This window comes from Chamaea fasciata, unplaced genomic scaffold (assembly GCF_029207755.1).
Source record: "Chamaea fasciata isolate MVZ Bird 193981 ecotype frontalis unplaced genomic scaffold, bChaFas1.0.hap1 SCAF_10, whole genome shotgun sequence".
NCBI lineage: Eukaryota > Metazoa > Chordata > Aves > Passeriformes > Sylviidae > Chamaea > Chamaea fasciata.
Window position 1 is genome coordinate 13,341,551 of NW_027094095.1, and position 144,179 is coordinate 13,485,729.

A 144,179-nucleotide genomic window follows, 5' to 3' on the forward strand; every position below is an offset into this window, starting at 1 on the left:
CTCTAAAAGGTCTCTTGCATGTAATGTACTAAATGCTGTTTACAGAATGCTGTTGTTTTATTTTTGAGGAATGTCCAAAGAAATTCTGTTTAATCCTAATGCCAATATGGAGTTCAGCAGTTTCTGCATTCCATATTCCTTAGAATTAGGTTTCTTATTTGAAGCAGAGGAAAAACTATTAAAGAGAATGCATGTTTCCTGCTTTTAGAGGTAATCTTCCCCATGCAAGGCATCAGTAATAAAACAACAAAACCCAAAGTCAAACTGGCATAAGGAACTGTGTTTCCAATTCAGTTTGTATCAGAGTGGCATTGAGAGAGAATGAGATAGCAGTGAGAGCCCAAGGATATAAGAGGTCAGCTTATACATAATTAATTTGTTAATCTTCCATGGCATTTCAGTGAAATGTCTTATTTTCCCAAATACATCCAGAAGTATGACAAGCTGTCTTTTCAAGTGGTTTTATGTGCCTCTGTTCCACATTCTGTATTTCAACAGGAAATAGAAAAGGATGACGATATTTTAACCACTTTTAAAGATCTCCCTCAGCATTCTGGAATTTTTTTTTTACTTTGACATCTGCTATTTAATGGCATGTTCATGTTCAGACAGAATGTTCAACCAGAAAAATCTAAAAATACCAAATGGCCTGAGTTCTTTTTCTTCATAAAGAAATCACAGGAAATTGACTCAAAAAGTAATTCCTCACAATCCTTTATATTTGATGTTTCCAGTATTTGGGGTTTAATTAACAGTTAAGAGGCAAGAATGGAAGTATTTTGATTCATTTAATAGAACTGGCTTTTTTGCTTTACTAATTATAAACTAAAATTTGTTCAAGGTGTGCTTTAAAATGTAGAAATAGATAATTCCTTAATACAGTGACGTGTTTGAACTGTTTTGTGAGTTCAGTATGGGGAATCATCACTAGAGTGTGACATTTTATGAGGAACACACTAATAAATGCACTCCTGGACCACTTTGTTATTTTGTGAGACATTTTATTATTTTGTACTTCTCAAATTCTCTCTGAGAAAATAACAATTATGAAGATTATTTAAAAATATATACCTAAGGAGGAGCAATATTATAAAGTGGGTTTATTCAGGTTTTAAATGGTTAAACACATATATAACTGAAAAAAAATACTCTAGCTCAGAATGCTCTCTGTCTGCATGTAGCATCAAAAGAGAAATCTTGCTTCAAATACAAGGAGCAAAACCTGTGCCTCACTGTATATTACGAACAATATTAATAGGAAGAAATTGATGCTGACCTTGAACACAAAGGTTTCTAGTGCTGTGTCAGTGCTGACTCATGGGATGATGTTGACCTACATTAATATTTGATTACCTTTCAGCACTGTTTTTAGGCTGAGCCAAAGTAACAATCAGGCATTACTAATTCCTTCATTGTGCCTGTTTAAAATGGAGCCATCTAGGTGAAAATCAGAGAAAGGAACAAGTGAAATACACAACAAAATATACTTACATTTAGATTGAAGAGATATGTTAAATATTCATCGTGACATATGTATTTAAAATAGCAGTTTTCTGTTCTCAGCTGCTGCAATCTTTTTTTATGCAAAATGTGAAGCTACATGGCCATTTTTTAATTAAAATTCTTACCAGGTAACTACCTTCAATATTCTGCTGTAGGTAACACTAGGAGGTGCAGGTAGTAGAAATTATTTCAAGGAGATGATGAATAGATAGATAGATAGATAGATAGATAGATAGATAGATAGATAAATAGATTCATGATCAGTTTGTCAATTGCCACCTTCTAAGGCATAAAGTTTTAGATTCTTAATAATTTTCAGCTGGTTTAGGCTAAATTACTTCAACCTAGCATGACAATTGCATTACTACCAGACTGTCAAGCAAGCAAAGAACTTCAGGAAGCCAGAAGTCAATGTCCCAGAATTACACAGGCATTTAAGAGGGAGTCTAGAGGGCATGATCTGGCCATTGTCATACTCTGAGCCTAGTGGTTTCCTCAGCCTTCACTCCAGAAAACTCTGGTCTGGAGACTTTTCCTCCTTCCTCACTGATGTTCTCATCAAACACCCATATGATCCTAGACTCAGCAAACAAAACTCAAGAAACAAAGAATAGTGTCTAGGGAAAACAGACACAGAATCCTAACCTAAAACCTTCAAATTCTCAACAGCCAGAACTACCAGCTTCATTGATCTTTGTGTAGCTTTATCCCCTTTGGTGCTGAAACTACTTTTGGCCTGCTACAGCTAACCTGCATTTAGGAGATCCACAGCTCCAACGCAAGGCAGTGACCTTCATTTATAAACCGTACTTCATAAGCTTTTTAAAGCCTGTGTACAGAGAAAAAGAAACAAACGCTTTCAGTTAGAAATTATGTTTTGCAAATGGAAGAGACAGCTTGAATGGATGAATGTTATTTCATCCATAAATACATGAGGATAAATACAATACTTCATAAAGCTTCTGTGATGGTTGAAGAAAACCACTATTACACTACTAAAAATGTATAGAAATGTAATTGTAAGGGAACTTTTTGTCTAAAATTAATTTCATAAGCAAATGGAATGTATTTAGACTGGAAACAGAGGAAATGCAAATCTGCCTTTGAGTACCAAAGTCTTTCAGTCTTTGTTAATGAAAGCCGAAAGAAGGCAGGAGACAAGAAGAAGAGACAAGGGAGAGAAAAGGAAAAGAATGGCTTCATGTTATAATAAATAAACTTTAAGCACAATAATTTAAGCTGACAGCTGTTGAATTTAAATACAGGCAGACACATCACTTCAAGCCTTGTGATCAGCCTCCAAATGGCGTGGTAGGCTTCCAGGGTGAAAGAGATATCAAAAACAGCACTCAAAGACAGGAAGAAACAGACCCATTACTTGAAAAACTTTCTTTAAATTCCTTAGAAACAATAAAAAAATAGCTCTTGAACAGATGGATAATAAATATCAGCTCTATAAACCATAATGCTCAGTGCCAAATGGACTAACACATTTCCAGTACCTGCAAAACCACATAAGACTATAGGCAAGTCTTGAACCTTGGAGGTGGAAGGAAGGAGCAGGAAGACTTATGTGCACCAAGTGAAGTGTCTGTGAAAGAGAAGTATGAATACAAGAATGTAGTCCATGGCTTCTGGTCCCTGAAAAGGCCAATCCAAAAGTGGCTTCCCCATAATCTAATTTTTCCTCATCTTATAAATAAACAGGAGAGTATGTGGAAATATCTGTATTCTGTATCTGAGCTGGTTCTACTCCAATTAATTATAATTCAATATTGTAAAACAAAGTATAGCCTTGATGTACATAAAACCCTACCCTACGTTCTTCAAAAAGGCACACAAGGGAAGGAATAAAATTGCTTTATCAAGCAAAAAGTTTCAAAAGCCTAAGAACTAACTAATAGCAATCATTCCTGGATTTTTAAATACAAGGTCAAACCCATACTTAGCCTTTCATCTTCTTCATAATATCTGCTTTCTATGAATCTCAACTCTCCTTCAGTAAAGCACAAAACTTGAAAGGCTTGGATTAATGTTAGCACAACAGTCCAATTTTCTAGAAAATGCATTAATTATAAGGAGGAGCCACAGAGTATTGGAACTACCTCTCCAGGGAGGCAAAACCAGGGTGCCTCATTCCTGCTTTCATTAATATCCCTCAGGACCTTCATTTGCACGCTATTTGCCTACTTCAGAGTCAAAGGTATTTGGGTTTCCTCTCCACACCAGATCAACAATTTCCCCTCATCATCCTACACAGAGTGAAGCATGAGTACCTCTCCCAGCTTTTGAATAATTTACTGTTATTTTGAGATATCTACAAGGCTCATTTAGTATCCACATTTTCTCCATGCAGCACACTACAGTTACAACCTTTGATCTTTACTACAGTACTGGAGATCTGATAAGGAGTTCGTTTAGTTACTGCAGTGTTAGGTATCCTTTGATTTTTCCAAACTGGTCCTCAAACTGTGCCCATGTACACAATAGTGAGCACTGGAATTGACACTCCATTTGAAAAACCTTAGTTCTAGTTCTGGCTTCCTCTCAAGTACAAAGAAATGACTGAATACACTAAAAACAGTGATGCATGATTTTATTCCATCCATCTTCTGTTGTTTTATCCATGTTACACCAATAATTTGGTTTCTTCCTTTCAAAATTCAAAAATTATTTTAGTAACTGTAAATTATTATGGGAGAAAAGCAGGAATTTGAAACAATTTTTCCCCCGAAAGTTTTCCCAGTTGTGATGATCAGTAGTCAATATCTAAATTATAGATGTATATACAAAGATTTAATGTAGATATATATCCATAACGTAAATGTAAATAGAGATGTTGCATATACAAACTAATTACCAATACAGAATAGCCTGCATTCAAGTTCACAATGAAATCATAAGAAACATAGAACTAAAACAACAAAACCATAGGAACAGGGAGGATTAAATAAAAAGAACACTTTTAGTTCTTTTCTTAGTAGTTATCCAATGATTTTTCCAGTTCAGAGACAACTGTGTATTGTCATCCAGAAGTCTGGTATATCAGAGGCCAAATGAGAAGGAAGACACTGAAGCATAGACAGCCCAGTCACTCACTGTGACTGGAAACTGCCAGAGAGAGAAACTGGGAAATAGCTGGACAAAAACCATAAGGCAGGGAGACACAGCAGGGGCATGAACTGAGAATGCAGGGATGATTGACATGATTCATGCACTGCAGAATTAATAGGAATAGCCTGCATTCAAGGATACACTGACAACAGAAATGATGACTCAGACCACTGAATAACAAGAAACACAGACTTCCCTGGAAAAGAAAATCAGGCACACTACCATACATGACACCATATTTTGGGAGAGACTGGGACTCTTTTTAATCCATTAAACTGTAGGAATAAAAATCTCATTCATTAAACTTTTCTGAATGGGTCATAACAGGCAATTAATCAAATCTCCTGCTGTTTTTCATGTCTTTAACTGTTACAATGAGTGGGGTTAGATATCCAGTTAGAAAGACAGAACTTGTTTTGCATCGATGAACTGCCTGCAGAGAAAAAATATGCAAAGGACTATGTATTTCATACCACAAGTCACCTTAAACAAAACAAACTGAAATAAACCACCTTACCACACATTTATCATACAGAGATATTAAGGCAATTTCAACAACTGGAGAAATTTTCTACCACCATCAACCTCTACATGCAACTCTATGCAAACAGTTTATGAAGAAAGTGGTACAAGTCTGCACAAAGGCAGAATTGAGAAGGAAAAAAGCTCAACAGGCTTACATATATTGATATGGCATTCACTTTTTCCATTAAACACTAAATTAGCAAAGCATTAAAGAAGTCTTAAAGACTCTACCACACAGCATCAGAAATTCCAAAGAACACCAATGACAGAAGTAAATGGAAGCAGGGTAAGTTCTGTTAGCAGCTAGAATTTTAGAAACGACTGCATGATCAGTAGTCAACAGCAGGAGGAATAGTTTATAGTAGCACTAGTAGCAGTAGAACAAGTACCATAGTATTAATAGCTAGTATTAATCTCAGTCAGATCAGCAGCTGTCATGATGGATGCATTTTTTTTTAATATGCATGTCAGATTATGTAAATGCCTTTTTCCCACCCTTGGTAAAGAGAAGAATACCATTATGTGAAGGATTCTTACAAGAAATCATAAAATAGAAAGTTTTCACCACAGAGAGAAAATATTTCCTCTTCTGTCATGAATGTCAAGCATTTCTGAGTCTTACAAGAACAAAGAAGATGCTGTAGAAAAGGCAGATACACCATCTTCCCCCTCAGTCCCTCTTGATCCTTTCAGACACACCTTACATTTACTTTTGGGTGTTTTTTAGGAAAGGCATTGTTGTGACTGTATAACTGGAATAATAAAGTGTTTCAGGAAGAGCACTTGAACTCAAAAAGCCACTCCTCAGCTGAAAAGGAGGGAGCTGGTACCCCGTAACTATGCAACAAAGAATGCATGAACATTAATTTCAATGATTCCATCATTTTGGGTAACATAACACATACTGCTTTAAAGCAAACTTCCCCTGTAATCTCTTCCTTATTTCAACCTGAAAATTCACTACCAGAATCACTTCAGCTAAGTCTTAATTTTTACATTCTCATTGAATGTGTATTTACAAAGTCTTGAGATAGAACCTTTCCTTGCAGACAAGCAGAATAACTGGGGTTTTTTTATACATAAAAGCATACTGAAAGCACCTCTCAAAATTTTTTCTTAGAGTTTTCTTATATCTGGACCTATGATTAAAACTGGTCTTGTACTTTGGAGAATAATTTCAATGATAATAAGCTTCTTTAATTTTTCCAGTATGTTCCTTCTTTGCTTGGGAACTTTTTTTTTTTCTGCACAAGAGAGATATGGGGATGAAGGAAGCAACGTGACTATATTTAGACAATCATTTGTATAAGATATTGTTAATGTTTACAGAATCATGACAAAGGGGATTTTTTGAATAATGAAGTTACTCAATTAAAAATAATTTAATGTGCTGGATTAGCAGGGTGTTGGGAAAAGACTGAAACAGTTACCTGGCAATTGATCAAGCAGCCTTGTCTCACGGAACAATACTAGCATAAAAATAGCCCATAAATCTGAAAAGCTGATTACTAAAACTGTTGTGGGAGCTTTATTTTTTAGAAGAATATTGAATTAATGAGGAACAATACAATGGGAGAATTTAATTATTCTGAATAGAAAAATTTTCTACCCTGGCCTCTCAGGATAAGTGTGATTATGTAGGTCACATATCTAAAATGACTTTTATGCATATATCATCAAAAGCTACATCTTTTCATGAAGGATAGGAAGCAATAAGCCCTCTTCAGATAGTGCTTTCTCTACAGTGCCTTAAAAGAAAGCTATTTCCTCTGTGGTTATGGAGCTGTTAAGATGAGCCATCAATAAACACAAAACCAGGCATATCTCATTTTCAGGTTATTGCTTTCACACAACAATAAATTATTTTCTTTCCCACTCTCTCCAAGCCCTCACAATCATTTCAAGTGTACAGTAATTAGACATTGACCAGGATTCTTAGTCTGCTTGTACCTCTGGAGGGTTACTATCAAACTGATGAGAACACTAGGTAAGCATTTTCATGTTCATCCAAACAACGAAGTCTTGATTCTGTGTCGATTTGTAAGAATTTTCAATGAAATTTTACGCATACAAATGACATTAAAGAATCAATAATGATATTATTGAGAAAATATATTGATTTTTGCAGTTGACTGCCACTTTGCTGTTTACAGACAGGAAACATTTTTACCTCCCATTTTAGTGTTTTTCTGCTGTAATTTTTAATTGGGTTTCAGAACTTTTTTCAATGTCTTAAAAACATTTCTCACTAGATTTACACATGTCAGTGTTTTCAGTTTTTTAATCATTGTTGTCACCTTTTCTTAGCTGCAAGACTGAGATTTCGTGTACTGCACATACTTAGGAGAAACAGTGGAAATATTTGGTTCATTAAGTATAAGAAAGACTAATTGCAACTTAAATGATAATTTTTTTGCGTAGTCTTAAAAAGCTAATATGCATAGTGGAGCATTAAAAAGTTGATAAGATGTTGTCATACATAATGCCAAATCCTGGATATCTCAGCTCAGTAACTGGGTATGTAGTTTATCCACTACATTCTACTGGTGAACCAAACCACATGTCTTCACTGAAGAAGACACACAAACTAAAGGTCTATGGATTAGCATACACACTACCATGTCCACTTAGAGTCCTAAATAATTGCTTGCAATTTTGAGGTTTAGGGAAAATAATTTCCCAGGTATTCCTGAACTCCCGTTTTCACATATACTCACACCTACATTTAAGGAACAATAAAGACAAAACAGCTGTAGTTAAATTATGAAGTCACAGTTTCTACCACAACTTGGTATATATCTTGGCTATGGTACTTCTGAGTCTGAAATGTTTGATGCAGCTTCAGAATTATTCCTCCAAACTTGAAGTATCAAAATGAATTCCATGACTACTTTCACAGCTGAACTATTTCAGTCTTCAATGAACACTATTTTATAGAAAAGGTAGTTGGAGTTGTTAAACAGAAATCAGGAAATAAAGCCGTCATGTAAGACATAGTTTACCTAAGCAAAATGATTAGTTCAGCACTGTCTCAAACAGCACAGATCATGGTATATTACTTGATTGTTTCTCTTGATAAGAGAATTGTTATCAGCCCCTCTACTGTTGAGGCTACACAGCCTTTTCTTGAAGCTTTTTACCCAATTCCTCCCTCAGTGCTCTAACCCTCCTCAGCACCTTCTTGATTGCCATTGTGCTCTAGGGGCTTATTAAAATTCCAGTTCCCTTCTGGCCAAACTGTGCCAGCAATCTGCTACCTGATGAAATGTGGCATTCTGAACTATCTTCTCAATAGACAAGACACGCAGAAGTGCTTTGGTTAGTGTGAAGTTTCCAACCTGCACTAACCTGAGAGGAGAAGCTTCCCATTCCCCAGAGAGACTAACATACTTGAAGCTGACAAAAAATCCAGACACATGGGAGGGTGGAAGCTGTACTCTTAGGGTGGGACAGAGCTCAAGCCAGAAAGTGGACAGGATTTGTAGACACTCCATCTTGTGTGCAGAAACTTACTGCACTTACCATCAGTGTTATTCTCATCCCCCACATCACCAAATACTGTCCACTCAGAGAAAACTTTCCTTATCTTCCTCCTTACATCAATGTCATTTATAGTCCTCTTCCTACAGGCACATGCTAAGTGTCTGTAACTGTGAGAGCCCCTCAGACAGGATCCCAAGCAAGACGAGTAATCTTCCAAAGGACTCCTGGCTTCCTCCAACAAAAATACAGAGGGCAAGGATAGACAGGGTCTACACTTGGGTCTAGCACAACCAAATGACATTAAATTCTGTCACCATTTCTCCTGACCCATTCTTCCCCACAGGAATTTGTAGGCCTTAGCATATCCCATACTAGCCCATTTTTTTAGTGATTCATACACAAAGTAGCTGGAACAGGTAACAAATATGAACTTCTTCAGTGTTGCAAGTGATCCATGAGCTTATGCCCTGGAGCCATTAAATTTCTACAAGAGAGTGAGAAATTCTATGGATTTTGACATGTTTGTTAACACAAAGACCCTAATGCTATATGCGTACACTTATGGGTATCTTTTGTGCTTTCCATTTTTCTTGTGATGCTTCTTTTTGCTTAATTTTCATGTGCTGTTGATATTTGGAGTATTTAATCTGGCACAGAAATAACTCCTAGTCTGTACAAGACCATATGCTACACTTAGAGAGTAGAGAAAATACAAACAAGGAGTTTTCATCTACTCTTTCATTTAATTTGCAATGATCCAGACCACTGTAATATGAAGGAGTACATACCAACACCAACATATAAAATCAGCAAAATACTCCAGAGAGCACACCTGCTACATCAACTACATTGTGCCTGACCTCACCCACATATAAATTGTGACTGGGCACAGTGTGGGTAGCTTATCACAGGGCTCAGAGGAAATTAACATTTTTCCAGCAATTACGCTTCTGAAATTTTTAGAAAAAACAAAAATGATACCCAGGATCTGTGCACTCCACTGTTTTTAACTGGCAACAACAGTTAGACTTAGTCTCAATATTTCCAGTATTTACTTGATAGTTCCTGGTCTGAGCCTAGTAGAAAAACCAGAAGACAAAACTGCACTAGTTTTTATAAACACAATTAAAAATAGAGAGATAAAATCATTGAGTTTGGCACCACAGGTAAAAAGTGAGAACTGAGTAAACTTTGCATTGTCCTAGTAGACACGGGGAAATTCCAGCTAGTTGTACTCATTCTTTGCTGCACCTAACTGAGGTTTAGCTCACACATATTTCCTGATGCTACTTTGTGATAGAAAGGCAGTAGGTGTGTATTCTTCAAGAGCACTTCTCAAACAGCTTTTGAGAGAGAAGAAAAGGCAGTCTTCCTTCAATTCTGACTGTGACTCAGATGTGGAGATATAAAAGTGACAACGAAACCACAAATATTTTCCAGTATAAGGGACACTTCATCATCTGAGCAATTAAACTACATTCTAAGATCACTGTACCTTATACAAGGGGGAAAAATCCCCACCATATCCTAAGGGGTTGTTTTTTCTTCTGCCTGAAAGTTAAGTGACATTAAACATTTCTAAGGCTCTGTGTTACACAATAGAAACAGCTTTCTTAGCCATGTATGCATGTTATATATGTCATTTACACTGACTGACAGTGACTTAAATGTCAGCATCCAAGCAAACCAAGACTCTTGGGAAAGGCATATTACAAATTAATGATGAGTAAATTTCAAAAGGTTCCTCAATTTCAAGTCAGCTCACCCTCAGTACGCATGGAATGCCGTATCTATAAAAACAAGTGTATCTATGACACTGGGTTGTATCACAAGTCCTTGCTGATTAAGAGTTGATTATAAACATTACAAATGCAATTACATGGGAATTTTTTTGCATTTTCAGTTTTATTTAGTTGAAACTCAAACTTTATAACGTAACTCAAAATAATACAAATTCAGTAGAGCGTGTCTTTACATGTGCTTACGGTTGGCGCTTTTTAAGCTAAGTAGGTAATCAGAAATTCTGAAAAAAAAATAGATAATTTTTCTGGATTTTTTAAAGCTTCTGTTTTGCCTGTCACTCAATATTTTTTTGTTTCAGTCATTTCCCTCTTTTTTACCTCTGTTCACAGCCTTTCCCCTTCTGTTACCTTCATTTCCCTTCTACTGCTATTATACTGTGTATAATATCACCACTCCATAAACATTGTCTAAGATATGACTCCAAACTTATTTTAAAAATCTGTAACTGATGAGGCCAGAAAATATGAAGACTAATCAAAAAGATTTCCTTCTAATTCGTGTTCTCTTAGATACCAAAAGCCACCATTTTCCCTCACAAATAATGAAAATTGTTTACAAAACCCAGGAATACTATTTCAGTTAGTCTTCCCTCTGTGTACATAAGTTCTATACATATAAAAATAAATTAGTATAAACAGCTTCACATGCAACTTTTCAACCAACCCACCTGACGACTACAGCTGAAATTCTGAAATACAAATGGAAAATTTTATTCAAGTACTTCTAATATTTTCCTTTACTAGCCTGGAGAGCTGTGCCATCTTCACAAATCTTTGTTGTGTTATGCAAATCTTCTTGAGAAAGCACCTAGTGCTTATATCTGGTTTTGGTTTTTATGAATGCCTTTGATCCTGCTTTGATCTTGTTTCAGTCAGTCTCACAGAATGGGAACCCAGGTTACATTAAAATCCTTAGCATGTTTCTAAAAGCCATCATTTAACACTTTGGAAAAAGCGGGACCATTAAAAATCTTTTAGTAAGATTTCTATAGAGCTTTGATTGAAAAAGGTAGTTTTTAATTCTTAGATTAATATCAATATAATTCATAGAATTAATTTGCTAAATCTAGTTAGGCAACACATTTTCTCAATTTAAAATGAATAAAAAAATCAAGATCCTCTAGTTCAGTGTTTTTGAACAATCAAAGTATGCAGAATGCCTCTAATTTCACTTAGGTGAAGGCAACTAATTGGGAAATTACATTTTAGAACATAGCAAACCTCATTCCTACAGAATCTAACAAGGAAATGTCAGTAACAATGGCCTCATGCCAGCCCAGGGAGCCTGCTTTTTCAAAGGTAATTGTACTCCTCTATCTAACACCGAACTCAAACATATTTGAATATGAGTGGCAGTTAGTTTCAGATCTATAAGATAACACCATTTAGTACTATTCTAATATATTTTTTCACGGACCCATATAGTATACAGACAGATATTGATCAATCTGAAAACTGATACATTCCAGATATTCTTTTTCTAAGCACTTAGAAACTGGATTATTTAACAAGAAACCATCAAACCAATGTCATTGATTTCAACTGAAGATTCATAATAAAAGATTAGGAATACTTCTCATTCAAAATGTGCTTGCCTTGTTCAAGGACTTCTCAATATCAAATGCATAAGAGGTTCCTTTGGCTCATGACTGGTTCAGAAGTAAAGATATGCTGATCACCTGACTAGCAAACAGCAGTGAAATGTAAGATCTCTCTGCAAGCAGTCCTCATATAGGTCTCTCCTTTGTACCACCACTTTTCCCCCAAATTCTAATATTAAAATAATTTTCTTGACACATCTATCCCTCTCTTAAATTTGGATTAAATTAGGCAACATTTCATCTCAAAAAAATAAGGGGAAGATGGACAGAAAAAACAAAGTGTTTGCTTTTTTTCTCCTGCAGGAAACATGATAAAAAAACCTCTGAGCTAGTCAACCCAAACACTTTCTAACATAGTTCATGCCTTGCCAGTCTGTTGGTGTTCAAAGAGTCCTCCAAAAAGCAACACATTATTTTTCCTCTTCTGGGCAATTATTTTCAAGTATTTAATGTTCTTTGGAACTTAAGCCTCATACCTTAGCAAAGAAATCCTACGCCTTGGCAGAAGGAAACAGCATCTTCTCAACTAAATGATGCAAGGGTATGATGATGAGGTCTCAGCCTCTGTCAGAAGTTTGTCCGGAGCCACTGTGCATTTGAGATTTCTAGCACTGAGCACTTGGTGATTTCTAGCATCCGGTTATTAAAGTAAACCAACAGACCAACAGATGCCCATAGAAAATATTTTATTAAGGCAGTAAGGGCTTCAGTAACTTTCCAAATAACTAATTCGCATAGAGAATTTAGAAGTCATTAAAAATTTACAAGCTGTTATCATTCTCTTCCTGGTTCACCTTGCAGTTCTGCTCACTCAGAAGTTTTCCTTCTTTTTCATACTATGCTTAACTGCATGTATTCATTAAAGTATGAAAGTCTACACACAAAAAACGACTACAATAATTTGGACAGTTTGGGCCATTTCCACGAGGTAAACAGAATTTCCACTGCAATGGATTTACATGTAAACTATTCAGTAGTGCCCTAGACAGTGGCAATAACTCCTAATTCAATTGCAGGCATCTCAGCACAGCAGAGTGACAGCTATAAAGGAATCAAACTAAAAGCTTACAGCAGACTAAACTGTTGGTCTTCTTGGCTGAATGAATTTATCAAAACTAATCGTCATAGCCTGTCTTTAAAAAAACTTTAAAGACTTTCTAGGCTAAAGGTAATTATTTTTCCTTCTTCATCTCATTCTTTCAATGTTACATTAATATTCTGAGCTGTGGTTTTATATGGGCATTTATTTTGTAACGAGATCAAACATGAGAAAGCAAATATTTGCCTTTAAATTCAAATGAAAGAAAAATAGATGTTATTATGTGAATAAAGCTTTTCTTTCTCTCCAGTCCTCTTTTATCAGCTGAGAAATTAATACACTTGTACAAAGATAGGGACACTGATTTACGCATTGTATTCCCTAAATCCTGTCAAATATGTTATAATAGTTTGTTCTTGACTTTTACAGAAGAGCCACATGACTCCCACTCCGTATTAACTGCAGAAATCAATTAGTTGTGAAATAAACCCATTACATCCCATATTATGGAAATTAAATTTTCCAAGGATGGGTGTAGAAGGGAGGCCTCCATAATATCAAACACAGGATGGAAACACAATGTGAATTCTTTATGGTTCTACTGGAAACCTAGCTGAAGGTTATGCACACCCTTATATCACCATATAAAAATTTTAATGAGGCATCAAAAAAGTTTCAGAATTCTGCATCCATAATTAAAACAAAAATCTGCAACCAAAAGAAAGGTCAGTTTAGAACTTAATTCTAAGAGCTGGGGAGGAAAAAAAAAAAAACAACAAACCTAGTTAAATGAAGACCCTATTTTTACAAAGATCTACAAACATATTTCATCTGAATTGCAATAAATGCAACCACTTCACAGTGATGGAAATACAGACAGGCAACATTCTTTTTAACTTCACTGGCTGATGTTCCTACCAACTTCATCTATGGTTATAACTATGCACATAATTTTTTTCAGGATCAGGAGCTTACACTACTTCAGAGAGAACTTAAATTGTAATGAATAATTTTTTCATTAAATCAGTGAGCAAAAATAGCATGTTCCTTTATTGCCAATTATCTGTAACTAGACTAAAATATCTACTCATTGGGAAATTTTCACAGTTTTCCGAACAAATTTTAGTTGTAAGATTTCTTGTGAGCTATACAGGACTTGGTACAAACCAGCAATATGCATTCATAAATTAATAGTAGCCTGTGTAATTGATTTTTTGGGGTCACAATACAATGATCCCTTTATGTTAAATGTTTCCAGTATTTCACTAACCTTTCTTAAATAAATGGAAGATAGTGAGATACCAATTTTTCTTCGTACCTACACAAATACCATCGGCATGCCTTTAAATTCAATTTCTACAAACACACAAATAGAAGAAATGTTTCTTGGACAGCTAAAACAGAATATTTACAACATTCAGCAATAGTCAAAGTCTGTAGCATTCTTCACACAGAAGAGTTCACCTTAAGAGCCCTGGACAAAATTCAGCATAGCTGAAAAATTCAGACAGCATTTTAGATTTTTGTCTTAAGTGTCCCATTATTCCTGTTTCTGCAAGTCTGACAAAAAGACTACAATAAAAAACACCATGTAGAATGGAAAAATTAAAGGGTTTTTTCTACCTAATATGGCAATTTATTTTATGTAGTTATCATATGCCTTCATTATTTATATTCAGAGTTTGATGTCATTTACTCCACACTTGATCTGCTATAATAAAACAGAACCAGCCAAATTCAAGTGACTTGAGAAGTGCCATTATATAATCACAGACAAACCTTTGTTGGTCATCCTTTTATTTTTTTTCCCCTTTCTTTTATTTTTTTCTTTTTGTTTTCTTCCTTTTTGCATGGCTTTTCATGGCCTAATGCCAGGCCCTGATCCTGGTGCCACTCAGATATGCATTTGTGGAAATGTCGTATTGGTGTTTTAACATTTGAAACACTGGCCTTCTGAATTGTACTCTACTGATTTTATACATTTTCTTTTTTCAACATGGTGGTATTCTAGGAAGAAAATTATCTAATTCCACAATTAATTTCTACCTGCTGTGACAGTGCACCCTCAGGGTAAATATGATATTTTATATTAACACACTGAAAGCTTCCATTGTGATTGACCTTAAAGACACTCAAAAATTAATTACTTTGCTCATCAGTATGGCATGGCAGCTGAAAGATGTGAGCAGATACCCAGTTAACATGCATGCTGCCATCTGCTGAATATGACAACAAGGGATTTGTGCTGCTCTCTCTGAAAGAAAAGCTGTGCTGCTTCCCAAGAAGTATGTTATCAAACTCCTCATTCCCAAGTCAAATAAAGACTGCTCATGTTCTGTAAAAGAATTAGTAGTGTCTCATGGGTTTTTCACCCATGGGTTTAAAACTAAAAAGGACACTACCTCAGCAAATTCATTAAAACTTTGGAGTTGAGTCCGCTGCTCAACAGCTGAAGCTAGGTTATACTCAAAATTATCATTAGATTTCTATGAACAATCATGCAGTGCAGATGTGAGAAAGGAATTTCACAATCTATGCACCTCACTGTCCACCCTCAGTATTACTCTGATTTAAAATGCTCTCCTCTAGCTTGGGACAAAAAAAAAGTCGTATTAATGTGCAAGCAAAACTGCCTGTAAAACAACGGTCAGGGACCAGCACAGAGAAGCAACTTTTTAAAATTATTAATTATGAAAGAGTTTGACAACATTCTTAAAAAGACTACAGCTAGCTTCTAAAAAAAAAGCTTCCAAAACACATACGTTTTCAACTTGTACAGTACTGTTCCTGTAATTAAAATCCATATTGAACTGGTCTACATAGCAATATATCAATATATATATATAACATATATATATATAAAACTATATAATATACATCATATTGGTCAAAAAACCCACACTGATGTGAAATGCAGCACCTATACTTTCTCAGATATGCTGAGGAATAAGATAGGTGGCTGGCTCCAAGTCCTGCTCATAGCAGAAGAGACAAGCCAGCTGTGTAACTCACCACCATTCACATTGCTACAGCATAATTCAGGCTGGAGGAGACCTCAGGAAGTCTCCAGCTCAAACTGCTGCTCAAAGCAGGGTCAGCTGTGAAGTCAAACTTCAAAGTTACTCAAAGTTTTATTCAATCTGGTCTAGGAAACCTCCAAGGACACAGATGGTAGGGCTTTGCCGAGCAACCTGTTCCACTGCTTGGCTTAATAGTGAAAAAGAGTTCCCTTATGTCTTAAAATGTGAGGTATTTGTAGTTTTTATGCTCCCTGAATATTATATATTGTAGGTATGATTCACTTTTCAGACACACTAGTTATAAATTAGGGGTGACTTTATAAAAGATAATAAAATTACTGGATGGAAACCACAGTTTGAGGGAAAAACATGACACATTTTGCTCCAAAGCACCACTTTATTAGAATTATTTTTTATAGCTTATTTAATCCCATTGTTCCCTCTGCAAGTTACAAATGGGCTGATATGTTACAGAAAATCGAATAAAACCTTCATAAACTTTCTTCTCTAAAGAAGAGACCAAATGTTTACTTTTACCAAGTATCATGGCCAGAGCTATGAGTGGAACTGGAATAAATGGAGTCATCGTATCTGTCCCTCTGTGGCTGCTGCACAACAGGACAGGAGGAAAATTAAAACAATATAAGAGCAAACTCTCAACCATTTGAAGTAACACTGGGTAAATGGAATAGGATAAAGAGGAGATAATATGTCCCACATGCAAGTTATAGACCCCTAAATCTGACACTGTAATGAGAAAACGAAAAACAAATGACACTGAACATTGTGGAATGCCAAAGTAGCTGAACTGTTCAGCCCAGCCAGCACAACTCTTTATTAGCTCACTGCACCACTTTGAGACCAACTTTCTAGTGCATTTCTTGGATGCCACCTTCTAAAATATTTCTCCTCCTATCCTAACATTTACCTCCTAAAAAGCTGCCTACCTACTCAAATTGTTCTCAGAGAGCACACTGACAGGCTCCTTTTACTGCACCCACATCACTATTCAAAATCTAATCCTAAAGAAGCACCCGGGGCATTTCAGCAAGCATCATCTTGAAAAATTACTTTTTTTTAATTAATTATATTCTAACATCTACCTTAATTAAAATTGAAGTATCAAATATGTGTCAACTTACAAAAATTATCCTAACAGTGCCTGAGTTTGTCATCAGCTGTAACAAGCCCTTGGCTATATGGGACAGAATTATGAATACTGCAATAGCACCACACTGGTAGGTTCCCTTAAAAACTGAAACTTATTAAAAATCAAAGCAATGAACTACTGTATTACAGAAAACACCCACCTCTTAAGCCGATTTGTCTTTGTGACAAGTTCTTATGTAAACTTTTCTTTCTCTCTCCATTCCAGCAGAAATTTCTGCACTCAAGAAAGAGATACTACACACACTGATTCTTCCTTTGGGGAAAAATATCAGGTATGATGGTTGATTCAAAACCTTAAAATGAAACAGAACACAAAGTCCATCAGAATAATTGCACCATCATTTGTAATCATGACCTAATATTTCCCTTAATATTTAATGCACCCTTAGTGGTTATGACAAAGACTGGTATTGCTACTGAACTTTTACAAGTGATTCCTTCTTATTATTTTATTTCCTTGAGACTCAGTTCCGTAAGATGCTGTCCCAGGAAGTCTACAATGATCAACAGTTGAGGATACTCTGGCCTTTCAATTCCCAAAAACTTCATGTTGCTCCACCAGAATATTCCAAGCAGCCTCTTTACTACGACACTTTGGTCAATAAATATTCATATAAATGCTATGAGACACAAACCAGTTTTGCCGGCATATAAATATTTAGAGAATATACCAAAATAAATTCATACATGTGTCATCATACAGAACACTGCCCTTTGTTACTTCTGCAGTTGTATTTGCAAAGTACATTGAAAATACATAAATTAGAGGAGGTATTTAATACTAAATGATCTACAGATTCCTGTGACTGAGGGAGACTTAATCAACTACTTAGCTCAACTTTAATTTTGACTTGACAGGCTAAAAATTTTGTATTTTTAGAGATAATAGGCAATTTCAAACATTGCCAAGTGAGTATTCTAGCATTTAAAAATTTTTTTAATCTTACTCATTTTGAGTCAAACAAACCAAATTCTATCAAACTTCTAAATTTTTCTATTTGCACTCAATTCTGAAACAAAAAGTATTTTAATCTTAATTCTCCAAGCTTCAGTTATTCTACAGGATCATATTTTTTCTGATCTTGTAGAAGAAAATCATAATTCTTAAATACTACAATATTTACAAAATTTTTATTACAAATATTTAAAAATTACAAAAGTCACACATAACCAAAAATACAATTAAAGGCTACTCTGATGGGATCTGATGTGAAGTACTTGTCCATTCTGGAAGGGGAAAATGCCAGAACACTTCTGAGCAGAGTTCCATTATCTTCTAGGAAAAGCATTTTTGATAGAGAAACATTCTTTATAGATGTTGTCACTTTTACAAAGAATGCCCTTCCTACATTTCACACTGATGAAATATTTAATTACATTTTCTCGTTTCTATTCATAGTGATTCAAATATAACTGAACTATAAATCTGAATATCCTTTAGCTATATCGTACTCTAAAGATTATGTTAACTTCTAAAAGGCCAGAAAGAGGATTTTTTTAATAGATTTGGTTTTGATACATTTATAAATCCTGAATTTAAAAGTAAATAAATAAGCATGGAATCTGAAAGAAAAAAAAAAAAAAAAAGCAAGACAAATCACAGAAATGCTTAAAAATATTGATCTTAGCTTTATATTCAATTTAAACTTCCACAGATTTAAGTCCTTCTTGTATTTCATGTGAGCTGTAAATGCCTGGGAATACTTTACTAAGGCCACCTCTTCTCCAATGAAAATTAAGGTCAAACTTAAACTTCAACAAAAGTAAATTCTAGATACAGATTAGCTTTAAACAAAGAGTTAAAGAGGTGCCTGACTCACTGGTTCTGTTAAACCTGTCCACATCACCCAGAACCTATATACTTCTGTCCGTGTGTCAGGTGTTTGGTGTTTGTTGAGGGAGGCAGTAACCCCGATGCTGACTCACAGCTCCTCACATCACAGCACACCTCACACCGGCATCGGCACCAGCTCACAGAGAAATAGCAGCGCTGCTCTTCTGCAGAAACTTGGATTTTAAACACTTCCAGTGCACTCTTACAGAGATATGGAAAGAAAGGCAATGTTCACTTAAAAGTTCCTACAACAACTCTGAATAAGAAAAATTCTTATGAAAGATTCACTTCCAGAAAGCAAGGAGTAGGAAAAACATCAACTCATAAGTTTATTTGCAATTATTATTTAGTCACCTTTTAATTCTGATAACGTACAAAAAAAATCAAAATTCATTTTTCAGGTAATAGTAGGATTACAAAAAATTCTCTGTTTAGAAAAACAATCATCACTAGGACAGTTATATTGTCAAAACATGCTTCTAAAGCCTCATTTTGATATTTTAAGTAATACAGACTTGGATTAGAAAGCAAGGTCATAGTATTGACAGATTCCAAAAATTACTCTGCTAATATGATTGATAATTATAAATTGTGCTTCAATCTGATGGCAAAAACTATCCAAATATTAGCAAATTTAATCATTTAATGTAGTCCCACTGTGAATTTTATCCCACATGTACAATGTTTTTATATTTTATTTAGCATCTTTGTACTCTCCACTGGCTAAATTAAACTATTTTTTTACTAATTTTTATAATCATCTGATTTCAGTTGTTCTGTTTCTGTCACGTTCTTTACAAATGTAAACAAATATACTGTGTCAAAATTTTAGCTTCGGTACCATTGATAGCTTAATTTTGTTTGCACCTTTTTCTCTCTCTTCAGTTTCCTTGAGACATCAAAGTCTTTTATGTAGTGAAGAACAAATTTGTCCTCTTCAAGGACCTTTCAGAGCAGTTAACATCAACAAGGGTCAGTATTCAACTCTTCTTTCCAATTCCCTAAACTTTTAATATTCACAGTCAGAAGAATGCCTAAAATTCAAAATCTAGACCACCTTCTTAACTAAGTAGAAAATTCAACATGCATGAAATATTAGGTATAAGACCAATTTAATGAAGAATTTTCCTGTTTGGAAAACATATTTGTTAGCACTGCAATTCAAAAGTTTTCAGATGTTACCTGCTACAAAGAAAGATTGCTTTCCACAGATGCACATATACAGTGTCCCATTTCGTAACTCCCATCACTACTTTCCAGCTGCCAAACAGATTTCAGAACTTCAAACTTACTTATTTATGTATAATTTGGTACCCACAGCAAATTTATCAACTTCACTTTCCGTGCACCCAAGTGAACAAGTCTCTGTCTTACTCCAACTGCCAGCAATACATCTTGCAATATGGTGTGAAGAAAAGTTGCTATAACTTCAGGCACAGACTGAGAACATCCTTCCCCATCCAGACAAGCTGTATTCACAGCGTGCCTCCATTCTGCTAATACTCTGTCCCTTGATGCCTGCAGGAAAGCTTTTGGTATCTCTTTTCTCTCACAATCATGTATTTCCCCCTGACTGCAGCAGTCAGTCTCCATATAAAGACCTCCAGAAGAAATGTCATTCACACAGAGTTTCATAGGATTTAAGGGATCATTAAAAGCTTTGCTAGAGAGAGATCTTCAAAATCAGGTATTCCCTTGCCGCTTCAGCATATATGGCAGAAGTGAAAACTTCTCATGAAGACTTGAATTTTGTTTAATTTTTCAGATAAACTTTAACAAACAGAATTATTTCAGGTATTAATTGGTAATAATTCTCACCAGTTTTCAGACAGTCTTTTCTGGCAAAAAAAAAAAAAAAAAATTACTTGTCAGGTTGCTAGAGAGTGGAAGATTAAGTCTATTACATATTTTCATTTTCTTCTGAATGGATTATTAAAATCAAACAGGAAACAATTGGGTCATTTCATGCTATCCTTTTGAAACGTGTTTTGGTACCTTCTCATATATCAAACAAATTATTAGTTTGTAACACATGAAAGTATCTGAGAAGTTCAGGAGTTCTGAAGGTGTATGCTTTGAGGGGAACCACTGGCTTTAGTTTTCAAATTTACTCTTCGATATTTTACTGATTTCAAAGACAGATATTCCAAGCAGCATCAGGAAGTGGAAAAACATACCACATCACGGGAGCTCCTTAAAAAGTTTTCATTCTATGATTAATTTAAGAGTTCATATGCTTTGCCAATTTTATCTATGATAGACTGAGAAAAAAAAGAAGGGGAGAAAAGCATGGGGAAAGTAAAGCTAGGGAAAATTAGAGAACTAATCACTGAAGTGCTCTAGAAAAAAAAAAATATCTTCAATCTCGCCTTTGTGGCTTTGAATCTATGTTCCTTTTTCATATGAAATAATTTCTGCTGAAAGCACCACTCACTTTGTCCTTTGGACAACCTGAGGTTTTCAGTGCATTATTTTATATTTAATTTGTATGAATCTATGTGGCTGTCCCCTTTTATATTTTTTCGTGCTATTTAGTAAAAGATAGGGCTTTTACGTAATTTCTACAGGAAGGTAAAAAGAAATTCTCCTTTCTGTATCTTTTATATCTTCTTTGTAGAAGGTAATTCAAAAGCAGTTGTATCAGAGGGGAGTCTCTTTCCACTGTTGACCCTGGAATGTCAATGAAAGCTCATTCATGATTTCCTTTCCGTGCCATAAGGAAACATAATTTGTAGACCTACCTTCCAAGGAAATGAAAGACTGTATCTCTGTAAAAGATACTGCTGATGAAAAGGGGGTGTCTAAGATATCTTAGCATAAAACATATATTTTAATTCACAAACAAAATCTAGTTATTGTAATCGTAGTAGCAATTCAAAAATGTCATAAAACACAGGGAATCACAGGAAAAGTCAGCATTTTTGGTCTGGGAACACTATGCCAAGGATATGTAATCTTTTCAGATAGCCTGTGAGCACAAAACTCCATTTGTCTTTCAGCAGTGGTCTTAGCTCTTGAAGGCAAACACCAGTCTTGTAGACTTGGAAACAGAAAACCATGCTTTGTTCACACTTAACCTACCACCCTCCCAAACCTGTTGTTTTGTTTTGTCTGGAGTTTGGTATTTTAACACTTAGGTTTTGCTTTTTTTAAGGATATTTTTATCCTTCTCCCTTAGCAAAGATTATATAGCACCTAAAAAAAAAAAAAAAAAAAAAAAAAAAAAAAGGACCAAAAAATTGCCAACTGTAAAGCGAATACATTTTTACCACACAAAGCTGAAAACCACATTTATAATAATCTTGATGGTGTCATAAATAAATAACATAACATAAATAACATTATTCCAACCATAGATCTTGAGTTTGAATCTTCTAAGGGAAAATAATTGAACCATTACGATTCTTCGCCCATGTTAACAGGATAGTGCTGCTATTTACACTTGGGCCATGCTGAGCTGTGCTGAACGCACATCCCTGAGGAAGCCAAACCCATCGCTGCCTGTCCTGTGAAACTGACCCGGACAGCGGCCACGCCCAGAGCCCTGGCTGGCAAAGCAGGGCTCTCTCGACTGCAAAGATGCTGCTGATGTAGGGAAAAGGAAACTCCTGATTGCCCTTGAAAAGGCTTCCCAGGGCTCCTCTCAGCAAATGACTTCCACTACCTGCACCAGCACAGGCTTTCCCACCTCAGTTCACAGACCAAACCAAGGAGGCACGATGGTCCCTTGCCGCCCATGGCCAGCTGGTAAGCATAGGTGGCTTTACCCTCACCAGAGCTCAGTCAAGCCCTGACTTAACGTACTAGACGGAGACGTGAAAGGGATTCCCCTGAGGAAAAGCCTCTGCCCGCAGCTCCCCACATCAACCCACCCTTGCCACGGTGCCAGGCGCTCCTTTGAGGAGAGCGGCTCCTCCCCGCCTACAGCTGCACTCCACAGGGGAGCGGGCGTCCGCCGGCCACTGCCGGGGGCGATAACCCGCAGCCCGGTGCGGGGTCGGGCGCTAACCCGCAGCCCGGTGCGGGGTCGGGCGCTAACCCGCAGCCCGGTGCGGGTCGGTGGGGCCGCCCCTCACAGGGGGCACCGCGCCCCCCAGCGGCCCGGCCACGCCTCCCCTCAGCCCGCGGCCGCTGTCCCGGAGCCCCCGCGCCCCCCGCCCGCGCGCCCTCCCGCCGGCGCTGATGTCACATCCGCCGCCCGCGCCCGTCCAGCCGCGCCGGCTCCGCCGTCTCCCGGGCCCAAACTTTTGCGGTGGGCTGGCCGGGGGGAGGGGAGGGGCGGGGTGGGACGGGGCCGTGGAGCCGCTCCGCCAGCTCGGGCAGCGCCGTCCTCGCCCGCCCTCCCCGCGCCGAGGCTGCCCGCGGAATGAGCGTCCCCCGGGCGGCTGCCGCTGCCGCCTCCACTCGGGCTCCGGCGAGCGGGCAGAGAGCGCGGCTGCCGGCGCGGTCGCTGCGGCGGGAGCGGAGTGAATGACCGAGAGGAGCGGCGCGGAGAGGCAGCCTCGGGATCAGGATGCGGGCTCCCGCCAGCATCCTCAACCTCCTGCTGCTGTCCTTGCTGGCCGGCCTCGATCCCTCCAAGGTAGGAGCCGGCCGGGCGGCAAGTTCGCAGCGGCGGAGCCTGCTCGCACACGGCGATCGCGGTAGCGGGCGATGCGCCGGATGGCTCCGGGGAGAGGCGGGTGCGCGTCCTTGGCGGTCCGAGCGGCCAGGAAGGAGAGGAGAGCTCGCGTCGGGAGCGGCCGGCCGCGGGCGGCGGCCCGGGCGGGGGGCGCGGTGCCCGCCGTCAGCGGGGTGCGGGCGCCGTGCGGCGGGGCGCTGGGCAGGGCAGGGCACCCCCGCCCCCGCAGCTGCCCGCGGCCCCCGGCAGCGGCCCTGGCTCGCGGGAGCCGAGCTGTGTCCGCCGCAGAGGGACGGGGCCGCCGTGCCCGGTAGCTGTCCAAGGCCGGTCGCTGTCCAGCGCAAACCAGCGGCGATCCATCCCGCTCCGGGCAAGGAGGCGTTTATAGCGCTGGGTGACTGCGCCAGTCCTGGGGAAGCAGCGAGGCGCTGGAAGCAGGGATCGGCAGCCTCCGACTGGAAATAAATTTGTTTAGAGTGAAACTGGAGGCGTCACGTGAAGACACTGAATTTAGTACTATAGCCACGCTCCGGGATGCTGCAGTTCCGTTATTTACAAACGCGTTCGCGTCGCCAAGAGATCGCAGCTGAAATTGAAATAATGATGAAAATAGACAATAGGTTTTAGCCATGCAGCCTGGCTGGTGAAGATTTCAGATTAAGTCGTTTAGAAAACCGGAATTGCACTCTACCACTTACAAGCAGTAATGACTGAAAGCCCCCAGGTCTGCAGATGTCTGTAGTGCTGTATTTTATAGATGTAGAACTTGTCTCATTAGTCGGTTTTTTGTGGCATACGGTCTTGTAACTGTGAGCATTATAAAAACGTGACAAGAGAAAACATTGCTATAGTATTGCAGTAGCACTCCATACCGTGTTGCCACGATTTATATTGTGGTGAATGTCATATTAATGATACCAGTTAGGTACCAGACAACCATGTGAGGCAATGCTCAGCTCTTCTGGCAGGTTTTTCATTTAAAATAAAGATATTAATCTGTAAATAAAGATATTAATCTGTACATATACAAATGTGTATTGAATGTCCAACAGTACGGAAGGGATGCTCCTCTTTAAAAACAAAAACAACCTGAAAAGCAGTTCAGGGGAAATCTGATTTACACCTGCAGTATTCTGACTGCTTTCAATCAGTAAGATACAGTGACAACTTAAAAAAGCAGGAGGTGATAGAGGATTGATAACATTACCCAAGGAATTAGTTATATCAGCTCTGTAAAATAAGAGCTTCTTTGGAAGTATCAGGTATGCCTGTAAGGAGACTCGTCAGGCAATGCACGCACAGGAGTTTCACATCTGTGTGAACAGCAGCACATGGTCTCATTTTCACTTACAGATTTCCACACACTCATTTTCTTTCTTTTTCTGTCTTCATTTGCACTTAGCAAGATCTACTAAAGAACTGCATAAAAGCAGGAAAAGCAAATTCATATCATTCTCTGTCCACAGAATAGTAAAACCACTAATGAAACAAACAGATCTGGCTGAACAATTCTTTTTAGTTCAGACCCCAAAATAACACTGGGAAAAAATGTTCCATTTTCTGTCTCTGTCACCATCCAGCACTGAAAAACAGGATGAGGCACTGGAATGAAATGGCACAAATGAACTTCGGAAACTTTGCTTCTAGCCCTTTTTGCTGTGGCATGCTTTGCAGAGGGCATGAAAATGCCCTTTTATTCTTCACTCTGTGTGACATTTTCAGAGATATTTAGATGTTTTTGCCAGGCTCTTTTGACTTTGTCAAGGGTCAGAAATAAAAAAGCTCAAAAGTCCTTAAGATTACATTAAAATCAGAAATCTGGTTTTTATCAGAGCTAATTGGGTTTTTGTAAATTAAAAAAAGGGAGATCAAGTGGATCCTACACCACATTAAACATAAGAAGGAGCCACATGGCAAACAGTAATTAATTTTGTTGACTATGAACAGTATTTCATATTTCTGTGGAAAATTATATATGTAAAAATTTTAACAACATTTTTATAGCAAAAAAGTGCACGTTCTGGCTGAACACGCTTCAGAAATGGAACTAGTGCTCAATTATTTATATCTTGATTCATGCTAAATTGAAATAGAGTAAAAATTTTCTGCCCTGCAGGTTGGGAAGCAAATCTGTGATTTGAACGTAGTTGTAGAAAACAAGGGGATGGTAAATTCTTTTTGTTTCCAGAAAGAATTGTACAGTATGCTCATGCCTAGAAAGACAACTTTCTATGTGCCCTTGACACTCACAAACTATTTAGCTTATGGAGAAAAATCCCAGCAGATATTTCCGGTATATACACAACACCTTTCTACTCATGTCCTACATAATTTTCAGGTAATAATTCATTTTATTGATCATCTGTTTTAAAATAATGCCTTGGGGTGTAAAAAAACTCTTTTATTTAGTACCAGGCCATCACTGAGTCAGGACTGCTGCCTTCAGGCACTCTTATTATGACAGAGATGTTGTGTTCAACTTACTCCGTTATTTACTGATAGTAAAGTGTTTAAGTATCGCCATCTTATGGTAAAATATGTAACAAAAATTTTTATATAGTTTATTCCCCAATCTCTGAAACATTAAGATTTTATTTCAACCATAGTAATTTATTGCTCATGCTCTTGAATTCTTTCTTTTAAACTTGAAATAAAATATCGATCAACTGTAAAAATTCTTTAACAACTGGAAGGCAGCTCACTGATGATAAATTTTAACACAGTGCTTATTACTGAATTTCAGTTTAAGATAATTATTAAATGTTATATTTGTTGACTTTATTCTATTTTTCTCTGTATTTGCATAGGAGAATTAAAATAGATTATCCATGATAATATATTTCATTAAAGATTTATTTCCAACAGGGTGGCTAGACATCCAGCAGAAAGCCACCTACAGTGAAAGGATTTGGATAGAAAATCTTCCTTTCTCCTACTCATAAGTGCACTATCTTGAAAGAAGGAAGTATCCAGTATTAGGAAATTTCTAAGAGTTACTGCTAGATGGCATCTCTGTGCTGCTTTTCTCCACTTGGGAGTTTTCTGTAATGCCCTTCACAGTATGTAAAGTGGACTTCTTTCATAAGGGTTGCTTTGCTGACCATCTTTTGATAGTCACAGTGGTATATATAACCAAGTAAGCATTTTGTAGTGTGATAAAGCTGCTCCACATAGAAATCAAGCTCAGCGTTTTTGAAGTCTAGGTGGCATTTTGTAAGTTAAATTTTGTAAATCTAAATAAATCTGATAAAAATGTTCATGTTTCGTTGCAGTTAATGACCTTTAGGCCTTTAAATTTTATAATGGCTTTATATCCTACGTCTTTTTATTTTCCATTGTTTGAATTTTGCAAAAAAATATTCCAGAAAATGACTGCCCAGTACACTCCCAGACAGAACCTAAGTACAGTATTATTAAGGACAGTTACAGAAAGGAACTGTGATTTATATTCATTGCATGGGATAATGGGATGGTTGGGAATATTAACATTATGAAACAAAAGCTGGTTTGAAATCAGTCATCTGTTTTTGAATGCTTCAACTTTCCATCTTTGGAATGGCAGTGTTTCTAGATTTTAAAACCTATGGTTTTCATACATAATCAGACCATACAAACAACCACTAAAATCTTTATGTTTCCCAGATTTCAAGAAGTTTTCAGTAGGAAGAGCGCACTGCTTTAGTGCTCGTTAACAATACAAATTAATTTATCCCTATTGCAAGAATTTGTAAGAATACTATGTACAGCAAAGGGTTATCACAATAAACTTTTTTACTGAAAATATGACTCATAGGAGTACAATACACTGCTAAATTAAATCTTGCTACCTACTTGGAAATGAATTTACTTTGTTTACAGTATTAGTAGTTAGTCAGTATGAAAATCATCCATAATTATTTAATTTCCAAGGTTTAAGAATGCTCCAAATAGTTAATTGCTGACTGTGGTCGAGTCTCACTTGGTGTCTGCTCTCCCATGTCTGAGGAACATGACTCGATAGCCACTGAAGAACATCCGTTTGCTATCAATATGCCCAGGGCTCTCTGCCAGGTGTCATTCCAGATATTTTACTCTCACTCCAGTAACTTCAGTCAATATGTTAAGACCTAAGATTGTAGTTAACACTTCTTGTTCTTCCTGCAGTAACCAACCTTTCAGTCCTGGGAAAAAAGGATGCTTCATGTATTTCCGCTTTATCTACACTCAATGACACACACCCACTAGGACATTATATAAAATAACAGAAAGGTATTCACTGCATCATTTTAATTAACGTAAATTAAGATATTGGAAGAGAATATGCAAAAACACATGTGGGTGACATCTGCATGAGCGCTAACTCCCCTGTTGCTATCAGATATCACGTGGTCTTTAAGGGCTTTTTAATGATGGGATGGGAAGAGGTCTTTTTTTTTTTTCCCTCTGGTTAAAAACTGATTCCTCTGTTGCTCATGGCTATCTTGACTGCTACTCATTTCAATGCACTCAAAACCAATTATGTTATACAAAGTATCAAAAATAGTTGTACATGTATACATATACACAGACAGACATATCCTCACAGGAAACAATTCTTTTTCCAGTAGAAGCATATTGCCTTCAGGTAACCCGACTTCCACCTTTCTTCTATGTTTGGCCAAGTCATGAGCCAGTGAAACAGAATCAATTTACTAAGTCTGCAAAGAAAATGCTGAAGCAGAGAAGGCAACCGTCAGGAACAAGAAATGCAGTATTGAAGCTATTAAAACAACATCAGCTCTAAAAATGGTGTTTCCAGTTGGCTGCAGATTTAACAGAGTTGTGTTAAAATTGCAAGTTCAAATAAGTGAAATTCCTAAGGGGCCTATTAAGAAATGAACAAGGAGTCTTCAGAGAGGACCCAGTCTATTTGGGGCACTGAAATCCCGTTTTTCAAACCTGCAGTATGACAAAAATGGTTCAGGGCATCACTTAGGCATTCTTAGTGAATCTTGACTGAAAGCCAGGGGAAATTCAAAAGCGTTCTGTAAGTCTTTGCAGCAGGAGTGTGGGACAAGTCCTCACATGGACCATCTTTCACAAGAGCAGCAATCTATCCTACTGCTTCACTCCACGAAGCAGTAGATTGCTTGTCTAGGACCAAACCTAGAGAAAGCAAGGACTTTGTGTGCCTGGGTTTGAGTACAGAATTCTTTTCATGAGTGAGAATTCAGAAACACTGAAAAAGTAACTTACTGTGAGAATTTCAGAACTTCTTGGATTTACCCAGAATTCCAGACCATAACTATTACTCACGTTTTAAAATCAAGATACGAAACCCAAGCACATAGTTCTATCCACATAATCATTCCACCTAAGAACCTAGCACGTAGAGTTTTTAGTGCTCTAAGTCAGTACAAAACCAGAAATACAGTAGCAATACATATTCTTCTTAAAAGTACTTTAAAATTTATATGGGACATGACTTATGTGATAGCATTACTTCCAAGTTGCAGTGACACTTCACTCTAAGCATGGACTGCAGCTCTAATTTTTTCCTTAGTGACTCAGAGAAAAGTGGCCTTCTATCAGCAGCATTGTTTACTAGAACTATTTACAAAACTATTTTAGTTTTGAAACTATTTCAAAAACATTACTCTTTTTATTGTCTTTAATTCCTGACATTAAAGAGCTCTAAAGTCCAGCCTTGGTTTTATTTGGAATTGAGTAAGTTATATTTCTTTCTTAAAAAGACACCAAAATGCAAAGCAACAAGGCCCCCTGTATAGATTATTTTATCTCCATTCCATTCTGTTTGGAATAGGACTAAAAGATTTTTTAATTAATAGGGAAATAATCGGCGTATCAGATTAAAAAAAAAAAAAAGTACCATTTGTCTAGCTAGGCATGTGTTGTCTAAAACTAGATGATCTCTAGTCTTCATCTTTACTGGCCAGCTTGTAAAGATGGTTTCCAAATAACTGCTTTTTCTGACAACAGGACTGATTGATACCAATTAACTGGATACACCACAAAACATGTGCCGGCCTAGGGAAGGAAACAGCATGAAATATTGGTGATACAAGCAGCTGACATTGAGAAGTAACTGTATCAATGGGTATAGGAGTGTTAATGGTGGATGGAATACTTCCCTTTCATACTATGCTATGCTGCCTTCAGCTTCGTGACAGAGGTTTGCACATCAGAAAAGCTAAAGAAACAACCAGGTGTATTTTTCATAAGTTAGTAAACAATCTTAAACTGGAATTTGAGTTATAGCCAAAAGTAGATTGAATACTAGGCCAATAGATATGGCATTTTGTAAATTCCCAGCCAGCTGCTTCTGCAGCTATGTCTTTTCACAAGAAAGAAAAACATTTTATGTAATTACTCATAAAATATGCAGTCCTCTTTATTTAAAGCATTTTTTTTCCTCAGGAGGAATTAAAGAAACTTTCATATTCTGACCTCTTCTGAGCCTTTTTCAGACTTCTAAATCACTTAAGTAACTAACCTAAAGCAGCCCCAGATAACACAAATGCAATGTTTTTCATCCTGCATTCCCCTGAAGAACAGTCATCTGTCTGCTGCACTACCTTCTAACCAAACAAATCCTTGTAACTGTGATTTAATGATTCTGTTTACTTGTTTCACTGAAAAAGCATATATCAGTCAGCATCGCAACAGCTTAAGCAAATTCTGAGAATAAGTAGCCCTCTTCACTTCTGTGGTTTTGGGAAATAGTGTTTGCACCCTCCTCAAGCTGTAAAGTAACCCATAAGGGGGCAACCAGAACAACTGGAAAAAACTAACTCCATTCTGAGTGAGAACTGAGTGAACTCTCTTATTAAGTGCCACTCATAACATGGTGAATATTATTCTTAAATTACTGGGGCATATTATTAAAAATCGTTTATAGAGATTTTCTTGGACTTCCTTTCTTAGAACCACAGCTAGAGGAATATACTTCAAAATGTGTTTCAGGGTGTCCCTTTCAAGAAGACAACTAAGCACATAAGTGGTTTTTCATGTATGAAATTGTAAATGCTATTTGAGTTTGGACTTAAGATTTAAAATCAGATTTCCACAAATAAAAACTGCATTTAGAATACATTAATACTTGTGATGACAGCAGATATTATTGATCTGAGATCTCATAAACACAAACCTATCACACCCTTCCTTACTCATATTAATTGTGATTGTTCAGTCTCAGCCTCCCTACTACAATTTTTTTTTGTATTCTTTTTGTGTAACCTCCTACATATGTGAACTATTCTACCTTCTTATAGTAAGACTTTGCATTTTCAATATATGGTATTGGGATGTTTTTCCCAAGAAAATATGTAGAAGGCAGTGTAGTTGTAACAAACTATTGTACTGAGTAACCAACAGTACACAGAGTAGATGATGGTACAAAAAATGTAGATCCAGTCCTGAAGCCAAGTGTGTGGCAGGTTTGCATTTATAATGAGATCTCAGATCAATATTATTTGCCATCATCACAGGTGTTTCTGGGCACCTGCATAAAGAATATAGAGATGCATGTCAGGCAGAGTAGCCTAAATACAAAGATTGCCGCTGATCTGTTTTCTGTCCTGTCTCTGAATACACGCACAAATTACCAAAACACTGAAAACAAACATGTTAACAATCTCCCATGAGAATCAGCTTTAGCCACAAGCAAACAGGATGGTCTCCTGCATTTCTGACTTTTTAAAGCCTCAAGTTCACTTCTGACTCTTTAGCCTAGAGGCTAATCCTACTGCCACCTCTGCCTGCCACATAACAGGCAGGAATTTACTGACTTCTAGGTACCTCCTCAGTCTCCAACAAAAATTTTGCAAGTGCTCTACTTTTCTTTGGGGTTAATATGTTGATGTTAAAATAATACAGACTACAGTATGTACATACTGTAACATGTGCAATTAAACTAGATATGCAAAAATATAGTCGGAAAGGCAAATCAGTAAACTGGAAGCTATATTCTAAGCTTTGAGTACTATGTCACTCAAAACTTAGAGTTCTCAGTCTCACAGAAGTCTCCTGGTCCTGAAAAATACTAGTATATGCAAAGATGCAAAGAACAAAACAAGTTCCTCTAAGGTAGGAGGGCATGTAAATAGTAGGAGTGGCTATGAAACCCCTGAAGTTACATATGCACGACATAATCCTACGTTCTTTGATGTAAGGGGTTCACTTATGACATCAAAAAAATCTGTCAGCTGTGGCTCTTACAAGGTTAAATAGATGATTTGCATTCTGATCCTTTTCAAGAGAGAGTTTATAAAAATAATTTTTACTGACCTTCTGCTATACTAGTTCTGCAGACACTGCTAAAATAAATACTTCCACATTAGCAGATGATACAAATATATATTTCTACCTTGTTTCCTTTCCATACATCTTGCTGTGATCAGCACTCTGTCCAGCACAATTCAAGAAGCTCAGATTTCTGTGCTGTAGTGTTTTTTGCTGATCTTTGGCCTCTGGACTTGCTTTCTCATAAAGCCACATACATCTGCTGCTCAAGTTCAAGTCAGTGAAATGTGAATATCTTCACTGTGGGAACAGAGCAAAATAAGTGTATCCAAAGTTCTGGGTACTGGCCTTGAATTTACATATGGTACCCTGCTTTAAATGGTTGCTGTTATCCTTACCTGGAGTGGATGTTGCTGTTACCATTCTGTGAGATCTCACAATGCCAGCAATGTTCTGTCCTTTCTTCAAAACGGCAAAATACAACTCTAGCCTACAGACACACATATATATATATACATATATGTATAGTTCCCCTCTTACTTGTCAGTGAAAAAGGGCATTCATCTAAAGAACAATTTTGAATGGAAGTATTTACTGAATCAGTGTTCTCAGAATTTATTTAGAGCATGGTGTTTTATCTTTTTTAGAGACAAAGTTCTCCCTCTCTAAGGTGGTCTTTCTCATCTCAAGCACTCAAAAAAAACCTGTATTGACTAAAACATTCAGTCATCATTAAAAGTATTTCATGAAGCAATAACTTGGTTTTGTGAGCATCACCAGGGATGAGACTGTAGGATTTTAGAGCAGGCAGAGAAGTAGTTTCTTGTCCCCAAAACACCTTTATTTATACTTCAGTCAGTGCTAGCTTTCCCCCTCTTCCACCTCCCACTCTGAGCTTCAGAGAGTAGCACATGAGGATGACCACAAATGCCACTCATCTGTTCTTCCAACTCCTTCAGCACCATCTGTGTGTGGAGGGACGTACAGGCACATCTGTTCCTCTACTTGTCAGACTATACAGTGAAATTATCCTGGTGGATGTGATGCACAAGGAGAAGGACTGTGTTGACTCAGTTTAGGTTTCTTCCACCTTGTTCAGACCCTGAAAACAGTCCAGGTTTTCTCATGTGGTTCCCCAAATCACTTTCTAAATGGATGGTAAGAATAATGCTGATTACTGAAAAATATGCCTGATAAGCCCTAACTGCCCAGTTCTTCCATTAAATAGACAGAAGGTTGCATCTTTTGTCCTTCAGCATTTTCCCAAACCACATACAATTAGATATCATCCAACACTCACATCCCATTCTCCTTAGCGTTCTTGGGTATATGCTATTTGTATTTTGTGATTTTCTGGTTTTAGTAGCCTCTAATACTTAAGAATGACCATGTTGTATCTTCACTTTCTAGTCCCTCTGGGCCCCTACCTTCAGTAAGTATTCTTTTAGGCAAATATTTTTGCGTTGAATTATCACTCTTTGTTTATCCATTGTCATAAATTTCTTACATTCCTAATGACTTACTGTATCATATCATCATTAGTTTCCCAAACTGAGGCATATTTTATGAAACTAATAAATGGGACATTTTTCTTTTCTAGTGTTTCTGCTTCCTCTGCAAAAAATCTGCTATCATTAGCTAATTTAATACCAAGGTCCTTAGGCTTCTCCTTTCTTCTCTCTCCAAAATGCTGATTGTTATTCTGTACCCACACACTTCTTGTTTGCAATCGTGGAATGCTTTCTGACTAGACACGTCCTTTAGAGATCCCCCTAACAGCACGGGATTTGTGTTTGCCATTCAGTTTTCTCTAGAGGATGGCTTCTTTTTCCAGGAATCTTTTTGATACTTTCTGGCTTTGAGAGATTTAGAGTTTTGCTAAGTTTTGACAGATTCCTTCTGTATTATTTCATATGACTTTTTATTTCTATTTTCATTAATGATAATTGAAATTAATTCCTCTGAGCTACAAATAAGAGCATGTCAAGCCAAATGCACTATTTACCTAGGAGAAATATCCCAGACTTCCAACAATTCACATGATTGTGGTTCATGCCTCATATATGTTTGATTTTACTTAGAAGTATGTAACAGACAGATCTAGTAACTTGTTTATTGGACTGGAAAGACCTTCAGCTATCCTTCCAAGGGCATATATTCAAATTCTGGATCAGTTACTCCAATTAGTATCAGCTTAATTACAATACCTTATGTCAGGCGTTGGGCAGGGCAGGAAGTGGAGGCAGGGAGGTTAAAGAACCTACCACAGCCTAAAGGAGCCATTTTTTTTTTTAACATTTATTGTTTTGGGAAGGCCTCTTATAACACAAATCTGTTTAAACAAAGTATTGACTGTAATGTGAGGAATTAATGATCAGCCCACCTACCACTGTCAACTTGAGCATTAGGTAAAGAAATATTTTTTAATAATCTACTTGGTTATTTTAATTTTTTAAAAAAACTAAATACCCAGTCAGACAAGTCACATTTGGAGATCAGTCATATTACTTCAGAGTCTCTGCATTATCCACTGAATGCTTTGAATTCAGACCATTTTAAAATTGGCAACATCCTGTTAGAGACATCTTCACACCAAGCAGAGCATGTCCTCCCCATTTCCAGTGAGTAGGGCTTTACACTCCTGTTTTCATTAGGACCAGTGTGCTCAGACCCACAGACACTGATGCTGGGGGAATTCTGCCTGACAAAGTGACAGGGCTGATTCCACAGTATAAGTGAGTGCCATGGTATCTGTTCATTACAAGGCTCTACCTGGAGATCAACTTCCTTGAAGAGTAACTGGATGAAAGGCCAAAGATAACACTGGAGGTAATGGGGAATTCAGAAAAAACCCTGAAATGCCTGACTGTGGGTGCAGGTTATGCCACTGCTGACTCTGAAAAGTGAACTCTAAATCCAACTCAAAGCTATATGCAAGACCACCTGCACTGTGTCCCTTGAGACAACAACTTCTGTTGTCACATGGCACCAAAATTGTTTGGTTTGAATAGTGTCATTTGGAAAAATACATTCATTATAAAAATGCATGAGATATGAGCCTTACAGGAGGAAATGTAAAATCTATCTCAAATGAACAGCCTGTGAAACTGAGAGTTCGTCATGAAAAGAAGGATGAAAGTAATAAGCTAAATAAGGGACACGTTGTGATAAATGTACTAGGTACTCTGAAAAATTGAAAGAATAGGCTTAGAAAGGGAAGATAAAAAGAAATCCAAATGATACAATGTGAGGTTAAAATAAATAATTCTACAGGGAACAGCCTGGAAACACTGAAAATGGAAATATCAGAAAAAACTTGCTAATACCTAAAGACTATTTTGTCTTTCATAAAGGCACTGACCTATTAATAAAAATAAGCCTAACAGTACCCAAGTAGATTAGGACTGGGATATATTTCATTAAAAAATACACTGCTGAGTGCCTGAAGAAAGCCCTGTGGCTATACCTCCCTCTGCCCATCCATCAGTTGTGAGCTAGAATGTTCCCATACCTTTGGCTGGGTCAGCAAGCCTGTGCCCATCAAAGATTGGACAGAAGATTATTGTGGACAAGCACATCAGTGCAAGATGCCTATAAAGAAAATGAGGATGAAAAAACAAATTGTTCAATATTTATATTTCCTAACACACTGCCCTCAGTAGATAGGAAAGAAAACAGAAGTAAAATCTTCCACAAATAGTTACTCCAATTTTTAAACAAATGTAGGTTAAAATTGTTTGTACTACTTTCCTATCAAGCAAAATCAATGATGAAGCAGAATGTTAGGTGAATACCATAATTTTGAATACACATTTATAATTTGTACTCGCATTTGTGTAAGATAACAAACTTTGTGTACTCACGTAAGAAATACCAATATATTCATGGCTTATCAATCCAAAGTTGCTCAAATTTTAGCATTCAGATTTGTGAATTATTCATAAAATAGCTGTGCACTAGGAGTTATTTATAGAAATATTGCTGAAAATAGCACTCTTTGTAGACTGATTCTAGTAAAAGAGAAAGCTAATTTTGATAAATTGTTTAGATCAAATATTCTGCTTAGCCTTATTATTGAGAATACAGTGCAGTCTATTTTTAACTAGGCAGTGGGGCTCTCAGCACTTCTGAGGAGAGCGAGATAGAGCCTAACACGTACCACTGCTGCTGTTCTGGAGGCCTGCTGTGAATATGCAATTATGAATGGATTCAGTGTGTGAATTTGCTTTGAACTGTACTATCTTTTATTGTGTTTCTGGGAACTGCTAAGCCACCCTGTTCTTTTTCTGTCCAGAGTTTTTTCTTTTGAGGATATCATACATTACTGCAGAAGAAATAAAAGAAGTCTTCCATATGAGAAAGAGTAAGCAGAGCAAAAAACAGGACTGTTTCTATGGGATTCACAAGGGATTTGTATAGTACAATCTCAAGACAATAGATTTCCTTATTCTATAGCTGGAAAGAGAATGTGTTGGAGTCTGAGGTACAATTAAAATGTGTTAGGACCCCTAGGCCAATTTCTTCCCAGGGACCAGTGTAGTTGCAAACATTATCTGCACTGCAGCAGGGAAACAATGGCAAAGGCTGAAGATTGACTTATGGCTTTATCTCTGGTCTCTATAATTAAGAGATGCTGCAGCCCCTGAGCACTGTCGGAAGTCAAACAAGTTATACCAGTTGAAGATCTGACCCTAACTAAATTCCCAGTTGTAATTTTGTGGTGTTACTGAGTCTAGAGTGATCCTGCCATCCTCAAGCCAATAGTTACTGGCTGTGCCTGGGCCTGACATCAGCACAGCCCTAAAAAGTGAGATCTGGCCACCATTATTTAATATCCTTGCCCCCATTTTCTTCCTTCCCTCCTCACTAAAGGAATCCTAGGCTGAAATAACAAGACATTTTTTTGCATTCTTTCTGTCACCGGAGGTTCTCAGAGAAGTCCAGCTGAGTGGGGACCCATTCCAGTGCTGAAAAGAACTCTGTTTTCTCTTTAGTGGAATTCTTAATTGCCTTTTCTCCTCTCCTTGAAACCTTTTCAACAAAGAAGGTCATGCTGCTATTTACTCCCTGTTCATCCTTAGCTACATAAAACTCCATAAATATTTCATTTTGGTAAAACCTTAATATTCAAATAAACCAACATACTCCGGCAAACACATCCATTATTGCTCAGATCACTGGGAGTTGATTGGGCACAAATAAAGACTTTTTTCTGCCCTAAACAATAGTTGTTTTTTATGTTTGGAAAGAGAAGAAAATAATCCTGAGTCTCTTCATTCTATTTGTCTGGTGAAGCAACGATCAAAAGCAATTTCCAGAGAACAAAATAGTGACATCCTTAGTGGTGTAAACTAGGTACCATACTGAAGACAGTCACTTCAGGGTTACTCCTAGATATCAGAAGACACAATGTGCCTCTTTAATTTTTGAGAAGACAGATACCCTTGCATAATACGGTGACATTTAATGCTTAGAGTCATCACTAGCAACCACCCTAAAGTACACTCAGAGTTGCATTTCATACACAGAAATGCTTACGGAATTAAACATCATTTATATTCAGTAAGGATTTTGCTCATCATCTTTCTGTTAGTTATCATGCGGACACTGTTTCATTTTTTGCTAACACCAGGACTGGATATCTACAAAGCACAGATATGGTAGTTTGAATTCACACTTCTGGGGGGTGGGTTTCAGCTCAATTTTCAAGGACTAGTTTGAGAAGAGTGCAATAGCAGAGTGTGAAAAGGAGAATGGTTCCATTCATTCTGGGCACAGTGACAGACAATTTCTTTTACCATGCACACTTGTAACCAAGTAATTAGTTTAGTAAAGAGGCAGTACAGGACAAAATTCTTAATCCTTATCCTGTCTAACTGAGTAAGAATTTAGGGATTTAGCTCTGCATAACAGTTGCTTCACATTATTAATATATGATTACCTTAACCCTATGTAATGGTGAGAGAATATGTCATTACCTAGTGTTTAGTATTTATTGTACTCAATCTAGAAACGAAGTGCATTTATGTGATGTTGTCTCACGCATTTCTATTTTTCTATATGTTGTGAAATAGGATATAAATGTGCTACTTCCTTGTACACAAGCTATATTTTAATTATACCAAATCTGCGCCTCACGGGCTAGATTTCACCACCAGTGTATTCAATTACAATCAATAGAGGTCACTTCCAGTTCTGCCTCCCTTGCTGTCACTCCAGGGTTTTAGCAATTTAACTGTAGGTTCGTACCCATGACAGGAACACACATTCTTCATATCACATGGAAAGTAAAAGGATTTTAGAATTCCTCTTTGTTAGTAGGCTGGACTAAACACATTAAAATATTATGACATCCTTAGGTTAAATTCTCTGTCTAAATTAAAATCAGTATTATTATTAAAGAGAAACTGAGGAGAAATTTGAAACACAGTGAAATGGAAAATAATTCAGTCAGACTTGTTCCAGACTTAAATGCTTTCTGTGAATTCAAATTCAGTTGACCAAAGAACCCAAGCTTGGATAACCTAAGATTAACCCTTATGAAGGAGTTTTGTGGAGTTCCTCTGAGAAGCTCCTGTGGCACTTAGGAGCTGACTGATTAACTGCACTGCTGGGGCAGCTTCTCCCTCCATGGAGTTTCCACAGGGTGCCCATCAGGAAACCGTCACTGTACTATTAGTCTACTCTGCTGACTTAACCTGAAAAGGTGAAAGTGCAGTGGAATTATTTGCCGAGTGACACAAGTTGATCCCTTGTCCTTAATGAAAATTATGCTCCAAAACCTTCAAGCTTTTCTAGTATGTAGAGTACAACTCATTTCCAGATGAAGTGAGACATTCTTTCTCTCTTTATAAAATTGTAAAGGAAGCCTTTGGAAAGTATATAGGTCATCTACTTCCAAATTATGCCCTAGGGATACGATTCTAAATAATCATCAGATTGGTTTACTATTATATGAACAGCACAAAGAAAGAATTGTTTTCCCCTTTAATTCCAAAGATGTTAATTATTGTTATTAATAAAAGAAAGTATTTACTATTCTTGTCACACTGCCTCATTTGCAATGGCTTATTATCTTGAGAAGAGAATTGTTTTTGTATTCCTCCCTATTCTGAAATTCTCTATAGCTCCCTGTGGGAAGAACAAAAGAACAGGACTCATTCTTCCTCAGCAGTCACACAGCTGATCTCACAATATGATGCTGAGTTCATAATGCTTCCAAGTGTTTACCAAAATAAGAGAGAGAATGATGGTTGTTGTGTTTGACTTCAGATTATGAGATTTCAGGAGTATATTCTCCTGTACCAATGAGAGGAGGGAAAGACTGGTCCAGAGCTCATTTTGGTTTTTAATGTTTCTTGTTCTTTCCATTCTTATTCCTTCCCCATTTACAAAAGGAATAATGTTGAAGAAAAAGTATTTGTAAAGGGACACAGGAGGGACCCTTCCTTTGTTCCCTCTGACACTTACTTGGCATTTATTTTATCTCATTCTGGCAAAATTACATTGCAGCTGTCTGGAAGTGATATTTAGTCTGTTATGAACTCTGCATGAAGTATTTTTAGATTTGATTTTGGTGAGCCTCCTCTTAGTAAATTATTTCTAATTCTTGCGAGTTGCATGAACCCAGAGAGCTCCATTAACTTTCATCATGCCTTCTCCTCACTTCGTAGTCTGAGCTTACACACAAACACCAAGAACAGATTTAAATGAAGCAGTGTCTTTAAATAGATTCCAAACTTAAACTACTGATTTTAGGAGGCACAGCTATTTCATCTATACTAAGATCCCACCGTTGTTCTGTTTGACTGTTTTTAGTGGACCAGAGCCTAATCAATAGTTTCTGACATTAGCTTCGGTTTCTTGTCAGCTTAGAAGAGCCCATTTTCTCTCACTCTGCTGCCCTCTAAAAACATTGCTCATTTTAATGGTATTTTGGGGGATCCCATGCCCCCACTTTAATCTCAAATGAAAAGCAAAAAAGTATCTTAGGTACTTGAGAATTTTTTCTCATTCCCAGTTCACTAATTCCACCCAGAAACAAATCTTGTGCTCCTTACCTTCACCAGAACACTCACAGAATCATAGAAGATAAACTAGAAACAGAAGCTTCAAAATGTCTTTAATCCATTCCTCCAAAACAGAACAATTTAACATACTTGCAACATAAACTCTTAGCCCTGCATCATCCTAGAAATACAGCCAGAATATGAGTGCTTTATGCTGATAGATGATGTCATGAGAGCATTTTCTCAAAAGTGAAATGAACACATTTGTCTCAAACGAAGACTTCAGGCCATGCAGCTCTTTTGCAGCCCTTTTGCTCTAAAGTCTTCAAAATCAGTGAATTAATCGTCTGAGCAATACACAGTTTTCACTCCTAACTTGTAGCTATGTGTGCAGCTGGCTGATGGAATGTGCAGGTGTGATTGAGCAGATCTACATACTGTGCTATGGAAAAGAAAGGAAAACAGTTGATCCAGTTAGTGCTCGATCAAATGTCACAAATTATATGCAGCCTGTAGTTCAAGAATGTTATTCTAAAGGTAACTGGCATTCCTTATGTTCCCCTTTAGGCTTTATATCACTTTCAGTTCATTAACTCCTTTGTTAGTGTTGTCTCAGTTACAAAAGATGATAACTTACATTGTGACTTCTAAAAACGTGATCCAAAGAAGAAACTTTACCCTGATTTCCTAGGAAAGTTTCTTGGAGCCCTTCTATTTCAACCAACAGGATGCTACTTGTATTTAAACAACCTGAGCCTCCTCCTTCAGAAGTGTGCAAGGTCTGGGTTCAGGGAGTGCGGGTGTTGCTGTCCTCTGGAAGTGCTCTTCTCTTTAGTGCCGCACAGGATGGACTTGCTTGCAAAGGTTTACCTCAGTCTCCTGTTTCAGAAACCCACTAACGCAGATACCGGTGAAGTCAATGATACTTGGTCAGGGAACATTGCAAGTAGCAATGTGCTAATTGATGGAAAGTATGACAAAGTTTTATAAATTCATATTATATTTTATAAAACTCTTTAAAAAGCTGCAGTACAGGTTCCTCAAATCTATGTGTTCTTTTCAAAGAGTAACCGGTAATTTGCATATTACTTCAAGAGCAGAGGCAGAACCCATGTTCAGAGTCTCACGCATTCCTTTAGTTATGGGATATCCATGAATCTGTATTATAAACAGGCAAAAATAAGTGCTGAAATAACAATCAGTAAGATTCCATAAGGTGAAATACAAGGTTTTCTCATCTAATTTCAGGGATTAAATAATCAATTCATACAGAAAATTCTCTCCAGTTGTTGATTAGAACAACAGATGTTTCACTGAGCCATAAATTTTTTTTATTCATAATTACACTTCTTTGTGCTTCAGTAAAACTAAATCAGCCCAGGGTAGGGTGATCCTTCCATGGATGGAATAAAAACCATCAAAAAGCACCACTGTACACAAGATTTTTAGTGATGTGTGCACACTCCTCTACTGTTGATAAGGAACTCATGAGAGATGATAACACACCTGTCCTTTTCCCATAAATTTGTATCTCAGTACTAAAGCCTGGCATTTCTGCTGCATTTTCCTAAAGATTACAGGTTTGCCTTTTTGGACCCTCTGACATGTATCCAGTAAAAACACCAGAGAAGGACTGACATGGCCATAAATCACTTGCTATGCAGCCTTGGCATTGCCAGGAGTCCCTGCTTATTGCAGCATAACCCAGAGCTGAGTGCAGCCTGTGATGTCAACAAATGCCTCAGAAGTCTAGGAAGACAGTGAGCAAGAGAGTCGTGTAATGCAGAGAGCTCTTCATGCTCAAACATCCCTTCTCAGCCACTGCAGGACAGCTCGAGAGTCCCAAAGCATCCCAACACAAATCAGAAAGCTCCTGTTTCTTGATTTTTGTCAGCCTTCACTGTTAAACTTCCATCCTGCTCTCTCTGTGAAAGAGCTCTGTTTTCAGCTGCAGTAGTTTTCTTTGGCAGACAGTAAGTGTATTTACCAGTAGGAGCACCATACTAGACTGAGGAAAAATCTTAAGAAAGGGTCATGAAGAACAAGGAATAAAGAATATTATCTTGTTCAGTTTAATCTATTATGTTTATTTGTATTCTTCTTCCCTGCTTTCTTCTTTAATCTTATATTAGTATGTGAAGTATTTTTTTTCTTTTTTCCTCTCTTACAATAGATTGCAGACAACTGTTTGCCAACCCAGAAGGCTGAAATTACAATATGAATACAGACTGTGAATTGCCTTAGATTCTTCATAATTACTGAAGACGGACTTTGTGCAGCAATGTAACTGTCTGTATAGAATGCTGAAAGGCTTTTATCCTGATGGTTACATTCAGAATGCATAAAACAGTGTACTATGTTACAGCTACATTGCAGCACTTATGCCTTTGGCATAAGTAACAGTGTTAAGTCATTTGGAAATATAATCAGTCCTTCAACATCTGATAAAGCACGTTCTTTTTTAGGGGTCTCTTGTTTTCCAAGATACTGATATTCCCAACTGTCAGCCCTTTCAGTTTCTTTTGCATTTTTAAAGGATCTGTATTTCACATCAGCCACACTATTTTCCTCAGATTGTCCTAGAGATAAATAATATTTGATTATCATCTCTAGAGGCATCTAATATTTAAAATTTGAAAATTTTCACCTGCAGACTGTAGGGACAGTTTTCTCTGTTTTTTATTATTTGTAAAGTTCCTTGAGAATTCTTTTATCTAATGGAGCAGCACTTGCACTTTGTGGTCTGAAACAATGTTGTTTCCAATTCATTACATAAGGAGAAATGAGGCATCTTGTGAAGTATTAGAATATGAAGTTAGAAAGTCTGCACTGCTAAGCCAGATTGGTCTTTGGGGAAATTGGATATGTCCACTCCACTAAAAAGCTATTATAATAACACTCTTTTGACTGCCAAGCAAGCTGCACTAGAGACTTCATTTGCTTCCTGCTTAATGTATTTGACTTCTGATACCTCACTTTTGAGTCAAAGCAAAAGATTTTACCTTTTTTTCTGTGGATCTCTTGCACCTACTGATTCTCAACCTTCATTCCTGTACTGGTTTAATTAGATTCTAGTATCCTGCCAAGTCCAGGACAACATAAACTTGCAGTAATGCAGGAACAATATCTTCTGAATTAAACACTAAATCCTCCAAGACTCGAAGTGCAAAGAGAAAGAGTAAAAGCAATAAATGACATTTGTATCGAGATAGCATTTGCATTATACGTTCAGCCTTGGCTTTCCAGCTTTATCTCCAGAGCACAGTGCTACTGAGGTGAAAGCTGAAGTCTCATCTGCCTTGTAAAGCAGGGTGTTTATCTCCTCCATTCTGCCGTCTTGCTCTGGCGTGTTACCTGGTCTTGTTACATTTTGAAAGAAATATTTCCAAATCCAATATATTCTGTCTCTGAGACTGCTGATCAGCTCATGGGATTTATAGCTGTGACATTTCCTGTACATCTAGGAATTCATAGCAGAAATGAAAATCTTCAAGGAACACTGATTGAGATACTAATTTGTGTTTTCCTGTCTGGTTTACACGTAGTGCTCAGTCCAAAATTTATTTTATAGATAATTCATTATACCCTCAAGGAACAAGGAGGAAAGTCCAAACTAGGAAGGCTTATCATACTAGTAAGATTTAGCAAAGCTAAGTCTACAGTCTGATACCTCAGTTACTTAATACAGGTACCCTCAAGCTCCCATTCCTAGGGGAGTCTTTGACCCTGCAAGAGAGGATGGAAAATCTGGAGCCAAAGTTCTTCTGCAAAGAGATCCATATCTGTGAATCTCATCCAAACTCAATTGTTCTAATCCCAGAAAGCAAACTGTAGCACAGGAAACTAATACGCATTAAGAGAGTGTTCTAGGTTCATGTATGCATATGAGTCAGGTAAAATTTTTAGGAAATTGTATCATTTCCTGAACCAACAGATAGAGACGATGGTTTGCTAAGGGAAAAAAAAATCAGCAATTTATATGGCTTAAGAAACCATAACCAGGAGCTCTGAAGAATCAAAAATACACAAGAGCTGCCAACAGCTTCTGTATAGCTCAGACATGTAATTTAACAATAAACAAACATGAAAGCCAGCAGCAAAACATGAGGATAGAATTCAGGATAAAACAAGATTGCTTAGATGTCCCCATTTAGGTGTGTTTTTGTAGCCTGCTTTCCAGGCACTGGAGCATTCCCATAGAATATGGGTGTAAGTAACTTGTCAAGCAACAAAATAAATGTATTTCAGCTCTCTATCAGTTTTTCAAAGGAAATAAAGTACCTAAGTTGATACTTATTCTAAACACTTTGAAAAAGAGTTTGTTGCTTAGCCAAAAATATCAATTCTTCTTACTAATAAGCCATTGAATTTTTGTGAAATGATGAGAAGATGCAACAAGCTAATGCATGGTTTCTTGGGGTTTATTTCTACTGAAAAAGCCAGTGTATTTTAATTTGGCTGTTACTGCCTGTTCACTAGGAATGTTTTCCTGTTATTCCTGATGGTCCCTTGCTAAAATCCTGCATTAATGTGCCTGCCTGCCTTCCCCCTTGTCCACAAGAGAGCTTACGGGAAGTAGGAGCACAGGCAGGAGGTGTTTCCCGGCAGCAGCCATGTTTTCATACTAGAGAATGAATTTTTGCCTTCTTTTTGTTCATTATATGCTACACTAAAAAAAAAAAAAAACCCACAAAAAGTAATTCTTGCAAATAGCCCTATGGCATTCCATCTGGTCCCAAAGAAGACAAATATTTTCCCAAAGGACTGGCTGAGGTAGATTCCATCTGGAATCACTTTTCTCCTTATTTGTGACAGATTGACTCTGTTGTATTCATAAGAAAGCAAATAAGCAATAATTTTTTAGTCCGTCAAAAGCAAAAAGTCAATAAAAAAGTATGTGTGAAATGCAGTTTCTTCACTTTCCCACTTTTGAGTTCCAGAGTATTATCTTCTGCATCTTCCTATTTCTGTCAAACCATCTCTTTTAATATAGATTTTAAATCATTTTATTCTAGTTATAAATCTAAAATGGATTTTCAAAGGTAACAATTATGGGCCTTACTGCTTTTTTATTGCTATTTAATTCTCTCAACACCACAAGCACTTTGACAAATTGGCTAAGAATTTTTTTTTTCCCAGTTTCATCTTAGTAGCTTTTACTGTTATTGTTTAATGTCTTGACGCCTTTTTAGAAGCAGGAGATGGGAATCTTGGCTAGGAATACACTAATGCAAGACAAAAATTCAGAACAAAATTTTTGTTTGGTTAGGACAGAGGGCTATAAAATATAGATAAGAACTTTATAGTCTGAACTGTACAGTGGCTTTGATTGAAATATCCTTTTCTTGTTTCGTGGTCCTTGACATGAGTTTGTGCATGTTTCTAAAATTGTATTTTTGGATTGAAAACACTTTCAGGAGCTCCAGCACAAGTTGTGTGTTCAAAGTTTTTTTTTGCCCTTGTACACGTAGCTCTACTTTTTGTAGCACTGCTAGCCACGCTGCAGAAATTAATTACAAGATTTAGTAGAAGTATTTTATTAAATTTTGCTGTCATTTGCTAATAAATTAGTTAAATCTCCCTGTAAAATTAATATCAATTCTTGAAGGTTATGTAAATGCCTTCATTAATCAAAATTTGGCCCTTTTTATTAATTAGATCTAAAAGCTTATGTAAAACTTCACCAGCATTGCCCATGAATTTTATTCTCATAGTCACATTGCTAAGAAGTCCTTTAAAGACTCACTGACTTTGTGATTCTTAATTGGGGATTCCTAATTTCCCCTCATAAAAGCTAGAAAGAAGGCCTGCATTGAACTTCTTGTGGACAGAAACCTTTTTCTCTGTAAATGAAATCTTTGCTTCTGAACTGTTCATTGATGCTCACTCTTCACGCATTTCACACTTTTCCCCTGTGAGATAATAGTGGTGTTTTAATTTTGATACTGCAAACAGAGAATTATGACTACACACAGGGAGATGTGCTGGAGATGATAAAAGAGTAGACTTAAAGTGCTGAAGAGACATTTAAAAAATATAGGTTATGGAGAGTGTCAGTAAACAAAAGGCTTCTGATGGGGTATCGCCAGAGTCGTCATCATTCATACTCCACTGTTGTCAGCTCACTAAATCCCACAAATCTGCAAAATTCCGGTCATGTCCTAAATTGGGAATGACCTTGTTTCCTTTGGTCATAAACTGCAACTGTAAAAGAATGACTGTAATGTGACTTGATGTGCATTGTTGTGGTTTTTTTAGAATACATCTGTATCTTCATTTGGAAGATGAAAAGTGAAATTTTTGTGTGGGATAAGTCATTGATCAGTTTGATGTCAGAAGTGCTTACTGAGCTGTAACAGCTTTGTACTCTTCCACTGTCACAGCCTGGAGTATCAGCTCTGTGTGACTGCAAAGCAGCACAAAGCCCTGCCATTTCCCACCAGCTTCTCAACTGCTGCAATCCTGGTCTGTAGTAGCTGAAAAACCACCCGGTATTAGTCCACAATCACAACTTCTAACTCAGAATTCAATGCCTCTTTTAGACACACAGGAAGGGCATAAAGGTTAACGCATGACAGGGTGAAGAATCACTACTGTTGAAATTTTTAACCTTTAAGTACCACCATGCAAGCTACATAATTTTATTGTGAACATAGTTGTTTAGATTATGTCTCCAGTTTTCATTTTCCACAAGTTTGAAAAAATACCTACATTTATGTCAGTGTTTACTCTGGCTCACAATTTTCTGTGCTAGTTTTACGAGAACTTTCAGTGTATACCACTCTCTTGTAATGAAAAGAATGTGGCCTCTCCTAATAGTTGCCAACTGCTGCCCTGATGGATTTTTCTGAGCACTGTGCGGATGCTAAAAGTCTACACAGTGGTGTGGGAATCACACCTGAGTGAAATCCCTGGTAGAAATGGAGGAAGGGAAGTCAGAATTCAAATCACTTCTTTCAAAGCAATGTAGAGATCTCTGGTTATCCAAGCCATTTGCTGAGGCTGGGATCCTGGAATATCATGAGCTATACGAACAACAGTAGCCTTATTTGACTCTAAAAAGAGGCAACTAAGACTGCTAACCAGTTCAGGATTTTGTTAAGTCTCAGGGAAGGATCTCAACCTCCGCACAGCAGGCAGTGTGCCCGAGGTGACAGAACAACCAGGCTGAGGATGGGGCACACTACCATGACTGCCACTGTGCCCATACATAAATACTAAATTTATTTTAAAAGATGCTTTGAATTGTCTTGTAGGCATCTTTCTTTTGATATATTCAAGTGACAAGCTAGGAGCAAAGAGGCAGTAAGCCCTAATAGCTCACCACTAAGTACGTCACAGTTTTTTCAGAGCCATTTTTTCCCCATCTCTTCCTTCCTGCAGTTTTTTCTTTCCTCCTAAGAGTTTTACAAAGTTGTTGTTGTAAACTTTTCAAGTCTAGAGCAGCTTTTACAATCTTGCTTCTCACCCATATGCAGAAATCTCGGTCATCCAAATCAAAACTTAGAAAATTGGCCTTTTATCATTTCAGGGAAATGGTAGCCAAGATTAAACCACACATTATTTAGGTTTTATTTACTTACACAAGACACTGTTACTGCCTGAGAGATAAGAACACTGATCTTCAGAAGATCTGGGACACATTTGGGGGATTTTTTATATTTTTATTTGGTGTTGTTCATTGCTGTGCATTACAGAAGTACATTTCCCACAGTACTACCTTCAGACAACAGCACCAATTTAATAAATTTCTCTTTTTGCTCACAGGGGGCTGGGAACAGAACTTTGGACCTTCATATTTGACACTCAAATTCCTCATCCGTGGGAAGGTGCTATTGTTAATAGCACTCTGGCCCTCAGCAGCCCTATGGAGGGCAGCACCCATTCCTTACAAGGATGGATTTAACTCAACCCCTCAGGGTCACACACCAATTTAAATTATTTCAGTAAAAAAAGAAAAAAAAATAAGGTAGAAGGGGAAGATTAATAGAAATGAGCAATTGAATCCCTTAAAGTGAAATATTATTTTAAACTTTTATTTCAGTTCTGTAAAAAATAAATAGGAAATTAAAAAGGCCGCGAGACAAACAGTATGTCATAAACTTCAGTAAGGTTTATGGATATTCTCTATTATTTTTCTTCAAATAATACAATTTTGATTCTTTCCCAAATAAATACCTTTAGTTCTTCTCAGCATTATTCAGTTCAGAAACTTGCAGGACTTTTACAGCCTTAGAAAACAGCAAGTGTTTGCTTTTTATACCCTTATTTAAACATAAAAGTATTTTACAGCATCTGGGATCACACTTTGTGGCATATCCAGTTTTACCCACTATTGAAACGCAGCATGTTTTACTGTGCTGAAACACAGCACCTGGCTCATTGTATTCAGAGCACTACACAGCATTTAGAACAGTGTAAGTATCCAACTGAAACTGCAAGAAGCATTTTACTAGACAGAACATAGCTAATAACTGGAATTTGGCCACAGAGTTTGGATTAACACCTCTGTCTTGCAGGCTAGATTGCCCACAGAACTTTCTCAATATTCACTTACACTACTTGTAAACTTTCATCCCTGTTTAAAAGTAAACTAGGCCTTCTAGGATGATGTCAAAAAGCAGTATACACTAAAAATGGATTTGCTTGCAATAAGACACATTCACAAAACCTTGTTATTTTAAGATACTGCAGGAAACGTGGTGCTTTCTGAATAGAAATGTAATTTTCTTTCTTGGACTTTGTTCCTACAGAAAAAGGTCTTTATATCTCAGGAAGGAAATCTTAATGCCACCATTGTTAGAAAATCCAAACAGGAAGATGCTACAGCCTTTAAATGCCATTACCAGTGTCATGCTGGTTAAACCTATAAACTCTTGGTTGCTGCTGTAGCCTGTGGGTTGCCAGACCACTGGGAGTAAGCTCAACTTTAAACTTCTGAAGAATTTTTCCCTATTTCATCTCTACAGAGAATATGACAGGGATATGTTAGAAAAGGGTATCAGCATGATGTGGCAGTAGAAGAGACTTGCCAAAAGAATGTATGGAGACATGGTGGGATGAAGGGCAAGTCAGCAGGATATCCCTCCCCACCTTACTTTTTATTAGTCAGTCTTGACAATTATCTGCGTTGTAAAATACAGGAGAATACTGCCAAGTATTTCTGTAATGCAAAGCTGTAAATTTACAAAGAACAGACAAAGACTTGCTTGTCAGAATGCAGCAGAAATCAAACAGTAAATGGTTCCTTTGCTCTCAGGTCCAAAGACAGCACTTGGCCAAATACAAATACAGCCATGCTGCTAAATAAAAAGGAGATGAGCTGATTTCTGGGCTCTGAGGGACAGCTCCTTTCCACACAGCAAAACTACTCTTTCCCTCTTGAAATACTGCATCCATGTCCAAACCATCTAACCTGAATCATACTCCGGCATAAAAGGAAAAGGTAGTTAGGGTGTGTGGCACCAACAAACATTACAGTTTGGTATGGCCCAGCTTTCAACCCCACACCCCAACCCGGCTGTACTTATAAGTGCGGACATACCCCACTAAGTCTTCCCAAAGACAAAATTCCTCTTTGACAGGGAATTTTATTTTGCAAACCCTTTCCACTTTCTTCATTTCTGTCTTCTACTCACTTGCAAAGATTCAAGGAGATTTTTAAAAGGCACTGAACAGATTTACCTGTGTCTATTAAGTGTGACAGTCCACAGGCAAGCTCCAGTTCAGGGGTGTGCAAGTGCTGACTGCAAAGCTGTAAGCTTACATTAACCGGGGAAGGGCCAGCTATACTGCCCGTTTCCACAGTGTAAATGCACTTTGGCCCTAAGTAGCTTAGGTCTCTGTTTTCAAACATCTAGTTGCAGTCAGAGCCAGCTGAAACCACTTATTTTATTAAATTACTACATAATTTACTGATTTTCATGGCTCAAGCTCTCCCCAGGATTATATATTATCTAACTTAATGGGGAATTTCAGTTTCAGCTCCTTTAATTTCTTAAAATTTACTCTCAATAAAAGCCAGTTCACCTACCTCGCCCAGCATGAACAGAATAATATGTATTTTGAGGATGGAAAACCAAAATTGCACATTAAGCATGATAATTAATCCAGGAGGAATTCTGTATAATTTTTCATATCCAATCCATACAGTTTTCAAAGGAAAGCAAAACTGCAACAAATTCCAGACCCAGAACCATTCCAACATTCACCCATTCTGTGAATGCTCAGAGCAAGGTAAGGGATCCCAGAATCCTCTAAAAACATGCAGATTTCCAGCCCCTGTTGAAGGAGAAAGGACTGTCTGCACAATCTTTTGTCATTATCTACTAAATAGATGTCTCCACATATTTTAGAAAATGTGATCTTTCTCCCATTAGATCCATCATCATATCACACATTTGAGGGAAAAGCTTATGAGGTTTTATTGAGTACCTGATATAAACGTTATTGAAAATTAAAATGGCGGGAAATCAACAGAAGCAGCTTTTCTTTCCATTTCACTCAGTCATTCCCCACTCTTTTGTTTTTCCCAGCTGTTTCAATTAACTGCAGACTTTCCTAATGCAGACTGCCCATCCTGCTTCCTGTTTCAGTCAATTCTCATAATGAACTAATTCTTCTGTGGAGACACTACTTTGTTATTCTGTACACTTGGGATTTGCTAACAGCAGAACACAAGAGAATAGGTGTGAAAAAACCATGAAAATGTTCTTTAATATTTTCATTCAAAAGAGGCTCCCTGAAGCCTGGAAAACGAACAAGCAGATAGCTAAGACCACTTCAGAAAGGTCACCTCAAGAGCATTGGTACAGAAACATGTAATGGACAACAGACTAAAAATCCCTAGCTCAGTACCTCTCTCAGTGGAGACACCCGACTGCAGAATGTCACTGTATATGCACTGATGAGCTGTGAAAAGAGATTTTGTGGAAAGGGTACAGACCTCTCAAACTGCCCTTAAAAAAACCTGGATATTGCTACTCACAAGTAGCACTGCAAAGCCGCAGGGTTTGGCTGAACAAAAACAGAGTAAGATGAAGAAGGCACAATTCTCTAAATTCAGAGAACTGCAGTTGAACTGATAGCTCAAGTCTGTGCTTTCTCAGTCCATCTGCAGCTCTGTGAATGTTAATTGCCATTCCAATTCTGAGGACTTTGCTTTGTGCATGCATTAACCTAATGTGAATAAATAATCAGGCTCAGGAACAGACTAATGTGCTGCCATTTTTTAAACCAATGTACTACTGAGCACAATATATCACATGAAGATAAAGACCTAAACACACTATAGAACAACAGTGCAATGAGGGAAGCTTTGGCTTTTCTTTTTGAGCTTACTTTCTAAACCTAACCTGTCAAAGTACAAACTTACTGAGACTTAAGATTCCTGATTTTGTTCTGCTTCAAAGGAATCTAGTTAAACCAGCTGAACCATGAGTATGCAATCACTTCTAGATAAAATGCTAGTCTTCAGGTGTTTACATGATAGCATTTATCCGTGAACACAATTTTGAATTGTAAGAAAATTTTAAAGTAGCATTGTTTTTACACATATTAAATGCACTGACGTCAGGATTGAGCGGCTGCTGCTGATTTTCACCATTTCCTCTTTCTTACAGTCACTATTTTCCTCTGACCTGCAGGTAATTAGCTTTTGGGGTGGGTGGCTGGGTATATTTTCACATGTTGCTGACTCAGGACATTTTGTCTAGGAATAGTTGCTATTCCTAATACTGATGTTAATTAGTTTTTACAGTACAGAGCTCATACTACCTCAGTTGTAGTAAGATAATGTTGGGATGTTATCTCATTTTTAGTAGACTTACTCCTATCAAAATGTAACAGGATCTCAAAGTGAAAGTAAATATCAGAGACTAGAAGAGCCTTCAGACTATTTATTAAAAAAGGGTCTTAATACCTTTAATAACCCTAGTAATTTGTAACATAGTAATTGAATATTACAGGGCTAGCATACAAGAACAACATTGAAATTGCTACAGATTGGCAGATTTTATGCAAGATCAAAATATGGCATCTAAAGCTATTCTGTATAGATGCTTCAGCTTCTACTGACTTGAGAAGTTAACTAAAAGAGGAAGTTATCATACCATCAGAAATTTAGGGTAATAAAGAATACTGTTCAGATTTTTAAAATTGCTATTGCATTCTAGCTTTTGTTCAGAAAATTAATTCACAGCAGTTAATCATAAACTAGAAATGTGAAATTGCAGCTTAAAAAAAAACAGGAAATAAAGAGCTGAAATAAAACACAGATCACACAGTTTTGTTTCTACTTCCTAACAATATGAGAATAACTCTTCAGTTATTCTGTGGCTTAAAGTATGATCTTTCTATCTGTGACATCAGACGTGGTAGAAAAATTTTCTACTGTTTGCTTGCCATTTTTTTTATTTACCCACATATTTATGGTTAAATACAGCTAAAATTACTTTAAAATTTTATTTCCTTAACAAAAAGGATGTTTGAACACTGACACAGTTCTGGTAAAAACACAACCAAAATATTGTTTCATTGAGTATTTCCACTGTCCAGGAAGGAAACCTTTTTAAGGCTGTGTACCTGTGCACATCTTCTCTAGCAATAGTGCTCTGAAGCAATCCTTGACAAATGGGTGCACAAAATGGGAAACACCAGATACACGGAATATTGGCAACTCCTCGGGGCACGTGCTGTCCCTGTGTGTGTAAGCACACCCGGGGCTGGCATTACATTTCCAGCCGCCCAGGGTGGGCCTCCCCCGTGCAGCCCCTGGGCTCCCAGACAAGCTGCCCTCATCCCTGCAGTGCAGCACTCAGGGGCTGTGGAGCCCCTCTGCAGCTCCAGCAGGTCTGATTTCTGCACCATGGGCACCAGTGCTCCCGTAATGTTACATTAAATAACCAGCCAAGAGGACTGGAGCATCACCTCCTGCTGAGGTCTGTGGAGATGCATCCAGCAGCAATGCTGGGAATCACAGGGCAGCAAGCTTTCTCTTTCACAGTTAAACCAGTTGGAAGAAAATAAAATGCTGAGCTGCACTAATGAATATTCTGTCACTAAAATCAAGGAGAATGTCATCTGTTGGGAATAATCACAGTAACTCAACAAACAGCATCCTTTCCAGGAGCTGACAATACCCTGGATGAAGAAAAATCAGCAATAATTTTTAATCTAGGCATCAGAAAAGTCTTTTATTGCCTTTTGAATGTATTTTGTGCAATGTTAAAATTTAGGAAGAGACCAACTAAATTCTTCTGTGAAACAGAAAATGTTGAAGAGAAGAAAACCAAAAATGTCAAAAAAAAAATTCAGTGTGGTAAAACAAAATTCTATCATTGCATTCAGGAAATGTCTTGGAACTGAGGGAATTAGTGTGATTAATAAACTTCCGAAAGAGGACAGGAGTAAAAAAAGGTGATAAAACTGATGAATTAGAATCTTTTTTCTGTATTAGGTCTAGATAGGTTGCTGAGACACTTCAGAAGAATCTAATAAAACTGGAAAATTATCCAACATTACCAAATGTTACCTAATCCATATTGGAAGTAATCAGTGGAGGTGCTTGGGAAATTGACCAATTGGAAATGAGATGTGACAGTTCAGCAAAAAGCCTCACTTTTGATGTCAGTCTGGACAGTTCAGTTTGCACATCTGTTCAGCGGACAGCTTTGAGCCCCTCTCCACAGAAATCCTGATTCAGGGAAAGGCTCAAATACCTCCACCCCTTAAGGCCCCTAAACCAGAGTTTGCAGTCAGTATGCTGAAAATATATTTAGTGTTTAATTATTTTCACATTTAGATCTTTTAGTGCAATGTTTATATAGAGAGGGAAACTAGCAAAATCTTATTTTCCTGTGCAGAAGCTTTACATACACAAACTCATTCTTTCACTGTATTCAGATATTTCTTCAGCGAAATAATTTTTTGAGGATTTGAAACATTTCACAGCTCACCTTACCGTGTGACTACCACAAAATACTTAACACCTACATACACAGATTTTCTATTGCTGATCATCTCCTTAAGTTTATGTAATAGCTCTCAATGGGTTTTTCAATTTCTTTTTTAAAAATAAGTTTACGTGTGTCTTCCTTAAACTGCAGAGGTTTATAGAAATCGTTTGAATGGATATTGAAAGAGAAATGTCTAGCCTGAGTTGGTGTACAAGCTCTGAGAATCTGAAAAACTGTTTGCGGGGTTACAGCAGCTTTAATAAATACATCCATGATGACCCACACCCATAAATCCCTTCAGTTTCATTGCAAGTAGGGTTCCTTCACAGAACTGCCAAAAGTCCTTAAGAAAAAGCAATTTGCTTTTCTGAAGCAAATTCAGAAACTAAGTCCATAAATGCCTTGGGGAAAATGCAGTAGCCTGTCTCTCAGCAAACTTTATGCAAGTTTTGTCTTAAATAACTGCCATTAGAAATCCTCATTCAGCACTTCTTTTACAAATAATTCCTACAAAGTAAAACTGCCCCTATGGCTCAATGATTTCTAGACTGTGTTTTCTGCTTTTCTTTCCCCCACTACACTCAATATATGAGTAAGGTAAATTGCTACAGAACCTGCAGCTCATTCTACAGCACTAGGGAGCAGTAGATTTAACAGCAAAGTCAAAAGATGTCACAAAATGTGCAATCCCCAGTTTATCTCCTCTTCACATCCCGGCACCAATGAAGACATAGCGAGTCTGCCAACCCTGGGAGTAATGCAATAACTCTTGGTGCAAAAACTTGTAAACTAACAACACTGAGAAATGTGACTCTTCACAGCCTCACTGTTCTTTTATGAACAATAAAGATCTTAGCAAGAAGTTCTGCAAATAATGAAGTCACTGATGAAGTCACTGATGTTTGTAATTTATGAGAGATCAGCAAATCACAGGAGGTCCAGAAAGGTTTCTGGTGCTTTGATGTGCAGGTTGACAGTTCTGCCCCTTCCTCATGGACAAGTACAGAACCACATTTTCAAACAGACTTCAGCATATTTCTACCAAAGCACTGATGGGAAATGGGAGGGTTCTTTGTGCTCACGCTCTTGCATTTCAGACAGGACCACACTGCTCTGCCTGGACTGAACTAATTAAGGGCTAATTGACTGTCTAGCACCTATAAAGAGATAATTCACCCACGCCATCTCCCACTGGAAACTGCAATGACTATTAGCATAGAAAGGATTGTTTATTTAGTGGTCGGCATAAGACACTCATAAGTATTTGTTAGTAAGAGCAGAAAGAGGGCAAATGAGGATATGAATGTTTTTAATGGATGATTAAATCTGGGTAGCTTGATCTCCTTTCATGCTGTGGATGTTGTGTGCTGCAGTCACGCCTCTCACTGCCAGCCTGCACCGGGATCATAATCACTCACTATGAAAACTCATTAGCTCCACAGCAATGAGTCCTCCACTGCTGAAGCTTGGTGCTGTTCTTAGTACCATGGCAATGATCTCTAACTGGATGTCCCAAACTCTCCCTTCTCTGGTAGGACTAAATACCACCAGAATAACCACTTCAGATACTCTAGTAAGTAGCTGTTATTTGTTGCAAGCCATCTTAATGCTGAATTAGTATGTAAGTGCCAGCAAAAGTGTTAGTTTGTTGCCTCTTTGTAAATCTCTTTTCTAGCTACTAATCTTCCTATCATCTCTTAATGCATGCTTCTCTTTGGGCATCATAAAACTGCACATTGGTGAACATGTTGTGGTCTTACTATGAAAGGGAAGGTTTTAAAATAGTATCCATAAATATGTAAGAACAAATGCCTTCATCTAGAGCACGAAATGCTAAAAAGAGTACAGTAATGCCTTTTTGTTTGTCTAGACTGTTCTTCCTATCTTTACTGCTCCAGAAAAATGCATTGTGTTCTTTAGAAAAATTATATCTGGCAGTAGCTTTCTTTTTGAAAATTGGATAATGTTACCTAGTAACTATTCACTACCATATTCAACGGGTCTGAGTCCTTTCTATTTTTCTTTATTGGAATACAGTTGAACAAATAAAGAGCTGCTAGAAACAAAATAAAGTTGGTTCTAGGAGGTTAGATACCAGAATTTTTAAAAGGCTGATAATGGGAATAATACAAATGATAGAAATATCACTTTGTATCGTTCATGCTCATATGCAGCAGCCTCAATTAATAAAAACCTGCAGGAAAGCTTTGAATTGCTATGAATTCATGAGAAGCCTAAAAAGTCAAGTCACACTTTAATTGTGTGAGAGGGAACACTATCCTGGTATTTATATATTAAATTAGAACATCATTTTCCTAAATGCTTAGTAAAACACTCTTTTCTATGTATTTTTGTGTAACTGCAATCAGATGTTTACATAATAGTAGGTTATGTAAAATACAAATTTAACTATCTGTTTAGTAGCTCACAATTCTCAAAACTCAGAATTCTGTGACTAAAAATTATGCATTTACTAACCCACATATAATAAGTAAATATATGCTCGCAGGAAAAATACTACTGCAGAAAACCACTGTATTTAGTCTATAAATATTACTACTTCAAAATTATTTATGTTGTAAGAAAAATTCAGTTATCTTTTAGAGCAGCAAGATGAGACTACAAAGAAATGCTCTATTTTATTTTCCTTAAATGTAATTTTATCTCACTGAGTTACAGTATATATTGCTAGCTCTTGTGGCTGTATAAGTAGAAGTTCCCTATTGTATTTACATCCAAGTTTAAAGTTGCAACTGAGTAACTAGAAGATGCACACTATTTATTATGAGATATCTATATATTTATACACACACAAATGTATGTGTTTATGCTGATATGTTCAGATTCCAAGTAGTACAAAACTGCCATGCTTCCCTTGGCTACAATAGTACACTGCTGACAGGAATCCCTTCTAAATATTATTTCAAGAATCTTCTTTCCACTCACTGAGTTGAGCAACATGCATACTTTTTGTTTTGATAAGGGTGGCAGTAGTGCCAGTAGAGCTGGGAAAGTGATCATAAAAACTTGATTATCTGAGCTCGGCAACATCTGCCAAATAAAGAAAACATGAATTTCAGTCATGTAGGGTTCTTTTTGCACAAAACCAAGCACCACAAATCTGGTACCTTTCTTAAAACTTTAGATGTTGGTTGAAAGACTTTATGCCCCAAGTGCTCAGTAATACCAGGGTTATCACTGACTGATTTTTGGCTGCCATCCAGAGTTTCCCACTGGCAGCTTCTTCACTGAACTCTGCAGCATGAGCACTTCTCCAGAATTTCTCCCTAGCACATACACAGCTCATAAATTGTGTATATTGTACAACGTAAAAAAAGACCAAAACCTCGCAATTTCCTCCCTTCAGCTGGAAGAACTGTACAAGGATGTGGGGTCAGGTAAAGGGCCTCCTCTTTTGAGCTCTCTTTCAGTACCAGGGTTGAAATTGCAAGACAAACCAGAAAATACTGTTTGTGTTTAAGCAAACATCCTAAATAAGGCACTGTATTTGACCTGTCACTATAGTAACAACAGAGGTGGCTGTAACAGTTTTATCAGAATATATGAAAGTGCAAGTGAAAAAATAAACCTTTCAGAAGTGAAATAAGTCTTTAATACAACAGCCTGCCATGGCATATTGGGCTTTATAGGGACTCCTCTGTTTTCCCCAGGTTGTCAAGAAAATTTATTAATTGTTATAGCAAAACTTATTATTGTTGTTTTCCACTTGTTATTTCTTTTCTTGCTTGTTTGCTAAGGCCTGTCAGCAGTAAACTGCATTTGAAAAGTTGATGCTGTAGCTTCTGTAAGGTTTTGATGATTTCTAGCTCTTTTTGCACAGCAGTTTCTGCTTGAAGTAGGGTTTAAATGTCAAACCAAAACAATAGCAGAAAAATAAAGCAAAGTGCACCTTTGCACATATGCATGTTTTTCTCTGCCATCACTCCCATTACCCATCCTAATTAATGAAAGAAGCCTAAAATTCAAGTAGAGGGAGTCACAGAAAAATTCATAGAACTGTAGCCTAAATTTTGTATTTTAGACACCGAAGAGAATACCTGAGTTAATCATTAAAATGTTTTCTATTTCCTTAGATAAAGCCGAGAGAGACACTTACAACCTCTCTGGCATAAACAAGTACCTTTGCTAATTCAGACAGGATTATACAGCTTTACTGTGGACTGCATGATCCTGGTGCCTCATACATTGCCCACTGTAGAAAACTTACTTGAATCCAGTGAAAACAGTTTCCCTCAATCTAAATGTAGAAGGCATAAGGCTCAAATATAAGTTTTCATGAAGTTGTATTAATTACTAAAGGAATTATGATCAGAAGCTCTGGGTTCCTGAACATATTCCTGAACTTCCACAAAAAATTTTGTTTCCTTGCTGTTGCATGACCACACTGTTTGGCTGTAAGTTCTACAAACATGGAAACTATTGGAGTAAATAGAATTTATACCTTTCAAGGATTACAGTCTTGAAAGGCTTCACTTCTTAAAGCTTGCAATTTTAGGATCCTCTCAAAACCAATTTCAATTGTCTTTGCAGATGTAATTTTACTTAGTTTTTATTGTTCTCCATGTCTTAAGCTAAATTCTCTTTGCCCTAAAAACTAAGGTGCAGAGAATGCCATGGAAGCAGTTTAATTTAGCACTGAACGCTGCTTGTGCCTTTCTAGCAAAACCTAAGGCAAGATCATCTTTTTACAGGAAGGAGAGAATGGTCAGGGTTGGAAGGGAGCACAGTGGGTCATCTGCTCCAACCTCCCTGCTCAAAGTGACCCTGGAGCACCTGGCCCAGGATTGTGTCGGACGATTCTGGGAGGCCTGAAGTCAGGGAGACTCCACACCCTCTCTGGTCAATCTGTTCCCATGCATGGTCAGCTGCACAGCAAAGAAGTTCTTCCACGTGTTCAGGTGGAATTCCCTGTGCATCAGTTCCTGCCCATTGCCTCTTGTCCTGCTGCTCAGCCCCCCTGAGCAGAGCCTGGTCCCTCCTCTGACACCTCCCACAGATACAGATATTGATGAGGTCCCCTCTCAGTCATCTTTTCCTGGCTCAACAGGCCAAACTCCCTCATTGCTTCTACTCATCTACATTCTAGCACTTATTTTTTCTTTGCAAAACATGGTAGTAACACAGTTTTGGTATTTCTATTAACTGCAGTAGAATTTCACTGCCATTTTCAATGATTCCTTCAGAGGAGTCGCTGTTGTGAAAAGCCTGCGCTCTTTTCTTACCTCAGTCCACAGAGATACTGGCACCGCTTCAGACATGAGGAACTCTGCATCTCCTGCACTATAAGCTGCCAGGAGGCCATCAATATCAAAGCTTCCAAGTTTAAATAATCACTTTCTCTGCTGGCACTGAGTACAATTTCATAATATAAATAGCAACTGATTCCAACTGTTTCCAAACCAAAATTACTTCAATGAAATCCATTAGCATCTGCACTATGAAATTCATCACCCAGTACAATATTAGGAAAGAATAAGGCACAATATAAATTTTAAATTACAGTTTTAAAAGAAAGTTCAAAAACTGCTTCTCATATCTTGTATTAAGTTCTATCACCTGAATGCTTTCAATCATCTCATTATATTGTTCTCTGTCATTCCCACACTATTTCTGTACATCTCACTAAAGAGACACCAAATCCCACACAAACATTAAATGCAGCTCAGTGTTACCTTGCTCTGCAAACAAATATGATTTTTTCCTTCCTTTTTTTTTTTTTTTTTTTTTTTTTTTTTTTTTTTTTTTTTTTGTCCCTTTCTTTCTCAGTTATGGTTGCTGTAAAAAAGAACAGGTCAGGAATTTCCAGATTTCTGCTGTCCCAGTGAAGGACATGCAGTGTCTTAATCACCCTGTGGCTTGCCAAGAGCCCCATTCCCCTGGCCTAACCAGACACTTTTCCATCCTGCCCTGAGTGCCCCTGTTCCCTTGGCTAAGTGCAGTGGAGAACAGTTCCTGTGACGTGCAGCTTCAGGAGCAAACCTGTCCCCCACATCCAAACTGCTGCTGAGCCAATTCCCACCTGTGAGTCACACACTGTGCTCTCCCCGGGCTCATATGTTTGTTCTTTCCTGTCTCTGTTGTTTCCATTAGTCTAAAGTAAAAGTCATCTAGGTTGAAAGGACATGTTTGTTCTCTGCAAAGAATTAAATCACCGGGTTTGTGCTGAGTCACAAGCAGAACACTGTTCTCATCTGCCCTGGAAACTGTGTGTGCTGAACTCTTCTAGACAACTATTGCAAAGGTGTGAGATATGGCAAAACTGGGAAAATACCAACTAATTAGTTAAGAGTAATATTTGTCGACTAGTAGGAACCTCACTGCAGACATGTACTGCAAAAATAAAAATATTCTGCTGCAGTGGTTTTTTCAAACAATAAAAAAATCAATTCAGTTCCTTTGATTATTTCTGTTTTGTTGTTACAGACTCAGATTAGCCCCAAGGAAGGGTGGCAAGTTTATAGTTCAGCCCAGGATCCTGATGGCCGCTGCATTTGCACTGTTGTTGCACCTGAACAAAACCTGTGTTCAAGAGATGCCAAAAGCAGGCAACTCAGACAACTACTAGAGAAGGTGAGTCTTCCCAAAAAATTCCTCTTCTTGGTCATTAAACTTCCCATGGAAATCTACTGCTTTCCCTCTCAGTTAATACATAGTGAACTAATGAAGAGTTACCTGATTAAAATTGTTCTTCAGGGTACATCCCCTACCTGTGTTCTCATCTCTGGTTGTTATTTATCTTTTTTCCTTACATCACACCTTTCCCAACCCTTTACGTCTTCTCTCTTAGTCACTCTTCCCAATTTTTTTCTTACATAAAACAGGATAGATTTTTCTGTGTAAAACCAGCTACAAATCCCACCTCAAACTGGCTTGGTGCTGTGGGATTTAAACTACAGCTTCTGCTTCAATCATGTGAGACTGCTGAAGGTCATTTCGCATCTCTTATCAAAAAATAATGAGAGAGACACCAGAGCATCTTGAAAGCAAACTGCACAGAACATAAACAGTTCTAATTTTTTCATTGTTTCTTTTCCTTAAGTTTATTTATTTATTTTCTAGCAGTGCAAATTTTTCCCAACTGCCCTAATAATTCCAGTATTATCCACTATTGCATATATGGTGAAACCAATGAAGTCTTGTTTTGCATCAACAGAAAAAATGCTGCAACTATGAAAACACAAACATTCTGCATTCCCTGTGTAAGTAACCAAGGTTATAGTTACTATATTACAGCCAGTGGTACAGAACCTGAGGCTGAGAGAGTGCTTGAACAGCAGCAAAAATCAACATAAAATATAGACTTTAAAATACATTTTTAGCACATAAATCTTAGTATTTTTCTAGCTATAGAAAAATCAGTCCATTGTTAATATAGTGCCAGATCCCCATCGATTTTTGCTCCCTGCGCTTCCATGATCTTCAGAAGGGACTGTTTCAAGTTGGCAGAACCCAGAACACGAGATGCGTGGGGAGGACATTGATGGACCAGCAGAGAGAAAAGGAGCTGCTCTCCTCATGCTGCCGGTTTACTTCAGAAAGGAACACTTCAGTCTTTGCTCCAGCATATTCCCCAAATACTAAAATATTACTGGGGGGTGGAAAAAAAAACCAAAACCAACATGTTCTTTTGAGATGGGGACTGGAGGTGTGTGTAAGAACACAAGATAGTTTTTGAGCTGCCACAGAAATGAACCTAAACCATCAGCCTCTAAAAGCTATTTTCTTATGATTAGGACTGTGGCAATCATGGGTATGTAACGTATTACTACTTCCCTGAGTCCATACAGTCCTTTAATTAGAGCTTCTATGTGAATGTGTCTTCTGACAAATTAATTCTCAAAGTCCTTCCAGCATCCAAAGGACTTTATTTGCCTGCTTTCAACAATTAAATAGCAAAGGGAAAAAAAAAAAAAAAAGACTGCTTCTTTCACTAAAAATCCTTTCTCAGAACTATTAATGGCCACTGTAAAATAACTAATGTATACTATTTTTAAGAGTAGTTTCTAAATCCATACATTCTATAGATCATTATGAGTTAGCTCCAAACATGAATATCCATTCAAATACTGCATATTCTTGCAAACCACAGGAGTACTGCTGGGTTTGTCTTTTCTTAAGAAGGTACAATATGTTTTGTTTGAGCCAAAACTTCAATAAGGCGCCTAATACATTTACAGCAGTCTAGTTTTCTCATGTTTTAGGAACAAAACACTTACTGAAATAGAATAACTGCACTTGGAAAATGTGTCATTTTTATGGCTAGCAAAAGTGTTGCATTAGTAACAAAAATTTTTAAAAGTATGTATAGTTTACTCTGGATGACAGTTACTGTGGCATCACTGTGGTAAAAGTCCTCACTATAGCTACGAAGGGAATTCCACTACAAAAGTTACCTAAGCATTCACTACTTTACATCTGTTAAAAAAAAAAAAAAGAAAGAAAGAAATTGGTGTTCTCTACCACTGAGACAACTGGATAAAATTTCCAATTTTACATTTACTTAGAGAACTATGAGGAAACACCTCTGTTGTGATTGACACACCCCAGTTTATCTCCGGGTAGTCTAATGAATGCCTTATATTGAATGATTCTACAAATGCCTACTAACAATGAAAGTCATGCTCCTCGTACTGACCAAAATCTCCAAATTTCAGTCTTGTCCCTTTATATGCTGTATGAGCACCTTCTGAACCACAGTCACATCTACTACAGGTCTCAAAGTAGATTTTATTGCCTGACAGCCTTTCCTGAGCCCAGGGAAAATGATGCTTAAAAGACCTCTCTCTCTCTTTACTTCTGATTAGTCCAAACAATTTATGACTTCAAGGTCTTGCCCTATTCCCCAATATTTGTACTGTCAATGTAGAACTGTACTGAGGTAGAAATGATTCACAACTAATTGACAGAAGTGCATTTCATTGCCTGACATTTAACCAGGAAAAAAAAGCAAAGCAACAAGAAGTGCATTTAGAGATTGTTCTTCTTTAACAGGTTCAGAATATGTCCCAATCTATTGAAGTTTTAAATCTACGGACTCAGAGGGATTTCCAGTATGTTTTAAAAATGGAAACACAAATGAAAGGGCTGAAGGCCAAGTTTCGGCAAATTGAAGATGATCGGAAGACGTTAATGACAAAGCACTTTCAAGTAGGTTCCATTTTACAGCAACTTTCCAGCTTGCTGGAAACAATGTACTAAGTAGCAACGAATGGACTGCTAAGGTCTCAGCTTGAAATGCTCCTACAAGAGCACCATTCAAAAGAAAAGCATAATAATTCTTCCTTTATGATGATAATCTTTTGCTCTGTTCAATTTAATTTGGGAGGAATTATTAATTATTAAGTCAGTAGAGAAATGTCACTATAAACAGATTCCTGTTCTTTCTGTATCAACGTGCTTGTCATACTGAGAAGTTCGTATTTTTTCAAGCTCCTATGCTAAAGGGGGAGATCCAGTCGAATTCATAGCAAACAAGTAGAGTGCTGCACTCAGTGTTGCATGACATTTACTGCAGTTGAAGGGAAGAAAGGCTATAATAAATCAGTTTATCAACATTTTTACCCAGTACAATTAAGATCTAATTTTGTCTGAAGGTTTGCTTTCTTGAATTCAGGATGGGGAGGATGGAAAGTCAGTGGATTCAGATCATTTGAAGAGAACTCTTTACTTTCAATAGAAAGACTATTCTCTCATGCATTTAATCTATAGCTAACTACAGTTATGTCTGAGGTGTCTGAGACTTTCACAGTAGACTAAAAATAGATCTGTAACTAAAATAAATAATCATTTTCAAGTTGTTCTAATAATCTGGCATAAATATTACATTAAAGGAAATTAGGGGATTGAACTCCTTTAAATTTCTCTAATGCACATATGATTGCCTTTAACAGGAATTAAAAGAAAAGATGGATGAGCTCCTGCCACTGATTCCAGTTCTGGAACAATACAAAACTGATGCCAAGTTGATCACACAGTTCAAGGAGGAAATTAGGAATCTGTCTACTGTGCTCACTGGGATTCAGGAAGAAATTGGTGCTTATGACTATGAGGAACTGCACCAGCGTGTAGTCAATTTAGAAACCAGGCTTCGTGACTGCATGAAAAAGCTCAGTAAGTTAACAAGTTCATGGCAAATTTGGTCCCTTGGCTGTGCATTTTTAGTTGTCTCTCTTTAGAAAGACTAAGGTTTGGGGGGAGGGGGCGATTTGTTTGTTTCTTTGATGAAAGACTGCATTATATTTTGATCTGTGCTACCCTAGTAAAAAAGAGTAACTTGACCTAAAGTCAGTTATATCATTCTAAGTACATGACATAATGTACTGCATTACTGTATACAGAAGAAATTAGCTGAAAAATCAGAACAGATGCAAATTCAAAATCTGATGTTTAAACCACTTGGAGAGTTACAAATATTCTTTCATAAAACCTCAGACACTGCTACTAGAGTCATCTTTGGGTTGATAATGTGAAAAAAAAATAGTGAAAAGTAGATTGGAATCAGTTTTGAGATGTCCACATCATAACCCCAGCATCTTGCTGTATCACCTGAGAGGCCACTCTGACTGTAATGTCTTTAGCCTGTAATATTAGTGTTAAGGAGATCTCCCGTTCTCCAAATCACATTACAATCTAACCAAACTTCGCATCTAACTTAAAGGGACCAACGCATGATTTCTGCGGAATGAACAGCAGCAATCCATTGCTGCTGCTGCACCAGGTTTACCTCAGGCCACCTTCATCTTGGCTGCTCCCATGTTGCCTTTGGTAGAAGCCAAACATTGAGCATTTTTGAAAATCAGCACTAGCTCAGTATCAAAAACTAAAACTAGGGGCCTGAAGGATCAGTATCAAGTGTTAGCCTCAACTTCCACTAGGGATAGGTAACCTGCTTGACAAACACAATGCAGTCTCCCCTCTTCCCAGTCTATCCATGCGTTTGGAGATTTCTGAATGGATCACTGTTGCAACCTGGATAACTACAGCAAACAATCCAGCCCCTTTATGAAAAAAAAACACTTTGCAATTTAACACTGAACATGAATAAACTTGAAATTTCAAGGTTTAGGCCTGTGATCAGTGTCTCAGTTGTCAAGTGTGGGATGTTTACTTTTAAATGCTACCCAGGACATTAGATATCTTCTTAACTAGATAAGCAGAGCCTTCTTATTTTTGTGATGCAGTAGAATGAGAAAAATCTAGGTTAAGTTAGCCTCTTAAATAATTTATTTCTTTATTTTATTCTAGAAATAGCACAATGATGATGTGCTAAAATGTATGAAAGACTTCTTCAAACCAATTTCTTATGATCCTATTTTCCCTGAGTACACACACATAATAGCACATTACTGCATTGACAGAAGGCAGTCACAAGAAAATGGCTGTGGTGCAATACTGCAGCAAACAAGAAAATTCCTATGAATAAACAGCATTTTCTGATAATGAATGTTCCAGGAAGTTATTAGATACCAAAAAGCATCAGTTCAACAAGTATGTTGTTTTTCTTTGCTTTTACAGCATCTTGTAACAACAGCTAGTGAAGCAATAACAGTGTGAGATATATTTTGGACAACAGAATTATTAGGTGTATTGACATCCTATCCATTCTGAATTCCTGCAACACATTCTAATCTCTTGACATACCTAATGAAAAAAAAAAAAGTTCAAATTACATGTATTAGCAGCAGAGAGAAAGTTTTTCTATAAAATAAATTATTAAGCATATCCATTATCAAAAGGGAGTGGACCTTCTTAAGACCTAACACAGATTCATTCATCCTTATTGGCATTATTCCCTGGTCTTAAAAGCTTAAATGACTTTTATGATCCCCTGCTAATGGGCTGGCTGTTTTTCTGGCCTATCCCTGTGTGCCTTTTGAAGTACAAACAGCCTCAGTTCGGCTTCCTGTAACTGCTGAGAGCTGGGGCTGTGTGCTCAGATCAAAGAGCACGAGGGGAAAGCAGCTCTCATGCCAACACCTGCTTTGTGGCCACATTGGTCACGCTGGAGATGGCCCAGCTGTGCCTATCCATGCCAGCCTGATAGCCAGAAGCCAAGGGCCCCACTGTGCCACAGGATCTGGCTTGAATCTTCACAGATTTTGTTGCATTTCACAATACAACTTTCCAATCAGTGCATGCAATAGCTATTCTCTATTCTTCTCCCTAGGAGGTGTTTTTCTGCAGTATAATGCATTATTGATATTGTCCTGGCCACTTGAAAGGATTCTTCCGTCTGCACTGGCAACACTTTCAACACTCATAACAGTACACTAAGCAGTTACCTTACTTTCACTGAAGTTTAGCGATTACAACAGTTGTGATGACTGGTTTTGCTCCTTCTCTTTGGAATAAGAGAAAATTCAAGATGAAGCTGCTGGGATGAAGCTGACAAAACTTTTAAAGGGTGTATGCACTAAACACATTGGAAGAGTGCATGTGATTACACACGCCTCAAATTCACATGTAATTATGCATGTATGGGTCCTTTGCTGATAGTCCTGTAAGTCATGGGTATTTATAAGAGAATGCAGGTTGCACAGTATGCTTGGAGTCCTGCCTATTCTTGTTTATGAAATTGGAATAAAACTTACATGGGTAGCATTCATAGAAGCCAATACTCTGACATATAATTAGAGTAGATATATATTGGATTCATGTCTAGCTACATCTGGTTATAATGTAGACTCTGAACTATATTTTACAGTAACATTTTTTTTTAGAAATTCAAAAGTAGAATATTCTATGTATCCAAAGAAATTCTGTTGCATCAGTGGCAGAGGAACTATTAGTGCAGGCATGAGACTATTGATATTGATTGCAGTGGTACTTCTGGTACTTCCTTCCCTTTGGGATTTGAAGAACTTTACAAATATCATTTAGTATAAAACTGGGCAATAGACATATAGATTCCCATCCCTATTTGGTAGATGAAGGAACAAGCAGCCCAAAAGTGTAAATGAATTTTCCAAAGATTACACAGCAAGTCATGGCACCCATTCAGAAAAATCCAGGGCTTTCCTCTCAGCAAACTCTAATAACCATGTTATAGTGCTTCCTGGATTCATTTACTGTAGGAAAAGAGAGATACGTTCATTAAGAATTAATTCTCCATTCCCTCATATTAGTATATTATGACAAATTTGACCATTAGCAGAAAAGTACAAGCAGTAAAACACTTGTCATTCATTTGTGCAAGTGCCAAAGAAAAACCATCTTAATTTCCCCTATTTATTACCAAAAAAAAAAAAAAAAAAAAAAAAAAAAAAAAAAAAAAGCCATAATAATGATGCTTATGAACATTTCAAGAGAATGTTATGGTTTTATTTCCCTTGCCAGTCCTTCCACAAATGATACCTTCAGTTGTCTGTATGGCAGCTACCAATATTCAGTCACATCACAGAGAATGGGACAATCTACCCATTTCTAGTTATTCCAAATCAGCTCCTCTCCAGCTCAGCTAGCACAGCCTCCACAGTCTCCCCCTGGTACTTGCTCATTTTGGAGCTTTTCAGACATATTCTGCCCCATAGATTTTTGCAGCCCACAGGCTGTATAAAAGTACATCTGTTTTCTCTTCTAATGGTAAGTTCTTGCTCAACTTCATCTTTAATATAAAGAAATACTGGAAATCATGAACAGACTTACAGGAGTCCACTGTACAGAATTGTTACAGGAGAGAAATCAAGCCAGAAGGATCTGGATTGTGGATATGATGTTCCTTGTGCAGCTCAGTTTAGGATGTAAAAAGACTCTATGATTGGGCTTTTCCAACTACTACAATCAATTATGGGTGGGACTTTCTAATGCAGGCAGCTGCTTCTTCCAAAGCCAAGGGGAAGAGGCTGAGGATTTCTAAAAATCCCACTGAACCTCTTAGAGAAGAAAAATAAAAGGCTAGAATTATCATTTTTTTCTTAGGGTACCTGAACTTCTTCACATGTGCTAGAAGGGAGATATATTTGACCTAACTTTTCACTGTCATCAGGTCCTTCTATCAGGTAATCAAATTGCTATAAACCAAAACTTTTCATATGTTCCCTTCTGCCAGAGAAAAGGATTTTAAAAATTTTAAAAAAAAAAAATTAAAAAAAATTTTTTAAAAAAGTGTGGGAAGGGAGAGAGGTTTTGGCTGTGTTAAAAAAAAAAAAAATTGCATAGGCTAGTTGTAACTGTCAGCCCCCCCCACTACTATGGAAAATTCATAGTCCAGAGGTGATTTCCATTTTGCATTATATTTTTCTCTGTTCTATTTCTCTACATACAAAATGAGCTAAAGAAATGCCTCAACTGGAAGCTAATTGGAATTTTCATTGATTTCAAAATCCCAGGCTTGTCATGACAGAAAAATTTTAGGTAAATGATCATGCCTTCAATATGTTAGTGTTACCATTCCCTAGCAAAAAAACTTCAGCATGCAAGATCAACTTTAATACAGCCTCCCAAACAATTAAAAGGTTCATTCTGCAGCTGCAAATACAGACAGCGATTAGATCAATACTCTTAAGAAGACAAGAAGAAGCTGTTACCAGCATTGGTGGAGGAGTAAGGAAAATTTCTTGGACTGAAAGCAAAGTTGGAAGTGCTTAAAACCAAGAGAAAACTCATCTTGTTTCAGTGAGCTGTTAAACATGACTTCTGCAAAAGTTACTTGTGCAGCCTTAAGCAGTTTAAAACAGCATCAGCTGATTCCAGTTGACCATTCAGCCAAGACTTGCTTTGGGGCCTTGTCCTTTCAAGCACTACTTTCTGAACTAAGAGGACTTTCTGACTGGTTTGAGTTCTTCTGCTTGCTCATTAAATAGAAACCCAGTCAAAAGGATCTCTCAGCTATGAGGAGGTTGGGCTGACAAGACAGAGGTGGGCTCTGACAGCTCTGCTGCCTCCTTTTTGCTGTCCATGCTGTCAGCAAGTAGGTCAGCAGACCTCAGGTACTGCTGGGGTTTACAGAAGAAGCTTGCTGATGGCATATGAGTTATTAATACAATGGGAATCACTTATCATATGTGGAAGAAATACTTGTAGTATTCCTTAGTTTTAAATATCAGTTCCATCAAGTTATATCATAAAATAAGCAGATCTATGGGTTTCTGTTTAATGAGGAAGGAAAACAAAAATGAGACCTACTATAGGGCAGGAGGAGAAAAAAAAATCCTCATGCTTCTTAAAAAGTGCTCTGTTCTGCTATGCCAAAAAGGGAAGCTTTGTCACTTCTTCGGTCAGCTGCCCCTCAGCTATACAGCAGCTCTCCTAAGAGTCTCCTTTCTTGATCACTGCATGCTGTCTGGGAATAAAAATTTGATCAGAAATATACCCTGACTCAAACTGCTGATCATTTAGCAGCTGAAATAGTATGTCATCTCTTTTCACATTGAACAGCATCTCAATACATTTTGAAAGATCATTCTCTAAAAGCATCTAACTCCTGTGACAGGTGATCACAGCTCAGTTCATATAGTTTAAACTAAATGAAGGCTGAAGAGGTTCGTTAATTATGAACACTGTAACTAACTTTAATCAGTGAGTTATATATTCAGGATAAATACAATACAACAGAAGAACCACAATACTGACACTTCAGCATACAAATCTCTGAATTGTTCCCTAACCTCCAAAAGCTCCTCACACACAGAGCAGCACCCAAGCAGCCCCAGAGCTGCGTGCACACCCCACAGGGACTCCAAACAGCACCTGCTTTTCCCCTGTCCTGCTGCAGCTCCGGGCCCCAAGCTTGCTGTGTGCCCACGCTGCTACCCCCATGCCCTGGCACTGCTGAGCCGCACTAGAGTGCTCACACACCTGCCCTGCCTGGTGTGTGACACAAAAGGTGGCTCTGGGAGTCCTCACAGCTCTGCCAGGGGCTCTTCCATAGGTTTTGCCCATTCAGAAGCAAGATTTCACAACTCATAACGAGTCCACTTTTAGCTTCCTGGATTTCTTTTTTTTTTTTTTCATAGAAGAAACAGTGCTTCAGATTTCAAATTCTTTTTATGCTTTCCCACTAATTGCAGTACTGTGTTGTAAAGGCACCAATTAGTATTTGCATACCTTATAACTCATGCATTCACTGTGTTTTAATTATCCTAGAAACCACAAGTTCAGGAGTAATTGTTATTCTGATTTTTCTGCTTATTAGTTTTCTGATAACTCATTCCAAATTAAGTATTCCAAATTCAAACTCAGACCTTCAGAAGGGTTATCTCTTGCCCATTTCTGAGGCTATTCACTAACAGACCACCTGAAAATAAAAGCCTTCACCTTGATAGGTTATAGTCCTCTACCTTTCAAGCTAATAGCAGTTCATGCTGTAGAAAAAAAGCACTGAGCACACAATGCTAGCAGCCTACCTACAAAAAAAAAATCTAGAATAAAAAATTATATCCTATCATAACCAAGTCTTAAAAAACCTGTAAGATTCCTTAAAATGGGAAATTCTGAAAAATCTTCAAAATACTGCAACATGCAAAAATTGAGATATGTCTCTTAATAATGTCTCTTAATTGACCCAGAAAATCGGCACACCCTACCCTGCTCATTGCGGTCTCGGCATGCACCATCCAGTTATCTTCATTTCTGATACGTCCAACTTCCCTGGCTGTGAACAACTACCCAAGCAGCCTCTGAGTTTTCACCACAGCATTAACCCCATTCTAAGTGACCAAGATAGGCTGGCATTATACATTCATTTCCAGTTAGAGTACAAACTTCAGGCTTGATGTGATCCTCTCTTTAGAGCTGAATAAATTCACTCTCAACACCAGATACCGTTTGTTTTCCACGTTTCCTAGATAGATACGGTTATCAGTATAGCACAACCATTTAGCACAGATAAGCACTTGGTTTTAAATTTTAAATTTTTTTTCACTTCTTTTTACATTCTTTTATTTAAAAACATACTATTCATTCTAATTACGTGCACACCGCTGTGTGATAATAAATCTTGGTAAACACATGAATTCCATCAGGAGCTTGTTACTAATAAGTATCTTATTAATGTCCCCTAAAATATAGATTTTTGAGTTGTTAGGAAGGTCAGCATCCGAGATGGTATCGACTTTCATTATTTCCTCCCAGTCAGTCAAATGGATTAGAAGCCAACCAATACAGCCAGGCTTACTAAATAATTCTCATACTCAGGCAGCCTCCAGTATAGAAAGAGCCGTGTGTGTGTAGGCAGGGGGCAGTTGGGCACAAGCTTTGAGCACAGCAGTGTTGTGTGTACAAGCTCATTTTTGTGTCTGCCCTTAACCCCCTTGTTACCCTGGTCAATGGAAAACTGAAACATCCATGAATCCCAGCTTTGTGCTGAACTTTCTGAGGGCAAAAGGGGAGGGGTGGGATTATGTCTTCATTTCATTTATTATTAAATGTTCTTCACTTCAGCTCAGAAGATATTTTACCAGTTGTATTTTAGCTTATGCCAAAGACCATAACTGTGCTTCAAAAGATGTAAATACAAAAATATATACCAATAAATATTTATATGTATATTTTTGCATATTTATATTACTCTTCAATATGGAAATGTTCCTCCAGTGAAGGTGACAATCAACCTTCAACATAAGCCTGAATCCCCTGTAGCCACCATGCAGTTTGGAACATTTGGTCTTGTGCTCTAACTGATGTTAAGGAAAGTTGTGCATTAATGCATTTGTTTTTCTGATTTCAGCATGTGGCAAATTGATGAAAATTACAGGCCCCATTACAGTGAAGATATCTGGAACCCGATTTGGAGCCTGGATGACGGATCCATTGGCATCAGAGAAAAATAACCGAGTATGTTAAGGCTCTATCTTTGTCTCCTGGAGTCTTACTTGCTTTATTTTAATCTTTTAAAAGATATTTTTCCCTAGGAAGTTACAGTCCCAAGGATGCTTTTCTACTTCAGTCATTTTCACACTCAAACATCTCCAGAAAAAAAGCAACAGTGTTTTTGGAAAAATATCCAAAGACAAAAGTTATCTAAGCGCTTTTGTGCCATTTCCTTCAACTTTTTCAGGGTTGACAAATATCTATCAGAACTGACAACCCAATTTTTTAATTTCCTAATATATTCAATTGTACTTAGGTCTTTTAAGAACCAGAGTAATCTAAAACAAACATCAACATTTTTACCCAAGAGCAGGACACATAATGCAGCACAGTTAGAATCGGCAGGATTATGGTCCATGTAGGCTCTAGTCAGATCACTTGCTCCATCACATCCAAGTTATGTTATTGTTTTGTTGTTTGGATCTCAAATTGGCTACAGTTTTGAGAAGCTCTCTCCATCAAAGGGCTTTGGAAGTCAAAACACTATGTTTCATTTGTATGAAACCTACAACATGCATTATTTGAATACAGAAAAAAAAAAAACAAAGGCAACAGAAAAGGCAACAGAAAAATGACGATAAATAAAGATTTGTGTGCAGCTCTCCCCTGCCTGCTGTGTCTATGCAGGTTTGCTACTGACTCCAGAAATCTCAATTACCTTTAGGAGAGCAACAAACTGAGAAACTAAAAGGAGAAAAAGTAAATTGCATGAAGGAAAAAAATGGAAAAATAGAAGTTGCATAAAGAACATTAAAAAGAAGTAATAATTCTGTTTTAAGGGGGGAAAATGGCTTTGAGACACACTGCTTTCCTTGCTATTGTTTTTGTTTCCTTTACTAAGAAAAGACTATTTTTCTTTGAATAAAGAATCGCCTGAAAAATATTTAACCACATTTATTCATAAGTATAAATTCAAGTTTATCTCACATGCCATTTCCCATATCTCTCTTAAATTATTAGTCTCTGGAAATATCTTTAAGCAAGCACCATATAGCAGAGGCCCAAACACTGAATAGTCCAGAATTAAATTTCTCTGAAAATGCAGATACTGTAGTTAGTAACAGCTGTGTTGAGAGTTCACCCATACAGGTAAGTTTGATTCAGAAATTCAAAAGTTCCTTCTGCTTTGGCAACATGAAGCAATGTGAGCAATATTGCACTTTGATGGCCTGCTGCACATCTAAAACTTGTTTCCCTTCTGTTTGTGCAATGTCTCCACCATGGCATATCATGACTACGTACCACACGCTGTGTTCAAGATGTTCACTCCCAATCCTTGTTTTCTTTCCAGGTCTGGTACATGGATAGTTACACTAACAATAAAATCGTCCGTGAATACAAATCCATCGCAGACTTCGTCAGTGGGGCCGAATCAAGGACATACAACCTCCCATTCAAATGGGCAGGAACCAACCACGTTGTCTACAATGGCTCCCTCTATTTCAACAAGTACCAGAGCAACATCATCATCAAGTACAGCTTTGACACGGGGCGGGTGCTGGCACAGCGTAGCCTGGAGTACGCTGGCTTCCACAACGTCTACCCTTACACCTGGGGTGGCTTCTCTGATATCGACCTGATGGCAGATGAGATTGGGCTGTGGGCTGTGTATGCCACCAACCAGAATGCAGGCAACATTGTCATCAGCCAGCTGAACCAGGATACGCTGGAGGTGCTGAAGAGCTGGAGCACGGGCTACCCAAAGAGAAGTGCTGGAGAATCCTTCATGATCTGTGGCACCTTGTACGTCACTAATTCGCACTTAACAGGAGCCAAGGTCTACTACTCCTACTCCACAAAAACCTCCACTTATGAGTACACAGACATTCCTTTCCATAATCAGTATTTTCATATATCCATGCTTGACTACAATGCAAGAGATAGAGCTCTCTATGCCTGGAATAATGGACATCAAGTCCTGTTTAACGTCACCCTATTCCACATCATTAAAACTGAGGATGACACATAATTTTCTTTCCCTTACCACCCTCTCTCAAAGCAGTCTCATTTGTGATTAACTCTAAAAGCATCCATCTCTCTCGGTTCCTTTTAATTTACATTTCTTTCTTCATTAAACAAAAGCAACATTTTCTTCTATGTAATGCATTTCAAATATGGCTGAACCTGTCAAAAATGACCTGTCAGAAATAAAAAGCATCTAAACTCATGATTCTGCAAGGTCTGTCAAGACCTTGTCTTGAAAAGCACTAAAGAAGATTTAAATGGCTAAAGACAGTTTTTAAAAGATTATGATCTGCCTTATTTTAGAGTCAGAGACTAATGGTGGCTTAAGTGCATGAATGTCTTTTTTTACCTCATTTTTTGTTTTAATATATTGCTTAACTTCAGGAAACATTTCGGTAGTGTCAGACATATTGCACATTGTATTTTTTTATTTATTCCGAAAGAAAGATTTAGGAATTTAATTTACTTAGACAAGGAGTATGATTCATTCTGCCATCATCCAATTTCAGATGTGGTGCTGTACAGTATGTTTTTAAATCTCTTGCAAACATTTTATCAACAGTATGTATTTCTACCATTGTAACCACCATTGTGCAATTGTATCTCTTCACTTATGTGAAAGTAAACTAAGTACTATTTTTTATAAAATATATTGAAGCTTAATTGCAGTTCTGGCTATGAGTCAATTGAAAGTGGTAAAAATCTGATAAAAGGTTGTTATTTCTGAGAAAGACCAGTAGCTTCTCAAATGCATGATTTCTATTCTCAGCTTTGCTTCCTAGATCTCCTCTACACCAGCGGTGCTAACTGGCACATTTGCAACTTTGAAGCTTCATACCATTTCCAGCTTTAGAACTCTCTGCTCTGCCCAGTTTTTAACTCCTATTGCTGGCTTCTCTCTCTCTCTCAATCTTTTTCTCCTACGTTCTTCCCTTCCACCATTTGACTGCCTTTGTTTATGCTTATCCCTTTACAAGCCAGAAGCTGGAAGGGGCTGATGCCCTTTAGCTGAGAGTGGGAGTGCATCCTGTGTTTGTGCAGCTCTGGGGCACTGAGGAGCAATGGTAAAAGCCAAGCTGCTCTCCATCTGCCTGTCTTCTTATTCATAATAGCAGAACATTTATCTGTCAACAGAACTCTTCTCTGGGATGACAGTAACCACAGAAAATACACTAGGGTAGGTGCAAAGCCCAGATGATCAGTGTGTATTATTATGTATTAACCGTAATTCTTGTTAGGGAACAACATTGAGGCCAAGCTCTTGCAAAGAGGTTTGGGGCTTGCTAGCTGTAGAATTGCTACACCCAAACTGATGCCTTCAAGAAACAAATATTTCTGAAAGCTGTGGGGGTTGCTGTATTATCTCATTGGAAACTGAGGGGCAGGGAGAGGTGTGCAGAATTGAGAAAAAAATGTATCTGTTTTAGCAAAAATAGAAGCACTAGTAATCAGACCTTTTTATTAGCTGGACTCTAACAAATGGAAAAAGACAGGTATTTGAAAAATTCTGTGAAAGCTGTGTTCCCCACACTATCTGAGCTTCTATTTTTTATATCCTTTGAAACTGAAAAGCCAGACATTTTATTTGCTGGTTCTTCCAATGTACCAGCTGAGACCACCTAGTCTCATTAATGTTTTCATTATTATAAATATATGTGTCTATATATGTTTACAGATATGCTTTATAATACAAGCCCATGTGAAGCTGAACAAATTGCCTTATTTTTCATACCAGTTGCAAAACAAAAAAAAAAAAAAATGCTAATAAGGTTTCAAGAACTGATAAAGGAGGCAAAAAATCCCAAAAGAAAAACAACAAATTACATTACCAGAGAAAAGTTACTTTCTTGCTCTGATCTCCCCTCTCCTGTCTAGATGAAATGGCAGCTATTATCCCAGACAATCAGTTACACAGAATTTGGACAGACTCAATTCAGCTAAACAGAGAAATTAAATCCTGTATTGACAATGAAACCTCCTCTGTGACATGTGAAAATGTATGTGACTATTCATTAAAAAAGGTATTTTATGTCATACAGGGATGTTTTATGAAAGTGGAGTATGTTCAGATTTTTATCAAAAGCCATAAAACAAACCTCAACCTTTCCCCTGTACAGAGTAGCTTCAACAAAATAGATATTTTTTCAACCAATACAGCATTTGTAAAAACATTAGTTATTCGATTGAGAAATTAAACTTCTTTCTACTGTATCATTATAAACTAAAAGAATAGTCATTATCACTTTATCTGAAAACAATGATTACTACCTTATTTCTTTATAAGAATTTCATACTGTATAATATGTATCATACTATTGCATACATGCAGTAGTACAGGTTGATAACAGTTCTTACAGTAAGATTACTCTCACCTGATTTCAATACCATTTACAGGGTAACACCCTCCTATCAAAGGAAAGAAATAAAGAGACACTACTACAGGGTGCTAGAGATGGATGGAAAAGAGGGGTAGGAAAAGCACTTTTGTAAGGGGGTTTGTCATTCCAAGAAATCCTGCCCTTCTAAATTAGTAACAATGAGTTGGATTCCAATATTTAAACGTGAAATAACAGCTTCCATACAATCAGTACAAGACATAGCGAGACACTGTGAAGTAACATAACTTTCTGCTAAGGAGCACTGGTTTTTCTGTGAATGTGTTGATCTTTTCAAAATTGGAAATTGCAAAATAATATTCCCATAAGGCTGAAAACACCCTGCCTCAATACAAGCAGATTTCTCTTACAAGTTTTGCCTTCATAATTGGGCAGCATAAGCAGAAAATCTTCATAATGTAGAAGCAAGCTACAAGTTTTATAGGTGAAGTATATGCTTTTTATTATTATAATGGGGTACCAATAGTATATAGGGGGGGGAAAATCTCCTTAAATATGGGGAAATTATTTGAAGAGTCTGTTTCAGTATCTTAATGACCTGTTTCAAGGGATAAACATGTAAGAGAGGACCATATCACTCCTCCACCCAAAACAGGATACCAAAATTTCACTAAGCTGTGCTGGCAGCAGACAGGGATGCAGACAACCCTAAATCTAGCCCAGGAACACAAGTCTGCCAATCCTCCAGGCATCCTGTCCTGAGGGAGCCTAAGAAACGTGAATGATGCACACCACAAAGGCCATAGCACTCTCCCTGGAATGGACTGACTACTTCCCAGGACAAAATGGGCAGAACAAACCTTCACCAGAGAAAGCTTCCTGGAGAGTAATAATCTGTTATAGTCCCTTCTGGCAATTTGTGCCAGCGAGTAGCTACCAAGCCTATTGTTACCTACAAAGACAGCCTGCCCTGTCACAGTGTGCCAAGCAGACCACTGGAAGGGTGACTGTGGAGCCTCCCCAGCACTACAACCACTGCTAGCAAAAGATGGGATTCAATTTGAAAAATTAAAAGAAAATAGCTAAGGTGGGCTGATACAAGGTTTTAATTACAGATTGGTTACATCTAAGAATCCTTCTTTTCAGACAAGCTCAGGGGCAGTAGCTCTCACTCAGCCCAGCAGGCTGGATCCACAGCAAAGGCTGTTTGTTTCAAAGCACAGCCTGAACAAACCTGTTACCTGGTACTTTGTCATAATCAATTGCTTAGAAAATGCTAGAGTAGAGATGGACAAACCATTCAGCAAATTACTCATCCAGTAAATTGTATCCTGTTCCAGTTCAAAAACTGCCAGGGAACAGTCTTGGTACCTACTGATGTTTGTGCCAGCAAAAATGTATATTTGAAATCATTTGGATAAGCACCTCTTCCTATAAATCACCTGAGCATTCCCTGCTGTGAATCTTATATCCGCGACATGCAGAAGGCAATGCTAAGCATTCAGGCACCTTTTCCACAAAAGGCAACCGAGGGCTGCAGCTGCAGATCTTTGGGGCAGAGCTGTGCCACAGCCTGCTGTGCTGACAAGCTCCCCACACCACTAATTCCCAGGAGAGCAACTCCTGCACCACCACAGTGTCACAACTGCACCCCACCAGAAGCTCACACTCAAAAGGACTCAAGCATGAAAACTACCTTCCACAGATCATAAAGCCAAATCCTGAAACACACTTCCCCACCAAGAATAGAGACTACCTTATTGCCAGAACTAAAAGCAAAGCCTGTTTTCTAAGCTGAAATTTCCTCAATAATTCTCCAAACACACGATCATATACATGGACACCAACATGCAAGCAAATAAATTAACTATAAAATAATCCTAGAATTATAGAATAATGTTAATTTTTTTCCTACAGAAGAGACCCTTTAAATTATGCAAAGATAATTTTAATGAGGTTTTCTACATTCTCTTAATGGGAAATACTGAGGAAAGACAGTTACCCAGCACCAAGTTGTGGAAATGATACAAAATTGATTGTTTGGTATAGTACAGCTTTTGCCTGGCCCTAGAAAACAGAAATTCTATATTGATGCAGTAGCTATGACCACAGGTTCACTAAACTGAGGTGTGCAGGAGTTTTCTCAAAACAAACACATCATCCTCCTGAATATTCTGCTATTACAATTAATCACCATTCTTATAATCTGTAGACTCCTGTAGCCTTCTAGTTGTGGTCAATCAGTGTATTTAATAAACATTTCAAGATAATTTCTACACTCCTATATTTCTCTCTTTTTCCTCAGAAGCCTCTTACACACGTAACACACATTGTGTCAGGTCATGAGGGTGACAAACACAAGGGATACACCTTTTCTGCAGCTCTCATTAGTCTGGAGGGACTATTTATAAATATCGAGATTGACCCCAGATATCAAAACTCTGTTTCTTCCAACACCACCACTGGAGGAAATCCTCACTCTTAAAATACAAATCATTTTTATTGATCAGTTGTACCAGCTTTTCATAAAAGCATCCATTCTCTTAAAGACCAAGGATATTTGTCTCGGTCTTTGAAAGGCAGACATGGAAGAAAATTCACATTTTCTTAGAATCAGAAATTTCTACTTGACCCATATGTTTCTTTCCAGCTGAGCATCAGCCAAAGAGCCTGTGGAGTTTTCCTCTATCTACTGCTTCAGAACATTCAGTTAAAGCCTTTATGTTGCAGAAGCACTTCAGCTGTCCAAGTGAAACAAAAGTTCCTCAGGAATTTTTTTCAAAAATGGCAGAGTTATAAACACAGCTCCTTATAAATGAATACAATATCTAGATCAGCTGCATTCTGGCTTCACGTCTGCATCCTCTATACAGAAGTACCATTTTCCCTACAAACTGTGTGACTGATATACCATAGCAGCACAGGAAAGTATATGATGAGACATGAAAATGACAACTAACAGGTCAGATTTGACATATCAAAACATAACCGATTTTACTGTGCCTTTTGTACGGAAGTTTGAATTCCTATTTATACGGTTCTTATAGTGAACACGAACAGGAAGAACCCACTGGGCCAAAAATACTCATTTTTCCCTCACACGTTTTCAGCCACATGCACAGACCACTCCAGCTTATTTTTCTTTGCATTTTCTCTTCTTTTATTGGTTCTAATCGTCTTGATCTTCCCTTAAACCTGTCCCAACCCCTCTCATCTTGCAGTATGTTTAATGAATGGCTCTTCAGATAAAATTCAAACTGCACAGAGGATTTATAGTACAGCAAGTTTCATCTGGAGAAGGTGTAAATTTATTTTTCCAGTTACATAAAATTTAGCTCTGGCACGCCCATAAAACTGCCTACAAGCAATACTGATTGTATATCATGGATTGCTCTACGAAATAATTTAGAACAGATTCAAGATAACTTTCTTCCCTTTTATTTATTTTAAAGGAAATATTTTGTTTCGTATGTGTCATGGTAAGAAATTAGTTCAAATTAAGTTCATCATTGTCCCTAGCAGGTTTAGACAACCATTTCTTCCTTCTGGATGACAGCCTCAAGGTGGTCAGCAGCACTTCCAGCTCCAGGAAATCAGGCCTCACAGTAATTGAGTGTGCACGCTGTCAAAGGTCCTTACGCCTTTCAAGTTAAGCTCCAAACTGTGTCACATCATGCAAAGGCCATTTATTTAGGCTCCCATCATCTCGGTAAATTTGGCTCGCTGTCCCCTTGAAGGACATCCCAGACCGATGCGGCTCAGAGACAGGCGCCTTTTGGAGGTGAATGGCGGTTTCTCGTCACTGCGGCTCTGACAGGGCTCATTCCTGGGGGAAGAGCACACAGCACCTGCCGTTCCTGCAGCAGCCGCCTCCTCAGAGCTGCAAGGTAATTTACAGACACTGTTTCAGACCGTTTCACACTCTGTCAGGAAAGAAAGGATATTTGTACGAATCTCATTGTTTAGGCTGAGAGCCTTGGACACATCAGTGCTCAGCTTTACCCCAGCAGAGCTCCTTTGGCTCACCAGCAGTTGATGTTAGATTTTCAGTTCTCAAATCAGTGTATCATTCGTTAGCACACTTCTGCTGAGACAAATCTATGTGTCCCAAAGTTCAGCTCCCACACTCTTGCCCTGATTTTTAATGCTTTGCCTGATTTGGTTTTGGCCTAGCAGGGCGGCCTGTGTCCACTGGTAAAGTGGCTGGTTAATTCACAGTCACGGTATGCCTGCCATGGGAGACTCCCTCCAGGAATTTCTGAGGAAAAAAATGTCACTTTCTACGGAGCTAGTTTGTTCCCTTTATGGAGGAGGAATCCAAAGGCTGCTCCCACAGCCGGGCAGTGTCAGGGACGGGCATTAGCTTGGACACTGAGCTCTGCCATGAGCCACAGCACAGCTCAGCCGTGCTCAGGAGGAGCAGCGGGTCTCTACGTAAACACATTTTAGGCTCTTACATCTCTGGACTAGCTCTCTTCACAGCACAAATCTCATCAAAGTATTTACAAAAGCAGTTCTGTTCACCAGGCCAAATGAGGGAGGAAAACATGACAATTTTGATATGCTTTGACACTTATTTGGGAGCTGAAGTAGGGCTTGGGAGATTCACAGGCCTCATCCTGGCCCTGTGCCCAGGAATGAATTACACTCTGAAATACCAAACTGCACTCTTATGGCAAATGCGAAAATGCTGTTATTATAATAGCAGTGCAATATCATGATAGAGAGCAGAAAAATGACACACAGCAGAGCTCCTAATCCGAAAGACAATAACACTGTAAAATATAATGTATTTTAAAATTATCCCAATTAAGTGTTTCCCAATATACACTCTAGCTTAATAACAAGCATAGTTTTTCAACAAAATATACCAAACAGCAGCTCAGTTGATTTTATTGGTATTACTGAATAATAATGTGCATTACATGACTAGGTAATTATGGAATTGGATATTTATGTACCATCTAAAAATTAATACTTATGTCATTCAACTGACTCACAAAAAAATTTTAAAATTTCTATAAATATGAGCGTGGAACACTGCTTATTTGCCATATTAGATCAGAACAAGAAAACACAGTTAAATAGAAATATTTTATGCCACAGTGTAGGATGATATTTTTATTAAAGATAAAATTTAGAAATCAGTGTGTATAGTGCATCAAGTACATATGGATGAAAGAGCTACATAAATTACAGTTTTGTGTTTTCCTTTACAAACTGCGCTCAGAAAAAGCACAAAACCTATTTTACAGATAATATGGACAGATGCAGTTGTAAATACAGACACATGGCTGTACCTGGGTTGTTCGTGATATTTACAACCCTGCCTGGAGAGAATATAGCATGTCTGGGCAAGAGCTTACACACTGACTGAAGCAATAACAGCCAGAAAACAATTCAATATGCAACATAAGAAAACTACTCCCCTGCCAGCCAGACTTCCCAAAGTGGAGATATTTCTTCTACCTGGAACAAAATTAGTCATGCCTAGCAGAGGCTGCAGCCAGTCAGAGACTGGGGCAGCCGTGGCTCCCATGTCCAGGCAGTGCCACCATGCACTGCAAACAACGATGTATTTATATTCATCCTGTGGAAACTGTGAAGCTCTCAGCAGATAGTCCTGAGAAATCCTAATGTTCCACATAATGGTCACCTGAATTATCAAAGGAATCTTTGTACTAAAGTCAAGAAAACTGTCCAGTGTGACAGGCTTTGTAAGAAAACAATCTTAGTGTAAAAAGCTTATGTCTAAGTCATTTGCCAAAGTTTTGTGCCACTGTCTAGCTAGTCCACTTGATGCCACAGACTCAGGAACATTTTGCCCAGGATTGCCACTTGTCCACCCAGAAATTAGGGGAAAAAGACTGGGGTGATTTATTAGATTTATTACAGAAATTCTGATAAATAAGCAGATAGCTACAGTGAGTCTAGAAACACTAATTAGAGGTCTTTACAACTTTTTTTTTTCTGATTTGTATTCTTTTGGAATACTTAGTCATCTGCTACTAAGTAGGGATTCCTCTGGCCTGCCAAATAACCCATTTAAAATAGTATACACTTACATATATTGAAATAGAAATTGGCCCCATTGTCATGGCTGGATGTCTTATCTGTGTGAATACGCCTATCAATATTAATAGCTAAATTATCTTTCACTGACACTACTGGGCCCAGTCCTGTAAAATTTCAGAGCCCTTTTACAAGGTGTTTCGCTAAGTTATGGAAAAGGGCCTTTGGCATTTCAAGTAATTAATTAGATATCTGCTCAACAAATACTCTTCTGTTTCCCTTCTACATAAACAATGCTGGCTATTAACTTTAAAAGGGGCATTAAGAAACTGTATCTGAAAATACTTTTATACCAATAAGAGCTGTAGAAGAACTGACTGAATTATTTGTGTCCCCAGTAATGCTGAGAATGTGTGAACGGCAGAAGTTTCACCTCTGTTTTGCCTCAGTCAATCCCAAACTATCGGACTCAACAAAGAACCAACACTGGAGTCAATTTTGGAGAAGTGTAATGGTCTGTGAAATAGGAAAGGTCAGATTAGGTAATGCATTATTCAGTATAGATTTACACTCTGACTGTATGAATCTCTGACAGATTTAGATCTAAAGCATTTATCAGCACTTTTGGGTGCATTCTTCCATTCAGATTTATAAAGACTGAATAAACACACTGCAATGCTTCAAGAAACGTAAAAAGGTCAACATTCAAAAATTGTCTCATCGATTTGGACTTCCCTGTACTTATGGAAATCACTGATCTAGAAAGTCACATGAACATTGTTACGAGTAACCCTTTGTGAGCTTTTGCTTCAAAAAGTCAGATAATGCTAAACAATGATTACCTTGGGCTGTCTTTTGGCAATATAAACGAGGGACCAGCATTTAATCAATTTTAACAATTGTCAATAACATAAAAGTCAGACTAGGAGTTTATTGGATAAGTGATTTACTTGTAAATGTTGTAGGATGATTTCTGGTTTGTTCAGTGACTGTTACAGATTTGCCAGGAATCAAGACTAATCACAAGCTTTTAAAGAGTATAGTTCTACACTTCATTTCAGTAGTAATAAATCCAGTTAAAGAGGTTCCCACTTTTCTCTTCTTGTCTGTTTCCAAATCCCTGCTACCACACACAGCCTATTTGTTCTGATACAGCTGTGTGGGGTGCTGTCTAATTGACAAATGGAATAATCTAAGTGAAAAAAATAATGGGGGAGGAATACAGAACATAGACAACTAGACAGATATTGTCACATAGACACAAAAACAGCCATAAGTGTCTCACATTGTATACATGTGGCACTCACTGATTTGGTTTACAAATTAATTTAAACAAAAAAGAAAGATTTTTGGGACATGATTACAACCTCGAATTATAGATTCTTCCAGGCCTCTATCTTGACTACAGTGAAGTTAGCATGGCACATGAAATATAAATGTTAAAGCAAGAACCACAACAGTGGGATGCAACAAATGGATTTTCTCCTTTTTTTTGGAGAAATTTAAGAAAAATGCCTTAAAAAAAAAAAAAAAAAAAAAAAAAAAAAAAAAAAAAAAAGGATGATACAATAGCTATGTAGGAGACCATAGATGATGGTGAGCTACTGATGGATTAGGCTGAGTAAACCTCTAAGCGTCTTTGGGTAAGGAGAGAGAGAGAGTAGCATTAGAGGGATTGTCTGAACTCCACCAGTCCCCACAGTAGTGATTCTCTTGAGTGGCTCTGCTCTGCCTAAGTGCCTGTCCAAAAGAAAAAGCAAATCTCAGGCAGGGGACTTACCCTGTCCCAGCATGGTTTACAAAAACCAGACTGAAATAACCACAAGCCAGATCATCTTGGCAGGTATTAGACACCAGATAACCTGACCCTTACTTCTACACATTTATGTCTGGCTTTTTAATCACTGTGGTTTGTGGCTGGGTGATGCTTGTAAATAACAGCCATCTTTCCTAACTACCACCTTTTACTTTACAAATACACAGGAATGAGTTAAAGACCTCCAAAATTCTATATCATTTTATTATCAAAGAGAGAAACCCAATAGTTTTAATTGTATTTTTCGTTTGTTTTCATCCTTGAAGATGCAATAGTAGTCCAATGAGAATATTTCCTTTGTCTGCTCAGCTTCCAATTCACTGCATTAAAATTCTATGGATAGAAAGGTTTCTAAGAGAATATATGAAGATACCAGTTTTGCCTTTCTGATTATTTCTGTGGTATCTGAGTAGTTTTCTTTTGAAAATAGCTATCACTTCTTCAGGAAGCATTTTCTTGAATAAATGATCCAGGCCCATCCATCTAATTTCAGTAGAAAAGGCTGAAATAAATACCTTTCACACCATATTACAAAATTACATGGACTGTAATTTAGCAGATAACCATGAATTTATACAAAACATCTATATGAAAAAAGCACTTTATTAGACAATTTTCTGGCTCAGTAAACCATCCCCAAGAATTTCCAAACCTGTACTAAGTAACCAATTGTTGCCATGTCACTGACTCATGGCAGACAGCTTTTACTGCATTGATATTCTAAAGATTCTTCCGTTATTTCAGTTTTACAGAGCCCATTCATCAGTATCACTTACAACAATACTGAGATGCTATCCTAGCATTCAACTACAATTTCCAGAGGTACTAAATAGCTTTTCTCTCGTTAATAATTCATTACAGAAGCTGAAGTTGCCAGACTCTATCAGTTGTGCTGTTCACAACCATTGAGGTCAAGGCCTTTTTGGGGGAAAAAATGGTCTACCAGCTTCATGGCTACCTTGTGGAAGCAAAAACCTGTATAAATAGTCAGTTTTCCAGCCAAATTTCTATCTGTGCTGACACAGCAGGGTGGAGCAGCTGTGTCAAACCTGTCACTCCTGGAGAGAAGACATTCTCAGGATCACTGCCAATAACAACCACAGATCTTATGGAAGGAGCTCAGACTGTATGGATGGCCATGGTTACTCCATCCCTCTTTATCACTGACCAGTTGTGGAAAATTTCATTCTATTTTCACAATTTTGGGACTATACCAAACATAAATTCAAAGACTGTATTAAATGTAGTCAATAACAAGAAGGAGAACAGGCAATTCAAAGCCTTAAAATAAATAAGCCCACGTTTTATGCTCAGGAGTTTAGTATGTAGCTTCTATAAAGGTCTACATTTAAACACAATAATACTTTGATGGGACTTACTTTTTCTGCTTGAGAACTGGGTCTCTATTTTGTATACTTTAAAGTATCTAAATGCTTATAAAATATCTTTGGGAAAGAAAATTCCCACTAGAACTTGCATATTAAGTTAAGCTTTTCTACTGAGAATATTATTAAATCCCACTAAATCCTATTTCCATTCAGTCATCAGCAGCTCTGTGCATAAATACATAGAAAGAATGCTGTAAGGGTTTATGTCTGTGAAAGAATATCAGCCAGCATTCTTGGCTTGTTCCTTAGCAACAAAGTAATGATGATTCCTAAAAAAATTAGTTTTAATTTCCCTAAATCAAGAAGTTACTGATAATACCATTGTAAATCACTTAAGTACCTTTAAGAACCTTAGAAAAGATCAAACCATGAGAACAACTCCTGGAGATGGGCACTTTTCTTGCTGTAGCTTGCATAATGGCCAGGAATACAGAATAAGGGATTATACCAGATTTCCCCCCAAATTCTCTGAACACTGAAAATTAAAGATGTCATTAAGTGTATAGAATGATGCACAAAAAAAGCTTTTATATTTGTTTAATATGGTGTGAACTTATCCACCAGGGAAAGAAATTTCTTCTGAAACACTCATGACAGGTGAAGAAAGAAGATGCAAGACATAAAATATTCCAATAACATGTTCTAGAAAGAAAATACTGGGTTTGGTGCTATTCTTTCTTTTCTCTAAGGATATTTCAATGTCCTTAGAAAGTGTTCAGCTCAGTACGAACACTGAAACAGCATTTTCTTTTGAATAATGCCCTGGTGGTAGCTGCATGAGCAAAGACAAGCACATGGAGCCAAACGTATTTCTTGTTTCCAGAGACTGCAGGTTAAGAAAAACTCTGTGGATGACATTTAACCAGTCCAGTGTAAGTCTTCAGCTTTCTGAGGAATTTCTTTATGACATTTTCTATGCTGATTTCCCCACGATTAAGTTTCATATTTTACAGTTTCAATGTACCTTTGGAGCTTCATTTTGATAGCTGATATCAACAGCTTTTTCCTACATTCTACAGCAATTCCAAATGCTCTTTGTGTATGGCCATATTTAAATTCTAACTGTCCCAGTTTCTTTACACTGGCTAGGAGCAAGTATTTCAATTAATGTTTGAGGGATCTTTAGGCGGCTTTATGGCTATATTGATAAGACAGAAATGGTGGATTTTTGTGCTTTTGTGGAATTCATGTGACACATGACTGAAAATTACCATAAAAGAGAGCACATCACACCACACAGGAACACCATGTAAAACAAAAAATCAGATCGTTCAAGCACCATAAAAGCATCAAACCTGAATTGAAGACAATATTATTTGTTTCACCCAGATAACAATTCAATGTGTGTCATTGGAGCTAAAACCCTGAATGAAAGGGAGGTTGTGGTTCTAAAATACTAAATGAGAAATGAAAGAGATGTGTCTCTGTGTGTGACTTCAAGAGCAGCCCTCATCATCTCGTGTTTGTCTTACAATGTTCTAGAGGCACCTGAATTTAGGACCATTTTCTTCAGCAGTTTCCAAATTCATATTACTGAAAACCAGGATGAGTGACAAGATACAGTTGACTGTGTAGCCTACAGACTATTTCAGAGTGCCATACCTTGGTCATCACTGATCATGAGGATAAATAAGACAAATAGATTAAATGTGCACTCTAATGTCAATTATATTCATAAAATGAAAAGTGCAATGGAGGTTAACTAACACTGAAGTCCATTCATTCACTTCAGTGCATTGCAAAATCATCAGTTATGATTACTTTAATAGAGCTCATTTACCCTACAAGGTGTCTGGTTTAATGAAATAACTTTATCAAAATATATAGTTAAACTGTAGTTGGCTGAATCTAGATTTTATTTTCCAGTGCTTTAGTTCAGACAAATATTTTTCATCCTCCTCCCCTAAAGCTGTGGCATTTTGCTCTTCTGACCTTTATCCAGCATATATGATGGATAGACACTGCATTGACAGTACAACCATACATAAATTTAAACTGCCACGGCAGGAAGAAAAAGAATGTGTTAAGAGTAGTCAGAAAAAACTGCCAAGTACTGTATCTATTCTTTTCCCTTTTTTGAACTCTAAGAGCCTGTAGTAGAAAACACTTTAAATACCTGTCTTTCTTTAAAAGATGACATGGAAAATATTTTGAAAATCAAAGTGTCACAATTTTTTTCCATCTTTGGAAAAACAAAAGGGAAATTTACACTATCTGTACGAGTAGATAGAGACACGAACTGTATTCTTTATTCTTTTTTTCCTCCAAGAAATACTACGTATGATCAAAACAATAAGTGTTATTTTCCTACATAGTATCTGGCAATAGACAACGTCTATTGTTCAAATTGCAAGGAAAAACATTTAGCAGCGTTTACCTTAATTCCTTTTTATTTATACAGTAGTTAGTGTTGTATTTGAAGTAAAAAAAAAAAAAAAAAAAAAGGCAAAAAAAAATCCCAATAGAATAAATCCAGAATCTATGTTTCCTGTAACAAAATCCATTTCTAATTAATGAGACTTCCCTGCACTCTAGACAACCAGAACTAATTTGGCTTTTTGCACCTGCATAGTGTCTTTCCTGCCTTCCTGTGTGTTGATACAGAGTGGCAACAGAGTCTCAGGCAGTTTAAAATTCACTTCAGGAAAACAGCAAAGAGAAGAATGAGTATCTAATTTAGTGGTGGAACAAGCAGTGCTTTGCAATCATGTCCTCATACAGCAAAGGACACTGGGGCAAGTCACCCTCTGTCCTTTCTTCCCTCATGACCCCCAGGCTACTCCAAGTGCAGTTGTTTTCCCCAAACCTGTGGTTAGCTCTCCAGGACAGAATCTTTTACACATGCTGAGCAGCAGAGAACATTTGTGATGAACATTACACCCTGGAATTCCATGGGATAAAAGGATAAAAACAGAGCAAATAAATGCTGCCTTTAATTCCCATTTAGACATTGAAGCTGAGGGGTACAAAAGGCAAACCAGATCAGCTAAATGAATGAAAAACAGACACCACATACATGTACCACACCATCCCTCCTCCCAGTGACACCAGCTCTCGCTCATCCTCTCCCATGAACACAGCCATACTCAGCTTTTTCTGCTCAAGCTACAGCCTTCTAAGCATCACTAACAGATCCACTGGTCAAAAGCTGCCCCACCCTTGGAAGAGCAGAGAGGCCTGAAGAGAAGGATTCCATGGGAAATCTCTTAAACCCCCCACTTAAGAATCAGAGGGTTTTTCCAGTTGGCAAATCTTACCTCTGAAAATCAAATGTTGTGTATTAGAAGCCACAGTTAATTATGACTTCATAAAATAATTTTCAGATATGTATAGAAACAGTACAGAACTGACTCTCCAAGGTGGGATGGTTACCCTGCAAAGAAATCAGATCAATGAAAAACAAATCTATAAAAAACCACCGCTTTGGTATCTCTAGAAAACCCCTCTGCTGGTGCGCATACCTGTGGATTCTCATGCTATTCTTCTCATTGTTCAAATCTAAAATCATGTGAAGCAATATCATCAATATTTTTCCAATATACATAAGAATTTTTGCAGATAAAAAATACCATGCATAAATACTTTTAAATAACACTAAGAAGCAACATTTGGCAAGTAGCTTACAAGCTTACAATCCTTCAAGAATATCTATCAAATAATAATTCAACAGAGTAAATACAAGGGTCTGAGGAAAGTGCCAAAGTGTTCTATAACAATAACATAGCTATTTGAAGAAACAAAACATCCTGATAGTTCATTAATTTAAATAGTACATTAGCTTTTCCATAGGAAAAAAATCTGTTAGCATTAGGAATATAAAGAATACTTAGGGGTGACGGATGTCTGCAGTCACTGTTAGCAAACAACTGAAACCTCTAATTAGGGCTTTCTCAATTTTTCCCATTTGTGCCTCAGCTATGCATATATGGCAACAGTAATTTTTGCAGCAACATACGGTGTCTCCCGTGTGCCTGATATAACATAAAATACCCATTCTCATTCTTAATCAATGTTTATTCATTTCCTCTCCATTTGCATAGTTGAGTGAAATGTCAGTTCTAAGCATAACAAGAACTGTTCCAAACCTCCAGACAAAAACCTTGCCTTAAGTACAAAGTAAGGGAGAATCTTCAACAAGGCATTTCAGCGACATCTCATCTCCAGTGTATTGGCCAGAAAATTACTGCTTCTCAGATCTGCTCATTTACCACATACACAGGCACCTGTATGTCATTGCTCCTGTTCTTTCTTCATCACACAGGTACTGAGCTTTAAGAGACCAAACTGGTTCTGACTTTGTAAGGACATTTCCATTGATTAGATCACAAATATATGAGTATAGGTTCCCTCAGGGTGTAGGACAAGCACAGATGTGCTTCTCTAATATTCCATTCAGTTTTCCAAGTCTGTAAAACCACAGGCTGACAATGAGTAAGAAAATAATTAAAACAGTATATCCAAGATCAAATCAAATTCAGAGATATAATCCATCTTGCAGCATATATTGTTTCTTGGATTAGTGACATAAATTTTAAAAATGTGTCTAGAGCAAATAAAAGCTCTAAATTTTGATATGTTCATGACAGTGATCATGTGTGACACTTAATCAAAATCTGTCCAACTACTGACATTTCACAGAGTCAATGAGAATGATTTAAAAGTAAAATCTTTTTAACAGTGTTTTCAAATATCTACTGAAGCCAGTTTCCATTGACATTTCCTTGCAGACAAATTTTAAATAATTAAAACTAGTAATATCAGCCAACTTTACTACCAAGACAATTTAGCTCTGTCTGAAGTGAATTGCATATATTGTTGTTAGCATTGGCTGGGAGCCACTGTGCTGAAAGCAGCCTTTGGTACAGCTCTTCTCATTTATAGCAAACATCATTGCAAGGCAGACTTTGTCCCTTTAGGACAAGCAGAACAAGTAACATAAAAGTATTCCTGGACCTAGACTCCATGCGTACAGGTTAATTCAAAGAGGTCAAACACTGCCAAATCTGAATGCAGCTGGATGGCATCTTATTAAAGTAAGACAATTTTAGTCAGTTCTGCCTAGAGCCATTCCACCTCTTTAAGTGCTTATCCAAAATTATTAACCTAGAGATCTGGCGACCCTGAACTCTGCAGCTATATGAACTCATCTAATCTCTCAAGATAACAACTTCAGGGAGTTCTAATCTTAACTTTGGTACTGCAGTTCCCTGCCTAGGGACAGCTGAGTTTAACTGATCCTCATCTGCACCAGTACAAGGTTCAGGGCACTTATGTAGGTCAAGGCATCTGCTCATGGCTGTGTTTTGGGGAGAGGCTCCTTGAAAGGTATTGTGGAACTATTTAAAACATCAAGAAACTGTGAAAATGAGAACTGTTCATACTCAACTCAGAACACTATATATTTTGCTACTCATTAAAGGAATGCAATTATCAGAGAATAAAAGGAAAATAAACATACTGGCACAATTCAAAATTTGCCTGAACTATCACTTATTAAGAGCCACCACACTGTCTTACACTGTTTTCCATTCACCCAAGCCCAGAAATAGTTTAAGCACACAGTAGTCATGCCTATTTTGCCCAAGGAACAGACCTCTCTAATGAAGACACGGCCATTTAGATGCCTCAGCTCTAACCTTATTTGCATTATGAAATCCTTCTTCTATTCTTTGGTGGGGAGAAAATAAAGTATGAAATGGAAGCAATATAGTGAAATAGATGTGAGGATTAAGTAGTATTTTCAGTCTGCTATGAAAATACAGAACTCCAATGGCAGTTCTGAAAGAAGAAAGTTTATGGTGTTATTCCACAGCTGAAAAAAAAAATTAAAACTCTCCTGCTATGAAAAAAAAATTAATCAACTGCACTAAAGTGCATGTTGATACAAGTCATATAGAAGTAGAGGTGTTAGGCAAATACATGAACCAAATCTTACAAGCTCTGGGAATTCATCACATGGGCTGTTATGCTGTATCTAATTTGCAGGATCCCATTCAAGGAAGATGAGGATTAACAGGGCAAAGTCAGATCATCACGTCATCTGAAATCTGGAAAGTCTGGCCTCTTCTTGAAAGAGTTTGGTTTCTTTCCTGTAACGAAAATAAAAACTTGAGGAGTCAGATGGTGATAGGTGATTATTATGAGACTGCAAAAAAGAAGATAGAAGTAAACTCTGCTCCATGTTCATTGTGGGAAGAACGAGTAACAACCTTAAATTGCAAAAGGAGATTTAGGCTATGGAAAATACTCTCACTAAATAGACAAGCTGCTCCCAAGCCTCATCTATCTTTCTCTTAGTTGAATAAATTAAATATGTGGCCAACTCTTACATATTTTGAAGTGGATGAGTTTCTTAAAAAAAAAAATTATTAGGCATGGGAAAGTTACATAGCTCACTAAAGACAGCAGCAAAAAACTCCATCAACTTTTATAATTTTAGGATCTTGTCCCTTATGAAGATTCAATGCTGATATAGCTGTTTCCCATTTGATAATGTGTAGAAAGAGATAGAGTAAAAATATTTTAGTAAGTTCATAATCTCCACAGCAGAAATTAATGTTACTAGCAGTAGTTGCAGAATATATATATATTTACTCTTTTTTTAGCCAATAGTACATCAAAAGCAATTCTGTAGTGCTTGGCACAAATATATTAATTTTTTTCTAAAATTAGACCCACATGTGCTTTGAAACATAAAAGGTAATTACTATACTGTTTAATAGGTTTCATGTGGATTATGCTACTCTTTCATACACCTCCTTTTCCTGATACAAAAAAAAAAAAAATTAAATAGCAGAACCTTCATGAGACAGCAAGTGTTAAGCTGACAATTTATGGTTTTGAAGGCCGATAACCCTGTGCTGGTGGAGTGGTTTTTCCCTTTATGGTTCATCTTACATAAAATCCAATTTTATTCAGTTTTCTTAAGTGCCCAAAAAGCAATATCCTGGTAAGAACATTGTTGAAAGCAGTAATTGAGTGAAACAACTATGAATCCTAGCCCTGCACTCATCTAGAAAATACAGGGCATTAAAGAATAATTGTCTTCACTTTGCAGTTTGTCCAAAAGCAATATTTTGCAGATAAATGCAAAAACACAGGGTGAAAAAAACACGTTTATTTTTCAGCATTACTTGGACAAGAGCTCAAACAATGCTCTGTAAGCTTTTAACAATTTTGCCCCCAGGTTTGTAGATTTGTTATCAGACAGTTTCAAATCAAGTCACGCTGAAGGTTTGTACCTGGGCTATCAGTTCAAAACTTATGGGATTTTTGTTACAAAACATTTTCAATTACTTATCTTTCTGAATTTATAAGGCGAAAAACTCCTCCATCTTGGGAGCAGATTTAGATGTGCATTGCCAACAGTATTTTGATTTGATTTTTTTATAGATATATATTTTATTTGAAAAGTACAAAGAATTTTGGGATAATAAATTGACTGGTGCTAAGGTGGGAGGTTCTCAAAAAGCCAGTCACAAATGACAGCTAAATATGAACATTAAGAATTTATTATAGCATTTGTCACGGCTAAGTGTTCGTTCAAGCACTCAAAAAGATCAGCAACATGCTGAAACGTGACTGTGTAATGCAACTTGATAAGCGAAGCAATGGTTTCCATTTATACCTATCTTATTATATTTGGGCTGAATTAAAATAGATTGAACTTATTTTATTTCTATATTCAATCCACTGATGCTATTCATAAAGAAGACATATTGGTAAAATCAAGGGAAAGTTGGATTCTGAGCCATCCTTTCCTCCTCAAAGTCCCTAAGGCCACAGTGCTGCAGCAGCTGCTGAAGCTGGTTCTGAAGGGGGGTGAATGGAGAAGACATCCAGGAGTGCCCACGGGTGTGCACTCAGAGCAACTGCAGACTGGAGAGTTCAAACACTCCTCTGAAACACTGGGGTTGTTGTTTCAAGCTTTCCTCTCCACCCCAGTTATGATGTTCTTCTACCACCTTCAGTTTATGCTGCCCTGCACTGGTACTGTACTGGTGAATAAGTGCTGATTCCGTGTTATGTTTAGGGATTACAAAGAGCACATTTGAATGCTAAAAAAGCACAAGAGAATGCTGCTTGAGATGTTCTAAAAGCATAGCAAACACCTCTCAGGTTCACATTTAGATCTTCTGGATATCTTGAAAATTAAAGCTGAGAACTAGGCCTAATCAAATTTTAGATTAACATATGCTTCTGTCTGCTTATATATAACAAAGCCTCCCAGATAACAAGTGTTTTTAATTGAAAGTTAGATATTGAAATTCTTGTGGGGATTTTGTTCCCTCTGCCAGCACTCTTTGCCTATAAAATAGGACAACGATCATTAATGCTTCCACACTTTGTGAAGCTTAGCCTCTGACTCTGAAATTATCTGAGCTTACAGAGTTTTACTGGATAGGCTTCTTAATTTTCAGAACGTAACCACTGTATCTTCAACATTTCTTCAGGAAACATCACCTCTCATTAATTTCAATTTGGTTTGCTGTACACTGGTTACACTTTTTTTATATGTTCCGGCAAAGACAGGGCCAAAGTTTTCACTTAGAAGAGATACCCTTCTGAAAAAAAGATTTTAATGAATGTAGCTAAAATATGTCTAGCCATTCCATTGAATTCAGGCAATAAAAAATTGTTTACTATACTGAGCACTTCATTAGGTCTTCAGTGTAGATTGCCTGCTTCTTTAATCAATAAATTGTGGACATATGGGGCCAATCTATTCAATTTATTTAAACTTAAGATCCTTTTGATTCAAAGTTATTTGAATTTCTATAGTTACATATAATTTATCCAGTTTATATATATAGTCTGAATATTATCTCCTTCCTGAGGTGCAGTTTTATTACTGTGTGTTAGAAATAATTAGTGCTGCAATGATGCAGCAACACACACATCCTTGACACTAATGGACTTGTTTTCACTGCTTTTGGGTATCTCTCTACATGATCTGACAGCTTTATTCTTCAACTGAAGTCAGACTAAGAGTCAGTTCTAGTACCAAGTGCACAATTCATTTATTTCTAATGAGGTGTTTAATCAAAATATATTTGATATTTTAGCTGTGGAAAGTAGTACTGAATATAATGCAAGCACAGAATCAATGAGCCAGAAAATATCCTTGCTCTTCCTCCTGAAGTGATTAGGAAGAAATAGTTTCAGACCATGAAAAGACATCCTAAATTGCAATCCCAACCCTAGAACTTGAAAATAACATTTAGATAAATAATAAATTAAATTTTACAACAAATAAACTGAAGTACCAGCCAGGTTGTATTGCACACCCAAACAATCTCGAGTCCAAAAAATTGGAGGATATGTGTGAACTTCAGAACTGCAGAAGCAACACAAACTCCAAGAGCAATGTTTATTGTCTTAGGAAAATATTTTCTGAGTTAGTATTATACTGGCACAATATTCTGCACAATATACTTACCTCCAAGGTCAAAGAGTTTTTCATAACAGAGAAAGGTTATCTATTTCTAAAGTAGAAATGCCTCCCTTTGCAATGAAGTGGCCTGACAGGAGAGCATGAGGCTGTCCCAGTCCTGCGTGCACACCAGTTTGAGAGGAGGAGGCAGACAGGAGCGGGACTAGGATGAGAAGCCTTAGAGTCATCTGAGCTCCCATTTACATCTTCCCTTGCAGGCAGGATGAGAACTGGCAGATAACTATTGGGAGGCCACAATGCTGCTGTCTGCCTCCTATCTTTTTTAATTTTGGACAAGCTGAAAGGAGGAAAGTATGAAGGGAACACAAAATTTCCACTGCAGTCTACAGAGTACATTTCAGTTCACCCTTACTGCACAAGCAGTGAAAGGAAAGAAGCAGATTTCTATGGGATTTTTACAAAGGCAGATCTCAGACAAGAAACAGAATAAGGATGAGAAACTCCTAATTCTGCACTCAGTTAAGTAGAAAACACCATATCTACACATTTACTAAAAGTAGTTACAGATCTACAGTGATAGCGGCTCTTTGACCTTTTAGATTCCTCCCAGCATAGCAGCTAGAGATATGAGCACATGTTAGAGTCAGGTTCTGTGTGTTCTCCAGACCCTGACTGCTGCAGCTGCCTTTAACTTTAGCAACATTTGGCTGTTAACAACACTTCTCAATCAAATGGTGCAAAATGGCACTAAAGTATGATTTTAAATGCTCTGCAATATGCCCCCAGATATCTTAATTTATGGTCCCTTTTAACACAATTTGTATTTGTGTATACATATATATGATCAAATAATGTTAATGAGTTTACTTATTAAATAGTGTAAAATATTATAAAAGTAGATGGTACGTTAGACTTTGCTATAGCATATGTCAAAGACAAAATGATTCAGTTCTTCGGCATAACATACTGTGCATATTGTTTCCATTATACCTGTACAAAAAGCGGCCTGAGAGAGACTGGTCAGACCAATGTCTCATTCTAGACAAAGGAAGATGAGAATATCTCTCGTCTCTCCAACACGCAAGTTTTTCCAAGCTCTGCAGCTTTTTCTTTCTCTGGATGCCCTGCACAAGTGGAGGGAATGAAGACACCAAAGACTAATTGCTTGTTCAATAGTTAATTTTCCATGAATATTGCAGGCGCAGAAATGGATGGAAAAGCAGAGGCAACTCGACATGACTAACAGCAGCCTAACGTTGATAAAAACACCTGTTTACAAGCAAATTAAAGAAGTTGAAAAACACTTTCACAGAACATCAGCAGAAACATGTAAACAATGGGTTTCTAATGTGGCCTTTGGCATTCTTTAGAATGATACAAAGATTACAAAATTTTAAAATGTGCTAAAAAATATGATGCTGGCAAAAAGAGAAACCACTTGGCATGAAAATTCTGTAGATGTTTTCAGCTACAGTATTTTAAAAACAGATTAAAATAGGGATGGCAGATATGATCAGATATGTTGTCTATTGGCTTTTTCTCCTTTCACTACTCTTTGCTGAAACACAAAATCACTCAGCAATCCATGTGCTTTATGGCATAATCTCTCCAAAATTAATAGGGCTATAACCATGACTCAGCCAGCTCTCCTCCGTTACTAAGTCTTATTCAAGTATCTCGCCTGCTGAAGTCACAGGCAGAACAAAAGTCATACTTTACAACAGACACATCAAAGGTATAAGATGTCTTACAGGTTAGAAAATCCTTAGCAACCCCATCTATTCCAATAAGGATGCCCAAAGTCAAAGAAATTCTGATATGCTGAGTTTATTCAAAGACATTTCCAAAACTCATAGGATATTGAAAACCAAAGTCTTTCCTTGATGTTATAGACAAGACCAGAAAGCAAAAATGAACACCATTTGCACAGCAAAGGAAAACAATTTCAGGGACAGTCTCATCCCCTCTGATGCCTGCAAGCGTGCACACAATCTGCAGAATGGAGGTCAGAGTTCCATCACCTCTCTGATGTGTATGAAGAAGCAAGAACAGAACCAGAACTGCAAACACAGAAACTGGGTTGTCCCATCTGTCTCTTACAGTATGGGTGACCATGGTAATAGATCCATTTTCTAACTCTCCAACGCACTCCATTCATGCAGAGACTTTGAAGTATTTCAGTCAGAGAAACTGAAGTGAAAGAACAATTTTGAGGGTGACTTCATATTTTGTTTTTGTAAGGAATGTTACATTTGCTGGAATAGATTCATTATGATCAAGCCCAAAAGATTAAAATTGTTGTATTTTTAAAAAGGTTTTGCCCAGAGGCTGGGAAAAGGGAATTTTGTTGACCTAATAAAAAGCCTTGCAGGGACACACTGAACATACTAATTCTCTGATATAAATTAGAATAACTTCAAAGCTATTTGAAAATAGCTAAATTACACTTTTTCTGCAAAAGCCAGGGAAACTATGCCTGCCAAAGGCTGCAACAATACTCTGAGAAGGAAAAATAGTGCAGACAGCTAACCTACCTTTTTTCTGCATAGGGATTTATTTTACCAATAGGCAACTTTACCTGTCTAAACTAACCAGTTGCTAGACTCTCATTTTTAACACAATGAATGCATATAATTTAGCAGTCCTGAACATGAAGATATGTTTTTGAAAAACAGCATGATAAAGGGTTATATGGTCAGTGCTCTCTTACACTGATCTATAGAACACAGTTGTTTAAAAATGCCAGATCACAGTGAAAAGGCATCACTTCACCCCAGATTCAGCTGCAGCAATTTCTTTATGAAAACCCCAACCGGGATTTGTGATTATGTGCAATGGCCCACAGGTCATTTCAGACTCTTGAAGAGACACTGCAATAAGCCAAAAGAAAGGTTTCCAAAACATTCCCAGACGGAAAAGCACCTGCACAGAGATTGCCACTAACATTTGGTTATACAGGCTTGGACCACTTCCACAGTGTTTTATAGCAACTCCAGAAATTAGGATTTCTCTTGGTAATCCTTTGTAGAGGATTGGATAATATTTCATGAAGACTGCAGTCTATGTTTCTAGCTTACCCTTGGTATACCAATACAAAAGTAGTGACTGAGTAATGAATAGAGTACAGCCTCTGCCTGGGCTGAATTTCCACAGCAGGGATTAGATTTCAAAGTTATGAGGAGGGATCTAGGAGCTTCATCTTTCTCATATGAGTATAGCCTCAGTATAACCTCAAGGAAGCTCATGGGGGTAAGCCTCCAAGAGAGATGAAATGTGAGCACTATTAGATCTATTGCTCTTTTCTTAACTCAGGTGGGAAATATCATTTTCCACAATCAGTCCAGTTCCCTTCATCATGCCTACAAAGAATTGCAGCAATTCTAATCACGGTCAATGGAGAAAAAGCTCAGGTTCATAAAAACATGTCAAGCTTGAGTACTTCTACAGAAAATTGTTTTTCTTTTCAAAACGCAGTTTTTGAAGTGTCCAAATAGCATGTTCTGTAAAATATGCTCAAGTGTTGCTTGCCACATCTCAGATACCTAATTTAAATGAAAATAAAAAATACCAAGCACAAAGCAGCAGGCTGAACCCTGAGACTAGTCTGTCCCAGCAACCAGAAAACTCAGGCTAAAGGCTTGTGAATATTCATTCTGGACCAGGTCCTGATTATCTTATGCATGCTGAACAGTGTCCTATTCCTCATATTATTGTACTGAAATGGAAGTATCTGTACAGTTTATATCCCCACATACTTGTTACTTCACCTGAGCCATATGTTGCTGCTAGGAAATTATGAAAATATTTTTGGGCAGGCATTTTTGCCATTAAAAAAATACAATTTATTGTATGGTTGTGTTTTGATGTCATACTTTGACAAGAAGCCTAACTGCTGAGAGGATAGGCTGTGCTGCAGCTGCTACTGTCCAGATGTATTTCCTTCTGGCAAATTAAAGCCTTCAAAGTTATCAAAGTTATTACCATTGCCTGGCAGTTTGCTGAATTTCTAAGCACTAAATGTCACAAAACCTCTGCTGCCTTTTTTCAAACGACACTCAGTGGCAAAACACAGACTACTGTGCACCTTCAACACAGGTTTTCCTTAGGAGGGAAGGGGGAAAGCCTAGTGGCTGTCTTTGCCTTCAGAACAATGGCAGGAACTCAGTTCAGTGGTCTGCTGAACATACCATGAAATGTCATCTGTTGTTCTAGTCAGGAAAAGAGAGCTGCCATCACATCCTCCCTTCCCCACACTGTGCAGGATCACATTACCTCCTATATGCTCTTTGACTTTTCTTTCTCCTGGTGATTATCTCCTGGTATTTCTAACTTCCTTTTGCAATAACAAATGAAATTACTTAGTTGCCTTGGGGAAGACAACACAGACTGGCAATCAGAGAGAGCAAGATGCTCAACCACTCCCTAATTTCCTCATTTATATCTGCATTGTGCTATTACCTCATGTTATGTATAGCTTCCCATGATTCAAAGTAATGGAGAAAGCACACAAATAATTACTTCTAATGGATTATATTTACATGATTTCTGTCTCTAATAAATTAAGAAAGGTTTTGTGAAGGTGACTTTGTTAATGCAGGGACACAGGACACGCTGCTACCCCATGTAAATGCATATTAATGCAGAGTGGAACCACAGCTAATGAAATTTGCAGTTCCTGGGTGGAGGGAAGTGCTCATATTTCGATGCACAACCTGTTTCTCCCAATTTCCTCTGAATTGTTTTTAAAACGTTTTCCTTCGTTCCTTTATGTGGAGAAAATGGTTCATTTTCTCTGAAGTCTTAAAAAAAACAGTTTAGGCTGCTCTGCAAGAAGTACCAAGTAGTAAATTCTTAGCATTTAACACTCATTATAAAAATAAATTAATAATAAAAAATAAAGAAGGAAGTTAAAACAATTAAACAAAAAATAATATGAAAGTGCCAGTGGAATTTTTTGCTTCCAGGTAGATTGACTGACAATGCATACAACAGTGTGCTAATAAGAATTATAGCAGAAGAGGCTATTTTATGTTGAATAATGTCCATGACAAATCTTACATCTTCAGGGAGATAATTTAAAGAGATGTTATTTAAAATAGTATACTGATGCACTGCTGAGACAGAAATTTCAATCCACTGAACTCAGGGAACTTCCTAACCCAAGGCTTGTTCCCATAGCAACTGCAATTACAGCGCTTCACTTATGCATTATTGCCTTTTCTTATGAGCTGTCAGAGCAGAGTCTGGCAGTCTAAAACTCTGCCAGGACACTGCTTTTACTCCATTTGTAACTCTAATCTACAGGTGTTACTATATTCCAAATCCTTAAAGTTATTTTTACATTCTGTTCTGAGTTACATTTGAACTTGAAAGGCAGGAATATTACCACAAATCCCTACTGAAACAGCAAAACCACAGCACCTCAAATGTCACTGAACACACAACCCAGGGTAGCACATAAAGCTTGTCCCGTATGTTTTTTATCACAGTAAGCTGTTGCTACCTCATGATGGACAACAGCTCCCCCTTTCTTTTATTAATACCTGTTATTTTCAAGAGTTGCTAATCTGGAAACATTAAATTTCTCAGAATCAAGCTAGGCAAGGAAAACAGTATACCTCTCTTGGTAAAGGGATTTCTGAATAACAGGATGAACCAAAAACTAAAGGAATGAAAACATTAGACTTTAAGTTCTCAAAAACCCCTGCTTTCTGCATTACAGATTACAATAGAAACCTCAGCTAAGTATGTTGAAGTTTTATTTTTTTGTTGTGGATGTTGGTTTGGTTTGAGGTGAGCTTTTCGGGGGTTTTGGCTGGTTGGTTGGGCTTTAGGGTTTGTTGTTTTTTGGGGGTTTTTTTTTGGTCAGTTCACTTTATTTAATAGTTTTTTTAAAAGGATTTGAATCTAACAGGTTCTTTATCTCTTCAAGGAAGAGTGAAAAAAAAAATCAAGTTATCAGTAAGCTGTATGAAATAGTCTGCTGTCTTGCAGTTTCCCAGCTACTTGCTGATCACAGAATTTCCCTCTCTCCCTTTCTCAGTTTCTTTCTTTGAGCATATGTCAAGTGCTGGCATGCAGGCTGCCCAAAGGGAATAGAATATCATCTCCAGAAAGTTGTTAACATAGGCTGTGCATGTACCATAGCATTATTATGACAGTTTGCTCTAAAGCAGAAGAGACAAGCAGAACAGGGGGAAAATGCACAGCTCCTCTTTCTGCCACACGTTTCCTGTTCATTTATTCCTTAATCTTAACCTAACTGGGGTCACTGCAGCAACTCAGTTTGCTTTAGCTGGGTTTGCCCTTCTTCATTACTGACAATTAAGAGCAACCTTCTCCAAAGGCTCCTGAATTGTTAACTTCAGTCAAAACACACCACAGAAGTACCTTGTGTGACAAGAATCTCCCAGCTCTTCCCCTTCTCTAAACAGTGGGATAATTTGGGTACGAATTGCAGGGATTTCCCATGCCGCAACAAGCAGTAACCTACAGCAAGAACCCGTTCACTTGATATTGCTTGAAGTGGCCAATCTGGATCAAACTCAATTAACAAACTTGCTTCAGATATGTTATTGCTCCTCAATTCTTCTGCCTCGTTATATTCCCATCTCATAAAAGTAGCCTGAAAATACTTGAAAACACATGACTTGCATAAATACCTTAAATAAAATATTAATGAATTCTTGTTTCCATTAGCTTCTTGAGTATTTTCCCCAGAGTGAACACTGCAGACCTGAAATATTCAAGAACTGTTTCTGCTCTCATGTTGCCAGCTCCTATCAGAGCTATCCTCTGCTCCTTTCCCAACACTACAGCAATCGCATTAGCCTCTGGTATTCCCTGCCCTCTTTCCTTAATAGGCCCCAAAGAGATCGTTTTTAATTTCCTTTCTACCACTTGCATAATTAAACCAGAGAACCCCTGTCTTCCATTCTGTGATTTAATGAAATCAAGAATGGTAAAAGCACAGTATTTCTCACCTATCAATGCTCACAATTGCCTCCTACATTTTTGTACTGATAATGTTTTTAAAACTGAGTTGATACATAAATTTGACCCAGTTGGGTCAATAAGGCATTCTGCTCCACCATTTGGCAATTTGCTAAAAAATACCATTTCTAAAATAAAAAAAAAAAAATTCCTAAAAATATATTACAAATAACATCGAAGCAAGGATTTCCTCGGGTTTGGACAGAGTGCCTAGTCAGGAGAGCAGAGTTAGTCTCAAGGATAGGGAGCCAGGGAGCCCCTTGCACCCTCATCAGGACACCTGTCTTAGGGGCCAGAGGAAAAGTCCTTTCCCTACAGGAATCCAGGCAGCACACAGAGAGGGCTGGCCCTTTGCAGGCCCCTACCCCTCATGTAGCATTTATTTTGGGATAACCCTTTCTCTCTCTCTTATGCACTTGGCACAAATGTTTCTGCTACGTTCAGAAAGAAAATCAAGGACAACAGCTAGATCTGAATATATTTTGCATAATGAGTCTTCCAGCTAACTCACACATAAATCAAACCAGTTCTAAAAAAAGATATTTTAAGCTTTGCAAAGGCACTGAGTTTAAAACATCATACTATATAATTGGGTTTGGGGTTTTTTTGGTTAATTTAGTCTTAAAATAAAGATAGAGGTCAAATATGAAACAACAGAAAGCAGGTATAGACAGGTGCCAAAAGAGATCGCTTCAAAGAGAATACCTCAGACTGGTAAAATTACTCATTTTCTGCTTATTTCTGGGTTTTATCTTATAGATTGTCAACAGACCATAAGTTCTACAGAAAGGGAAAAAAAAAAACAGCACAAAACAACCTGAGAAGAGGATCTGGTGTGATGAAGGACCCACAAGAACAGACTGAGCCAAGTACTGACAGATGTTCACAGATTACTTCAGCCAATTTGCCTCCCCAGCAAAGGACACTTTCTTCTGGAATGACATGGGCTGTACTTGCAGCACATTACCAGCCTTCTCATGTTTTTTCATCTTGAATGCTCTTCCACTTCAAAAAGTTAATTTCAAGGACATTTTCCTACTCTCTCAACTCACATTACTCCAGTATTGATGACACTGGAAGTTTGTACTGTAATTCTCACTAATAGAGCTTTACTTTATACTCTTGCACACCTTCACAAACACTAAATAATTTCCTTAAAAACACCGAAATATGATTGCATAAATAAAAAAAAAAAAAGTGAATCAAATAAATGATTCATCCCTAGCCACATCCATGCCATCCTTACCATAAACAAGATACTAACACCTGCTACCAGAAATTAAATTCATCACCTTTGGCTCCAGACTTCATCAACAGCAAAAGTAATGCCCACATGTGAGGGAAGAACCATATATGCACAATTATTTCCATATATTTTGCTATATGCATATGATCTCATGTTTATATAAATAAGCACAGGTCAATGAGGGGGAAGTCTTGCCTTACAATCAGAAGAGACATTTAGACTCCAAGCATAAAGGCACAGTACAGACAGGGAATAAATAGAGACCACACACATGGATTTCTAACCAGTGCCATTATGGCTGATCCTTATGATTCTGAAAATTGACGTTTGCTTTGTATTAGCTCTGGGAGTAATTGGTTGTACTAATTTTGGCATTAGTTTTATATGAGTGTAAGATCTCATATTCTTTCAATCATAATTTACATTATCAATTTAAACTTAAATTATTAATATTAATAGGAAATACAGATTTTGTAAAAGAGTTTCTTTAGTTCACAATTTTTAATAACAGAGATAAAATAGACTTCTCTAGAGTTTTTGGTTAGTATCTAATTTAGAAAATTCACTATACAAGCTGATGATCTTGAGATATTCTTACCACTGTAGATATTTAATTGAAACAAGAAAATGTACTATTTCATTCAACATTTTTGTGCTAAAGAACTTAGCAGACCATAACAAGCAAAAACATCTTCACAGTCCTGATCTTCCTGTGGGTAAGAGCTAGTATGTTCAAAGTGGAGGATGACCAGTTGCCATACTCCCCTCAATCCTACAGGCATTATACACTCAAAAATCATGTGAAGACCCCTTTAACTCCAGTAAAGGTGTAAAGGCATGAATTACCCTGCACCTTGAATTGCTCTGTTGCCACTCATGCTGCCTGCATTACAAAAAAAAAAAAAAGAAAAAAATAAAAAAAAAAAAGAAAAAAAATTTAAAATTCCACAATATTACTTTAATTTATCTTCACTATTTCATAAAATCCTTTGAATGGAAAGTGACTTCAAAGGTCAAGGATTGCAGAGGAAATAATAGGTAATAACTAAAATGCTAAGCTTGTGGAGGGGAGGTTGTTTTTTTTTTTTTAAGGAAATCTTGAAACAATTTGGGGTAGTTTTTGTTTAGCAGGTAAAATAACTGCTCTAGCGAACAATCAGCTTGTGGCTATTTCTTTGCCAAAATTCTAAGACCTTCTGATCAGATTTGGTTCCTTAACACCCATAGCTTAGTAATTATCTACTCTGACCTGATTTGTAAAGAAAATGAGCTGAAAAGTTTTAAAGAAATTAATATATTGTCGCAGAACTATACAAAGCCCACAATATAGTTCTCTATTGGAAAGGTATTGGTACATCTTGATATAGTTGTGCCCCCTAAAATGAAGGGAGGAAAACAAATACATTTCAGCAGAGTTTGTTTACTGTGTAACTTGCTTTGAATTATTTCTAAATGCAATACTGCATGCAAGTAAAGCCAAATACTTCTTAGCCTTGTTTTAAACTTTTAATTTCCTTGCACTTCTTGGAAGGCAATTTGGACAGTAACAGAAATGGATTTGAAACACTGATGGATTTCTTTATACCTTCCTGTCTACAAAAAGTGTATTACGGCAACCTTGACATTAGCTTACTGAAAAAGCGGTTTTGCACTCAAAATTAAATACTATGTTTCATGGAAAACAGTATTAAAACAATTAAAGAAATTATGTATGCATTTGTTCCTTCCTCCTTTGGAGATTAAAAAAAGCCTGAGGCAGCTCATTTTTACAGTGTGTTTGCTGTCAAGGGGCAATGAAGTGCAAATGGAAGCCAATCAAACTTGGTGATTTGTTTACTCAGGAAGACAACAGCAGGAGAAAAATGGAGGATTTTAATAATCAGCCAGTCACATTAGATGAGGGACAAACTGGTATATGATATAACATTATTAATAAGGAGATGTCCTTTGGGGGATTAGAGAGAATGAGTAATTATCTCCCTTGAGGATCAAGAATTTACTTCACCTTATCTGAGTTTGCTGGTCCAGAATATCCTTATCTGTTTATTCCCAAGCCCACAGGCAGCACAGACATCACAGGTTTTTACTTCAATATTCACAAGCCATTCGGGTATACCCAATAGTCCCCACTGAATCCAAAAGCAAAGCTTTGTAAAATGGAAGTGGTTTAATGATTTCATGGTCTATATCTGGTGAAATTAAAATTTGTGCTATCAGACATGTATCAATGACTTCTAAATACGTGGTGCAGCTCAATTATCCCCTACCCACTGGCACATACAAGCTACAGGAAAAAAAAAATATTTATTCATTAGAATGCCTGCATGAAAAATGCCTAATCCAAAATCTGCTGCAGCAAACAGAAACCTTCCTGACACATATACAACAGGGTTTATGACATTTACAGTTAAACTAATTAAGGCAACATTTTTTTTTAAACTGCCTCAAGTTTATATGCTTCATGATACAACAATCTTACTGTTTTCTCCATTTTATCATTATAATCTTGTTAAAAATATCTGACAGAAAAAGTTCTATCTTCTTCTGATGATAGGCTGATGTCATACTTAAAAGAAACTTGTATCTTTTAATCTAAAGCCATTCAGAGGCCAACAGCCTAATTTGAAGTTTACATCAAACAACTTCCCAGGCAGTCTGAAATTCTCACCAGCTACGTCCATGTTCTCTCTGTGAGTAATTGGAAAAGGAGCAGAAGCAACACTGACAATGAATTAGAAATAAACTATGGCAACGTATTTTTGAAAGTTAATTTTGAACATGCCCTGAAAGAATTTATGAGGCAACCTCCCATCTACAGATATTGCTGGTATCAAATATATTTTAGGAAGTCTAAGAACACTGCATTCTTGTTTTCTATAGATCAATAAATATTTTGAAAATAATTTAAAAATACAAACAAACTAATGTCTTCATGGGTAAGTGGTAAGCTTAAAAGAGGACAAATACACAGAATACATTGTGTCCTCCATGAAACACAAGTGTCTCTAGTTCTTGTCAAATAATTCATGACCAGCAATAAAAATAAAAAGGAACTTATCATTTTAACATCAACCCAAGCGTAACCTCCTGTTCCTGAAAAAAAAAAAAAAAAAAAAAAAAACAACCAAAACAAGCTAAGACAAAGTACTGCAATTCAACAAAAGAGAAAATATTAAAAGACACCAAAATAAGTTTAATAAGACACCTAGGTACCAGAATTTCTAGAGTTTACTATTTAATGTATTCAGCGATTCCTTCTACAGGTGTGTAAATAGCTTTTCTCCTCATTAGGACAAATTAAATTATGTTTTCATACTTATGAAAACACAGAACCAACTTCAAAGAAAAACAAGGAACATGTAAAGGAGCTTATTCTTTTAAGTTTGTGAAATTGATATGACTTCGGCTTTCCAGAAAACTAATTAGAAGAGAATAACTCTTGGTGAATAAATGACTTCGGATGTGGAATTTATGAAACATGAAGGAAACTGAACTTTCTAATGTTTGTTCTGCTTCAACTGAATTATTCATCGTGAATCATATTCTTGTAACTTCAGTCCCCTCTCTTATCAGAAATTGTCTAGGAAATGACCATCATTTTATTCAAACATTCATTACCTGCAAGCATTTGTTGAAGATTTTATGTCAACAATTTTGAGTCCTTGGGATGCTTGTAAAATCTTTGCCTCAGTACCATACTACTCTTTTAAATGTCTGGAATGTTTGGCCAACTTAATTAAATAAAAATGTTTCTAGTGTTCTTATTGAATACCTAAAATGGTTTAAACAAGAGAAAAACAAACTATGAACACTGAACAGCAAATAATGAAGCACCAAAAAAAAAATCAAGCAAATATTTAAGGCATAGGTATAAGAGTGGAACACTGATATGATTAATCACTGCCTTACTTGAGAGCAATTTGCTGTTTTTATGCCTGTCCACTTTCTCTCCACGTTGTTAATTGCCTTGAAGCTGTGTTTTCCAAGGTACCTCCATACTGAGAGATGAGAACAAGGTCAAGAAAGGATTTATGCATACATATAAATGCCTTGGCTTAAAGGTATTGTTGAAAAGTTCATTCTGATGGTTTTTACATCACAAGGTGCCTAAAAACATAAGACCTTTTTATGTGTTGTACACCTCGTTGCCTTAATTATTCATATTTGACGATCAATAGCAGCTCTATTGACTTTATTTGAAACTGTTAACATGTATAGACAGAATAAGCACGGGGTCTTGATCCACTACAGACTGAAACAGTGCTGAAAAAAGGAGAACTTTTCACCCAAACCATGGGCAGCAGCAGCAGTAGCTCCATTCATTGTCCTCAGTCAGACCAGGATTTGACTGGGAGTCAGAGAGATGGCATGCTTCTGCTATTTTAAAACCAAATGTTAAAAATAATTTGAAAGGATTTCAATGAAATTATATTCTGGGCATATCTGCAATCCAAACATATGGTTGCATTCAAGCAGTATACTGTTGAGGTATTCTACAGAGTTCAGAGAAGCAGGACATGAGACACTAAGTCAGACAGTAATTAGAGTGTTACTTGGAGACAACCAGTAGCACCAATTCAGTAGAACTTCTGCTGATGCTGACATTCCAAACGAGATCAGTGTCACAAATTCAGAGAATCCAAATAATTTTGAACTAATACCTTGTTGGAAACCAATAAGGCATCAACATAAGGGCACTTCTGATCATTAAAAGAATTCCTGTGTAACAGCTCAAAATTAAAAGGATCTGCTAGGGCAACATGAAACAACCACAATGATTGGAAAGACATCAGTGGGATTTAATAGCAAGGATGAAAAAAAATACAACTTTCTATTATCGATCAAAGCTGAGGTAAGATATTTGCATAATTTAAAAATCTGTTGACATATGAGTCAAAGAACAGAAATTAAAAGAACTGTCACATAAGAGAGCAATATGAAGAACATGGAGAACTTATGAGAAGGATGCAGAAGGAAATAAATGTGAACATTGTAAAGGCTATAGAGAATAGCCCAGCCTCAAAACAGCCACTGGGAAGAAAAGAAGCAAACTCTTCATTGTGATGAAAAACCATAATAAAGACTAAGTTTTATTCCAGAAAAATTACCACCACATACTGAGAGTGCTAACTGGAATAATCAGTGTATGTTCAAATAGGTGTGCAAGAAACTGCAATGAATCTGACACTCGTTCTGTTTCCAGAACAGGCTGAACATGCCATTTCATTGCTCTTGAATGTTGTATTCTCTACAAACAAAAGGGGCTGCTTTTCCTTCTCTTTACAATGCACCACCCCTGCAGCTCCCAGAGTTACACAAATCACATATGGTACAAGTGATAGACAGATGGGTACAGATCGATATTAGTTGACAGTACAATTCATATGCTATGTCCATAGTTGTATTTTTTACCTGAGCAGAGTTTAATCACAGTATCAAGGAGAAAAAGAAATTCTAAAGGAAAAAAATTGTATAATTTTCAGTAGTGCCTGTATGTTTTTACTCAGACATTTATTTCAGGACCCTGTAAATTTAGCGGAAAAAAAAAACTAATTTAAAAAGCCATAGAAAACTGGATAATAGATGAATAAGGATATTACTAAAAACAAGACAATGAATTTTCCTTACTAAACTTTCTTCTTGTTTGCAGGACCCTGTAATAAACATCAGTAAAGAGAAAAGAACTTTTACATGCATGTAGATAGAAGGAGCATTGGGAAGAAGTTCTTCACTCTAGCAAATTAGAATTGCAGCTAAACAAAACAACATCAACACTTTTAAAAGGGGATTTTCTTGGGATGAAAGAAGAAGAATTACCTTTGACCCACTCAGGGTGTTCAGCTTCCTTATGGTACCAGAAGGAAGGTGCAGATGACTACCCTTGATTAGATGCCTAATTTTGCACAAGTGGGATAAAACCATTCTAAAACCTGCACATACAAGCAGTAACTTCCATTTGTGGCTACCAAAATAATTGCTTTGTTTCAACATGTTATTACAGTTTCTTATTAAATTGCCTAAAATAATAATTTTTTCAGGCATTGTTTCGTCCCAAGTGACCCTCATTAAATTCAGTAACAGATTTACTATTGACTCAAATGGGAGCAGAGTCCGACCTATACAGCATGGATATTATTTTCTTTGTCTAATTTTTCTTTGCAGAATACACTAGAGAAAGGAAGGGAGTCTTCCTTTTCAGACAATGAAAATACATGGTTTTAATTCCTACTTGAAGTATATCCAGAACTATCCCATGGTATTCAATAAATTCCATAAACATGACTAAAGAATAAATATGGCCTCATACATCTGCAAAAAGCAATCCATTGAGACAAAACTCTGTACGGTTCATAGCTTCTACATTTTTATTTTTTAATCCATTGACCTCAGGAGTAACACTAGCACAAAGCAGATGGGACCAAGCTGGCATTAAAGCTTTTTACCCATCAGAACCCCAGATTAACACTGAGCTGTAAGACCTTTTCTTCATAAACTTCATCAGTTGCTTAAGCCAATGAACATAATATTGCCTGAGATAAATCTCCTAGCGACAATTAATTCATACAAACAAGTCCATTACTGATCACTTGTATTAACATTAGGGGGTTATTTTAAAAATATTAGCTAAAAGTAAACAGAAACTGTATTTTTCTACATTTAGATATAATTCAGTTAATTGTTAAAACAAACAAACAGATAAACAACACTCCTACTGCATCTTCACTCTGCCAGCATCCACTAGTAAATATAGGGATGACTCTAAAGTAACTCATTAACCAGTAGGAAAGATTTTGTTCCAGTCTAACATTTCTTTCTCAAGGTACTACTCAGCGATATAAGAATTTGGTGTCAGTGTGGCCCGCCTAAGATTAAAAAAAAAAAAAAACAGACTTGGAAAATGAAAGGAAATAAACACATCTTTTCCAGATACCATTTATAGAAAACCTTTAAATAGTCTCTGGAGATATTTGAAGGTAAACATGCAATTTTAAGGATTATTTATTTATATTTCTCAAAAAAATATTTTAAGGTACCTTAATTTTAGAGAGAATTAAACAAGAAAAATCTAACATTCACTAATCCACACTCCAGTAGCTTCAGTCATTACCAACTCCACAATTTTTATAAACAAGTATATAGGGAATATTGAAACATGACCGATACAAACATACATGTTTTACACATTAAGCATTTCACATGCCCCATCTCACCATACATCTGAGGAAAGCAATTCCTCAGGTACTTTTTCAAGTTTTTTCACATATAAGAAACTTCATTCATTTGCTCTTTTGTTAGTTGTTCTTGAGCCTGGGTTTATTCACAGAACCATTGAGCCTAAAATTTTTCAAAGACAGCACCCAAGAAGACCCAAGGTTCACATGAAAGCATGTTTTGGGTGTTACAAACTTTCTGCCATTTATTCTCCTGCTTTTTAAAAGCTTGCTGCTCAAAAATGGAACAGAAGCAATAATGCATGAGTTAAGTTACTAGTCACACACTATGAAAATTCAAAATTAGCAGCTCCCAAACCATCTAATCATGCAAATGTATTGGCTGAGCTGTCTGGCAAGTATCTCTAAATTTACAAAGAGATCCCTAGAAATCAATAGCCATTTCCAGGCAAAAGTATTTAAACTGAATTCATATTCTAACTGTTCTGAGCAGATCAACTATTTCTAATAGTTAGAATACAAATCAACAATAGATCCAAATCCTATGTAAAAAATAATTAAACCAGTAACACCAACTTAAACCCAGTTTGGTCCAAATGCAAAAAGTGATCTCTCTCTTTAGCTATCATCTATTCTGCTGTAAGATAACTTAACTTATATCTTTTTCATATTGCTGCTTTCAAGTCTTGTTTTTTCTCATGTATCTGTGTTTCAGAATCTTTTCCTTAGGTTCAATGAATTATTTGCATGTTTTACTAGCAACATCCATAAACTGCATATACAACGCACTTTAAATAAAGAAGCCAACTCCAGGTAGCCCATCTTTTCTGCTACTACTAGTGAACAGACTGCAAAACCTTACACAGGCAGCTGACTAGGACAGAGCAGGACTGGATATGGTGCCTAAAGGATATGGCAGTCTCAACAATTTCATCATTGCAGCATCATAAAGCAAGTAGCTGGAAAGGTTGTCTTGCTTATCTTGCTCTAATTTTTAAGACATTCGACAAGTTATTTCCACTTGCTCTTCTTCTTCAATATGACACTTATTGTTTTCCTCATCTTTAGTGGTTTGTCTATTTTCACATAAAAGGGAGGAGGACCTCAGTTTGCCTCTGCACCATCCCAAGGGAGACAAATCAAGCACAGCCATTACATGATCAAACAGCACAATGTGTTCTTACTCTACAACAGAAAGCTGAATGTTTTCTTCACAATTCCCTTAAAAAAAGAAAAGACTGCTCACACTTCAGCAGTCTCATGAAAATGTATTTTTACAGATATGTCACAATCAGATATCGTTTTCAATAGAAACAACAATACAAATGGAGGTCTTCAAAAAACTTTATTCCCTGTTTCCATTTTCTTAGAGCCACAGACAGCCTTTAGTCTCCCCAAAGAATTCAGTTTTATTTTTACAAGTGTATTCAGCTATCCATCTTTCTGAGAAATAAATCTTTTACCTGACAAATAGCTTTACAAAAAAACTGACATCTCATTTTCTTTCACTTTATTTGTAGGTACCTACTGCAGTAAAAGTATAAAAAAACTCCACAAAATTCACACTCCCTAAAAGCAAATATTATGACGCTTGGGAACCTTATCTAGACATTGTTACAAAGCAGAATTTATCAAAAGAGCTATGCCTGGGGAAAAAAAATTGCTCTAGGAACACAATAAACAAAAAATGAGAAATCTTTCACTTGCTGTGAAGGAAAAGTCAAAGGGTAAGGGGGAGGGAGCAAGGAACAACCAGAACTCACACTAAGTTGCAGGGGAAAAGCTGGGAAGAGATCCAGTGGGGGATCTGGTCATTTGGTCTACAAATGGCTCTGGATGCCTCATGGTCAGGCTATAAAATCTATTATCCTGCCCCTTCCTGAGGATAAGCATTCATACATAGTGACTTCCCTTTTTCCTGTTTTAGTATTTTGCCTTTCACCTTGGAACCTCTTGATGCTTGTCCTGCCAGCCTTATTCTTTCCCAAAGTGTTTCTTATAGTTCTATTCTGGGTCAGGTTTTTTGAGGGTTTTTTTCATCTTTTCAGGTGTTAAACATAATTGATTTTTTACAATTAATCCTCTAGTGACCAATTAATGCAATGTCTGTGCTATAACTTATTCATTCCTTACTTTAGGCTTCACCTGTTGGGAGAAAATAGAAGAAAATCTGCTTTCTCAGTAAACTGATTGAATGATATAGTAAAAGTAAAAAGAAATGGAGACTGATGTTACTATGTGTTCTCTGACAGATAATTGCTCACAAAAACTCCCCTAGGGCTCCAGGACCACTGGCTAAGTTAAGTGTCAAACCAAGAGCTTCTCATTTCTATGCTTTAGTCTCAATTATCTGCAGAACATAATGACAGCATTTTCCTCCACACTCTTAAATTTGTTACTGGTATAAGAAGGAGAAACTGCTATTCCCTAGGAGGAAGTTTAAAGTTTGATAATGTTAAAGCCAGTTGCCAAATACAGAGATACTGCTGCATCTCAGCATTTGCCTGCCCTGATAGCATATGGCTGTGTTGTAGCAGAATCATCCAAGGATGATCCGTTTTCCCCGGTAGATCATGGCATCACATAGTAAAGCACCTTCCTTTGTTTCCCACACTGCCAGTGTTTGAATATGGGTCTGCATTACTTTTGTATAACCTTAACAGGCTACTGCAAATGCTATTTTTCAGGCAGAAAAGTAAGTTTTTACGGGTACACCATTCTCCTCCTCCAAGTCACCTGCTGATGCATTAAGTGATGATCACACATTATCGGCATAAGCATCACTAGGACTGCTCTAAACTTAGCAGAGCCCAAGAATGAAATCAGCTATTTTATTTCCTGTACAATTTATTCTTATTCTATTATTTCTATTTTTTTAACTATTTTTAATCAGTATCTGTGGTAGACAGCATACTTTGAGATGTAAATTACTAAAAAAAACAAAACAATAAAAAAAAAAAAAAAAAAAAAAAAAAAAAAACCACAAATACAGACAAGAAAAAGGGGAAGGTGTCATATTGACTTTTTCCCATCTTAATACCGGCATAGTTTCACGTGGAAAAAAAAAAAACTAGTTGCTGAAGTCTGACAACATAGAACTTTCAAAGAAAATCAATCTTCATTAAAATATTGCAGAAAGGATGTGATATCCTTCTTAATACTTGGCAAATTAATACAGTAACGAATTAGAACATAGAAAGGTTTAGATCGGAAGGAAACCTAAAAATCTTCTTGTTCTAAGTATATGTAGTTTTAATACCCTTGGAAGTCTTTTCCAAACAATGTACACAGACAAGCATAGCAGTCTGCTTTTTATGTCATCTCTGTGGTTTCATTTCAAGATGCCTAAGATCACTTCCAAATACATCTGGATTCTACAGAACCTTCAATCAAATCAAATTTACATTACAAAGAAGCCCTTGTGCCACATTCTAGGGAACTGAACATATTCACTTCAAAAATAAATGCAATTGAACATTAATAACTCAAGCTGAACAAATAATTTTGTTTTATAGTTAGAAATTTGCAGTTCTTCTCCATTTGTTATACAAGTAGGGATTGATTTTCACAACCCTAAAATTACACTAAACAGAAATAGGCAAGTCCCAGTCTCTGATGAAATAAAAAGCAAAGCAAAAGATGAATTTGTGAAAAAATTAATCACGCTGCAGCTCAGGTAGAACGGAGACAAACTCTGAGCATATGATGAATCAGTGTTAGTTTGGCTGGTGGCCAGTACAGTTTAAAACCTGACTCCAAAATTTTCAGAGAGAGCTGCCTAATGTAGAAGCTGAATTTATTAATCTGACCTACATGCTCATATTAACAGCTATCATTTGGGTCATCACTAAGCACCATGCTATTATGTAATTAACATGAGTCAAGAGAAACCCAAGATGGAAATATAAACTTCCTGATCTCTGAGCTCTTTTATTTTGGAACTGGAACTGTAGATGTAAGGATTTACACCTGCTCTGCACAAATGCAAATATCTGCTCACTTCTACACCCCAACTCACTCATATGCACAGCTGAGAAATACACACAGAGCTGTGTTTTCATATACATTGATACACACAAAACCAAACAGGTTTTTTCTGTGGAAAGACTCCAAAACATTAAGAATTTCTGTCATTAGTCATCCCTAGAAACATCATCTGTTACAGAGTTTACTGAGTTATAAGAGACTTCACCATTCAAATAAAGGGAGAAAAGACCAATGTAAACAATGATGGCTGCAATTTACTATTTTTGCATTCGCAAGAATCACTTCGACATCTTTAGTCTAAAACCTGTTCCTACAGTCCATCAGAATATTTAAACGGTGGCATAACACCACATATGTGAGTAAGGCAGTCAATTTCAAAGGTTCTTCTTAGCCTTAATACTAATCAAGTACTGAAGAATATGATACCATTTTTTATTACTACACTTGGGAGATCATAAGAACATAGGTTAACTGTTTCAGATCACCTAATTAATTTAATCGTACATAGCATTTATAATCCACCTTATTCACTTACCATCTCCTGAGACGGCCTATGATTTGAAATGATTGACAGTCACTTTACCACTTTTCAGATTTTATTCTTTATTATTTTTACTATATTGTCTAAGCAATGCTATCATCAGGCATCTCATCAGCAATGAGTCATAATCTCAGCACTGTCAATAAGAATATTACAGACATTCCTTAATACTACTTCAAGCATAACTGATATGCTAAAATAATTAGTATTAAACTTCTAAGATCAGTGTCAAAAAGACAGATTTTTCTGTACTTTTTTGTTAACTTATAAACATAAGTTTGCTGCCTGAGCAGTGCAGTGAACATTAAGAAAACCCCAGTGTTGTCCAGTAGAACTTTTAAGGAAATTGCTTCTCAGCTTGCTGCAGACTAACTTTTTTCCCATTGCATCTTAGAGCAAAATAAACTCAGCATTTATACAAGTGCCCCATGCAACTTTCAGAGGCAGACTGAGCATCAGGCATGATAGTACTGTGCTTTTTCCTCACTCTTTTCTTCCCTTTCTCCCCTTATGACTGAGAATTTATACTAACTTCACAGGACTACTGCAGTCTGGAAAGAATATACAAAAATGCATCCCTCTCTTGAGAATGATGTCAGGGATGGCTATGAAGTCTCTGGGTACCAGAAAAATCAACACAGCAGGAAACACTGCAGAAACTAATAAAATACCCTGCTTGAGCTCCCCTCATTTCCTGTAGGCTAAATATTACTGAAAATGTTTTAAAAGATCAATCAACAGAGGTAATGTGCATATCTGTATGCACTGGTACAATTCCAAACAAATGATGCCATATAAATTAGCATATGCATTTTAAACACAGAGGTTTTTTCTTCCACTATTTTAGTTCATATGACTCATCCCTCAGGATGAGAGACAGATAACCCATGCCATAGGTTAACACTTGAAAAGACACTTGGGGACTTGTACTAGAATGTGTGTGGAGGAGAAAAAAACAGCCCCACTGAACCAGAAAAGAACTCTACACAAACTAGTCTCCTCTCTTTCAGTAAAAAGGAGGGAAACAGTAGAGCTTTAGAGATGCTTCCCATCTTCTCCCACACACCACCTCAGATGGGAACTTGCCAGACACTCAGGGTTAATACTCAAACTCTCCTGCAGAAAAGCCTAACATGTCCTACTGCAAAAGCACATCTCAGGTAAGAGCCATCGGGGAAAAACAAAGGTGCTGGACTGCAGGGTGCTAATTGGGTCAGTAGGGATTGCACATGGATTGCAACACAAGCATGAGGTTGTTAGTTTGTCATGAATGTGAAGGAATACTTTTCTCATTTTTCCACCTGTGTTTAACTAAAAATTTAAGACTTGAGAGGCCTAGAAAGCCACATGCAATCTCACCAAGGGCATATGTGTTTCCTTGTAGATAAAACTTACCCTTGTGATAGCTGACTTTGGGGAATTTTGTTACTACAAGGGGGGAAAAAAGCTGCTGAGAAACAAGAAAAAACAAGATTTTACAGCAGGAACAACTTGGGATAAACACTGTGAATAGCAAAAAACTCCCAAGACATTCCATAATGTATAACAATTCTGTAGAAAAGAAAACAGAGACAACAACATCTGTGCAATGTGATGTTGGTGTTGGAGCCCATGGAGAGGGATTTACAATCCCAAACGTACTAAGAGGTGATTTTGTGAATCTATTTGTGTACACACACACACATCATGCTGAAGTCCTAGTGTTTTGTGTACTGAACACGCAGCAGTGTTAAAAACCTTTATTTCCAGCTAGTACTTGAAAAATTAAGACTGTCATTTGGTTAATACTCATTTGAAGTTACAAAAGTACTGCCAGCAAAAGCAATTTATCAGAACACTTGCCAAGCTATTTGGCTGATTGTTTTTGGCATGGGGCTGCTGCAGCCTGAGTCATTCACATCAGTTAAAATGAAGACCCTCATTCAAAAAACATTGCTCTATTGAAGAAAAAGGGCACTCTGTTCTATTTTTCATACTGTATTTCTGTGTTATTTCTGTGACATCTACTATAATTGGAATTAGAGCCTTAGATCACAAACTTCCAGGTGTCTATGATGAGTGGTGTAGCACAAATATTTCCAGAGCATACCCGACACTTATCCTTTTCATTGAATCCTGAAAGATGTGGCCTGCTAATCCTAACAGCATTAATGATAGAAACAGAACATGCATATACTCAGAATCTTTGAATCATTCTGTTTGAAAAGAAGTGGCTCTGAATCTGAGACTGAAAATTAGGTATGACCTCCACATTCTCAGAGAGTTCAGTCAGATAAAGGACAGTTTCTGTCTGCCTCAATTTGCATCAAATCCTCACTCGGCAAAACTTTCTGCTTTTGTTGTTGGTAGAGAGCTCCTTAGGAATATTAGGATCTTCAGAAAAATCCTCCTTGGCCCACAGTACTAATGAAAGCATCCTTAAGTGTACAAATACAGATTTCATTAACAGAACATGCTTATCAGATATGAAGGACAGTGACAATGCTAGGATATGAGCTATGAATGCATCAGCTGTACTTCATAACATTTTCCATTACAACTTTCTTGTATACTTGCAGCCATCTCAAATGTTCATGCATTTTTTGGTGGCTTTCATTTGAACATAGCTTCTTGATTCACTGAAGCTTGGGTCTCATATCCACTGAGATGATGAAAGTAACTTTTTGAATAAATGCTAGACTGAAATCCCATGGGTTTAAGATTTAAAAAGCAAGTTTCAGTCTCTTCCCATTATGCCAAATTCTCCAAGAATACATGACACCAAGTGGTACTAGTTTAAGTTCATGTTCTCAGGGCTAATGGATTTTTCATATTGGAATTCATTGTCAATTCACTGTACATTTTTGTGGTCTGGCACACGAAGACTCCCAGAGTTTTGCTCCATCTCTCAAAGGCTAAGCACTGTCCACTGACTCTGCAGTCTGATCCCCTTCAAGGTACGGCAGTTCTTACCAAGTAAATCCAAACTCTTTTACCTCTTTCAAGCCACAGCAAAAAGTCAGAGGCATAACTTCTAGTCCAAGACAACAGAAAGGAGTTCAATTGATTACCCAGTTGCTGTTTGAAGGCTTAGAACTGAGAGGGATGATGGTTACCAAGTTTACAGTAGACACTTCCAAGATATAATATTGCCTCCTTCGGCATACTCTTATTTCAAGCATACAAAAGTCAGAAAAGTTTATGCACACAGCTTGTGCTATTGTAGCCTATGCCTTTTGAGATGTGTCCTCTGGTAGTGACCCTAACTCGAAGCCTGTTTTACACCAAGGAGTTTGAGGCTCAGCTTGCAGTGGACCTCGTGCTGTGTGACATGTACATCTTGACCTGGGCTGGGCTGAGCCCATGACTGCAGGAGGAGCTCAGCCAGATAATTGTAGTAACAGGAGCCTGTAGGCAGCTCCCACTCAGCAATAGCAATTCCACCACTGCATGGCCCTGCATTTATCCAAAACTCCATTAACAACTTCATCTGAACATCATTTTTCTTTGACAGTAGAAATAATTGTTTGTGTTACAGCCATTCTGAAAATTAGTTATTTCAATCACCTCAAGGAAAGCTAAAAAACTTAGAAATTTTTATTTTTACCATCTATATAAAGAATCTTGTCAGCTAATAATATAGAAATTTTCTATGTAAGTGAAAGTACAACATATTTCATATGCAGCTCACTGGTTAGATGATCTGTGGAGCCTTAAGAGCACAATCTCCCATTTACTTCTGTTTGGAAAAGTCTTCAGATTTTGTCCTTTAGATAAAAGAAGAAGAGCTCAGCTATCCCAGAGCCTGCAGAAACCCCTATCACCCACACTCAGCACACAAAGCAGAGGCACTTTCTGCTCTTCATTCTGGTCAGTAATGGCCAACAGAGGAGAACTAGCTTTACAATAAGCTTTCTGTCAAAGAATGCAATTTTAAATGCAGAATTTGTAGTGAGAGCTGTTTGGAGGAAATATTAGTCACACAGCAGTACTACAAATTTATTCTGTATTTATTTCTACAGAAATGATAAAGCTCTCTTGAAGCTCTGAATTTTATTCCAGTGTAATATTAGACTGTTTAAGATGGCAGTACATAATTGAAAAGTAAAAGTGAATGTACTGTAGAAAAGAAATTGTATAATAGGGGCTTAATATATGAGAAGTCAGCATTATCTGGATCTTTCTAATCATAATTTCAGTTGTTAAAGCACCAGGGACTCCATCAGTCTAGACACTATATTCTGATTCAATTACATTATGCATTAAAAAGTGGTGGTTTACGGCATCCATTAGATTTGTTATTACCCTTGTGCCATACTCAATTGACCAAAGGGAAAAAAGCCTTCTGCTATGGGAGGTGAGACCAAAAAAAGCATATTCAGTGAAATGCATTAATAAGACCCCCCCCCCCCAGAAGTTTCAGTTCATTTCTTCCAGAGATTAGTATTGCTGCAAAATGCAGAGTAAACATCATGCCTCATTACACCTTTATATTGTTCAGACCACACACATATATAGGTGTAACACTGATTAATGGAAATAAATTATAACATTCTGTGACTCAGAATAAATTGCTCCAAACCTTAGCAGGATTAGTAACAACAACAACTTGAATAAAACATATTAGCAGGAGACTAATCCAAGCCTCATTCATAATATCTAACATCTCATTTTTCTCCTGATCTTGAGCCTCAAAAGTCATAAAAATTCAGCACTGCCATTCTTAGCATGCCAGCTGATGACAATAGCCATGAGAAAATGTTTAACCTTGATCAAACTGGCAAGAAACTCTTTGCTGTTACACTGAACATGAGACACCCCTTTCACAGCTCACAATTTAGCTGTCAATTTAACTCAGATCTACAATAAAACACTTTTTCATTTTCCAAAAATGGAAAAAAGCACCAACCAAGTCTGTTCTCAGGATCTGTGTAAAATTTTCAGACATCTGCAATCTTTATCTACCAGCAATTGCTGTGTTAAAGCCCCTCTACTTATTATTCAGAGTATGCTTGATCTCCAAATTAGATGTTTAAGCATTTTTAGAGCAATTCAGCCACAAGGTCAAATTTTTTTTTTTTTGAAGAAAGGTGGGTTGGGACTTTTCATATATTTATTGCTAAATGATCTTATTTACCAAGTAATTGCATTATTCTGGGTTTCATATATAATTAACAAGGAACAGTAAATTTCCCCAATCTTCTAAGAATTTGACATGTATAATAATCCTCATTTGAAGATTAAAAAATTTATTATTTTTTCATATCAGTAAGAAAGAGAGACATGTGTTCAAACTTGAAAATCTTGTTAATTAATAGGGAGGAATCATATTAAATTATGCTACAGAAAAAACGTTTTATTTGAAAACTGAACTAAAGAAAAAGAATTTAAATTACTGACAAAAAATTATTCCCACTAACATAACACCTTTCCGTGCAGTTTCCTTTTGGGTAATGAATTCTCACTATTCTACAAATGCACAATAAATTTACTCACAAGTCATGCCAATAACATAATGCCTTTTTACTCTTTTACTCTTGAGGTGTGGATGCCTCAATTCCATTAATAGATTTTTCATATTGGACTTCATTGTCAATTCACTGTAAATTTTTCTGCTCTGGAACATGACTCCCACAGTTTTGCTCCATCTCTCAAATGTTAAGCACTGTCCACTGACTGCAGTCTGTTCCCCTTCAAGGTACAGCAATTTTTATTAATGCTCTATGCTTTAGAGCATAAATTTCCTACAAAAACCATTTTTGTACATGAAATATGAGCAGTTTTATTCAGGAGCTAAACACACTGCAACTCCAATTGCTTGTCACTCAAAGGCAGCCAAGGCTGGCTGTCTCTCCCAGCTCTCTCCCGTGCATCCCACAGAAGCTCCGCTCGTTCCGTGAGCCCACACAGCTCTGGCCATCTGCTTCCCTGCTGCAGAGAGCCCCTCTCACACTCCTTAGGCAGCACACGAGATTCCCCCTCCAGTCTGCTCAGAGAAGAAAATGTCTGGCTAATAAATGCTGCCTGTTTGACAACACTGAACACTATTTACAAACTGTGGCTCCCTTTAATCAACACATTTGTCCCTGATTCCAAGACGCGACCATGGCTGATTTTAAGTCTGTGACAAAATTCTTGTTGAGACAGATGGAACTGAGGGCAAGTGCAGGCCCCACTGTCACAGCAAACTCCACTCAAATGGGGTCCTCTGCCCATGACAGATCCCCACCACCACCACCACAGTTCTGTGCAAGTTTTTGGAGTAACGGGTATGACATTCACAACAGAAATAGGACATCAGAGAATAATTCCTCAAAAATGGTATATAAACTGAATCCCAGACAAACACATCTTTCTCTCTGCAGCTCATACCAAGGCAAATATCTGCCATATCATATGAAGAGGGGGTAAAGTAATTATCCCCTTCTAGTGTCAGTGATGGTATGCTGGTTTGCAGTAACCATCTGACTGCTTATCTGGGAAGTTCATTTCCTCTATCAAATCTGATGAGGCACTCCTTTTATCTGATGAAATAAAATAATTTTCAAGCATGGAGTTTGTGGGAGGTTTTTTCTGGTTTTGGTGACGTTGCTGGTGTTAAATGTTTGGTTTTGAAAGGTGAGGGAGGGTTGAGTGAGGTACAACTTTGAAAAAGTATTTTTTCCATAATGTCCTTTAAGTATTCCATACTGGCACTAGTCACCAAAGGGTTGAGATTTGTAACAAATTTGTAACAAATTGTTTTCCACCAACCTTTTCCTTTCCAAAGCAATATGTGTGACTTCCAACAGACAATGCCAACTCACTATGCCTTTATGTCATTAGTTTATTGCTAGAATAAAAAAGTCCAGAATCAAATTAGAGGCAAAATGAGACTTGAAACAGGAAAGCTGAAAATGACAAACCAACCAAACATTTATTTATTTCGTCCCCTCAGATACTAAAAATATAAAATATTATTACACTTCACCTGGAGATGGCACAGAGCCATTGGCTCAATAAAGAAATAATGAAGCATCAGGAGCAATGCAAAAGGAATTTAGTAAGGGCCATGAACTCACTGCCAGTGACCCAGTGCATCAAGTGACCAAGACAAGCCCTAAGTTTGGCAGCCCTTGGGCGTTCTTTCTCACTGTGTAATTTAGCAATTTTTAAACACCATAGCCTCTGCCATGCAAAGTGGAATAGCCAATCACTGGGTTTCCTGCTGGCTTTTAAAGCTATTATTCCCACAATGGTGTGGTATCCTACAGCAAGAAATCAAAAGCAACGAGCCCTTATTTGCTCATTATCCTGATGGTATGTGCCAAATGTGCAGCTGGAATCATGGCTCTGCAGAGCTGAAACACTGCTGTGACAGCTCATCCAACGCTCTACAAGTGCTCTTGCTCAGGTGACCCTAGACATCAAGAGTCATACTCATAAGCAGAGCAGATACATGTAAACCAAAGTCAATAGCAAAATTATGGTTCTGTTCTGATAAAAACACAAGCAAAAGTCGGTAAAGTTTACAATTTGACTGCAATACCAGACATAACTTTGGGCACCTGGGCTGTCCCATGCAAAGCAACTGAAATAACATGGGATCATTAGAAAAGAGCATGTATAAACTTTCTGTTGCCTCTAACATTTACATTTTTTATATTTCCCCATTGGAAAGCCCTAAGTTCTAGTAGCTTTCCTATTATCTCTTAATAGGAACAACTGTGGCTCTAACCTTCCATTTATTAGCCAGAGCTACAGCTTCAACATTACACCTTACCAGGAACAGATGCTGTACTCCAGTGATAGCCCTTTTCGTGGCAATGTCCAGCTTTGTGGGACATGCATATGGCTCCCGGTGTGATGGATAAAGTTTTTTAGTTCTTTCAAACTCACCAGGGATTCATGTAAATATGAAAACACATTGGGTAAATCTCAGTCCTAAATCTCTTGGCCTGAAAACAATCTTACACAGCACCTGCGCAGGAAGCATGTGATCTGCATGAATAGTGAAAACATGATTGATAAGACAAAAAAAGAAAAACCACACCTGTGAAACAAGAGAAAAGTAGACAGAGTTTGGGGCTTTTAAGATGTCATAGAACTTGTGATTTCTCTTTTTTTCTCTTTGTAGAATTGTGTTTATGTTAAACTTTTTTTGGTAAGTGGTATCAATATTGTCTTTCAAAAACAGTTCCTCAAAATTTTTAAAATGCACTGGCCTGCACTGCTCTCAGTTCCAGCAGTATATTGATTTAAAATCCAGGCTTCAGAATCTGGTGATAAGGAACTCTTATCTAATCGGAATTATACCACTCCATTATTCCACAATACAGAAATTGTGCTTAGCTTTCCATTCTCAGATTTAACTGTTCTAACGCAGAGAGCATATATCTGCCTGTCTGTGAAATGGAGCTGTTTACCAGAGGCCCAAGAGCCTATAAAGCTTTGTGACCACTTCCAAAAAGTACATGTTTATGACCTTTGAAATCCGCCTTCCTGATTTACTCAAATGCTTACTCAATTGTTCTCTGAAGATCCTGGATATCTTTGCATCCCCATTAACAGGAATTCAATTGAGTGCAAATGCACAAAACCTAGACAAGATCAGGAATTTCACAGTAAAATATTTGCCTAGAAAATGGTGTTTAATGGAAAGTAAAGGATTTTTTTTGTTATAATATATTAATGTTAGTGGAAAAAACCCACAGAAAAGCATTCCCCCTGTCAAGAGACATGTTCTGTAATTGCCAGGAACTGTAGGAGATAAAAACCCCTATTATTCTGAGTCAAATTCTAAATTTTACTGTCTTAAATTCTCGGTTCATGCCAAAGCAGTGATGATGTTAAAGTTCCTTCTACAAGGCTTTTTTCTGACCAGTCATAATAAAAAAATTACAGAATTCTGGAAACTAAATCCAGAAGGACAGTTAAAATTTTTTGTTAAAATCAAATTGTTTCTTAAACCTTACTTTTTATAAGGCATAATAAAGACAGATGACATAACAAAGTCATCCACACGCCTTTCAAGAAACTCCACAGATGCACATCCATAGACATGATCTTTCACCTTTTATATCCTACTTTCCAACCATACAATCACATCAATATATTCAAATAATATTTCTTACTGCCCAACCACTACAATTTTATATGATCATTCATTGCTGCAGTTTCTATAACATAGCAATGATATTGGCATAACTAGATTACTTGTATCAAGGAGCTACCGCAGCATTGTGGCACTGTGTGTCTATTCATCTGTGTCTTCTAGTGGGTCTCTTATTTTTAGAGTGAACTCTCAGTGACCCAAGAACTGAAACACAAGAATTGCCTGTGCTAACAGAGCATCAGTCAACCCCTGCCTGAGTGACATCTAAGAAAAACAGATGTTTTACCAACCCAAAAATAGAGGGAGAAAATTACAACAGAGGCTTTGAAACAGCAACCACAGAATGACAACAGAGACCACAGAACTACAAAAGCAAATCGCAGAAGATTGATTTATGGTCAGTATATGCATGCAAGTTAAGGAGTTGGGTAAAACCTGTTTTGGAGTACCAAAGAAGAAACATCCATCATGTGTAAAACATAACACAAATAACAGATCTTCAATACAACATCACTTACATTCACTGGAGGGAAAGCAAGTGAGCAGACTGCTTCAGCAAACACACAAAAAGAAGCCAAAGGAGGTGCAAAATCGCAGGCAAAGAAACCATCACGTTTCCCTCAGCAAAGGGCTCAGTGTGCTGACAATTCATTGTAAAACTACACTCTCTTCCTTTCAAGGAAAATTAACTCATGCAACCTAGGGGCTAAAGTAGCATGGGAATAAAGGGCAACACCAAAAATGGAGATGACAAAGTTTGCACATATTTATTTATATCATCATTGCAAGTAAGCTGTAATAACAAGCTAATTTCAATACTGCTAGCACTGTGACTGGACCAGTAATAATCCTTTGACCAGATGCTTACCATCATACTTGAGAATAAGTTCTTGCTTCAAGTACATTGCTTCACTCTGCACAGAGAGGGCGTTTAAAATGGTATCCTCCCCTTGAAGGCTGGCTATTAAATCAGGATGTGACTTTATTGTCACACTACTACAACTTAACTTTGTTAGTATTGATTTTGCTCATAATGAAGTGAAACTGAAGCATTCCACCTCAGTAAAAATTGCATACATTTTTTCTTTTTTGCAGAAAACAAAATCTTCACCCCTACACTCCTTCACCTTCTACACACAAACAAAATGCAACTCACTTGTATCAAGTTTCTCATAATAGTTTTCCCTTAACATTTTCTATCAAGATAAAGTATCTCTTTGTGATCAACAAGCAGATTAACACATTTTCAAGTCTAAAACGTTTAGAGGACAAGAAAGCTATTTTCCCACCTTTAGTTATGAAATCAATCAAGAAATGCCACATTCCTCCAATGCAATACTCCAGTTAAATTGCTCTCCTACCTTGGAGAAGAAACAAATTCAGAATAAGCATTTCAGCTAAATCACACTATTTTTGATGCTAGACAATGGTCAACTTTGATTTGTTCTGCAGCATCTCAGCTGATGCAGTTGCAACAGATCTTTAAAGAACACAAAGAATGATTTACAGAAAATGCCTCTACTACTTTCATTTCTTACCACTGTAATTTAACCTAATAGCATATCCACTTCAACAGAGTATTAGAACAGAACTGAACCCCAGGTGACCCAAATTGAAATTAAACCACAAGGAAGGACTGATTCAGAGCAGGGGAGGAAAACAGAATTGGGGGAAGGAGGAAGAAAATAAAAAGCATTCTTTTCCCCCTCCTGTTTCTGTTATCATTTGTAATTGCACTGTCCACAAAGAAATCCTACCTCCTTTTCACATCTTGTCTTTTTTAAATACACAATATATTATAGAAAAAATAGTTCTTGTACAAAACAGCCATAAGCATCCTGTGTCACTTCCTATGCTACTTGTGCTGCACAAAACTCTGAATGCATGCACCAGCAGTTCAGGAATACAAGCTCTTTTGTGGCTTATCACTTAATTGGCAATTACAATCCTATAATTAACTACAGAATAAAAGCCTCTGGCAAAAAGCAGCTGAGTAATGCAAACATGAGATTTAAAATTACTCCTAAAACTAGTCAGCAGCAGCTTATCTGCAAATGCAGAAATAAACCCCACTAGAGAGTTAGTACCATCAATTCCTGTGCCCAGTCTATCCTCCAGCCACCCAGGGGCCACATCAGTTTGAAAAACGTGACAGGAAATGGTTTCAATACAGCCATCTATCTGATACTGCCTGGGACTGATTGTCAGCCTTCCTCACAAAAAGGGAGAAGGCTAAAAATATCCTGACTCACCTTGCTGCTGTAAACAGCCTGTTCTCCTAGTTGACAATCACTTAGAGAAGTAGTGGTGCAATAAATGAGCTAATGAAAGTGTCACTTACAATAAGATGTCAGCAAGCCAAAAAAAGCCAAGCTTGACTGGCACCCATCCTGCTGCACATGACTGAATTCTCCACATCACACTGCACTGTTAATTACATCAAGACATGCATCTGCAGCCAACCTATTCTTTTTATGAGAGCAGCAGATGGGCCAAAACTGTGAGGAACAGAAAATAAAATCGAATTGGATTCACCTCACCTTCCTTCTTGGTACTCAATACTTCTTCCCCCTATCTGCTCATCATCTAAACCCATCACTAGAATACCACTTCAGCCACATGATAGCACAGTGGATTTTGCCATGAACTACAGGTTCCTGCACACAACCTGAGCCCAACCAGCCTATCAGATCATTGAGAAAGCATTGAACATGAGATTACTAATCAAATTCTCTTAGATGTTCATTTCACAATATTTGAAATTCTAAGGATTGAGAAGCAAGTCCAGCAGGCCCTCAAGGAGACTCCGGCTACTGTACCTACCTCCAGAAAGACATCAATATTTCTATACCAATTCCCACCTTCTTAAAAAAAAATTAAGCAAACCACACAGCTACTTCTCTGAATACTAGTTTGTGTTATTTGTAACCTTGTGTCTCTCTTCTTAATTTTTGTAAGCCAAGGACTGTACACAAAGAAACAACTCAAATGAGTACAGAGCTGCTCAGGGAGCAATTCAAACTCTTCAGTGGTGTGGGTTGGGAGCCCATTCTCTCAAATTCTGACAATTGCCAATGCATAAGTCATTTTCTCTGGACTGGAATCCATGCATCTCTTTAATTAGAACCCATGCTAAGGGCTCCAGGGTCATTCCTATCCCATCACTCTCTCAAATACTAGAAAAAGCAGAAGCATCTCCAAACCCATTCCGGTGCTTAGCACTCTTACATTGGATAAATACTCTAAAACACTTGAAGAATTAAAGCATCTGTGTCTTCCTCATCCAGACAGAGCAGCTGCTCACGGGAGTGCAGTGACTGGCTTGCAGCATCTCCAACCAGTCCTTGGCTTCCTGTTTGAGTGGGTCTAAAATTACTCATATAATTTATCTCCACTTACAAACAGTCTCTATATTAAATAAACCAAAACATGTAGTTTCTGTTAATATAGCCAAAAAAATATTTTGTTCATTATTAGTCTCCTTTATTTTTCAAATACTAATTCAAGAAGGTGCTAAAGTAAGATTTGTTGTACTCAAAGAAGCAAATTTATAATATGCTGAAAATAAAGGTTTTTGATGACTAAGAACTTACTGAACTGTGTTGTTGGAATTCACTGCTAATGTTGTGCAGGATTCTGCCCTCTCAGTTTTATATTGCTGGATGCATAAAATTAAGTGAAAGACACAACAGGGATCACCAAAGAGCTCATCAGGGGTGATAAACAATGACAGAAACAAAAAATCCCAAGTACACAGCTCCAAAGAAGAAAGCTAATAGAAACCTGCTCCATCCACACCAAAATGAAGTACTTCTCCTAAGACCAAGCCTGCAATTACAGCGAACAATCTTAGAAAGCATGGGAGATTTGCATTAGATGAGAGATTTTCAGATTTTGTCAGTGCAAAACTAACATGCTGGGAAGATGCAAAAGACAAGTGACTCACTGCAACAGACAGTTGCAGTTGAGACAGGTTATTATAAGTTTCTTTCAATTCAGAGACTGCAAAAAGTGGACCCAACTTAATGAGACTCTGCCCTATAGAAAGATGATAGTCAGGCGTCCATTTATTGTCTGCTGTGAGTCAAACATTCAGCTGAAATTAGAGGGACAGAAGCAAGACAATTAGTCATAGATCAAAGTACCTCTTCACAAATTTTTTCTTAATTTAATTCTTGAAGAAAATTAAAATTGACCTTTTCAACATTGATAGGCACCACTTAGAAACTGCTTGTATAAAATCTGCCATACAAAAAAACATGTCTTAAGTTTAAAAAGAAATAATTGTCTCTCATTTTTTCTGAAAATGGAAGTTTGGGATCCATCTGAACGATGTTTAAAACTTTTTTAATTACAATTTTTAGAATGTGCTGTTTTCTTTTAGGACATAAAACATGTCAAAAATAGTATCTACTTCCTACCCAGCTCTATAATTTTCCCTGTATTTAGGATTCATCACCTCACATGCTACATCACTGATCAGCTAGGCTAGAGTGCACTCTTCCACTTTTGAAAAAGTCCCAAATACCACCTGTATAATCTCACCAGCTCCCAAAAGACAGGGTTGTGTGGAACTAACAGTAAATTCACAGAAAAAAAATCCAGCTTACTGAAATGGGAACATATGCATGGGAGCGCACACCTAACAAAATGTTGGGGGTTTTATTTCAAAGTGGATTTTTTAATCCACAGGAACTTGGTGATAAAGCCTGCTGTGTGCACAGCATCCAAAAGCTTGAATCCAATAAAAATTTTAAACAGAGATCACCTAGGTGTATTTGAAGCTCATATAAATCAGTTCCTCTCAGTACAACTCTGTCCAGATTCTGTTTAGTGCTGAATGAGCAGATGCACAGTGATACATTCATTTCACTAGTGCCCTGCCAGAATCACACAGGTATAACACAGGAGCTGGGCTCTTCATTGTCCTTCTTACAGTATTCCAGTTTATGAAAAGAACATTCAGCTCTGTTCACCATGATGACCTTAGTGGCATAAGTCATCTTTTGTAATTCACTTTTCTCTTTACATCCAGACTGGCTGCTGTACTCAAACACTGAAACTAGTTCATTTGTCTTGACGTTTGAAGCTGCAAAGTGCACCTTTCAATCCATCACTCAGGAAGGATGCACTGGTGGTGGCAGGAGAGGTCACTAAGGCAGCCACCTCTCCAGCAGTTAAAAAAGCAGCATCTGGAGTTGCAGAGCTGAGGCACTTTTATTTCTCCTACCATGATATGAAACTTGATTCATCTCCAATGCAGGAATTGTCACGGCTCACTCCAGGGAAAGGAAGGGTTCTCACTGCTCCCTGTGTATAACTAGAATTTTAAGAGGAGTTGAAAAGGGAGGATTTTATTTTTCTCCAGGGCATTGGCAGTCAGTCACTGCAGGAAAGGTGTGTATACCTACAGAAAGACTAAGAACTTCTGCTACTACTTCTGGTCCTACTGGACTACTACTTAGACCTTAAGAATAAGGACTTCTGGTATAATAAAACCCCCCAATGCCTGTCCAACTCTGGTTGCACGCTTAGGACCTACTGCTGGATTTACATTTGGAAGCACCAGGGCTGCCCTTCTCTGACATTCATAACCAGCTCCTTAGGATGCCAATAAATACATTATCTATATTGATACACCACACAGGAGTGATGCCTTTCTCAATAACAAACTAACCTGATTAAAACAAATTCACTGCTAATTAGTAAGCTAAGTTCTTTGATTAGGTATTTCTTTTATTTTATATTTATTTCTTTCCATGACAATAAGTAGAGTAACAGAACCAAAGCACACTATCTTAAATAGAACTAAAACCTCTCTACATTTCTTTTTGCTCAACCTGAAAGATTTTATTCAAATATATCCAGAAGGTTTTTGTTTTGAGTGATTTACCCTTTGTATCTTTTGTCATTTTTACATATATAAATGGGAAATTTAGTAAAACTGGAATACTGAAAATGCTATGAGCATGCCAAAGTGAAAGGGCTTACTTTAAGTCTCTGCTTTTCTGCAGCCACAGGAATTTTTTTCTACTTCTATTTAATGCACAAAAATCACCTCAAATCACATTTAAATCTTCCTTTCCTACATGAAGGACTACGTGTGCAGCTACAAAAAGCTCTTCTAATCCCCAGAGATAAGTTAAGAACCAAAGAATATATTTCTACCCCCTTCCCTTAGGGGAGTTTTACACTATGCTCACATAGTTCAGTCACACCTCACCATCCCACCAAAGGGGCTCTTACCATGGTTGCCACCTTCAGCTGATGTGGTTTCCTGGATATCATTTTACTTCCAGCAGCACCACTGTGCAGCAGAGTTTCCTTCACCACACGACACAGCAGAAGCTAAGCACCTCTTATTCACCATTTCTCCCCTAAATTTGACTGCAGAGAAGGAAGCATGTTCCTTCACCTTTTAGACCTCACCTTTATCCCCTGCAGCTAAGCCATGCTCCGTTCAGGACAAGTATGGCTCGAGCATGCTGGAACTCTAGCCAAAAACAGATGTAGGCTCCTTTTATGGCATGGGCTAATGAACTCATTTACACTGACTCTGAGGAAGGGTCTAGACAGAAGGGAAAGAAATCCCACCTCCTTTTTTTGGAGGACTGGTTAATCCAACTGCAACTGAGAGACCATCACAGCTCTCTACATCTACAAGACAGTTTGTCTCACCTTGCAGTATCTTGCAATGTAAGACTCAAGGAGTTTGAGTGGATCCTTAAAAATCACTGACCTTTCAGGACACCTCAAACACAAAAATGCCCTTCAGTGGAAAACCAGATGTCCTAGCTGAAGAGCAGAAGCAGAAAATGAACCACCACACTCACAAATGTAATTTTCTTCAGTAGCACCCAAGACCTAGATTTTTGTATTTAGACTGGTAAGCAAATGAATAACAAAATCAGTTGCTAAATCTGGCTTTCAGTTCTGTTTTGCTTATTACAGAAAGTATTTTCTTCCTCCCTGCAGAGCAAGGTAAACTGTATCAGGGAACAGGATGTATTTAGATCTTGATTTAACCACAAATGTCATATAATTAAACAAAGGCTCAGTGTATACCTCAGTATAAAAGGGATTAACCGGAATATAACTTTTTTCTCCGAGTGCTCTCCTCACATCTATAGAAAAGGAAGCTCTGCTCCCCTTCTGTCCAGTAACCTTTTCCTTTATATGTTCTCCCCACCTGAGTAGTTCACAAAATGAAGTGTAATGACAACCAGCTCGGCAGCAACCTGCAAGAGGCACCGAAACAAATCAAGTGCAGCAGTGCTCACTGGCTGACAGCTGTAATAAATTAAATTGCCTATCCCAATCCAATTCATTATGACTTCCATGAAAAAAGGCCTAGATGTAAAATGAGCTATTCAAAACACATTCTGCATTTCTATTAATCTAACAGAGTGAATTGTTTGCTATGCAGTAAAGCCAACAACGCTTGTCTGCGCAGCACTGCACCACGGCATAAAGCTGTAGCACCCACCCAGGGAGAAAATAGAGGCAACGTAGGGAGCAGGAAAATGTCACCTTCGAGGGCTGACTTAGAAGTTACCAGTCTGTGAAAAATGTGTTTCATTTGTTTAGGTGTTTTCAGGCACCTGCCACATCTGTTTCATTTAGTTCCTAAATGAATACAGTATCTTTGCAGTTTCAGTGGTGGAAATTATTCTTCATTTTTGCAGCATTCAAATTTCAGACTGTTGCTCACTGCCACCTGCTGGAGTTTAGGGAATTTGATAGCTGGGAGAAAAACCGCGGGCACAGCAGTGGGGTTTTATACATGCTTTTATTTACCAGATCCACCAAAATTACGTCTTGGTTCAAAAGTAGGGCTGTTTTCAGGTATGTTTTACCATTCACTTTTTATGTAAAAGCTTTGAACTCTCTTGCCCCTGCAGAAGCTGGGTGAAGTTAATAGAAGGCAGAATGCGGTAACATTACCCATACTATAGCTGTGACCAGGTGTTCATAAATATAAAGGGAGAAGCAAAAATTAAAAGGTAATTTCACACAAGTTCTATTTTCTGAGATATGAAGAAAAATCTAACACTACTTTTAATACAGCTGTCTATTTAGTCAATCTAAGGATAGCTGCTCTTCAATATTGTGTCTGCTTAAGCCCAGTTTACAGAGAGCAGTATGTTACAAGCTCATCTACAGAAGTCAAATGTTTAATTAATGCAGAAACTGCAGAGAGAAAAATACCCAAAAATGTAATGATCAGCACATGAAACAAGATATTACTTACCTGGTGTCATCCCAACACAAGTATTTCCCACAAGTAGGATAGTAAATTGGACCAAGAAAAAGCAGACCTCAGGTTAGAAGCAGTATAGTTACCTGAGTGTGGATTCTAAGTTTTTTAACCCTCTTGACAACTCTGGTATCCAAAAAAACTGATAGCAGACTCCAAGGGTCATGAAATTCCAATATTTAAAACTGTATTATTGTTTTCTTGGGAGATTTGAGGAACTGTTTCAGCTTCTCTTTTCCTCTGCTGAATAAAGTGTTATTTGGAGGTATTTGTTAAGCTTTTTCCAGCACTTTGAGCATGGTTTTAAGGTATTACAGAAACAACCTTACTATGCATAATAGGGGATTGTGTCAGACTCAAGTTACAAATAGATGCTGAGCACTGCAAAGTTGCTGCAGAAGTGCAAACCTCTTGCATTACCTGCTTAGACCTGTGTGGTTCAGTACATGGATGTTTAACGTAGTGGATGCTCACAATGGCCTGACTGATATGTACAATATCTGAGAGCCAAAAATTCATCCAGACAGAAAGCCCCACCGACTTATGGGGCAGGCCTACCCCTGAATCCATGGGAGATTTGGATCGTGAATGTATGAATCCTTATTGACTTCACAGCCAGGTCCCACTGCCAGGAGGCAGCTGAGCCCGTGAAAGGGCCTTTACTGCCTGCCAGCATGACAAGTCACAGTCTTGCATGTCAGGTCAGCTTGCTGCACAGCTATTTTAGCACATAGCCCAAGAACACACTAAGCATTTGGAGTCTGGCCCCTTGCTTCCAGGGCAGTCTGTAAGTTTATCCATATTAAACTGTTGGAGGTCTTGCCTTAAATGCTCCCTTTTCTTAGATTTTCAGTCTTCTCTCCCTATCTTATCACACAGTATAACAGACACTGATCTCCTCTACAAGCTGCCAAAACTTACAGCAGCATGGTCACAAAACTTAGCTTTCCCCCACAGGTGTCTTTTACATTCTCTCCAACACCCTGACCAGCATTCACCATTGTGAGAAATCACCAGAACACGAAGGAGTTCAGAAGTTTCTCTGAACCTTTGGCAGTCCACTCTTCCTGCTGTCTGTGAGGAAAGAAGCATTCATCCTTAGGAAAATCAAGGTGAAGCATTTTACTTCTGTTACAGGGCAGCAGCATAACAACAGCTTCCTAAATCCCAATCACTTCCACTGCAGCACACTGTTCCCAACACAGATATTCTCTAGCACAGTACATATCTAGAGCAGTGTCCAGGAGTCATGGCAAATCACCCATAGCTCCAGATGCTACTGCTTGATCCACGTCTGCTTCCACGAGATTCCCACAGCATCCACCCCTTTCTTAGAACCAACGGCCACTCCACTGCAAAGACACATTATACAGTCTGCTTTTATTTCAGCCAATAGTAAAAGGAGATACTGTGGTTTCATGGATTTCCAAAACTGCAATTTTGTGACCTCAGAAATGCTTTCTAGAGCCTAAAGGTCACCAGAGTGGAAACAGAAAGCTGAACTTCTCCACTGCCTGTCTCTCTCTAAATTGTTAGCTAACAAGTATAGCAAAGTACCGCAACTGAATTGAGGTATGATAAATAATGAATGAAAAATTAATATATATTTTAAGTTAACTGCATATTGCTGTGATAGTGCCCAGAGATCAATGAATAGTCTTGTGGTGCCCAAAACTGTACAAATATAAAATAAAGTGACAGCTACAGGTCTGGCAAGCTCATGGGCTAAATAGAAAGCTTAGAAGGTTAAAGAGATTCTTTCTATCGACATCAGTAAGCTTTTAAGAGGGCTCTAGGGCATCTCTGATGAGACAGCCACAACAATCTCCCTGAGAACACACTCCAACAGTTTCCTGTGCTTCCGCACTTGAAGATGAGAGTGGAACAGAGCTAAGTAGGCATTTTAAACCCTACTTCTAACGTAATTAAAAAACTTAAAGAAATGTAAAAGTACCTGGATCATGGTTTTTAAAAGGTATTTGGGTACACAAGCACCGCTGAAATAAACCAGTCTTATAGAAGTTCCAATACTCAAATAAGTTTTTAAAAAATCTCAGTTCAAAATAATAATAACAAAATCTATTTTAAAAAGACCAACCAAAACATAACTAAAAACCCCATATAATACAGTAGCTGGTAAACCTGACAGCATTTGCAAAATAAAGGTTCATTCTTAGTTGCTTAAGAATGACACAGGGTACAATTCTCATAATAACTCATTTCTCTTTTGAAAGTATTCAGAATAAACACCTATCATCACTCTACAGCTCTTCCCACTGAAATGCTATGCCAAGGTTAGTGACATTCTCTCAATACATAGAGACCTGTTAAAAATCTTTCAAAGAAAGCACAAATTTTGGTGCCCTATTAAACCAATGGGCTACACAAACAGATACTTAAGAAGACTTTCATTAGTGGGATTTCCAGCTGTAGAAGGCAAAATTGGTAAATCAATTCTTGCTAAATCAAGGTTTTTGAATGCTGATTTTTGTTCCCTTTTTCAATTATTAGCACTACTTTCAGAAGAGGATTTGGGAGGATGGGAGGGTCCTGGCCAAATAAGTACAGCTTAAAATTTCTTCTGTTTTGGAATACAAATCAGGCAGTCTGCAGGTCACATGAATATAATCCAGCATTTCCAGGATCTCTTCTTCTGAATAGAAACTTCCAAAGAAACTGTAGCATTGCATTCAATTTGAATAACATCAAGCATGAAGCGGCAATGAGTGACAGTTTCTGTGAGAAAAGAACTCTTCTAGAAGATATTATGTTTTTATATTAACAGCACATGAGATTCCCAAAGTCACTGTTTGCATACACCATTTATGTGTAGAAAGTCAAGCAGAACCAGGAGCAGATATTTAAATTTATGAAGCTTGACAGCTTCTTCCACATCAGTAAGCTGCCTCTGTCTTCACATTATACTCTTCTCCTCCCACCCTTGGAACAACATCCCACTCCTTTAAGCAGCACTGCTGCTGGGAGAGGTTGCTGGGAAAACTGAAGGAAGAAATGTCTCCCAGCTGAGATTCTTGTTTTCATTTTCCCAGTTGCTTTCCTTATTTATTTTGCACATCAGAAGCCCAGATTCCCCTAAGACCCTGTTCACTGCTCTGTCCAACAATACCACAGAACCAAAAATCCCTGGACTGCACCGTTCTCTCCTGTTATGTCCCCAGCCAGATTTTCCAACAGCCCAGTGCCCCAGTAATTCCTCTGCAGTATCCCCAGCTGCAACAGAGCAGCTGAGTGTGGTGTAGGTACTGACTGGAATACAAATATCATGTACCACTGAAAACACATTATAAAATGCACCCACACAGAATAAAGGTGATAAGAATGCATAATGAAACCCATGAAAAAAATCCCTAAAGGAATAATATGATTTCTATCTTTTTTAATGGACAAGGGGCTGGTACAACCCTGGCATGCTCCATAAGTTTTGACTATTACAAAATAAAAACTAAAAACTTCTCAGTAATTTCAACAAAGTAGCAATCTGCTTCAGCTGTTACTCACTAAAAGCAATTTAATGTCATGTCAGACATCAATATATCCAATTGTGTGCAAAACTGCAAATACATTTAAAACCCTGGCACTAGGTTGAGTGGGAATTCAGTTTTCTAAGTGCCAATATAAATGTACACAGGTAAGCAAAGAGAGAATACAAAAGCCTCTCCCACACAGGCTAAAAGTGTGTGTAAATGTGTGCTTAAAGAGGTTTACAAGCTTTTTATTTCTTTCCTTCTGCTGTTAGACTTTTAAAAAGCAGTCACTCACACTTTATTGCCTGGTGTCTGTGAGCATTTGAATCTGGCCAAACAGAATAGATTGTGCAGTGACTGTTAGCATATGTTTAATAAACTGTAACAAAAGTTTAGATCTAAAGTTTAGAATCAGTAGTAAAAGTGCAGAAATGCAGAATTAGAACTACTGCTCCATTTCAACTACTGAGTCTGACTACTTTTACCTGAGGGTCCTACTCCTGCAACCTGTGATTATATCAATAACCTCTCTCTTGGAAAACGTCCCCTTGGACTTAGTGCTGAAGTCATTCAAATAAAATTCCCATTGAGCTAACCTGAATATATGGATTTTCTCCCAGAAAAAAAAAAAAAAAAAAAAACTTAGTATTAGAATTACAGCATATAGTTCAATATTCGTAAAAATACCTTAAAACATGCCCTTAGACTCCTTAACTTTACATGGAATACATTGTGTGCCCTAAATAACAGGTGAAATACTTCACTTTAATATAAGCAGTTACAATGAAATGTGGGCTTCCAGGCTTCACTTGAAGTCAGGGCTAATAAAATTAGCTGTGTTTCTGAGTTTTCAATAAACAAAGGAGGTAAAGAAGGAAATAATATGATGCACATTTTACAGACAAGAAACTGAGGCTTGGAATAATAAGGACGCCCCAAACACACCATAGAGCTCACCCCTAACACTAGATCCCTTGAGCTCAAAGTCTCTAAGGCTCAAAGATCTTTAATTTCCCGTTTTCCCTCATTTAATAACTATATTAATTAGTAATTAGATTTGGCAAGAGAAGTTACAGTTTTGTGAAGTGACAGAGTAACCCGAACACCATCAAATTAAAATATTGCAGGAAAGTTTTCATCTCTCTATTCCCACAGAACTTCAAAATATACTTCTGCTCCCATCAGCATACACTGAATAAGAATATAACAGCCTTGGTGGGTCAGAACAGAAGTTCATAATAGCAAAAGCATTAAAATGGAGTAAATGTGGAATGATGCTTCCCCTCAATAATCTCCCTCAACTTCCAACAATCCGTAGTTCTGAGACTTTAATGCTGAACATCTTGCAATAGGCAGCTTTAACTGTTGAGTGGTGACACTAATTATACAACATGGAAAAAAAGACTGTAAACTCATTACAGCTTTAAAAAGGTGTCAAAGACAACTCCAATGAAGTAGCAGAATATTTCCCCTCTTTTTCCTCTTACAGCTTGCTCTTTTACAGATTAATTTTTCATACATTAGTAGGAAAATCCAAAGCTAGAAGGTCCTGTTAGTACTGAAAGGCATTATCACCAAATTGTGCAGCTTTTTTAGAAAGCATATGCTTATATGCTATTAAAGGTGTGTCACAAATACTGAATAGATGGAATAAACAACTTTCTAGCTATAAGGGAAAATAAATTTTGTGAATACTCTTATAACTGAGTAAAAATGTAAGGTATGGCCACTGTTCACAGGGAAATAAAGATCATTTCAGGAAGGGATGGAAAGGAGGTCTAATGGCAAGAGAAAGGAGTAAGTGTGACAAGACAGAAAAGAGGATGAAACTTCTGAAAATGAGTCAAAGAATTTCAGCATAAACAGTATGCAATAATAAGTAATTAACCATATCTTTTGGCCACAATAACGGAATAACTAAACATGATGTGGCATTCCTTAACCCCATTACGTATTGACCAAATTTTGTGTATTGACTCAGAAACACAAATTTTGCATGACACATAAGATCCAACCACAGACTTCAGAAAGATAAACCATAACAGCTGCTGGTAAGAATTGCAAATTATGTCATTATTAGAAGCATACTGCAATCTTATCTAAATGATTACCAGCATTGAGACACTGATGGTTAATCTGATAGGTCATTCCATAAAGCTCTACTTCAAACCACCAAAGAGATCTGAGGAAACAGAATACCAAACCTGTGTTTGAATTGATAATAATGTTTTTGCAGCATAAGTAACCAGTAAATTAAGATTCTCCAAAACAACCCTTTATACTCTTTCAAATCTTCCCAAACAGCCATTAGCCACAATGGCATCTAAACCTGAACAACCCGTAGTCAGCTCTGATCCTGCCAGTGCTGACCCCTCTCTTCTCATTGTTCTGGTTTTACACATCTGCTGCACCCACCTGCTGCCTGTTTGTACACAGATTATAAAGTCTCTGGGGCAGGGATCCTGCCTTTGTTCTATGTTTGTACAACATCTGCCATGTAGTAACTGACTACAAACTGATTACTTCTCACTGAAGAGAAAAGAAAGAGACATTATTGTCTAAAGAGAAATAACATTTCCTACTTTCTCTTTTATGATCAGACATGTTCTATAAAATGTTTTTCAAGCAGATACATTATTCATTTCATTTTCCCAGACACTATGAGGCAATTCAGAAGACCATTGTTTCACATACTAAGACTCCTCAAATTACTATAATTATTTTGCACTGCAACTCTTAGGATTCAAAGAGTTTATAATGAAAAATAGCATGAACTGGAGTACCATTTTAACATGATAATAATTCTTGTAGCAAAATGAGATGAATATTGGCTGGCGTTTCAAAATCCATCATGTATTACAAATTATGAAAATAAAAATATTTATCTATGAACTTAGTGGCCCTGAAAATAAAACCAATTTCATGTGTGTGATAATGGACAGTCAGAAGTCAAATCATCCAGACTTTTGAATCTCAATCTTTGACACTAACTTCTTATAAAACTGCCTAAACGTACAGGGAAAATCAGACTGAATCGCTGTATTGTCAGTGTGTTATTCTCCATCCATTCTGTTCAAGAACACACCATCCAGAAAAGCAGGGCAAATTTGATGTCTCGGTTAGAGCATAGTGATCACAGGCAAACTATGCCTGTCTCTGTAACAATCCTTCATACTCACAGATCCTCCACTGCTGTTCCACTCTGTATTTTTACTTTGGTATTAGATGGTCCAGGAAGTCCCTAATAGAATGGTGTGAGTATTGCTTATGAGTATATTACATTCCATATACCCTAAAGGTCTTTGTCTTCAGCATGTGCAAGAAACACTTACTCTGGTAACAAATGAAGGATATTTGCATACATAAGGTCAAGAATTTCCTATGAAAGGCAAGGCTAGGCTGCATGCCTTACTATAAGTAGATTCTTCATGGACATGTATAGTTCTATTCTGTATTCTCCTACCTCTGCTATTTATTTATTGGCACCTTGCTTTATCCTTGACTGCAAACTACTAAACAGGACTAATGTGTTATTTTTCAAGCTTGCCCTTCAAAACTTATTTTTACATTAGAACAGGGTGGAAAACAAGAAACAGTCATTATACAGAAACCAAGTAAAGTGGGTCACGTGTCTCTGCATTTCAGCACATTGTTGATTTTCCCCAAAGGCCTCTCAGTGCCTTCATAACTTGATATCATGTTTATTTCTCCACTTTCTTTCCAGAGAAGTGCTTCTGATGTAATACTTGTCTTTAAAAAATACATGGTCTGAGAGAGGATGTGGGGCCTACTTAGGCTGATGTAGGATTCTAGGAAAACATTACACAGAAACCATTAAAAATGGTGAATCATGGAAACTTCCATTGCTTTGATTACTGTCATGTGAAATGTATTCAGATACTTTTTCATTAAGCTAAAGTGAAAAAATTGACATAGAATCTCTCGCCAATAAGAACAGAGTACCACTGTATGTTTTTTATATCTTATTTAACATATCTTTTCTTATTTTATTGATTATCTGCTTAAGCTAAGTTTCTTTACCAAAGAAACTTCGTTGTCCTCAACACACCTGTCTTGGCAGTCATAACCAAAGAGGTCTTCACACCAAAAAATGTCATCTCTACTAACTGAAGTCTGAGTTAGTAGTTCCATTCTTCCCAGGAAAATATAATAAATATTCTTAAAACACTTCCATATACGAGAAAACAAACAGCTTAACAAGAGATAAACACACATTTTATATAGGTTGCATAAAGGAAACATATTTCACCATTTTCTTCCTCAGTGAACCAGTAATTCCTACATTTAACTTCACAAGCCCTTCTAAACAAGTGTGACCTGGAAAAGGCAGACAGACTTTCCTGTACAGAAGACATTGCCAGACATTTACTCACCTTCATTTTTCAGGGAACTCAAGACTGGAGATCTCAGCTGTAGAGAAGTAGAATGTCAGAGGAAAGAGGTGGCTTCTTCAGTGGGCTTCTTTGGCCTTATGGCACCCTGGTAAGGGAAAAAGGCTTTTTCCAACATTGTTTAGATCTTTTAACGGGCACTACTGAATCAGATTTACTAAGTCCACTCTTTATCTTAAAGACATATAATGATACCTTTGAAGAGATTTATTCCTTAAGGCACAAAATGGACCTAGCTCCCATGAAAAGCAATAATACACTTCCATCAAAGACAGGAATAGAGCCATCCTATATTCCCCAAACTACATCTTACCTGCCTCACATTAAAGTTTATCTATATTAGGGGGGAAAACAAGTCTCTCAGCAGCTAGATAATTTTTTTTATAGCAAAGAGTAAAGCTGAAGTGATTTCATACCTGATACAGACAGAATGACACAGTACCATGGGGAATGCAGTCTTTGGGGGGAGGGGGGGGTTCACAGGAGTACATATCTCCACATCCACAAGTTTGGTAGGTAATGCCTTGGCTGTGATGGATCCCAGCACTTTACATCCCACAAGTCTGCAATGACCCTATAAAATTACTTTCCATCCATCTGAAGTTCCAGTGGCAAGAAATATTTCTGACAAATAACCAGGACCTGGCAGCAGGTCTAATAATGTAGCGCCAGGTTTAAAATGCTGCAGTTATCAGTCAGTCACACCACAGAGTGGGTCATGCATAGCAAAGAGCTGCTTTATTAGCTTGAAGGAACGTGCAGCATATATAAAATGATAGAATGCAACCACTGAGCAGAAGCCAGAGCTGAAGCAAAATCCCCCTCGTGGCCCAGATAACGTGAGCCATTCACAGTCTTACTGGAGATCCATCCTAAACAGCAGAAGCTTGAGACAACAGTTAGGAAGTCTTCCATGATGAAAACTGAATTTTGTCTTCTTTCTTGGGGTGAAAAGAGGAAATAGACAAGGAGGAAATTGATACACTTCCTGGGAACTGCAAATCATAAAAAAACATAAATAAAGAAGAACTTCTCTGAGGCAATTTTTCACACTAAGACAGTGACCCTTGTCCTTTTCCAAAACAGACCAAAGCACTTCTGACAATACCAGCGCAGGCCTTTTATTGTTCAAAAGACATAAAATAATTATTAAGAAAGGAATGCAAGCTTAGGGATATAAAAAGGAATGACTAGAGGCCTTTACTAACAAGCAATGGACAACTGCAATTCACTATTGTTGGGCTACTTGGTGCAAACCAGACATCTTAATAAAATGCATTGTATATGGTGCTAAGCATTTCTGAGGTGATCTGTCTCCATAGAACAGTCATGGGTCTCCCCAGCGTTTTGCTATAAGTTTCAATAATCCTTTTAAAAGAATTGTGGAGATGATGGCAAATGCTAGATGTTAGGAGGGTTTTGCTACAATTCTCTCTTGTTTGTTGCAAGAAAAACAACAAAAAATATTCAAATAGCTGCAAAAGAAAAAAAATCCACCTAACTTGCTCTGTCTCACTTGATATAGCAATGGATACATCAATGCCAAGTTTGTGATTCTTTACGTGTGACCTAAATGTTGGACGACATTTATAACTATCAAGGTATTGACAAGATATCAAGGAAATATTAAAAACACACAACTTTCTATATTCAGGATGCATTACAGTCAAAGATATCCATCCTACAAATTCACTTTCCTTCTGCTTAATTTAAAAATGCTAGTTCAAGCTCCAGTGTGATGCAGAATTTTTTCCACCAGAAGCAATACAAGGTGGTAATTTTTGTCCCCTGCTCCTCCCTACATCAGCACACCTGAATCCCTGGGCTCTGTGAATGTGGAACTAATATCACAGCAGCAGCACAGGGGTAGGGAGAAGTCTTCCAAGCCAAAACTGGGGCCATCACAGAAGGGATGTTAACAGAAAATAGGAAATGCATCAGAACCAAGGGTGGAACATAGAACATCACCCACAGCATCTGATGATTTTTTTTCGTTTGTGGGCAGAAAAAAAATTAGCTACATAATAGATCTGATTGCCTTGAAATTGATTGCAGCTACTACCCCAACTCCTTGTTTCCCTTGCCAGTCATTCAGGCACCCTAAAACCTGCGTGGCTCAATCCTTCCCACAGCCTCTTGCTGCTCTCTCAGAGGTGCCAGCCTCAGACTCATTGATACCCTGCTCTAACTCAGTGCCACCAACTGATGAGCATCATACAGTGACAGCACCAGGGCACTCAAAAGAGCGCTCACTGTTGAGGGTTTACTCAACAATTGTCTGTTATTAGTAAGTGCTGGCAGAGAACATACCCAGCCTCCCGGGAAACAATGCCAAAGAAACAGCACAGAGCTATAAAAAGATTCTGTACTGACCCTGAGTCCCTTCACGCAGAAAAGTACATTAGACATTTTGTGGGCCATACTCTTCAAATTTATTAAAAACAGTATTTAATAGGCAAGCTCAGTATTTTCAAGTGTAGACTATAAAGCTAGCTATCTCTGTTTGCACTGAGGACTGGAAAGAAACAGCCTAAACTTCTGAAGTGCTGAGAACCATCTGCTCTTATTGGCCTTAGTAGCTTAGTAGTTATGGAAAATAAGCTGTTTAATTAGATGCTTTGGCATCGACATGATTGGCTAACTTTTCACTGCATAAGCTTAAAAAAAAAGAAGTGTCCAAAGTAAAATTATCTCACACTCAAAGAAAACGTTGCTTCCACTCACCATTTGGCCTTCTCCACATCCTTCATTCAGCTCCAAAGTAACTATAAAACAAAACTGTATTTTTTTCCCTGTCTAACTCTACAATATCAGTAAAAGTTCACATGCTAAAATGACAAAAGTTTTTCCCCCCAGGAAGAAGCAACACCAAAATACAAAATTTTACAGTGCTCCTTGCTAGAACTATCTGTATCATGAACTGAAATATATCCAATCAAAATAATACCTCAGACTTCTGTATTCTCCCAGGGATGTCTCTATCACAAGATGAAGGGCAATGTGGAGATATCTAAACCAGCAGAAGCACTACTGGGACATATATATTGTGCAGTGAAGCATCATAAAGCCCTATATTATTCTACTGCGCCCAGGCTAAGATCTGCCATCAATCTTGGCTCTGATACTGTCTCATTCTGCTGTGGCCACACCAATTATATTACGCTTTATTACTGTGAATACATGTCTTTGATTCTTCTGGAGGGAAATAGCTCAAACTTGCAAAGAAACTAGTAAAATAATAATGAAACTCTAAATATAAGAAAGAGAAAAGCTTTAAACACGCGGAATTGTTCTTAATACCTGGTGTAGAACTGTACTTTTCAGTGCACACAAGCACACACAGGTAAGAAACATGGGGGGTTTGGAGGGAGTGGGTTTTTTAATGCTACTACAATTCTAAGGGAGCTTGAGCTTAGATTTGAAGCTGCTACCTGAAAAGGTCAGTCTGAATTACTGACTGTATATACCACCTTTTAAATTGCATTTGCTAAATATTTGAAGCCCTAATCCCCACCAACACATCTACAGACTGCCTCAGCACTAACACCAAATAGGGTGACGATGCTATGGAATCGATGAGCTTAATAAAATGCATTTACATGGTCTTGAGTGATAAGTTGTCCCTATGTTAGAAACCAGTAAACTTTGAGGTACATCTGTCATTTTCCATCATCTTTTGGCTCAAATGCTTGGGTTCCTTTCCAAAAGAGAGGAGTGTTGGCTGGGAAATGTGACACTGTCTAACAGGATTTAGGAGGGGACATCAGAAATAAGAGAGAGCAGGGCACAGGAGAGTGCATCTGTCCTCCAACAGATACAGCAGATTCCACTGCTTGGCTGGGAATAAGTCAAAATCTCCCCAGCTGGTAGATTCTGGTCAAGAAATGAGATTAATACCTACGCCGATCAAGAAAAAGATAAAGAATATTTCAAAGAATTTTGATAATGTCAAAAGATAATAATTTTAAGTCAGTTACTCTTGGATTCTTAGAAAGCCTATTATAGAATGACATAGCTTTGTGCTTGAATAAATTGTTAATTTAATGAGTCATACCAGCATACCTAGCTTTTAAACAGCATTATTTACCAGTGAATCAGAAAGTGATTAACAAGGTTTTTATTGTTTGTTTTGCCCTTGAGAACACAGATTCTCAAAGACACAAAATGCATTATTACCATTTTAGGTACATGACAGCTCTGAAAGAGGCATAGATTTTCCATAGATTTTCCATGTCCAGAGCTCTTAAAACAGACCTTTCCTTCAGATAAACAGCAGCACTAACAGGAATATTTACTTCTGTAGTCTATATTAAAATGCTGGCATGCCAGAAGCAGAAACACTCAGTTACACTGAAAATCAGTATTCTGAGTTCAGAT

At 37.5% G+C, this 144,179-nt stretch overlaps 1 protein-coding gene across 2 annotated transcripts; it reads left to right on the forward strand.

Annotated features, from left to right (window-relative positions):
* The first annotated feature begins 23,496 nt into the window (after positions 1–23,496).
* Positions 23,497–75,841, forward strand: OLFM3 (olfactomedin 3). Of its 2 annotated transcripts, none has more exons than XM_066192348.1 (6): positions 23,497–23,673; positions 60,341–60,487; positions 62,909–63,064; positions 63,808–64,027; positions 71,583–71,689; positions 73,017–75,841. In XM_066192348.1, the coding sequence occupies exons 1-6, from the start codon at positions 23,605–23,607 to the stop codon at positions 73,692–73,694; spliced, it is 1,377 nt and encodes a 458-aa protein (XP_066048445.1). In that variant the 5' UTR covers positions 23,497–23,604; the 3' UTR covers positions 73,695–75,841. The 2 variants fall into 2 exon arrangements, with proteins under 2 accessions (XP_066048445.1, XP_066048444.1); XM_066192347.1 differs by lacking the exon at positions 23,497–23,673 and adding an exon at positions 55,332–55,469.
* Positions 75,842–144,179: the final 68,338 nt, after the last annotated feature.

Bases quoted from the DNA above. Each gene is read 5' to 3' on its own strand.
- OLFM3 (XM_066192347.1), top strand. From the start codon at position 55,341: ATGAGTCCTCCACTGCTGAAGCTTGGTGCTGTTCTTAGTACCATGGCA. The intron at 63,065-63,807 runs GTAGGTTCCATT...TGCCTTTAACAG, and splicing joins TAATGACAAAGCACTTTCAA to GAATTAAAAGAAAAGATGGA. The intron at 64,028-71,582 runs GTAAGTTAACAA...TTCTGATTTCAG, and splicing joins TGACTGCATGAAAAAGCTCA to CATGTGGCAAATTGATGAAA.